This window comes from Mytilus californianus, unplaced genomic scaffold (genome assembly GCF_021869535.1).
Source record: "Mytilus californianus isolate M0D057914Y unplaced genomic scaffold, xbMytCali1.0.p SCAF_11, whole genome shotgun sequence".
NCBI lineage: Eukaryota > Metazoa > Mollusca > Bivalvia > Mytilida > Mytilidae > Mytilus > Mytilus californianus.
Window position 1 is genome coordinate 16619015 of NW_026262593.1, and position 144179 is coordinate 16763193.

The 144179-nt window shown below is 33.3% G+C and overlaps 4 protein-coding genes across 10 annotated transcripts; 2 read left to right on the top strand and 2 right to left on the bottom strand.

Annotated features, from left to right (window-relative positions):
- The first annotated feature begins 8432 nt into the window (after nt 1-8432).
- LOC127719674 (synaptotagmin-B-like) lies at nt 8433-30506 on the top strand. Of its 4 annotated transcripts, XR_007990447.1 has the most exons (7): nt 16730-16855; nt 18740-18952; nt 23421-23578; nt 25958-26470; nt 27276-27393; nt 28509-29469; nt 29795-30506. XR_007990447.1 is itself a non-coding variant. In XM_052225910.1 (6 exons), exons 2-6 carry the CDS (start codon nt 18769-18771, stop codon nt 28814-28816), a joined length of 1281 nt encoding a protein of 426 aa, XP_052081870.1. In that variant the 5' UTR covers nt 8433-8724; nt 18740-18768; the 3' UTR covers nt 28817-30506. The 4 variants fall into 4 exon arrangements, 3 of the variants coding, with proteins under 3 accessions (XP_052081870.1, XP_052081868.1, XP_052081871.1); XM_052225910.1 differs by lacking the exon at nt 16730-16855 and adding an exon at nt 8433-8724 and having other exon boundaries at nt 28509-30506; XM_052225908.1 differs by having other exon boundaries at nt 28509-30506.
- A 4426-nt stretch (nt 30507-34932) lies between these two features.
- LOC127719677 (uncharacterized) lies at nt 34933-76220 on the top strand. Of its 4 annotated transcripts, XM_052225915.1 has the most exons (7): nt 34933-34955; nt 50409-50603; nt 51183-51233; nt 57622-58172; nt 60263-60498; nt 68828-69332; nt 71579-76220. In XM_052225915.1, the coding sequence occupies exons 4-7, from the start codon at nt 57944-57946 to the stop codon at nt 73792-73794; spliced, it is 3186 nt and encodes a 1061-aa protein (XP_052081875.1). In that variant the 5' UTR covers nt 34933-34955; nt 50409-50603; nt 51183-51233; nt 57622-57943; the 3' UTR covers nt 73795-76220. The 4 variants fall into 4 exon arrangements, with proteins under 4 accessions (XP_052081875.1, XP_052081874.1, XP_052081877.1 ...); XM_052225914.1 differs by lacking the exons at nt 34933-34955; nt 51183-51233 and having other exon boundaries at nt 49975-50603; XM_052225917.1 differs by lacking the exons at nt 34933-34955; nt 50409-50603; nt 51183-51233; nt 57622-58172 and adding an exon at nt 61567-61705 and having other exon boundaries at nt 60375-60498; nt 71579-74007.
- Nucleotides 76221-95754: 19534 nt separating this feature from the next.
- Nucleotides 95755-96893, bottom strand: LOC127719682 (beta-1,3-galactosyltransferase 5-like). Its single transcript, XM_052225921.1, is given in 1 exon segment — nt 95755-96893. A coding segment is annotated over 1 exon segment (579 nt). The 5' UTR covers nt 96720-96893; the 3' UTR covers nt 95755-96140.
- An 18993-nt stretch (nt 96894-115886) lies between these two features.
- Nucleotides 115887-117507, bottom strand: LOC127720804 (beta-1,3-galactosyltransferase 5-like). Its single transcript, XM_052227555.1, has one exon. The coding sequence runs from the start codon at nt 117505-117507 to the stop codon at nt 116755-116757; it is 753 nt and encodes a 250-aa protein (XP_052083515.1). The 3' UTR covers nt 115887-116754.
- Nucleotides 117508-144179: the final 26672 nt, after the last annotated feature.

Genomic DNA, 144179 nt, shown 5'->3' on the forward strand with positions numbered 1-144179 from the left:
GAATTACATTGATTTCCCAGTGAAATAAACGTGGTTATTTCACTCCTCTGACATCATACAACAATAGGCGTTGTCAAGACGTCGATAACGTTGGATCAAAACAAATTGTGAATGCGTAGAAAAAGATATAGTTCCTTACATTTTCTACTTTAATTTCATAAAAAAAGCCATTTGCCAATGTAATAAAAAGAGTAACTAATCAAAGAATTCAAATATCGAAAAATATTCAACTTGTGATCGAACAACACTGATAATTAACTCAAGTGCTACACGCATTTGTGAATTAATGTGTTGTTCATTCAATCGTTGAAAATTTTTCTCCATTTGAATTCTTCGATTAGTTAATCTATAACTATTACTTGATACAGGTAAAGGTGCCAAAGATAAGGACTTTAAAGAATATTTTAATATGCCCCCATCAAGAAATGTAGGGGGCAAATTGTTTTATCATTGTCTGTCTGTCTTTCTGTCCATCCTTTGCATGTAGGATACATGGTTTGTCCAACTACTAAATTTTTAAAAAATATATAAGGGGGATATTTTAAACAAACCTTAAATTTTGTTAGAAGTTAAGCTCTGTAATATCTTTTGATACAACTTAAATAATTTTGGTTTGAGATGTCCTTAGGTGCAGAATTTGACCAAAACATGTAAAATTTGGTAGAAGTGTAAAAGTTTTCTAGATAGAACTTTACATAGCTGAATGGGCATTTCTATTCAGTAAAATCTATTTTGTTTTGTTTTTTTCTAATGACCAGAATTTGACTATTAATTGGGTCACTGTGCGACAAGCTTCAACTTCAATTTTATCTAAAATACAAATGTACTATTGTTCCTACTTACAAGGTTCCTTATAATATAAATATGTTTAACAAAACACTATTTTGGCTGATGTATGAATGGATTTTCCAATAGTAATGAGAATTATGTGAGTATTGCATGTACAATACTATATAAAAATAAGGAGATGTGGTATGATTGACAATGAGACAACTAGCAATAATAAGCAACCACACGACCTTCAGCAATGAGAAAAATCCCATACTGTATAGTTGGCTATAAAAGGCCCTGACAGTTTCTCCCAAATAGTGGTGATATTGGATGAGTTTATATTGATATTGGACACACCTTCAATTGAAAAGGGGTGAGTTGAATTTTTCAATTCATTCTGATATTGTTGGAAATTTTCATCTTTTATCAGTTCAAAATACATTTTCAAGAATTAGCACCCAAACCCTACCTCAGAGGATGTGATCTCTGACTTGATCGGTAATCTCTGTTAATATGACTATACACCAATTATCTTTAAAATTGATTCAGTTATTTCAGTTAAGTGGTGAAAACACACAATTTCAAACATTTGTCTATGTCCAGGGGCCACAACTTCAGCAGACATTGTATAAATGGAATGAAACTCGCCCTCAATCTATAAGTACTGATGAAGTATGTACTAAATACTGGTACAGACCTTAGAGGTAATTTATAATACTTTTTTAGCAAGAATTTGACACTTGAGGTCATTGATAATAGCAAGAATTTGACACTTGAGGTCATTGATAATAGCAAGAATTTGACACTTGAGGTCATTGATAATAGCAAGAATTTGACACTTGAGGTCATTGATAATAGCAAGAATTTGACACTTGAGGTCATTGATAATGGCCAGAATTTGACACTTAAGGTCATTGATAATGGCCAGAATTTGACACTTGAGGTCATTGATTATGGCCAGAATTTGATACTTGAGGTCATCGATAATGACCAGAATTTGTCACTTGAAGTCATTGATAATTACCAGAATTTGACAAATGAGGCTGTTGATAAAGCCAGAATTTGACACTTGATGTAATAGATAATGGCCAGAATTTCACACTTGATGTCATTGATAATGGCAAGAATTTAAGACTTGGGGTCATTGGTAATTGCCAGAATTTGACACTTGAAGTCATTGATAATGGCCAAAATTTGACACTTGAGGTCATTGCTAATGGCCAGGATTTGACATTCTGTAGTAGTATTAATACACATTCTTCACACCAATTAACACTTTAATTTCGTGTGTGAAATTAAACTTTTTTCTCCAAACTTATCAATAACATTTTCTTCGAAAAAAGAATTGGAAAGTTTGTGGATATCGTGGAGGGACTAATTGCACAAAAACCTATTTCCTAGCGTTTTTAACTTAAAGCAAGGAATTAATTGGTCAAAAACCTAAGTCTTTACCATTTTAAACTGAAAGCAAGGAACTTATTGGTCAAGAACCTAAGTCCTTACCATTCTAAACTTAACTACTCCGTAAAAGATATTCTTAGTATCGTAACTTTTAATCAGTAACACCCTGGTTTGATTTATAGACAGATGTATAGTCATCAGTTATCCACAGTTTCTCGCAAATTTATACTTAACTTTATGAGGTATGTGACAGAGTTTCTAGGCTTTTATTTTAACCCTCTCCCTTTTATAAAATCGATAATTAGATTAGCAAAACTTACATACAGTGAAAACGTGTATAGAAAAAAAAACATTCAACTCTTAAAAACGGTAACATAGTAAAATAGATAGCAAAAATCGCAATATAAATAACAACTTATACTGTATCAATGAATATATGCAGCGACTGAAATGAAACCCAACGTACTTGATGGGGAATCTTGCCTTCCTTCACTTACTGTAGGAGATATTTTGTTGGACTTTTGTTCTCCTACTGATAGACATAACTTCATAAAATATGTTAGCTGTAGTGTTTGTATATAGAACCGATCTGATAAGTAGTAGAACCTTTTCAGTTGATTTTAACAGTTGTCCTATTGTTTTGCTGTCACAACCCAATTCCAGATAAGGGAGAGGATTGAACGAACATTCTCATTTGCTAGTGTGCCTGTCCCAATGTTCCTATCCAGGAGCCTGTATTCCATTGGTTGTTGTTGGTTTAACGTCTAGATAAGTGAGAGAGTTGAACGAACATTCTCGTGTGCTAGTGTGTATGTCCCAATAGTCTTAGCCAGGAGCCTGTATTCATTTGGTCGAATTTGGTTTCCAACGTTCTAGATAAGTGAGAGAGTTGAACGAACATTCTCATGTGCTAGTGTGTCTGTCCCAATGTTCCTATCCAGGAGCCTGTAATTCATTGGTTGTTGGTTTTAACGTTCTAGATAAGTGAGAGCGTTGAACGAACATTCTCATGTGCTAGTGTGCCTGTCCCAATGTTCCTATCCAGGAGCCTGTAATTCATTGTTTGTCGTTGGTTTTAACGTTCTAGATAAGTGAGAGAGTTAAACGAACATTCTCATGTGATAGTAGGCCTGTCACAATGTTCCTATCCAGGAGCCTGTAATTCATTGGTTGTCGTTGGTTTTAACGTTCTAGATAAGTGAGAGCGTTGAACGAACATTCTCATGTGCTAGTGTGCCTGTCCCAATGTTCCTATCCAGGAGCCTGTAATCCATTGGTTGTCGTTGGTTTTAAAGTTCTAGATAAGTGAGAGAGTTGAACGAACATTCTCATGTGATAGTAGGCCTGTCACAATGTTCCTACCCAGGAGCTTGTATTCCATTGGTTGTCGTTGGTTTTACCCAATGGTCCTAACCAGGAGCTTGTAATCCATTCAAACGTTCGTGATTGTTTTTCGTTTTCTCTCACAGGTATGTCTATCAGTATCTTACGATTGCATTTATTCTTTAATAGTTAGAGTAAAAGGAGTGCGGTGGTTCGCATGCCCCTTTTATTCGTTTCTTTCAAAATGTATTCTTAAATTAGATTTAGATCTTTTCTTCATTAATGGCGTGTTTTTGGAACAGTACAGTACAACATCTTTACACGCAACCTCTGATTTTTAAAGTTTGTTCTTAAGATGTACTATTACACCACAGTCCCATGTTAGTGGGAGGGTTTGACGCTAGCAAATATGTTTAACGTCGCAAGGTGACTTATAGTTGTTAACTTCTTTGTCGTGTGGGTCTCTGGTGGAGTGTTTTCTCATTGGCAATCATACCGCATCTTCTAATTTTGATAATTACATTTTGCTTACTATTTTGCATGAACCCTTGTTAAAATGAAGTTCTTCTCTTCCATCTTTATAATCAAACGGTTATTGCTATTTTGACTTCGTCTTGTTGTAGTTGCTTGATATTATTTTTATGTTACAAAGAAAGGGCATTAAGACTTCAAAATAATATTAGACTTGCAGCTTCATGTAGTGTAATTTAAATTGTATTTACTTTTGCTGTGTTCAAATTAAACAGAAAAACATATTCTAACTCGGCCTAATAGACAAGGAATGACTATGCTAAAGTTGAGTGTATTTACTAATTTATTTTCTTACACAAAACTGAAAGTCCAGTTTTATTCCCATATGAGTATGAAATAGTTCATAATTAGTCTTTGATGAATATATTTCCTATATTTTTATCTTGGTATGAAAAATATGAACTCTTTCATACTCATGGGAATAAAACTGGACTTTCATACACATTTTCATAACACTTTCATATTTTTCATACCAAGATAAAAATATAGGAAATACATGCCCATCAAAGACTAACTGACCTGAATATAAAGAATGGTTTCCAGAATAAGAATAATGAATATATAAATATCACAATAAAGCGTCAGTGTTCTATATCTCTGTGAAGAATTTGACAAGAGTGCCTCAACATCAAAGGAGTTCAAAGAGTAACCAATAAGAATAAAGAAATAGAAAACCCAGATGTATATACCAAAGTGGATCGAAAATCAAAATACTGTCATACTGTATACTCTGTCAGCGTCAGTCAATAAGTCAATGCATGAACAAATATATACAAATACTATTTATTAAAATAAATAATCAATTCAAGCTGTACTACAGACATGATATGACCGCTATATAAGGAGGCATTAAATACCAATAAAACAAAACTAAACAAACAAACGTTGACTCTCATAAGACAAGACCCTTTTGTTATCATTGTCGTTATATCTTAGTTAGTGCGTCAAAGGAAATCTTTAAACGAGGTCTATCATTAAGCTTTTTTTATTGCAAAGTTTATACAATTTGACTGTTAATGACGTCTTTACACTTAATCCATCGGATGTTGGATGTGTACTGATTGATATTGATTAGTCTTAGATACATGATTTTATTAGTTGTTATTGGCTTTGAACTAGCTGTCAGTAACTGCGAGTACTCTCAGATCTGTACTTAGTGTATTTTTTTGTTTTAGGGATGTATAAATATCATGTCACGTCCGGTCTGTGTTACTTGTTTTTCTGCTTTGTATCGATCTGATGAGTTGAGCCCTTTTCAACTGATTTTTATAGTTTGTTCATATAATGTACTGTTACACCACTGTCCCAGGTTAGGGGGGTTGACAGCCCGCCACATTCTGTAAACTCTCCATCAAAGAATAAATGACGTAGTTCTAAATTAACAACTTTATGTCACCGTACTGCCTTCAACAATAAGACAAACCCATTACTCATAGCAAACTATAAAGGGCCCCGAAATGACAAATTTAAATGTTAAACTAAATTAACGGTCTGATTTATGTTCAATAACAAAAGAATAAACGGAAAACATACATGATATACACCAACAAACGAAAACCACTGAATTACAGGCTCCTGACTTTGGTTCCTCCACAGTTTTGGTTTTCATTTGGAATAGTAAAGTTCTTGGCGTTGCTAATAGTGTTGATAACTTTCTCATATATATTCTCAAATATTACCATATTACAAAGAAAGGTACCGCATAACTTATCAAGTAAATCATGTGCCTAAAGCCTTTAAAATATACTGTACACACGAGTTAGGAAAATGCGATTATACATAGAATAAAAATATATATGAAGAAAACATTTTTTATTGTTTTTTTTTATATTTAGAAATAAACAGAAATAGTATCAGTTGTTTGTTCCATTTTGAAAAAAAATGAGAAAAATTTGTCCACCGTGTGATTTTTCCTTTCAAGTATATATGAGTTTTGTGTTTTTTCTTTCGTTTAGCTAATGAACACTGAATGCAAAGGATATAAATAAATTTCCTTGTTCATGATTTGGGGCGTAAAAATATATAATTTACTAAGCGAATCCGTCAGCGAAACCGTCATTGTAAATTTACTGTCAAAACGAAATTTGCTGTTTTTTGTTACTTAGATCGCCAAGTATAGGACAACCTGCACACATGACCGTTTTTTGCTCTGAATCAGAATCTGTTTGAAAAAGATTTAATCATCCAATCCTCCTTTTTCACGACCCCTTTCTTTCTTTCTTTCCTTTCCTTTCTTTTCTTTCAAATCAACCTTATCCAAAAATGGTAATCATCTAAGCGTCCGAAGCGCTTTTCGGGATTTACGTTCATCAGGAACGCCAGAGCCGAATATTTGAAAGACGAGTATGGCAAGCCGTTCTCGTCAAAGCTATGTTTAAATTATTTTTTCGAAAAATTTACACACTGTGAATTAAAAAAATCACACTGAGATTTAAGAACCTAAAATAACACACCGAGAAATCGAAATTACACACTGAGATTTTAAAATTACACACTGAGATTTTAAAATTACACACTGAGATTTAAAAAAATGAAAAACACGCACTGAGAATTTAAAAAATTGCACACTGAGATTTTAAAAAGACACACTGAGATGAAATAAATTGAAAAACACACACTGATAATTGTTAATTACACAATGAGATTTCAAAAATACACACTGAGATTAATATACAAATTACTAATGAATATCCATGAGATGAATAATTCAACAGATTAATATCTTGGTCTCCCGAACTCTTGTTATTATTAAGAAATGCGGTTCCTACAACCAACATTCATAATAAATTTCAAGACTTAACAACTTTTTTTGCTGACTCATATTCATAAGTTTTTATGTTTTTTAATCTCGGTGTGTTTATTCTTAATTCTCATTGTGTAAATGTTTCGAAAAATGGATTAAACATAGTTTTGACGAGAACGGCTTGCCATAGCCGAGGATATATTAGAACCTAAACAGTTGCAGAGCTATATGACAAAAAAGTACCTAAAAACAAAATTCATCTAAGGTCAACTTTGCTGAGGGAGTTGAAACCTTAATTTCTTTATAATTTCAAAATTTATAGACGGGCAATTTTAGAAAGGTGTATTTTATATAAGTTAAGATTCATCATATGAAACAAGAATAAAACTATCATAGTTTTGAAGAAAGTAATTTTATTTACAAAACAAATAGTTACCGCAAATTTCTCTGAAATCTAATGTAATAGCCAATGTTACAACTTGCCATTATTTTGTGGTGCACATTTTACAAAAAGAATGTTACATGGACAACCATTATGAAGGTTTAAAAAAATGCATATTTATTATTATGGTTATACCTAAGGGCGTTAACATATACATGTGTGAAAAATATTTTCAAAAATGAAAAAAAAAAATCCCAATATAAACACAAAAGATTAATAGTTTAAATGTGACATTTGCCTTAAAAATGAAAACAACACGTTATAAATTTAATTAATCCGAAGAGCTTTTCTTGATTTGCCTTCATCAGGAACGCTCAAAGCCGAATATTTGAAAGTCAAGGATGTTTAAGAACTGAAACAGTTGAAGAGCTATATGACAAAATATATTACTGGCACATTACAACATGCTGTCTCTGGGAGTCAAAACTATATTATTATTTCATATTTCAATAACTTGTGGAAAATATTAAATTATTTTTGAAGTTATTCAGCATTTATTTTAAATGATTCGTGGGGTTCACGTCACTAAATATCAACCCGACAACCCCAAAATACGAATGATATCTATATAGAGTTCATAATGTATCTATGAATCTGCTTATAGCCCCGAATATAGACAGGTTGTACATAAATTTGTGCATGAAACATATGCCACTGGATGTTAAACCATCTTAGACATCAAAGAATCAAGACATGCAAAAACAACCTCCTTAAAATCTGTTCTAGGGACGAACATGTACTTATGTCTTTTATTAGTTTTTGTGCTGGGTTGCTGTTTCATTCATATATAGCATGAGACAAGAGACACTTCATCATCCTTTAACATGTAGACAACTACTTGTATTCATATCAAAAAATAGTTTAAATCATATATTTGTACAATAAAGCAATGACATTAAAACAAAACATGAATTTTCCTTATAAAAATACCAGTTCAATCCAGAATTATTTTAAATGGATAATTTAGTTATTTGCTGAATTTGACTGGAGTTTGAGCAAAATCCAAGATCATCCCAGACCAAATCTGGATAACACAAATTCTCCTTGTAGACATTACGATTCAAATGAATTTATTTAAACTAAAATTATTATTATGCATTAAATCTTTGTTTATATTGCTGATAATTAATATTGTATAGATTTTATTAAAAAGCGACATCTGACGGCAAACTTTTCCCAGTGGTGCGAGAGGTAACAGCTTGCATTGAACTGAGTCATATATATGGATAGAATATAGATAAATAATAATATTACATAGGAAAATCGAAGATTTATGGGACATCAAAATATACCGGGAGATAGATATTCACCGGGAGATTGATGTTCGCCGGTATCTGGATACACAATTAAAAACAAAATCTGACTTTAAAGTTTTCGTGATTGAATGGACTGAATTCAGAAATCTGTAAAAGTATGCCTTACGTGCAAAGACAACTTTTTGTGTTGACGTTGCAATTTTATTTAGAACGCAGTGATGTCCATAATGAATAATAAGACTGATGAGTAATTATAGGCAAGTATTTTTTCACTGTAAACATGGTGGAAGTGTTCAAGCAATTTTAGTATTTTATCTAAAAAAGAGTTTAAGTTTAAGATAACTATCAAGAATGGAGGTGTCTGCATAACGATCATTTTTTACTGTATATGCTTGTCTGAATAATAAGGGTGGAGTGATGACAAACAGGTATAATGAGAGTCTGAATGATAAGGATGGAGTGATAAAGAACAGATAAAAGCCAGTTCCTGTTTATAGCGAGGAATTTTAATCGTCCTGTTTATAGCGAAGGTATCTTAATTAATCGTCCTGTTTATAGGGAAGGTATCTTCATCTTCCTGTTTATAGTGAAGGTATCTTAATTAATCGTCCTGCTTATAGTGAAGGTATCTTAATTAATCGTCCTGCTTATAGTGAATGTATCTTAATTAATCGTCCTGCTTATAGTGAAGGTATCTTAATCGTCCTGCTTATTGTGAAGATATCTTAATTAATCGTCCTGGTATCTTAATCGTCCTGGTTATAGTGAAGGTATCTTAATCGTCCTGTTTATAGTGAATGTATCTTAATCGTCCTGCTTATTGTGAAGGTATCTTAATCGTCCTGGTTATAATGAAGGTATCTTAATCGAGTTAACAAGGACAAGATAAGATAATAAAGTCACTGAAGAACAACAGTTACAGTAGACCCGGATGTAGATTTACCAGGAAGGCATGTATAACATTCCCTATTTTTATGCAGTATCTCCCATGAAAACTATCAATTCCACCCTCTCTAAAGTTGCAAGTTTAGATGATGTTGATGCTAAAAAATGACAAGATTAGCATACAATATTATTTAGAAAACAACATATGTCTAAATGTTAATGGGGTTAAAAATCACTTTCCGTATTATTTTTCGGGAATTTTACGTAATTAAAATTAAAGTTCATTGCCTTATTTTGAAAAGAATGAAATAACCGACTGATTACGAATTCCATAAAAATGAAGAGGAGGCAAGAGACACTTTGACACTTGAGACAAAACAGACCGGATACAAAGAAAATTAAATCTCTACAGGCACAAACGTTTTTGTGGAAAAGATATCGTTTTGTTTTTAAATCAAAACACCCTTTACGCGTTGAAAAATTCAGGCATGTTTTAAAGTGAGAACCTCAATTTTGTCTTCCAAAGCCAAAAACGAGATAGTTGCTTATGAGACAACCAGAGACAAGACGACGTAGATTTTAGCAAATGTGCATACTTTATTTTTTGGGTATATTTAAAACACAATCAATATCTTACGACCATCCACATTTTGAGATATGAATAATTGTCCCTTTAAAGCAATGACGTAGAGCAAACTTTTGATGTTCTCTAGTCGTTATTTATATAGACATTTTTGGGTGAAAATTACATCTTCCCATAACGTAATATGTCAACATTACTGAAAATGTAATAAAAGGGGCCACTAAATGTAGTAATAAACTGGACAGAGATGATCTACATTATAGATACATCTGGCTGCTTCAGGTTTTTGGTGTAATAAGAAAGAAGAACAAGAAAAGGAAGAAACAAAAATTTAAAATAAGAGAAAGAGAGAGTTTTCACTTGATAGAGAGATCAGAAAAGATGAAAATGAACAATATTATGTTATTATGTACATAAGTAGCTTTTTTATCCACTTCTTCTTTCTTACCATATAAACTAATCCAAACCCTTGACTACTATTTGAATAAGTTTGCGTGCTACTCAGCATACTAACTCTTTTTTAAGTTGCATACATATTTCGTACCAAAATCTGCACCATTATTGCATAAAATATCTGGACTCCAAGTCCAAATAACCCCAAAGGACAACATCCAGCAATTTATTGTAACCGATACTAATACATAGAACAAATATTAAATAATTGAGGTTTTGTGACATTTACATAAGAAAATGTCTGTACCAAGTCAAGAATATGACAGTTGTCATCCATTCGTTTGATGTGTTTGAGCTTTTGAATTTGCCATTTGATTAGGGACTTTCCGTTTTGAATTTTCCTCGGAGTATTTTTGTGATTTTACTTTTTACTCTACTGGAAAATTAGCTTTATTGAAGATTTAAACAATAACTGATATATAAAAATAAGGAGATGTGGTATGATTGCCAATGAGACAACTATTCACCAAAGTTCAAATGAAATGGATGTAATCAATTATAGGCTACCATACAGCCTCCAACAATGAGAGAAATAAAACGGTTAACCCATACCGTATAGTCGGCTATTAAAGGCCCGTCATGAAAACTATGAAAAAAACCAATTGAGAAAATAACGGCATAATTTATAACAAAAAAATTTACGAAAAAAAAGTATGACAGACATGAACCATGCATTTTATATAATAAGTCGATGAAACAATAACGTTATATAATCAATACGTTATGTCAAAGGACAATGGAACTCTTCTACTACCACTGCATGGTTCGATACCACTGCTGGTGGACGGTTAAGTCTCCGAGAGTTTCACCAGCTCAGTAGTGATTCTGTACTGACATGATTTATAACATGCATTTCTTAAATTCTTCATTGATAAAGACATCAATATGAAACTATGGTTCCAACTTCCTTAGATGCATTTGTCAACATAAATGTCTTTTAGTCCTGCAGCTTCTCACGTATTCAGGTCATTAGTTTCCTTGTTTGAATTGTTTAACGTTTGTCATTTCGGGGCTTTTATAGGTGACTATGAGGTAGGGGTTTTGTTCAGTGTTGAAGACCGTACGGTGACTTATAGTTGTTAACTTCTATGTCATTTGGTCTCTGATGGAGAGTTGTCTCATTGGTCATTATACCACATCTTCTTATTTTTACATCGGATGAGACCTTTAAAGGTCATACCGGTGTTATGTTGCCGCAGAAATTTCTGAACACGTCCCTTGCGATTTTGACTGATAACCGAACGTATTTCGTATAAATACGGATATTATCGAGTGCAAGATAACATTCCTTATCGCTTCTTATAAATGCATTTCTTCAATAAATACTCTTGAAAATATTTTTTAAGAACATAAATAAATAATATGAAAAGGTTTTGTCGTGAGAAATATATATATATAAGTAAACAAAATCATTAATATCTATGCACACGTACCGAAAAATTGCGTTTGCAGATGAATATCTCTTATCGCTTGTTATATATTAATTTCATCAATAGATATTCATGAAAACATTTTTCTAAGAACATAGATAAATGATATGAAAATGTTTTGTCATGAGAATAATATATCAGTAACAAATCATGAATACCGAAAATTTGTGTTACGCATGCTGAAGAATATCTCGAGGACGTTTTGCAACAATAGCGGGAGAAATATAAATGCTTACTCAAATGAAACCTATTAGAAAAACGAATCATTACAGAAGAGTGTCCACCGTGCACTTGCACTGCACTATCATTAAAATAGTGGAATAGAACGATGGTCATGATAAATGGATGAAAATTTGCCGGTAGAGTTATTAAGATGATCTGCTATATATATAAATGTTATACAAATATTAATGTAATATATAACAATTGTCCCATGATTATATCACTACAATATAATAATTATTACGGTGAGGTTGAATTCCCTGTCATTTATTCATCATCCACACGGGAACTTGTCTCAGAAAAAATAATATATGTATATACCTTAACCTAACTTTCAGGTATAGAGATATGATTTTTTTTCTGAGACAAGTGACTGTGACTATCCACCAGAACTTGCGGTCATCCGATGTTCAGTACTTCAGTACTTTGATTATATTTACATATCCTTGGCTTTTTAACTGTTTGGTTTGGGGAGTCCTTGGTGAAAGAAAATTCCGAAAGGCGCTTCGGACGCACAAAATTTATAAAGTGTTATACATTCATTTTAGGGACAAATTTACACTATTCTAATTACCTTGCCCTTTTTCATTTTCAGGAAATAAACCCCAATGCCTTATACTATTAGTATTCTTTGATAAGAATTGTCAAAGTGTATGAAAATAAGAAGAAATAGTGTTATATGTACAGCGACCTAACATAAAAAAAACTACAAGGAGACATCTTTAAGTCACAATACGGTCTTCAACAATATATCAATTGTACAGATAGAGAGAAAAAACAACAATTGATCCAAATAAACGCATTGTTTTCAATAATTTAAATATGTTACAAAAAAAAAATATTTCACTTAACTGGCCAAATTTTTTTCAAAATTTTATGTAACTGCTTGGAAACTGAATAAATTGATTACCAACTTTTTTTTATACTAGTATACATATTGATAAATCATCACACTCAAGACGTGCCCTTCTTATGCCTCTCCTTAGCAGAGTGGACTTTTAAATAAGGTTTATAAATATCAGTTCTTTTGAAACCTCGTATCTTGTATTGCATAGAACGATTTGAATTGATTATAATGTATGCCTAGTTTCAAGGGAGAGATTGGTATACTGGTTTACCAATGTCCGTCCGTCCGTCCTTTAGTCCATCTGTTCGGAACACATTTTTTTTCTTATTTTTCTTAGCAACTACAAGCATCTTGATATATGACACCAAGCTTCATCTGGTAAAATCATACACGTTTTCATTGCCTTTGAGGTTATACTTCCTGTTTCCCGAAACTTAAAATTGTTTGAAGTTTCATGCACAGATGAAAAAGTTTTGTCACATTTCAACCATTTTCAACGTGGATGTAATAAGTTAGCAAAAATAGTACAGCTTGTTCATTTTAATTTGAAATGATTCATCATGTTCTGTTTTAAAATTTTCTTTCAGCATTCGAAATAATCATATTTTTATCTACTGTTCGTTTACGTTACTGTATAGAAACTTCGAGACAGATCAGTAACCTATATAAAAGTGTAAGAATGTATGATCTGTACGACCTTGAGCACCTTGAGGTCACATTTAAGAATTGCGAGTATTTTTTTGTATACGTAATTTCTAGTTATTATTTATCTGAAGCTTTTTCCTTCTTTTTGGTTGTCCTTTATACTGACATTATTTGGTCTATTATCTATACTGATTTTTATTGTGTGTAATATAAAGTATATATACAGTTTAACGGCGTAAAGCAATCACCAATCAATCAATCAATATATACTTTAACTCTAAATATCCACGGTTCTATTACAAACTAATACGTTTTTCATCGTTACCTTGAAACTGTTCTGACTCATCTGAAAGAAATGACATTTAGCTGTTGATATTAACTATAGTTCACATTTGTTAGTAGTCAGTTTCAAAGAAATGAAAATCATGGGCGCACTGCAACACAAAAGGACACTTGCGCTCAAACAATATGGCCATTTGCACTTTAAACTTTGATTTACCTGAACCAAATTAACCAGACATTTGCGCTTTTCATCAATGAAAGTTAACCTGTAATCTTAACAAAATTTTTCAAAGTCAAAGGATGATAATCACACATTTTTTGAAAGTTAACCCGTACATACAACAAAATCAGTAAAAAAAATACAAGTAAAACATAGATAAAACGCATTTGTTATGGATGGAACACTCAAAACTTTGTACTATCTTTTTAGCAGCTTTATACCATTATTGTATTTATATAGAAACTATATTCCTCTTATGTTCATTCTATTGTTTTGAAAGTCCGGGAACTCTTCCATCATAGTTTATCTCAGATTGTTTTAATTTGTGGAGACCGAAATTTTTTTTTACCTACCTGCTGTTCATGTTGACTTTGAAGAAAGAGTCATTGCTGTTATAAGCAATTTACTTCCATCCGCCCTCTTAAAGTGTTGTCGTATTCATCTGACACTCTGACACAAACATGATTGCGAAATATTAAGTGATTTGGACTTGCTACGTGTCGGATATGAAATTTCTTAACCATTCATCTCTATTAAAAAGAAGCAATTTATAACTTTGTGAATAGTCAAAATTCTCTCTTTTTTGACAAGCAGTTATATAAAGATTATTTAAAGTGCGATGGTTATATGTAGATTCTTTTTATTTCACAAAATAAACTCATTAGTGTTACTTCATTTTTTTTTCAAATAAAAGATGTTACTTTTTTTCTTTTCACTAACTGAATAATATGTCATTTTTAAAATTCTCATAGACTTATTGAAGTTAATTTTTCCGAAAAAAAAATTCTGTTGGATATGGGTCAGTTAAAAGTCATTAAAAGTTAACTTGAAGACGTCCCGTTCCGAAAATTCTATTATGCAATTTTCTATTATAGTATTTACTATTTGGTATTTGATTTGTCAAAAATCATTTCATTTAATTGATTAGATAAGTACTTTGTTGTGCATCAGTGCTCATGTATGTTTTTACCCAATATTTGCTGTTGGTTACTTTTACATATATAAGTCAAATGCAAAAGTAACTATAAATGTGCAGTATCCCACATGTGCACTAGACAAAAGAATGTACCTGGTAATATATGTTGAATTGTAATATGCTCAAAGAGCAAATTGTCTTATGTTCGAATATAGTTGACAGCAAATCATCCCCCCCCCCCCCCCACCCCCCAACTTGAGAAAGGGTTACGGTATTGTCCTCAACGACGAATAGTAAGTCGCAAAGAACATTTAAAAAGAAAAAAAAATAACTCGTGAAAAATTCATCTGCATACTCAGGTAAGGGCATACATCTGTCAAGGTTGAATTGTCCAATAACATATTCACAAAAACGATTTATTAATTTTATACTATCGGGGATATTGATTTGAGAATCCAATCCATTGGTTGAACGAAAGTTGTTGATAGCTGACTACACGGTATTGGTATTGTTCATTGTTGAAGGCCGTACAGTGACCTATTGTTGCTTACATCTATAGTGGATACTCGTCTCATTGGCAACCATACCACAACTTCTTATTTATTTATACTTACTCACACAAATTTAATTTTTTGATGTCTCATCGGCAATCATACCACATCTTTTTATTAACATATTGTATGCTTACTCACGCTTACACATATTTCTTAATAGACGATTTTCTTCGGGAATACTTAATTCCAAACGGAATAAAAAGTCGTTAGAATAGTATCCAAAATCTGTTTATCATGATCTACGTTATCCATGCGAGTGATTCATAGACCGTTTAATTCCAGCATATTTAATATTCTTCTATACACAAAATGATAGCAATATTGAATAAGATTGAGCATGCACATACAAAGGTAATCACTTCTAACGTCAATATAAGTAAATAAAAGTCGGATAAATGTTAGAATAAATCCATTTTGGAAAGTAGAAAAAGTGAAGAAGTGATTTGTTTTAGAATATGGTCAATCGTTGAGATCCCATTTTTTTTCTAATTAAAGAGAAATGGACAAGTCATTTATGTTAAGTATTTTATGTACATATATGTCACTTTTCATCTTTCTATGAAAGTTTTGGAATAGTTAAATATTAAAATTATATTGTGCAGAGAATGCAAAGTCCAATGAGTTTGATTTGTATTAAATGACATTGAAATATGTTGTTCTTTTTGTGTATTTTAATTTGATATCCCTAACACTGAAATATACTACGAGCTGGTATTCCCTTCTTACTATTTAGTTAACTGTATATTTTTTCCCAAATATTTGTTTCTTCCTGATTTTCCTATCCTTTATTATTGCATCTGTTTACGCTAATAACAATATGTCATATGACTTGCGGAAGGCTCAATATCCGACAGGTCATTGTATTTAATAACATAAAATTGGAGGGTACTATTATCAATAGTATTATATTTCATGATTAAAATTATTTTATACCATAGTAAATGCCTGAAGCTAAATGTCAGCTGTTTCAGTACTGATTCCCTGTATTTATTATTAAACAATTGTATGTTTGAAAGGTTTCGACCGAATGTTTTGATTTTTTAAAAAAGCACTGGGGATAGTTGGAATAAAAGTTAAACTTGATTTAACAATTCTGAAAAGTAAAAACATTTCAAGATGATTATAATAACTCTACTATACTGTTATATGTGAAATTACAACCATCATGATCTAATGATATCATTGACATTGTGTGGAGAAGAATGTGTATAGTACAAATTATGCGATCGTTCTTTTCTAAAGGAGAATTATGTGGGACAACAATTTTTCAACTTTTCTGTAGTGATAAGGACAATCTTAGATACTAGATTGATAAATCTTTAAAATGTCAACAACATGGTTGAGAAGGAAGGTCAGTGTTAATTCATATTTAGAGCGTAAATGAATGAACGGCGCAATATAGCCAGGCGGAAACATTTGATGAAATTTCACGATTCAGTAGTTGACATTAAAAGTATGGTGAAAAGATATAAGTACACATGAAAAAACATGCAGAGAAGGCAATTATGAAAGCTTATTTAGTATTTGCATATCCCTTTTTTTGGGTTGCCCTTTTTCTTTTGGTTTTGCATTTGGCTTTGTTGAATGTTATGTCTATATGTAAGTTTAGGCTGCTCTTTTTATGACAAAATGAAAACAAAAGTCAATGAATTTGGTGAGTTCGAAGCGCCTTTCAGGATTTATCTTCATTAGGAACGCTAAAACCAAAAAAAATTAAAATTAAGGATGTATAAGTACTTAAATAAGTTAAGTGCTAAAAATGTGCTTAAGGAATGTTATCAATAAATCATGTCAATACCAGAGTTGTAACTACTGAGCTGATGATACCATTGGGGACTAGCCTTGTAAGTGGTTTTCCCCCCGTTTTTCATGCATGTTCTTTGCCATTCGCATCAAACTTTTTATAAACATTTGTATATATATAGTAGAGTCTAACTGGTTTTTGAAACGCCCTTTGTTTGCTGAAGTGTTATACGATTTTTTATTGTACGTCACGCGTTTCTAATTTATTTGAAAGTAGAATAACACAACGTAACTGGAATCGAAAATAATCAGAATAACAGAAAACCAAACTGAATGAAACCTGTTTGAATGTCTGAATATATTATTCCAAAAGATACAGATATGGTTTTGTCTATTTCTTATTTTTACTCCCACTCTCCTCTGTTTGGAGTTCGAACGTTTTCCTTAACTTTTCGTTTTTACTTTTATTTGTATCTTTTTAACTGATTTATAAGATTTTGGTTAATTACTGTTGCCTAAAATCATAGCACATTGAAGCAAGATGATTTTACTGAAACGATGGTTGGTTTCGATTGATGTAATTGTTATTTCGTAGAGAATTCATATATACTAAATAAAGTGCAAAGTTTCAGTCAAAATTTAAAAAAAAAAGACACATATAAAAATGCAGGTCGCTCTAACCGCTCTAAATAGCTAGGTAACATCTGTGTAAACAATATTAATTTTTAATACAAGGAAGTATACGTCAATATTACATATTTATCGAAATCAGTCATCTGAAACGAATTTCACAGCTTTATACAAATATCTGTTTTCTCTTTATTAATCATTGGAAATGGATTTCAGTGTTAGTTGCAGTACGGCTTGCACTACTTTCTTCTGATATGACCCATAATTTTAGCTTACTTGTATGTCCAAAGTTACCTACCGTCAGTTGTCTTTGTGAAAAAATAAACGACCACAGTTTTAGCCCAAAACATCGAGTCTCGAGAGTATCTGATGGAGGTTGCCAGAAATGTACCAAAATTGGCAGCATACTTTTCATAGTCTTCCACATCAAAACATGTTTTATCACGTCAAGACTATGACAGTCAATATCCCTTGTTCTATCATTTAATACTTGAGTAATCTCATATTTTTTACGATTTATTACACTTACCTTATATATTAGTATATGCTTCACATTTAAATTTTACCAAGCTCTCAAAACCTATATGTATCTTTTTACAAGTTTGATATCGCGTATTAGTAACAGTGTAATTACTTTTTTCAGGTTTGATATCACGTATAAATTATTGTTTAAAAATAAGTAGATGTGGTATGATTGCCAATGAGAAAACTATCCACCAAAGTTCCAATGAAGTTACCATTTTCAGGTTTGATATCACATATAAATAATTGTTTCTCTACCATTTTCAGGCTTGAAATCACCTGCATTTTTCTTTTTCATGATCGTTACCTCGTGTTATCAACTATATTATTACTTTTTCAGGTTTGATATCACGTATTGATGGAAGTATCATGTTCTCCATCACAACAGAAGCATCAGCAGCTGTTATTACATTAGATCCTTGGGATAAACTTCTTATCATCGCCAGCGCTGGTCTCTTCCTGTTGTTTGTACTCGTGTGTCTCATGTGTGTCTTGTCTCCATTCTGTTGGCTGTATCACTACTGTCCTTTCCAGACCCATACACCAGTAAAAGGTATGTATATCTAACTTGTACTCGTTTGTCTCATGTGTGTCTTGTCTCCATTATGTTGGTTGTATCACTACTGTCCTTTTCAGACCCATGCACCAGTAAAAGGTATGTATATCTAACTTGTACTCGTTTGTCTCATGTGTGTCTTGTCTCCATTCTGTTGGCTGTATCACTACTATCCTTTCTAGACCCATGCACCAGTAAAATGTACGTATGAATCCAATTCGCATATTCTCTCTCTCTTAGCTTTATAATACTACAGAAAAAGAGAGGCGAAGGATACCAAAGGTACATTCAAATTCATAAGTCGAAAATAAACTGACAATGCCATGGTTAAAAAAGAAAAAGACAAACAACAGTACACAAAACACAACATAGAAAACTAAAGACTGAGCAACACGTACCCCACCAATACCTGGGGATGATCTCAGGTGCTAAGAAAGGTTTGTATACTGTTAGTGTCCATTGTGACTTTTTAATTGGCTGAATACCACTACTCTTTATTTTGCTTTAGGCGTGTGACAGTGGCATAGGTGTCCTTTATTCCATTTAACCATAAAATTTAGCAATTGATTCGAATAAACATTAAATATAAAAGGATTTGTTTTTTTTATAAAACAAACAAACGTGTTGTTATGATACAAATTCAGCTTTCAATACATTTGGACACTGGATTGTTGGCCCCTCTGTAAGCTGCATCGTGAGGTCCAACAGGTCTTACATATTGCAACCGATTGTGTTCTCTGTCATTTCCAATGATCTCAAATCAACAGTTTCTTGTGGATTTAACGTTCATTGTTTGTTTTTATTTGATATATATATAGATGAATAAAAAGATATGTTAGGATTTCCCCTCGAGGATTGCCCATAGAACGACACTCCCCCAGAGACCGACACTCCCCCAGAGAACGACACTCCCCCATAGAACGACACTCCCCCCAGAGACCGACACTCCCCCAGAGATCGACACTCCCCCATAGAACGACACTCCCCCCCCCCCCCCAGAGACCGACACTCCCCCATAGAACGACACTCCCCCCCCCCCAGAGACCGACACTCCCCCATAGAACGACACTCCCCCCCCCCCCCGAGACCAAATGACGTAGAAGTAAACAACTACAGGTCACCGAACGCTAATTTCAGTTTGAAACACAACTAAAAGTCTTCTTGCATTTTCAACACTGAACTTCTGCACACAGCTAGCTTTAGGCATTGCATGAGGTCATGTTTTGCTACATTCGTTCATGACCTTATTGTGTAAGAATTTATTCGAAATATTGCGTGAAATAAAGAAAGGGATTTCTGTACCGGGTCAGGATATTTTTTAAATTACTTAATGCTTGCTTGGAACCGGTGCCTCCTAGCATTTTATAAACTTGATGCAACGCTGGGTTGGTCATACTTGGTTTTTTTTTTTGCACTTGATACAACGGTTGATCGTACCAGTGCAATGTTTGGTCGTTCCTGTTTTTTTTTAACATTTGCTACAATGTTTTGTCGTATCTGTGCTTTTGTCACATTTTTTATTCATATTTATCTAAAATGTAACAAATTTTCGATTTATATATATATCTATAAAAGATTACGTCCAGACCTAGATTATAAATCCATATTTGAAACGTGTTGTTTTCTCATTGACATGACACACGTGGTGTTATTATATTTATATACATAATATATTATGCAGCATATGGCGAATTGGTCAATTATCACCTAACTCTATCCTGTCCTGATTTAAAATAATTTTTGGGATATTATTGACATGGTTTTGATATTTTGAGAATTAGATGAGTGTAAAATATGTTTTGTTGTCTGAAAAAATGGTTTACCAAAAATAAAGGTAAGTAAATATTTCAGAGATTAACAGTACAAATTAAACGTCGGATGTTTTAACGTTAATGCCGGAAATAGTAACCGAACACCATAAGGCAACACAGAGTTGGTATTATACAGACATTCTTATACAAAATACATGTAGTTCCATCTGACTTGTACGTGATAGAAATGTATTAGGAGCAAAAACTCTGAGAACTTTACATCGAGTTATGTCCATCGTATTTGTGTGTTTTTCTGTTCATTGGACATTTGACCACATGAATTTGATCTAGTAAGCTAGTAACGTACAGATTGGGGGATAGTTTTCAAGTTAATATTTATAATATGAAAATGAAAAAAATGAAAAAAATTTTATACATTTTTACAGTTAATGCTAATACCATTACTGTAAACCGTGATATATATTGATTTAATAAATAGTTAGTTTGTATATAAATATTAAACGTACAACAATAGAGCTGAATATTCAACAGCATTTTGATTCGATTTATTTAGACTTCACTCTATTAACAAAGGTATCAGTTTATTTAGGGTGTTTTGGCCAATGTTTGTAAATCTAATAAAACCTTTAGTGTGTTTTTCTCTCAAATGACTGAAGTCTTGGAAGTAATAGAATCCTTTATAACAAGGAGAAGGAGCATCTTGTATATTTTGTTGGCACAAGTTATAAATAAATGGATGTGGTAAGAATTTTAAATAATTTCATTAGACTAATTAACGGAGAAAATTTAATGAAAGCAATATACTTACCACTGGTGGATTGTTTCCATTAGAGAGAATGTCTAATAGATCAGCTGATGATACAAAGTAGAATCTCGGGAATAAGTCTCTTAGTTTCCAAATACTCAGCCAAGGTTTTCTCACACAGGATCAGATTTTCTTGCAAAGTCTCAAATTTTTCATATAAATTAGGTTGGTTAGTCTGCTGTTAAGCATTTGATTTTGTCAGATTTTCATTATCTTGTTTGGAGCAAAATTGATGTGTACCTTAGATTAGGTTACATGTCTTTAATATTGACCACCATGTTTATGTTCTAAACGATTTGTCACGAACTATGGAATATAGATGATAGACTGAAAAAAATTGAACTGTAAATATTTAACTAGACATAAGAAGATGTGGTATGAGTGCCAATGAGACAACTCTCCATCCAAGTCACGATTTATAAAAGTAAACCATTATAGTTCAAAGTACGGTCTTCAACACGGAGCCTTGGCTCACACCACACAGCAAGCTATAAAGGGCCCCAAAAATTACTAGTGTAAAACCATTCAAACGGGAAAACCAACGGTCTAATCTATATAAAAAACGAGAAACGAGAAACACTTATGAACCACATCAACAAACGACAACTACTGAACATCAGATTCCTGACTTAGGACAGGTGCAAACAATTGCAGCGGGTTTAAACGTTTTAATGGTACCAAACCTTCACCCTTATCTGAAAAAATAGTGTAACATCACAACATAGAAAGACGAAGTTTTGTTTTCTTTGTGTTGTTTTGATATACTAGTAACAATTTTAATTATGAATTGGATTGATAACAAACCAGAAGTATGTCATTACCGTCGACGCCACTAATTCCACTGCCTTCATTCAATACCATTGCTTTCACCTAATACCACTGCCTTTATCTAATACAACTTCTTATACCAGTGCCTTCATATAATACCACTGCCTTTATCTAATGCAACTACCTTCATCTAATACCAGTGCCTTCATATAATACCACTGCCTTCATCTAATACAACTACCTTCATCTTATACCAGTGACTTCATATATAATACCCCTGTCTTTATCTAATATCATTTCCTTCATCGCCATATATTCGATTTTGGATTGTACTTGCTGTTCAGTCACTGCTCGCTATGATTAATGTATGATGAATCACCAAGGTTTTTTTTATCATCTTGATTACATTGTACTCACAAGAATTATTTTTCTCCGCAAGGTGTTGACCAAGAGAGACAAACGGTGACAGTATAGGGATATTTCTCTCTTCAGTTATGTCATTTGAATAAAAAAGGATGATTTTAAAGAAAAAAATTCAAATAACTACCGTAAAAATTTGAGCACTGTTAAACGTTGAAAAAGAAATACGCACAAAAAGTGGTTGAAGCTAAAAAAAAAAAAAAAAAAAAAAAAAGGAAAAAAAAAGATATATCCGCAATTTGAACAAAAAATCATTACCTCTAAATTAGCCACGTTTTCACGTCTTGACACTTTGTGAGGTGGTAGTGGCAGAGATAATGAAGATTTTCGGTATACAATTGTTTTTTTGAACAGTGTATACTAGAGAGAAACTGATGGATTGTCATTAAGCAGCTTCCAGATAATACTGATCTAAATAAAACGTTTAAACTCATATTTGTCTTTTACATCTCCTAAGTGCATGAAATTCCAAATTGTTTTATCTAAATGAATTCGCCTTCTGACGTTTTCAGTTTGACTATTATATCATTAAAACAAATGTTAAACTCTCTAACTGAGTGTAACCTTGTTTAGTTATAAAGATGTGTGCAATGAATTATATAATATTTTCGATGTGAGTTCAGTGTCCTGAGAAATCTTTGGATGAATCAGTAAGACCTTGATTATATTATTTTCAATACATTGTTGTATATTTTTCAAGGTCATGATCCAGCGCAAGGATATGGATCAACCTCCACTGGAAGTCAAAGTCCTCGATCTGAGTGCATGCCGTTATCGCCTCGCATGCGTGTTGGATCCGTCAAAGAATCGTCAGAATTTTCCGACTCTAGTGGTCCTAGCATGATAGAAATGAAAAGGGTAAACTATTTAGAATACTGTGGATTCATTATCATTCGTTGGATACCAATTTTCGAGGATTTCGTGGGTACTGGGGAACAACGACTTTAAATGTTCAACGAATTGTAAATTTTCTAAAGGAATGTATGCAAACTTTGACAAAGCCACGAAATTAAATATCCAAGAAAATGCAAGTTTTCCTCACTCCACGAATATTGGTATCCACGAAAATAAATGAATCCACAATACTAGTTATTTTCAGGTCCACATAGATACAGACTGTTGTCACTTACAATCATATAACTGAAGTGTATGAGGGTAATAATATCCAATGGCAGACAAGAGTTTTGCCAAATTAAATTGTCCCTACATTCTCATCCTCTCCAATAAGCTGTTTTATTTCAAACTTTTTATATCTTGCTACAATATTTCAGAGTTTTATTATAATTAATTTCCTATTAGAAATTGTATTGAAAGAGGGATGCTGCTTAAAAGACAGCTAGTGAACTAAGGGTTCTCCATGGAAAATTGATGAATGCTGTATGAATGCCATCATGATAAATTTGAACGTTATGGAATATCTGAGTCACAGATTAACATGAAAAGATTTTATTTGTCGTAGTCATAATTTCGACCATCTTACATCATTCATAACTTTTCGTCGAATATGATATACCTCTAGTTTTTGTTTTTACTGGTTATGAGAAATGGGACCTATGCCACTAATATAAACTGCTTACCATTCCAGAGCCTTAGGTTAATGTTGCTTTTTTTTTACTTATTGTACTGTGTTTTATTGTATTTCATTTTGCAATGCTTGTGTTGTTTCATTGGTCATATTCGTATCCGGTTTATGCATCGAAAGACCGTTTTCCTTTTAAAATCTTCTTACTTTTATTACAGTACTTTCAAAGTATATGCCCAGTCTCAAACTTTTATCATTTTATATTTTAAGTTTTGTCAAAACTTGTGATATGTACTAATAAAATGCAGTATAAATGTAATTGGAAAACTGCCATAAAAATAGAAACTATTTAAATATAAGAAAGCTAATGAATAAGTTTTGAATGGTATATGTAAATTCGATATATATAAAATAATTTATAATTTAATACACTTATGTCAATGTATCGTATTTGCTTTCCAGATTTATGCATACCATTTTATTCATCATAAATATAATAATGCTAATTTATCGAAAATGTTAGATAAACCATGGACAAATGCATGTTAATTGTAATATCTACTTTTAGCACATACTGATTATGAATATTTGAGGGTGTGGATGGGGGTTTACAGAATAGAGAATAATGGGCAAAAAATATAAAGAATGGAGAAAATGGACCAAAAAAATAAAGATTAGAGATTAATGAGGTGCTAAAATATAAAGAATAGAGGACAATGGGCAAAACGTATAAAGAATAGAGAAAAATGGCCTAAAAAAATACAGAATACAGAAGTGAAGGACCCCCACCCAGACCCTGAAAATGGAGATTTGGGGTATACGTCCATTGTTTGATTGATTGTCTTTATTTCCTCTGTGTATAGAGACAAGACAAGACAAGACATTTCTACTGTATATATGAAGATTATACGAACAACATTACAAACATTACAACATCTAAGTATATAACACCAATCAAGAAGGGATATGTATAGTTACGTATAGGAAAATATTGTCTTGTAGCAAGATATAGCTGAAGTCTAAAGGATGTTATTCGATAGATTATTAATATTTTTTTTTATTTTTAATCTTGCGTTTCGTTTTGAAGGGGCCAAAAAAAAGGAACTTCTTTGAGAAATTATGACAGATATGTCATGTCAAAGAGGGGTTATTGCGAAAATACCAGTCGAGAGAAGGAACATTTTTCGGAAATTCCTCTCTTAAGACTGGTTTAGTTCGCAAATATCCCTCCTCAACTTGCTATACCTGTTTAGTATACCTAATATCATTTGGAATGGTTAAGTTAATATCATTTGGCTCCCAAGATGTTAGCAAATATACTGCATTTAATAAAACGCAAATAATCAAGCGTCTCTGTGAATGGTAAAAAAGGCATATACGATTTAGCTAATGCCACTGCAGAGGTTGCGGCGGTAAAATATGAATGATAAAATTGAGAATGGAAACGGGGAGTGTGTCAAAGAGACGACAACCCGACCAAAGAGTAGAAAACAGCCAAGGCCACCAATGGGTTTTCAACACAGCGAGAAAATCCTGCACCCGGAGGCGGGCTTCAGCTGGCCCCTAAAGGTACTCACTAGAAAAAAGGAACTACATGAAAATACAATGACTATCAACAAATAAAAATCCAGTAAACTGATATAAGGTATAATTTAGGCAAATAATGCAATTATTACATATGACACAACATTCAAACAATTGATTTATTCTTATAGGCACAGTGGAAAGATGGTTTAATGCAGAAGAGGAGTTTGAGTGTCCCTAATGTTGACTCCATGGACCATAGAGTAACGTTACTGAAGGGGAGCTTGGAATTTACAATGAAATACGACAAAAATGAACGTAAACTAATAGTTAACATCTTAAAAGTAACCGAAATGATCTTGAGTGACACAGCTGCAGTGATCTCCCCTTATGTGCGCGTGCGCTTTTACAGGGTTCCATATCAATTCTTTAGTCTCAGCAAGGATCACGTGATAAATAATTTACATATAGAAATTCGAACTAAAATGAAGAAACACAATGACAATCCAACATTTAATGAAATTTTTGTAATTCCAATAGATAAAGACGACTTAAAACTATATACTGTAAAATTACAACTGTGTGACCTAGATAAATATTCCCGCCATATTGTTTTGGGTGAGGCAACGTTTACACTAAAGAAACTTAATCTGGCGGAAAACGAAGACGCTGAATGTTCTGAGAATCTACAACCTCCTATAGACGTAAGTAAAACTATGTTGTTATTCATATCACAGAAACATGTCTAACAAAAATCTACGGGAATACATTTTAGAATTCTGCATTAAAGTCTTTTAATGCATCGCTTTTATCATTGGATTGGAAGACGGAGTACGCATCTCATTCAAATTTCACGGGTAATAAGCTAGTGTTCGCTTACAATTTTGGTGTTTCCCTGGGTATAAACTTGTCGTATTATGACGTGTTCGATATACTCAAAACAAATAGTTTTTATGTTATAATGTCAATACTCGTTTGAGCAAAATAAAATTCGAAATAAATTGACGCAACGTATACTAAATAAGGGTCTGGATAGGGTATACAGAATAGAGAATAATGGACAAGAAGAACAGAATAAAGGACAAAGAAATAAAGAATAGACGAAAAATTAAAAAAAATTAAATAAAGAATAGAGAATATTTGAGTGTTAGAATACAAAGAATAGAATATAATGGGCCCCCAAAAAATAAGAAATAGAGAAAAATGGCCTAAAAATTTGGGGAATATAGAAATGAAGTATCCTTCTATATAAATAAAAGTTTCAATGACCCAACTAGAATACTTCAAGTTCTGTCCGGTTTTTTTAATTTTATTTCTGCACATATGTTTATATAATTGATTTTTGTGATGCAAAGCTGTTTAATGCGATACAATGGAAATAACGTTTAGTATATGCATTTAATATAAAACGATGATAACATCTTTTATAGTTATATATCATATACGAAAATTAAGTATTATAAATAATAATCTGTTTCAACACAATCCAATAATTTTTTTCTTCAATAGGAAGATATAGGAGATGTTTCTATAGGACTAAATTATCTACCAACAGCAGAAAAGTTGTATCTAACTATTGTAAAAATCCGTGGGCTTCGACCAATGAATAAACAAGATAACACAACTGGTAAGTTACTATTAGTATTATCCAAAGATTTTTGCAAAAATATCAGAGCCATCTCTTAGGAAAGACAAACACAGTTTTCCGTTTATCCCAGTAGGATAATTCCTATAACACCTGTGTAATTGTATTATTACATATCATATATATAGCTTATTTTCTTTGTGACGGTCCTTTCTTGACCACGATCACTTTATAGTGTACTATGTCTTTCATCCCATACTGATATAATGGGTCTACGACAGCAACTTCATAACGAGACCATGCAAAATCACGTGTACTCTTTCTCGACCACAATCATTTGCACGTGATAATTTGCTGTACTACGTTCCCGTAGTAAACTATTATCTTGCTTTTATGAATACATCTGATGCTATATTTAGATGTTTCAATCGATTATACTGATTTATTGTCGTGATTCTCTTATTTATTGTAATAAACAAATTAAAGGCAACACATGGTACTGTCATGTTGGTATCCAATTTGAACTTGTAGTTTGGTTTTAAAGAGCCTAAAGAGATATATACTAGGTTTTAGTTACATATTGTTTATGCTAATCCGTCAAACTAGCCTGTTTCTATCTATTTCGTAGAAAAACAAAGGATATAGCGTATCCATCCATGACACAAAATAAGTACATGCACAGTAAAAAACACAAAAAAGCAAAGGAACAGCGCTTTTATTGCTGTTCTTCATCTCAAAGACAGAATATAAGGCCTTCAACACGGAGCAAACAAAATAAAAAAATGGCACCTCATTGCAAGTTTTAAGACGGTCCCTAGCACTTGTCTTGTTAAAATTTTCGATTTGTTTATTCCATTTTAAAGCAGGTAGATCAAACATTATTACCATTTATATTGCATAATATTTGTTGAAATATTTACATAGTAATGATAATCCTGTCGTAACACAATAACTGTTTTATTTTGTCCCATTTATTTCTTGATGCAAGATTCTCGAAAAGATAGATGTCGAAACTATTCAATTTGCTTAAGTCAATTCCTGAATCTTGAATCTTTGTTCATGGAATTGTTAGTCGAAAAATGGACGTTAAGTCACTTATTGAATAATATTTTATTGAAAAATAAGCTGTCTGTCTATATCTTATTATATTTTTTCAGATGCATATGCCCGGGTCGCTTTAATGTTCGATGGTAGACATCTTAAGAAAAGTAAAACAATTATCAAAAAAGGAGATCTTAATCCCGAGTTTGATGAAACATTTGCATTCGATGTTCCAAGTCAAAAGCTTGGAAGCGTTTATTTCCGAGTGTCATTGCTACACGCTGGAAAGACTAAAGAAGAACATAGATTATTGGGTCGTGTTTACATTGGACCGAATTTAGATGCCGATTCTCATGCACACTGGATGGAAATGATTCAGTTGCCAAGGAAACAAGTTACAGCTTGGCACAAAATCCAAGGATAAGTCGAAGTCGTTACATTTTTCAATCTTATCTTGGATTCAGTAACAAAAACTTCACAAAGAATTTTGTGTTTACGAAATCTATTCACCATGAAGTGTGAGCTGTTTAAGAAACAGTGTATTGTAAAACAAGCTCTTTTTCATTAATTATAGAGGTATAGAGCGGGAATTGTACTAAAGATGAAATTGAATTCGTTGATGAACATACGGCATTTTGTAAAGAAAACTCCATCAGTTTGCTATCCACCTTTTTTTTAGTTTGAAATGTAAGCCTCTAAAAGCACTAATCATTTGTCGTGTAATGAGTTGTGAGAAATGGAGATAATGCATTGAGAAAAACTAAATTTAGATTTGTGTGAAATTCTGAACTTTAATGATGATGGTTAATATACATATACTGAATAAAATGTTCAGTGACAAATATTCTTAATATCATATATCAAAAATAAACTACCGGTAAACTTCTTCAAATTACAATAAATACATTATTGTAACTAAGAAAATAAACCACTCGACAAAAACTCGATTATAAAAGTTATGTTTGCAATTTTTGCAATTTTTCCTTTTTTTTAAATCAAAATATATGTTGCTAAACTTTATTTACTTAGTATAAACACGTCTATCAGAAATTAAACTTTATAATCTACAATGAATAGGTATAAAGATAAATTTATTTTATTATAGTGTCACATATTGATTGACATACACAGTATATATATCATCAGTTAAAACATTCAATCAATACCCAGCCATAAAATTGACTTATTAAAATTCTATATTTACACTAAATTCTTATAAAAATCTGTATTTACACTAAGTTACAATCACGTTATCTGTTGAATAAAAAAAAAAAAAATAATCTAGACGATTAAAAAATAAATAAAAGTTAAAATTAAATAAAATAATGTTAAACTAAACTATAATTATCAAAGTTAATTATATTGCAATCAATTAAATAAAAAAAACATTTCTTCACTTCAGGCTGATACAGTTCATTTGGCAAACAAAACATTAATTGACCAATGGCCTTTTAACAAATAGAAATGAGAAGATGATAATATCAAATCGGTACAAAATAATTAGTCTTCCAAAATACAGACGTTTCCGACTTTTGTCATTCTCTGAAATGTTATACTGTACTTAAATTTTGAATTGTATCCGGTGAAAAGGCTTTTACCGTGATATAGTGATATAGATTTAAACCAGAATGAAATTATTTTTTTATCTTATGATATTTTCTACATCTCTAAAGTAACCGGTGTCTATTGAATGTGATGGCGGATGACACAATAACCCAATGAGCATATTAAATACTATAATGGTATTCTCTGTTAACCTATTTATTGTGTTCTAACTATATAATATATGTAAATGATGTTATGTATAAATTATGTGTTAATAGTACCTGTAGGAATCAAATTGTTTATATTCTATTTAAAGTATGGTCCAAGTGTTCAACACTTACAAAATTGTATATAATCTACACCGGGTTATAATGTCACCTATAAACTTTCGTCAGGAATTATTTATATAATAACGATTGCAGTGGAAATTCATTGGAAGTTTATGGGGATTCATGTTAACTTTCACTTGCAGTTAATGTAAGTGTAGATTGCCTGTTAATAGCAGTGCAAACTATTTTAGTTGTTAATTTTATGTTACATTAAAAATAAATTAATATCATTCCATTTAATGTATGTCTCTTTGTTTTTTTAACAGAAAATTTGTTTTTAACTGTTTTCTTCAAGTTATGATAGTCATTTATAGTAAATCAGATCAACAAAAGAGAGAAAGATGATCACACATTTTATTTTGTTTTAAATTCTAAGAAAAAGATTGGTTAATATACTAATGTTCAATTTTATATCACTAATAATTTGTGTGTAAGTGTATGGATCTCTTCGAAATTGTACCACAAGGTTTCATACCTCAAAAAGAATGTTGGGATTGATTAAGGGTTGTGGCCTAATCGTTTAGGGGTTAGAGACAACAACAAAAAACACAAGGATTTTTGGGTTTTCGGACAATACCTTGAGTATAAGTCTATGGATCTCTATGAAATTGTACCACAAAGTTCCATACCAAAAAAAGGAAGGTTGGGATTGATTTTGGGGGATATGGCCCTAATCGTTAAGGAAAAGGGGCCAAAAACAATATTTTTCTAATACTTTGTATAATCTTAAGTCTTGAATTTTAGGGGTTTTTAATACACCGAATCTGGCCGTGTATTAAGATTTCATATTAGGGATTTGAGTTCCAAAGGGTTCAAAATTAAACTTTTGTTTGATTTCATCAGAAACTGAATTCTTTGGGTAATATAATATGCTGAATCTAACCGTGTATTTAGGTTTTGGATTTTGGGCCCGGTTTTCAAATTGGTCCACAATAAGGTCCAAAGGGTCCAAAATTAAACTTAGTTTGAATTTAACAAAAATTGAATTCTTGGGGTTCTTTGGTATACTGAATCTTAAAATGTATTTAGAATTTTTATTTTGGGCCCAGTTTTCAAGTTGGTACAAATCGGTGTCCAACTTTGTTTGATTTCAACAAAAATTGAAAAATAAGGTTCTTTGATATGCTAAATCTAACCGTATATTTAGATTTTGAAATTTGGCCCCGTATTCAAGTTGGTTCAAATTGAGATCAAAAGGGTCCAATATGTGACTTTGTTTGATTTCATTCAAAAAATTGAATTCTTGTGGTTCTTTGATATGGTGAATCTTACCATGTATTTAGATTTTGGATATTGGAACTTAATAGGTAAATGTCCAATTTCAAATTTTTAAGTTTTTAGACCACATTCATTCTGTGTCGGAAACCTATGATGTTCAAATATTTAATCACAATCCAAATTCAGAGCTGTATCAAGCTTGAATGTTGTGTCCATAATTGCCCCAACTATTCAGGGTTAGACCTCTGCGGTCGTATCAAGCTGCGCCATGCAGTGCATTTTATATAAAATATAATCTTAAATTTCTTGTCCATTTATTACATCTTCCATCGGATATTCCAACTGAAAACAAATAATGAAAATGTCCGATGAAAAATGACCTCCCCCCCTCCCCCCCCCCCCCCCCCCCAAAAAAAAAATAGAAATGGATGGTTTTATATTATAGAACTATACGGACAATAACAGTAAGTGGACGACCAATTGATATTCTAGGAGGGGGGTCGAAGGGTCAGGAGGCCTTTTACGGATTTATTATTAATTTTAATCGCGCTATGCATGCTTATTTTTATCAGATATTACCAGACTAGCATATTCATATTCAAAATCCTCAACAGTACGCCATTCAACAATGAGAAAAACCCATACCGTATAGTCGGATATAAAAGGCCCCGACATGAAAAATATGAAACAATTCAAACGAGAAAGCTAATTGGCGCAGGCCTAATTTATAACAAAACAATTTACGAAAAACAAATATGACAGACATGAACCAACAACAACCACTGATCTAAGGGTACCTGAATAGGGACTGACATATAAAGAATGTGTCAGAGTTAAACATGTTTGTGAGCGCTCAACCTCCTACCCCTAAGCTGGGACAGGGATGTAACAGCACAACATAAGAACAAACTGTAAAAAATCAGTTGCAATTGGCTTAACTCAAAAGATCGGTATGAGGCACAAAAACAACTAACATAAAAACAATAGACACAATGCAAATAAGTGTACTCGTAGTTACTGAAAGCTAGTTCAAAGCCAATAACAACTAATAAATACATCATTTTCTCCCAGACTATAATATCAATCGGTACACAACCAACGGATTTAGTATACAGAAGTCATAAACAGTATAAGAAACGCATGACCGCGTATACCCTGTATACATATATCTTTTATATACAAAAATAAACCGGTTTGGTTACTTTAAACTAATTTGATATATAGACAAGATGTCTTGTTCGACCGGCATTGACAAATTCTTGTAGTTTAAGACTATTCTTGAAAATCAAACGGTCGGAGCGTTGATTAAGCCGGAGATGTTTAGCTAAATCAAGTTAGGAAAGCATGAAGAAAAATGTCACGAACACAGCGATTTCTTCCTACCATTTGTTTTTGTTTTTACACTCATTATATAATTACATCAATGCCAAAACAGAATACACTATTAAAGTCATGTCTTTCAAATGAGCTGACGTAACTGAATTTTCTAATAAATCATAATTGTAAACTTCCAAATTATGTCATTCAAAATAAAACATTCTGTTGTTATTTTGCTTAGTTTCTTCTGTTACCTATTCTGACATCGGACTCGGACTTCTTTTAAACTAGTTTTACTGTGCGTATTGCTGTGTGTTTGTTTATTCTATATTGGCTAGAGGTATAGGGGAGGGTTGAGATCTCACAAAACATGTTTAACCCCGCCGCATTTTTGCCTCTGGCCTTTGTTAGTCTTGTATGTTTTTTTAAATTTTAGTTCATTAATATGTTTCGGAGTTAAGTGTGACGTCCATTTTCACTGAACTAGTACACATTTTTGTTTAGGGGCCTGCTGAAACCCGCTGTGTTGAAAACCCATTGTTGGCCTTGGGCTGTTTTATGCTCTTTGGTCGGGTTGTTGTCTCTTTGACACATTCCCCATTTCAATTCTCAATTTCATGCTATATTTGACGCCAAATTGAATTTGCTTCTTCTTCCGAATATCTCCAGAAGAGGTATAGATTAATTTTTATGAACTCTTCACCAGAAGATATAATATTCTGGAGATGTACATAAGAGAACAATAAAACACGCCCTTGTAAATATAGCCGTAATTGCATTTTCAAAATGTTGTCTATGTACCTAAATCCTTTAGATTTTCTTAATACTACAGCGACAGCCAACAGGCTCAGCAAGATATTGAAGATATGGTAGAATTTTCTAACAATCATTTGACAGTGGAATGTTTTTTCTAGGTTGTCTACTCTCAATTCAGGCGGGAAATTAAGGGGAGGTAAACAGACAAACCAAACAAGGAAAGGAAGATATTCTTCACTTTAGGGTAATAAACTGCTCTGCGCTACAGATGATAAGAAGAAACTTTCATATGATGAAGACATTATCTTTCAACCAGTTTGGTTGAGGTCTGGCATGTCAGTAACTGCTAGTAGTCCTTTGTTAATTTATGTTCATTATTGTCATTTTGCTTAGTTTTTTCTGTTACCTTATCTAACATCAGACTCGGACTTCTTTTAAACTGAGTTTAACTGTGCGTATTGCTGTGTGTTTGTTTATTCCACATTGGCTAGAGGTATCGGGGGAGGGTTGAGATCTCACAATGCATTGTTGCACCTGTTCCAAGTCAGGAACCTCTGGCCTCTGTTACTGAGTCTTGTATTTTTTTTTTTAATTTTGGTTCATTTATATGTTTCGGAGCTTAGTGTGACGTCCATTTTGGCTGAACTAGTATACATTATTTTGTAGGGACCAGCTGAAGCCCGCCTCCGAGTGCGGGATTTTCTCGCTGTGTTGCAGACCTATTGGTGACCTTGGGCTGTTTTCTGCTCTTTGGTCGGGTTGTTGTGTCTTTGACACATTCCCGGTTTCCATTCTCAATTTTATTTCTAAACCTTTTACACGAAGTGTTAATAGATAATTTATAGGATCGGGATATTACGAATGAATTAATGACCAGCGACGAACATTTGTGTCAATTAATTGTTGACTGCTCAAAATACATGTTCTTTAGTGAAAAAACAAAGGAAAGAATACAAACATTATCTTGAGATATCTGTCATAAATTGTTTCAACAACGGGCAATACTAATTGAACAGTAATGTTTAAACTTAAAACACTTAGTTCTAAATTTAGTGAAAGGAAGGACATAACATTAGATGATGCTGTGTTGTATATGAGTGTATTTACATTTTATCCTTTTAATATGAAGAATCAACTTTTATATGTGAATTATGGACCTTTAATAGTGTATCCTGAAAAGTTTAAATAATGGTGATAGGGTCACATACCCCAGAGGAGATGATTGATATCTCTTGTATAGTTTTAACAGTTTTACCTTTTAAGCTAGTTCTGAGGATTTTTAACCGAATGAGTGATTTTACACCGATTTATAAGATTGGTGGTTCTCCTGACATGAGGGAGTTAATTGCAGTATAGGTAAACAGGTAGGTAAGGTAAACAAGTAAACAGGAAATGACTGTAAAGTATTAATTTATAAGTATATATATTATATTTTACTGCTTTGTCTTTTTTACAAAAAAAAAGCATATACATTCGTAAATCGAGTAAAAAAACAGCGGTGAACAAACTTTTCATAACTTTTAAAGTAGGGAATCTTTAAATGATTAAGTTTTCTTTTTTACTTTCGGTTTTGATTTCACACCAGGGTCACCTTTTTTGGAATGGCAAATATATCAATGAGGTGCAATTTCACGGAGGTAATATATCACTGATGATGGGTCATACAAGTTAATCTACCGTTAAGATATCTGTAAAATCTGTGCTCTGATCTTTATATCTCACGGATCTCATGTGGCTAACATCTCATTGAAATAAGATATCACTGGGAAAAATATATAAATGGGTTGCGATTTTCTTATGAAATGTATGAATGGGTAGGGATTTTCTCATAAATCAATTTTTGAATAAGGGGGTGTTTTTCAAACCCCAGGCGGACGTATGTACCCAAATTTATAGGTTAATCTAATAACGCTTTGTAATAGTGTACATCGATCTAATTTTAGGTTTTTTTCATCTGAGACAGTGTTTTTGTTTTTGCATATCTTTGTTTAAATAATTTTCACTGGCTTGATCAGTGATGTATGTACATGAAAGTCATGATGTAAATATGACAAGGTTAGCAAAAACCTGGGTTTTATGAGCATTGAACAACCCAGAGAAAAATATTGGGAAAACCCGGGTTTTACTAGTAACTATGTTTTTATAGGGAAAACATTATTAAATAATGCAATGAAAATGACTATTCAACCATCATCGTAATTCTTGGCAAGCGAAGACGCCATTATTGTACATTTGTTTACGCAATTTTAGTCCAGACAGTTAATATATATCACTTAAATTATTAACAAATTTATATTCAGATTATAACACAATCTGTTTATATTACAATAATTATACTGATTTCTGATGAATATGTTTTATTATGCAAACAAAAACTGTGTTTTAAAGTTGATATAATCAAAGTACTGACGTGCTGTTTACTCGGATAAACTTAAGATCTGATGGCTGGCAAATAAATAAAGAAAATTGTTCCACCTCCATATAGACTACTAGCAGTTGCTTTTTCAAGTCAAATATCAAACATTTCAGCCACATTTGAGACGTTAACATACTAGTATTTAACATGAAATCAATTGTCTAGGTTCTGTGGGCATAGAGGGTCGAAAGGGATAACAAAAAAAATTAAATGTGTTTTGCACTGTCTAAAGACTGGATAATACATTTAATGAATGCACTTCGATCAGACGTGATTGTGATTAAAACAGACACCATTCCAAATACAAGACTGGAGAAGTTTATGTGACTATAACTGCTATACTCATGTGACTCTTGCTTGTGTAAACAGTATGCGCAGGTTGCCCTTTTCCTTAAAACTTTACAGCCTAGACCTTTTTTGTTCTTTGATTAGTTTTAAATATTTCTAATTTACTCACTGTTTCTTAATTATGCCATGACCCCACCAATGCATAACATATTAGATTCATTTAGTTCCTGCCATGTATACATATAGTAGCAATTATTTTATTGGTCTTTATGAATTGTTCAAACGGAAGAGGTAAATTACAGAAGCATATTTTGATTCGCTTAGTGTAATCAGTAGTGGATGAAGGAACTATCAAAAAGGTGTGTGGTTACATGTCAGTTAGGGGAGGAGGAAGGAGCCAAACATTCTTGTCCGGTTGTTGTCTCTTTGACACATTCCCCATTTCCATTCTCAATTTTATTTTATACTTAATACTAATATTTAAGATATGAATAAGGAGATAATTAGTTAAAAGTCAGCGGGTCAGCAACCTAACACAAAAGATTGTCATGCATAGACATCTATATTGACTACTTGCGAAAAATGAAATTAGAAATATCGTTTGATTTGCTTGAATTCAGAAATTGAATTAAGCGCCTGTTTAACTTCAAAAGCGTTGAAGCAAGGGATAAAACTGAATTACTTCTAGACTATTTTACTATAGAAAATTTTTTTTTTGCTTTCCGCTTTTAGAATCAAACCCCCACCACCACACACACACACAAATACATTTTCAGTCTTAATCCATATATACTACAGCGATCCCTACCACATATTTTATAGAAAATGCCCCCTCCCCAGAGTATACACCTAGTATGTCATGGCTCAAAAACCTTAAACTGTTTTGGTGCTTAGCAAAGTGGGCTTTCTTTCTAGCAAAATACCAAAGAAATATTGCCCAAAGTCAGCAACTGAAAGCATAAAAGTAATGCATTTAGTTTGACCATCCAAATGCATTGTTGTCATTCTTAAATTTTCTGCATGGTAGTAACCCTTTCCGAATTTGAGCGTTTAAATAGTGAGATCATGTTCCTGAAAAAGGATTAGCACTGATGAACGTGTATTATATATTTACACTTTAACCTTGATATGATAGTTTACACTTTTCGGGCATCATAATGATGTGATATGATCAGAGTATATACCCTGCTTATACTGAACCGACACACTAACCCTGATTCTTAACGTGCTTTTTCAAGGAAACAGTCCAGACACGTCGGACTACGCGGACACATTATTCTGACTCCGAGTCGACCAGTCTATGCTCTTACTCCTAACTGCCGCATGCCTAGTGGCGAAGCAGCAAAGTTGTATTTCCAGGTCTGGTTTTACCTGGCCGGGGTTCGAACCCACAAGTTCACGAACTCGAGGGGAGCACGCTACAATAGAATTAGATTAAATTTTGTAAACCTTGTGTTACTATTTGTTTTGTTAATACATATAATGACCTTAATATCAACTAAAAAAATGAAATATTTTGAAAGTTCGTTTTGGTGACACCCCAGAAAAATTTCTGGATCCGTCCCTGTTGTTCCTTACAGGCATTTGACAAAAACAAAATAAGGAAAGGGATGGTACTTTGGTTCTGTTTTCTTGACGTTTACTTCAAATTATTTTATTTATGTTATCAAACATTCCTTCTATAAAATAATAAGTAAGCTGTGTATTGGACTCTGTGTATGTTATTATATTGTATTGTATATTGATAAATTAAGAGTCGTCTCAGTGATAAATAAATATCATTGAAACCAGTCGTGATGTAATGCAACTCTTGGAAACTGGATTTAAAGTTTAAAAAAAACATATCTTCTTATATTTATATACTAGTATAGGCTTATAATTCAATTCAAATGTTTATTGCCATGTTAACTTTAAACACGAAAACGCAGTAAACAGTGGTATAGAAAGTATAGTGGTTATGGGTGACTTCAACGAAAACTTACTACTGACAAACCGCAATAATTTAAAAAACATAATATTAGATAATGGTATGCACCAAGCAATTACCGAGCCAACATTTTATTGTGAAAATTCCTCATCACTCCTCGACCCCATTATAGTTAATGATATCCATATTCTTGCATACCACGAAGTGATTGAAAATATTTGGAAGCAAATACTAGGTTCCATTGTCCAGTAAGTGGAATACTTAATTTACACAAACCGAAATACACCAAATTTAAACGTAAGGTTTGGGATTTTGAAAAAGGGGACTACGATCGCTACTGTGAGGAGTTAAGACAAGTTGACTGGGATACATTACTTGATACGAATTTAAATAATGCAGTCTCCATTGTTACACAAAAAATTCTAGATGCTGCTAACAAGTATATACCAAGTAAATTAATTGTTGTTCGCACGAAAGATCCTCCTTGGATGACATCATTTATCAGGAGACAAATTCGTAAACAGAAACGTTCGCACAAAAAAGCCAAAAAATACAATACTCCTGATTCTTGGGAAAACTTTAAGAAAATTAGGAATGAATGTGTAAATTTGATTAAACTAGCAAAAACCCATTATTTTGAAAAACAATGTAAATCATTAGATTCTCACGTAGATTCCATTAAGAATTGGTGGAAAAAATTGCGTAACTTGGCTGGGCTTCCTTCCAAATCCTCAGACTACCCCCCTATCCTATTAAATGATACCTACTTAGACGATAATAAGGATAAAGCAAATGACTTTAATCGTTATTTTTGTGAACAATCAAGTGTTGATGATTCATCTACAAATATCCCAGAATTAAATTTAGACGACATCATTCATACTTTAGATAATATAATTATAACGCAAGAAGAAGTTCATGACCAACTCCTCTTGTTAGATGTGTCTAAGGCAACAGGTCCAGATAGCATTAGTCCAAGATTTCTTAAATATGCGGCTCGCGAATTAAGCTATCCCCTGGCTCTGTTGTTCAATAGGTCACTTCAATTGTGCATTTATCCGTATGAATGGAAAATAGCCAATGTAATACCAGTTTTCAAGAGTGGTTCTCAAGAAATTTTATCAAACTATAGACCAATCTCTCTGTTATCTATTATTGGTAAAACGATGGAAAAATGTGTTTTTAAATATTTATTTAATTTTCTTTCTCGCTATAAAATAATTACACACTTGCAATCAGGTTTTATGCCTGGAGATAGTACTGTTAATCAACTTATTTATATTACCAACGATATTGCTAAAGCCCTTGATTCTGGAAAGGAAATCAGAGTTGTGTTTTGTGATATCAGTAAAGCGTTCGACCGAGTCTGGCATGAAGGCCTCCTTCATAAACTAGAAAAATATGGAATAAGAGGGGACTTACTAAAATGGTTTAAAAGTTATTTATTTGAGAGAAGACAAAGAGTTGTCATAGGAGGACAGACCTCTGATGTTTATAGCATTAAAGCAGGTGTCCCCCAGGGCTCAATTTTAGGCCCTATATTATTTTTATTATTTATAAATGATATTGTATGTGACATATCATGCAACATCAGACTTTTTGCTGACGATACATCATTATATATAGTTGTTGAGGACGAGTATGCTACGGCTGAATTAATGAATTCTGATATAGAAAAAATTCACTTATGGTCTCAACAATGGCTTGTTAATTTTAATCCAAGAAAAACTGAAACCATGACCATATCTAGAAAAAGAGCAAAACCCCATCATCCACCAATATATATGAATGACACACTGATACAAGAGGTTGAAGAACATAAACATTTAGGGTTAATTTTTCAAGGAAACGGCTGTTGGGAAAGTCATGTTAACTATATTATTGATAAAAGCTACGCCGCGCTTAAATCTTATGAGGAGTTTAAAGTTTAAGTTATCGCGTAATAATCTACAAGTTATTTATATCAGTTTTATCAGGCCTATTCTCGAATATGCGGATACTGTGTGGGACAACATACCAATTTATTTAAAGGATAGACTAGAGAGTATTCAAATAGAAGCGGCTCGTATAGTCACAGGTGCCACCAAACTTTGCTCTAAATCTAAACTTTATAATGATACTGGTTGGGTATCTCTGAGTGAAAGAAGATCCAGACATAAAATTATTAAATTTCACGAAATGTTTCATGATCAAGCTCTTAATTATCTTTGTAGTCTCGTACCTCAACAACTTTACCAAGCCTATAACTATAATACTAGAAGGGCATTTAATGTTCAAAATATGAACTGTAGAACTACTTTTTATCAAAATTCCTTCCTACCATCTGTTATTCGTGAATGGAACAGCCTTCCACAAGATGTTAGATGTAATCCATCTAAATTTACCCTTAAAAATTATATAAATCGAGATATTAAGAAAGCCCCTTCATATTATAATACTGGTTGTAGAAAAGGCCAAATACTTCACGCCAGACTCCGGTTGAACTGCAGTGGCTTAAATGAACACCTTTTCCAGAAAAATATTGTTCTTTCCAGCCTCTGTATATGTGGACAGGTTGAGAGCACCAAACACTATCTGCTAGAATGTCATAATTATAGTCTCATCAGGACACACACCATTTCTACACTACCAAGATATAAAATACAAACATTATTATTAGGTAGTGAACTCATCAGTGATGAGGAAAGCGAAAATATTTTTAAAGTTGTACAAAGTTTTATTTTAGAAACAGGGAGATTTGGTTCATAACAATTATTTTATGTCGATTTAGATGTTGAAAACTTAAATTTAATTTTCTTGTTTCCGAATCCCAGAATTTATATTGTATAATTGTATATTGTGCACTTTTGAAATAAAATATTGTTTAAAACTAACTTTAAACAATAAGTTTGTGACAAATATAAAATAAGTATATATACAATATAACTGAAATTCACATATATATTATTATACACAATCATACGCAGTAAATAGTCCAGAGTCCCATGTCCGCAGTTCTAATGACTTTTAATGAAGGACCCCAATTTATTTACTTGTGATGGTGTTGATGGATTGAGCATAAAAGTCACCTTTTCTTCATCAGACAAATCTTGAACAGAAAAGTGTATTTTCAAATTATAAAAAAAAATGTTTCTCAGCTCCCCGGTACGGAAGCGTATTAGAGCCACACAATTTTTTTTTAAAATTTCTTCCTAGGTTTGCGTTATAACGCAAACCTTTGTGAAATAACGCAAACATTTTGATTTCAATTATTCATTAAGTTTTGTATATATGTCCGTCTGTCATTAAATTTCGGTTATGATTTAGTTAAGAGAAGAACCACAAATACAAGGTCAAATCATTATAATAAATATGCATAGGAATAAGGGAATACTTGAAGTGCAATTATACACAAATTAAGAATGGTTTTTGTATCAGAAAATTATATAAACTCAACAAGAAAATAGATATGGTATAGGCAAATTTTAATTGAAAGGCCAAGATTTTGAAAATTTTGATTAACGGAAAGTAGTAAAGTAGACAAGAGCAATAATAATGTCATACAATTGTGAAACTATCAAGTCAAATAGACAAAATGATCTCTCTGCTTTAAAATGAATTATTCAGAAAAAAACATTTTTTTAAATTTTGATGTAAGAAATCGTTTGTTAAAATATCAGAATATGATAAAGATTCTTTGATAAAAAGTCATGGAATTTTAATTTCAATCTAGTGAGGTGACTATTTAAGATGCTTGGGTAGCAATTTGAATGTAGAGAACATAATTATAATAATAAAACATCTTCATTTTATACATTTATTGCAAAAAGGTAGCTTGTTTGGATCTAACCTACTTTGGAAGTATATTTAAATTCGGCTATAACTACATTAGCAGGGTTGATTTTTTATTTTCTTCGGTATAACTTCAATTAACTCAATTTTCTTTGTAATATATATACATGTATTATCCTGTTCAATATTATCCCATGATATGTTCTAAACACTCAAGCATTTTACTTTGCAATGAGTACAAAGGGTGATAAATATAGATTCTACCACTGCATCAAGTTTGATACTCGAGACAGTTAAATTTTCAAATTTAAAACGCGAGGCTCGCCGAGCGTTTTAAATATTTAAAATTTAACTGTCGAGAGTGGATAAATATCTTATTGCACGAGATTTGGTGGTGGAATCTGTTTCTCTAATGATTTAAGGACGATATGCAGAAAAAATTAATTCATCTTTTCGAAAGATCTGCAAAAAGATGTGTTCCTTCAATGTGACGTTATCAGGCATTGTCGCCTTTTTAGCTCACCTGGCCCGAAGGGCCAAGTGAGCTTTTCTCATCACTTGGCGTCCGTCGTCCGTCGTCGTCGTCGTCGTCCGTCGTCGTCGTCGTCGTCCGTCGTCGTTAACTTTTACAAAAATATTCTCCTCTGAAACTACTGGGCCAAATTTAACCAAACTTGGCCACAATCATCATTAGGGTATCTAGTTTAAAAAATGTGTCAAATGACCCCGCCTGCCAACCAACATAACCGACATAGCTAAAAATAGAACATAGGGGTAAAATTCAGTTTTTGGCTTATATCTCTGAAACTAAAGCATTTAGAGCAAATCAGACAAGGGTAAAAATGTTCATCAGGTTAAGATCTATCTGCCCTGAAATTTTTAGACGAATCAGACAACCCGTTTTTGGGTTGCTGCCCCTGAATTAGTAATTTTAAGGAAATTTTGAAGTTTTTGTCTCGCCTTGACGGAGTCAAAAAGCGAGACATAGGTATGCTGTTTCCGGCGGCGGCGGCGGCGGCGGCGTCAACAATGTATTAGTTTGTGATTAGGTCTAGTTCATGGTGAACCACTAGTGGTAGGTCAATGATATTTGGTATGAAGTTGTATTAGCATTGGCACATCTCATTACCATGAAGATTATTTGACCCCGCCCCCTCAGTCAAGGTCTATTGACTTTGAAACTTTTCATAGTTTACATGTATTAGTTTGTGATTAGGTCAATTTATGGGGAACCACTAGTGGTAGGTCAATGATATTTGGTATGCAGTTGTATAGGAGCATTGGCATATCTCATTTCCATGGAGATTTTTTGGCTCCGCCCCCTTAGTCATGGTCTATAGACTTTGAAAATTTTGCTAAGTTAACATGTATTAGTTTGTGATTAGGTCAGTTAAAGGGGAACCATTAGTGGTAGGCCAATGTTAGTTGGTGTTCAGTTGTATAAGCATTAGCACATCTCATTTCCATGGAGAATATTTGGCCCCGCCCCCTCAGTCATGGTCTATTTACTTTGAAACTTTTGCTTACTTTACATGTATTAGTTTGTGATTAGATCAGTTTAAGATGAACTGCTAATGTTAAGTCAATGATATTTGGTATGCAAATTTATTGGCATTTGCAAGTACCGTTTCCATGGAGATTATATAGCCCCATTCCCTGATCATGGTTCATTGACTTTGAAACTTTTACATAGTTTTCAAGTTAATGTTTGTGTTTAGGTTTGTTTAAAGGGAACGACTTATAATAAGTCAATGGTATTTGGTATGCAGTTGTATTAGCATTGACACATCTCATTCCATGGAGATTGTTTAGCCATGTACCTTCAGTCATGGTTCATCGATTTTGAATATTTGCATAACTTACATGTTACAGTATTGCTATTTTAATTTCAACATTTGCATTATCAAAATAAAAAAAGGCGAGATATATCTCTGTGATAACAGTTAATTGATTATTATCTTGAATATTATTATAGATAGAGATAAACTGTAAACAGCAATAATGTTCAGCAAAGTAAGATTTACAAATAAGTCAACATGACCATAATTGTTTTTGGCTTATATGTCTGAAACTAAAGCATTTAGAGCAAATCTGACATGGGGTAAAAATGTTCATCAGGTTAAGATCTATCTGCCCTAAGATTTCTAGACGAATCAGACAACCTGTTGTTGGGTTGCTGCTCCTGAATTGGTAATTTTAAGAAAATTTTTCAGTTTTTCGTTTTTATCTTGAATATTATTATAGATTGAGATAAACTGTAAACAGCAATAATGTTCAGCAAAGTAAAATTTACAAATAAGTCAACATGACCATAATTGTCAATTGACCCCTTAAGGAGTTATTGCCCTTTATAGTAAATTTTTAACAATTTTTCGTAAAATTTTGGAATCTTTTACAAAAATCTTCCCCTTTGAAACTACTGGGCCAAATTTAACCAAACTTGGCCACAATCATCATAAGGGGTATCTAGTTTAAAAAATGTGTCAAATGACCCCGCCTGCCAACCAACATAACCGACATGGCTAAAAATAGAACATAGGGGTAAAATGCAGTTTTTGGCTTATATCTCTGAAACTAAAGCATTTAGAGCAAATCTGACAAAGGGTAAAAATGTTCATCAGGTTAAGATCTATCTGCCCTGAAATTTTTAGACGAATCAGACAACCCGTTGTTGGGTTGCTGCCCCTGAATTAGTGATTTTAAGGAAATTTTGAAGTTTTTGTCTCGCCTTGACGGAGTCAAAAAGCGAGACATAGGTATGCTGTTTCCGGCGGCGGCGTCAACAATGTATTAGTTTGTGATTAGGTCTAGTTCATGGTGAACCACTAGTGGTAGGTCAATGATATTTGGTATGAAGTTGTATTAGCATTGGCACATCTCATTACCATGAAGATTATTTGACCCCGCCCCCTCAGTCAAGGTCTATTGACTTTGAAACTTTTCATAGTTTACATGTATTAGTTTGTGATTAGGTCAATTTATGGGGAACCACTAGTGGTAGGTCAATGATATTTGGTATGCAGTTGTATAAGCATTGGCATATCTCATTTCCATGGAGATTTTTTGGCTCCGCCCCCTTAGTCATGTTCTATAGACTTTGAAAATTTTGCTAAGTTAACATGTATTAGTTTGTGATTAGGTCAGTTAAAGGGGAACCATTAGTGGTAGGCCAATGTTAGTTGGTGTTCAGTTGTATAAGCATTAGCACATCTCATTTCCATGGAGAATATTTGGCCCCGCCTCCTCAGTCATGGTCTATTTACTTTGAAACTTTTGCTTACTTTACATGTATTAGTTTGTGATTAGATCAGTTTAAGATGAACTGCTAATGTTAAGTCAATGATATTTGGTATGCAAATTTATTGGCATTTGCAAGTACCGTTTCCATGGAGATTATATAGCCCCACCCCTGATCATGGTTCATTGACTTTGAAACTTTTACATAGTTTTCAAGTTAATGTTTGTGTTTAGGTTTGTTTAAAGGGAACGACTTATAATAAGTCAATGGTATTTGGTATGCAGTTGTATTAGCATTGGCACATCTCATTCCATGGAGATTGTTTAGCCATGTACCTTCAGTCATGGTTCATCGATTTTGAATATTTGCATAACTTACATGTTACAGTATTGCTATTTTAATTTCAACATTTGCATTATCAAAATAAAAAAAGGCGAGATATATCTCTGTGATAACAGTTTATTGATTATTATCTTGAATATTATTATAGATAGAGATAAACTGTAAACAGCAATAATGTTCAGCAAAGTAAGATTTACAAATAAGTCAACATGACCATAATTGTTTTTGGCTTATATGTCTGAAACTAAAGCATTTAGAGCAAATCTGACATGGGGTAAAAATGTTCATCAGGTTAAGATCTATCTGCCCTGAGATTTCTAGACGAATCAGACAACCTGTTGTTGGGTTGCTGCTCCTGAATTGGTAATTTTAAGAAAATTTTTCAGTTTTTCGTTTTTATCTTGAATATTATTATAGATTGAGATAAACTGTAAACAGCAATAATGTTCAGCAAAGTAAAATTTACAAATAAGTCAACATGACCATAATTGTCAATTGACCCCTTAAGGAGTTATTGCCCTTTATAGTAAATTTTTAACAATTTTTCGTAAAATTTTGGAATCTTTTACAAAAATCTTCCCCTTTGAAACTACTGGGCCAAATTTAACCAAACTTGGCCACAATCATCATAAGGGGTATCTAGTTTAAAAAATGTGTCAAATGACCCCGCCTGCCAACCAACATAACCGACATGGCTAAAAATAGAACATAGGGGTAAAATGCAGTTTTTGGCTTATATCTCTGAAACTAAAGCATTTAGAGCAAATCTGACAAAGGGTAAAAATGTTCATCAGGTTAAGATCTATCTGCCCTGAAATTTTTAGACGAATCAGACAACCCGTTGTTGGGTTGCTGCCCCTGAATTAGTGATTTTAAGGAAATTTTGAAGTTTTTGTCTCGCCTTGACGGAGTCAAAAAGCGAGAATAGGTATGCTGTTTCCGGCGGCGGCGTCAACAATGTATTAGTTTGTGATTAGGTCTAGTTCATGGTGAACCACTAGTGGTAGGTCAATGATATTTGGTATGAAGTTGTATTAGCATTGGCACATCTCATTACCATGAAGATTATTTGACCCCGCCCCCTCAGTCAAGGTCTATTGACTTTGAAACTTTTCATAGTTTACATGTATTAGTTTGTGATTAGGTCAATTTATGGGGAACCACTAGTGGTAGGTCAATGATATTTGGTATGCAGTTGTATAAGCATTGGCATATCTCATTTCCATGGAGATTTTTTGGCTCCGCCCCCTTAGTCATGGTCTATAGACTTTGAAAATTTTGCTAAGTTAACATGTATTAGTTTGTGATTAGGTCAGTTAAAGGGGAACCATTAGTGGTAGGCCAATGTTAGTTGGTGTTCAGTTGTATAAGCATTAGCACATCTCATTTCCATGGAGAATATTTGGCCCCGCCCCCTCAGTCATGGTCTATTTACTTTGAAACTTTTGCTTACTTTACATGTATTAGTTTGTGATTAGATCAGTTTAAGATGAACTGCTAATGTTAAGTCAATGATATTTGGTATGCAAATTTATTGGCATTTGCAAGTACCGTTTCCATGGAGATTATATAGCCCCACCCCTGATCATGGTTCATTGACTTTGAAACTTTTACATAGTTTTCAAGTTAATGTTTGTGTTTAGGTTTGTTTAAAGGGAACGACTTATAATAAGTCAATGGTATTTGGTATGCAGTTGTATTAGCATTGACACATCTCATTCCATGGAGATTGTTTAGCCATGTACCTTCAGTCATGGTTCATCGATTTTGAATATTTGCATAACTTACATGTTACAGTATTGCTATTTTAATTTCAACATTTGCATTATCAAAATAAAAAAAGGCGAGATATATCTCTGTGATAACAGTTAATTGATTATTATCTTGAATATTATTATAGATAGAGATAAACTGTAAACACACAATAATGTTCAGCAAAGTAAGATTTACAAATAAGTCAACATGACCATAATTGTTTTTGGCTTATATGTCTGAAACTAAAGCATTTAGAGCAAATCTGACACGGGGTAAAAATGTTCATCAGGTTAAGATCTATCTGCCCTGAGATTTCTAGACGAATCAGACAACCTGTTGTTGGGTTGCTGCTCCTGAATTGGTAATTTTAAGAAAATTTTTCAGTTTTTCGTTTTTATCTTGAATATTATTATAGATTGAGATAAACTGTAAACAGCAATAATGTTCAGCAAAGTAAAATTTACAAATAAGTCAACATGACCATAATTGTCAATTGACCCCTTAAGGAGTTATTGCCCTTTATAGTAAATTTTTAACAATTTTTCGTAAAATTTTGGAATCTTTTACAAAAATCTTCCCCTTTGAAACTACTGGGCCAAATTTAACCAAACTTGGCCACAATCATCATAAGGGGTATCTAGTTTAAAAAATGTGTCAAATGACCCCGCCTGCCAACCAACATAACCGACATGGCTAAAAATAGAACATAGGGGTAAAATGCAGTTTTTGGCTTATATCTCTGAAACTAAAGCATTTAGAGCAAATCTGACAAAGGGTAAAAATGTTCATCAGGTTAAGATCTATCTGCCCTGAAATTTTTAGACGAATCAGACAACCCGTTGTTGGGTTGCTGCCCCTGAATTAGTGATTTTAAGGAAATTTTGAAGTTTTTGTCTCGCCTTGACGGAGTCAAAAAGCGAGACATAGGTATGCTGTTTCCGGCGGCGGCGTCAACAATGTATTAGTTTGTGATTAGGTCTAGTTCATGGTGAACCACTAGTGGTAGGTCAATGATATTTGGTATGAAGTTGTATTAGCATTGGCACATCTCATTACCATGAAGATTATTTGACCCCGCCCCCTCAGTCAAGGTCTATTGACTTTGAAACTTTTCATAGTTTACATGTATTAGTTTGTGATTAGGTCAATTTATGGGGAACCACTAGTGGTAGGTCAATGATATTTGGTATGCAGTTGTATAAGCATTGGCATATCTCATTTCCATGGAGATTTTTTGGCTCCGCCCCCTTAGTCATGGTCTATAGACTTTGAAAATTTTGCTAAGTTAACATGTATTAGTTTGTGATTAGGTCAGTTAAAGGGGAACCATTAGTGGTAGGCCAATGTTAGTTGGTGTTCAGTTGTATAAGCATTAGCACATCTCATTTCCATGGAGAATATTTGGCCCCGCCCCCTCAGTCATGGTCTATTTACTTTGAAACTTTTGCTTACTTTACATGTATTAGTTTGTGATTAGATCAGTTTAAGATGAACTGCTAATGTTAAGTCAATGATATTTGGTATGCAAATTTATTGGCATTTGCAAGTACCGTTTCCATGGAGATTATATAGCCCCACCCCTGATCATGGTTCATTGACTTTGAAACTTTTACATAGTTTTCAAGTTAATGTTTGTGTTTAGGTTTGTTTAAAGGGAACGACTTATAATAAGTCAATGGTATTTGGTATGCAGTTGTATTAGCATTGACACATCTCATTCCATGGAGATTGTTTAGCCATGTACCTTCAGTCATGGTTCATCGATTTTGAATATTTGCATAACTTACATGTTACAGTATTGCTATTTTAATTTCAACATTTGCATTATCAAAATAAAAAAAGGCGAGATATATCTCTGTGATAACAGTTAATTGATTATTATCTTGAATATTATTATAGATAGAGATAAACTGTAAACAGCAATAATGTTCAGCAAAGTAAGATTTACAAATAAGTCAACATGACCATAATTGTTTTTGGCTTATATGTCTGAAACTAAAGCATTTCCGCCCCCTTAGTCATGTTCTATAGACTTTGAAAATTTTGCTAAGTTAACATGTATTAGTTTGTGATTAGGTCAGTTAAAGGGGAACCATTAGTGGTAGGCCAATGTTAGTTGGTGTTCAGTTGTATAAGCATTAGCACATCTCATTTCCATGGAGAATATTTGGCCCCGCCCCCTCAGTCATGGTCTATTTACTTTGAAACAATTTTTCGTAAAATTTTGGAATCTTTTACAAAAATCTTCCCCTTTGAAACTACTGGGCCAAATTTAACCAAACTTGGCCACAATCATCATTAGGGTATCTAGTTTAAAAAATTTGTCCAATGACCCCGTCTGCCAACCAACATGGCCGACATGGCAAAAAATAGAACATAGGGGTAAAATGCAGTTTTTGGCTAATATGTCTGAAACTAAAGCATTTAGAGCAAATCTGGCATGGGGTAAAAATGATCATCAGGTTAAGATCTATCTGCCATGAGATTTCTAGACGAATCAGACAACCTGTTGTTGGGTTGCTGCTCCTGAATTGGTAATTTTAAGAAAATTTTGCAGTTTTTGGTTATTATCTTGAATATTATTATAGATTGAGATAAACTGCAAACAGCAATAATGTTTAGCAAAGTATGATCTACGAATAAGTTGATATGACCAAAATTTTCAATTGACCCCCTTAAGGAGTTATTGCCCTTTATAGTCAATTTTTTTCGTAAATTTTTGCAATCTTTTACACAAATCTTCTCCACTTAATCTACTGGGACAAAATGAATTAAACTTAGCCACAATTTTCAATAGGGTATCTTGATTCAAAAATATATCCGATGACCCTGCCAACCAACCAACATGGCCGCCATGGCTAAAAATAGAACATAGGGATTTACTATAGAAGTCTAAGGGAAAATTGTAAAAAAACAAATTCAAATGGTCACAACTTGAAAACTAATTTAAATTATGATAAGGGGTCTTCAGTAACTATTGTAAGTCTAGTAACTAATGGGATGACCTGCTTTAATTTAACTACTGGGCCAAATTAAACCAAACATGGCCTCAGTCATTATGAGGGTATCTAATTCTATTTATTATGATTTAAACCTTATTTTACATGATTTCAGAAACCACAGTAGATAAAGGTGAGCGACACAGGCTCTTGAGAGCCTCTAGTTTCGTGACGTCACAATGGGAATTTCAGAGGAAAGCAAGAAAATTTGATGTCATAATCGAATTTTGACCAATGAAGAACTGAGATCAAACGAACCACACGTTGATTGAACAAAAATAATCAACAGGTCGGGAAAAGGATAAATCGGGTAAGAATTAGAGAAATTTTAATATATGCAGCCTCCTCCATTTATAACAGCTGCTTCCCTTGAAACTTTAATAAGAAATAAGATAAACAAATGTTTGCGTTATAACGCAAAGGTTAGCGTTATTTTGCAAAGGTTTGCGTTATAACGCAAAAGATTTGCGTTATATCGCAAAGGTTTGCGTTATATAACGCAAACCTAGGAAGAAATATAAAAAAATAAAATTTGTGGCGCTAATACGCTTCCATGGCACTAATACGCTTCCGTACCCGGGCTATTTAATTCACAATCTAATAAAAAAATGTCTTTCATCTTCTAATATGTTACATTTAAGGCATAATCTCGGCTCTCTAGGAATATTAGAATGTCTTCCTTTTTTCTATATTTAAATTATTGTCTCTAATTTTTTGTTTTGTCTTTTATTTTCAATATGTAAAGTTTGGTGTTCTAAAAAATGTTCTTATATAAATAAAGTTTACTTTTTTTATCATTTTTTTTTTGCATTTTATTATGAATCAAATTTTCAAAGTAGTTTTTAGAACTTGTTTATATATAACCTTTAAATGAATTATTTATTTTTAGGTCTGAAGTAGTCCACATCATCTTGTAGGATTTGTGTAATATCTTAATTAGGTAAACCTATAATGATTACTTTAAATTGTTAACCTTAACCAGTTTTATTATGACAAATCTTGTGTTAGTATTCGAAAGGTAGATAACTCTGTATAATTAAGTCCGTCATATTGTTATTCACGAGGAACATGCATATGCATATAATTCTTAAAATTCCTCCGTGTGCATTATGGGTACTTAGATGACCAATATATCTAGATACCTGTTCGTTATTATGATATTCCTGATTTTTTACTGATTATTGGCACAAATGAAATGTGTTATTTTGGCGCAAAAGAAATATGTTTTTTTTTGTGCAAATGAAAGATTATTTTTGCGCAAATGAAATGAGCAAAAGCTTTATCCTTATTATCTCTCCGCAAGCATGACAAGTATGGGTGACATCCCTTTTGTGTTTATTTAGCATTATGATGGTATAACAATTAAATTTTACAATTCATTTATTTGCTTTGAATTGGAACAAACAAAGCTGAAAAATAAACCCTAAAATATGCACAACCTGTTTTCTGCATACATGTGTATAGAATAATGGGAGAAGAAGATATTGAATATTTTATCTGAGGAAATGACTGTCAATACTGAATAGGAAATGTACAGGAATGTGCACGGATTTGAAAGTCTGCTATTATCAGAAGACATTCTGAAAAGCATGCCAAAATTAAAAAAAATGCAACCTTTTTATTAAAACTGTTGATTTTGGCCTGGCCTGTGTCAAATGTCGCTGAATGCAAGACTATTGCTATCCAGCAGCGGTAGCGTAAACTATTTGTTTAAAGCATTATATTTCAGAAGGAAGAAGACCTTGATGCTTCATAATTGTATGCAGATGCCCTATGTGACGAAGTTTCTGTCTGTCATATGTCCATTGTCCTTGACTTCATTTTTTAGGGTTCTGCGACTGGTTGAAAAAAAAATGTTTAGTTTTGTTTTTGGTCATGTAAATTTCTTATGAGTAATAGGATAACTATATTTGGTATATGGGTTTCTTAACGTCTACATGTCCACCAGACAGGGTTCACCTGACCTCGACCTCATTTCGTGGATCAGTGATCAATGTTTAAGTTAAGTGATTAGTTTCGATTCTCAGATACTATAAGCAGTAGGTTATGTATATATTTGATGTATATAATGATTGTAAGGGGTACATGTCAGTCTGTCAAGTTTCATCTGACACCGATCTTATTTTCATGGTTCGTTGGACATATGTATTTTTTTGTGTTTTAGTCCGTTTTTCAGTCAAATACTATAAGCAATCGGTCAACTATATTTAGTGTAAGGAGTGATTGTAAGGTGTACATGTTTGTCTGGCAGGTATCATCTGACCTTGACCTCATTTTCATGTTTCATTGGTCAATATTTAGTTTTACTGATTAAGTCTGTTTCTAAGTTATTATATGCAAAAGGTTAGCTATATTTAGGGCATGGAATGATTGTAAGGTGTACATGTGTGTCTGTTATGTATCATCTGATCTTAACTTCATTTTCATGGTTTGGTTTGTTTCTTTGATACTATAAGCAAAATGTCAACTATATTTGGTGTATGGAATGATTGTAAATTGTACATATCTGTCTGCGAGAGTTTATCTGACCTTGACCTTATTTTGATCGATCATTGGTAATGTTAATTATTTTATGTGATACTTGTATTAAAACCTTTATCTTTAAGACTTTCAACATTAAATCAATCATGGTCAGTAGAGCACTCAAGACATTTCAGCGTGTGCACTCTTGTTACTTCATTCAGAACATATATGGCCACGCCCAATAAATGTTTTGTTCCATAGAATCACGGCTCCGAATTTTCCGATTTTTATTTGAAACTTTTTTCTAGTGTTTCTAGATGTTAGTTTTACAAGAATGTTTCCTGTAGGAATAGAATTGCGATTATTGGCTCACCTGGTTAAAGGGCCATGTGAGCTTTTGCCATCACATTGCGTCTGTCATCCACCCATTTGTCCGTCGTCAGTCGTCCGTAAACTTTTCTTAAAAAATCCTCCCCCCTAAAAAGTCAGGATTCTACATCATAAAAATTATTATTATTATTACAGCAATTATTTTTTAATTACAAAAATAGAAGCCATTGTAGGGATGACACACTGTCAATTTGGCTCTTGAAAACCGACAAATTTATCCACATAGCATCATGAGCTCGAAATATCTATATTGTTTAGTACTTACTAATACTCTGATGACAGACCAGGTCGTAAAACTCGGAAAAATCGATATTACGAAATATTTCAGATATATCCAACCTTGTGACGTCATGGTGGGAATTCCACACTTCATAGAAGCAGGGATCTCATATTTTACGCATTATTAAAATAATTTGCAGAAATCGTGTACGATTATAGAATTGTTATTTGTTTATTAAACATAGTCATAAAATAAGTTCCTTCATGAAATGAAGAGCTATCTTTGTGTGGTAATCAAGCAAAGCAAAAAAACTTATGGACTGTTATTGTGACATAAGGGTGTTGTTTTCTTGTTATGAACTGCAGATCTTGTTTTAATGGCTAAATTTCTTCCTGAGGAACTAGATCAATGGAATTTTAAGTTATCATCAAGTTTTATTACGATGCCCTTTACAAATTATTATGTCTCATTTAGTTCCCACCATGATAGACAAACAAAAGACTTTGAAATTGGTAGTTGCTGCATTTTCACAAAATCGGCACCATTCAATGGAGATACGACAAGGACTTGCTAAGACAGATGTCGCCAATATAATTTGTTCTGTTACTTCTGTGAGCTAGCACTTTAAATTCAACTTGAGCATGCTGGTCTAGAGGTACAAAATGTACATTTATAAACAGACACAGAGATTATCTGTTTTATCTAAATTTTAAAAGATCGTAAGACAGTTCATATAAATAGGTTCAAGATAACCGACAAATGCTATTAATGCATTTAAATTGGTTTACAGCTAGAAAGAAGATCTACTTGTTTATGGTTGCCGACATAGGGTAGGACTTTCTTGCATTGGTGAAAAAAATGCAATTGATACACCCTTATGTAATAAAGTTGCCTACCCAGGAATGCCGGTTCTCTCCATATACTTCCTCCGCCAATTAAAAAGGTCTCCAACATAAAAATGAAATACTGTTGAAAGTGGCATAAACAAAAAAAAAAACAAACAAAAAAACACAAATTTAACAATTGTGAACGTCCAGATTTTGTGTGGGATTTTGTTGTTGTATGTACTCTTCTGTTTCAATTTCCTTATTATGTCATGGTGAGCACCAAGGTATCTGTGAGTTGCATCGTTAACCTACTATAGCTCTGGGACACAACTGAAAACACTTTGGAATATCCCAACTCAATGTTAGTATCAGGTGCATTGCAGTTTAGAAACAAAGCTATGCTATTGGTTTATATTGTAAACTGGTTACAAATCTTAATATATAACTTTTGTCAAATTAAACTAGTCAGTCACTTTGAGATCTCAATATACGTACAAATTAAATGCTTCATGACCTCTTCTCCTACTTTTTGGTAGAGACCTAATGGAATGTATAACTTTAACAAAAGCTTCTTTTAAAAATATATAAATATATATATATATTACATTCATAAATGAACTGGTTTGTTAAAAGTGGAATAAACTTTGCACCATATGTAATTGTACACTGTTAAGCTCATGCAAACAACATGTACTGTCTACCTTGTCATTGTTTTATAAACACCATAGCACATGATATTGGGTAGCTAATGAGGGAAAGGCACACACATAATATTGATTACCCACTTTCTACTATCGTGCAATTCTAAACTTTTACAATATTTAAGACAATCAAATTCTAGAAGATAAATTCAAGGATATAAATGGCATAATATCGGGTTAATAGTTTTTATTTCATGAAACAGTTTCTATAATCATACAGATAAGAAATGAAAATGTGAACTTGTTGAATTTTAGTGAATCAAGTCAGTGACTATGTAAAGGTTAGACAATACTTGGTTATGTTTTATGAAGATTTAAAGCCAAAGGCGTAGCCGAGGGTTTTAAATGTTCATAAAACATGACTTAGTATTGTCTGACCAATTTAGAACATATTCACACTTTCGAGTGACCTTACAAAATTATCCTTTCCCATTGTAATATTCAAATCTTAATAAGAATTCACTTTTTATAATGAAGTGTTAACTAGGTTAACAAAAGGAATGTATAACATAGGTAATGATCATTTCATTGGATGAAATGAAATAGCAATAACATAGTTTTGTGAGGACAAAAAGGATAAATTGTTCAAACATTGAGTTTTTCTTCTGCTTCAGGTAAAATTTAATACTTATATACCTTAAATTTCTTGATTTTAAAAAGCACACAATGTTATATAAATCAGCTTTTTGAAACTTGTATATTTTTTGATAATTATAAAACTCACTCTATAAATATTTGAATTACAACCATTCAACATCAGATACTTACTTTTTATTGATGAATTTACATGTGAGCCAAAATTTTTTCCTGTGAAAAGAGTTCCAGTGGAACTAATATCACAGGAAATATGTTCTGGGAGAACTTTTTTCACAGATAATTTCTATATGATTTGTTCCATCTCTATAAAATAAGTTCCACACTGTACCTGGTGAAATAAGTTCTGGGTTTGTGAAATTTGTTCCTTACCGAGTGAAACAAGATCCGGGTTTGTGAGATTTGTTCCTTACCTGGTGAAATAAGTTCTGGGTTTGTGAGATTTGTTCCCCACCTGGTGAAATAAGATCCTTGTCTGTGAAATATGTTCTACTGGTTAAACAAGGTATCTTATATACTGAGCATTTGTCATCAGTTAGTTTCAATTTATCATTCAAGTACATTATAAAAACATGTATTATATTGATAATGTAATAAAATAAAAGTGTAAACATCAAATTGACTCGAATGTCTGATATCAAAATTGAATAAAAGATTATTTTACCTAAATCTTTGTCCTCATTTCATTTTTTGTTTGTTATATATATGTACCATGATAAACATTTGCAAAATTCAAAATGTTTTTTTATAATTCTATTTTCTTTCATCTTTAATCAGTTACTGTAGGCTATTTTCCCAAGGAAAATGCCTCAGGGGATTGTACACTTCGTTAGTGTAGTTATTTAGAATATAGCAAAGTACTCTCGACTAATGAAATTGTAGGATTGGATGCCTCTTAATTGTGAAGAATGAATGTAAATCATGTTCTTAGTAAGGGATTATCCTTTTATTTGGGTCTATTTACAGTTCAAAACAAAAAGTTTCTATAAATGAGTTACAACTGCCCCGAAGCACATTTATCAGATTGAAACTTCAAAGGATTTATCACACAGTGATTAAAACTGACTAAAAGTTGAATTGTGAAACAAACAAAAATTTCAAAATAAGTTGAAGTTTACTGGTGCAGTAAAATTGGTACCGTGAATTTTATTATGAAAATATCAATAACTTTAAATTAATATAAAATTAAACAATACCAAAGCAATGTAAAAAAAAAAAAGAAAACAATCTTTCAGATAAAAAATAACCTAAATCTTTAGCTTTCCAAAACTTTGATTACTTGATCAGCGGTTGGGGAGAATAGTTATTTCCAATACATGTATTCCGATAAAAAAAACAGGAATTTAATTTTGAACATATCAAAAACTTTTAAGGGCATTATTTTTGAACATTTCCCTGACATAATGAAACAGTATTTGATGTAAAAATCCGGACCAAATTATTGGCTGTGAAATAAAATTTAGTTGTAACTCAAATGTATTAATTGATATAAACTGTAAATAAAAAAAGGATAATTCCTCACTAAAATATTACATGATTTACATTCATACTCACAATCAGGAAACATACAATTCCTACCTTTTCTTTCTACTGTTGTGTCACCTAATATCTATAACGCATTTTTTTTTAAAAATATTTCCCAACTGATAAGAAAGTCCTCACATCACTAAAACTAATCCATAAATGACATGCCGAAAAAGGAAGTCATGCATCAATTATAAACATTGCACTGATAATGAAACTAATTCTTGAATAGATCATTTGAGCCTTGAGCACTTTACAGTATTCTAAGTTTGTAAGAGAATGATAATCCCTTACTTCATGATAAGTACTCGCTAACGCTCGTACTTATTCATGAAGAAAGGGATTATCATTCTCTTACATATACTAAGAGTTCATAATTAATCTACAATGAAAAGTCATTCATGTAAAGCATTTTATAGTGCATGGAAAGCCATGTACTATGAAAATTAGAAGGGAAAAAACTGACTTTTCATTGGACGAGAAGGGGTGAGTATGTTCTAATAATAATATGCTTAAAATAATTGTGGGACGATATGCTTGTGATTATCAATCAGTTTAAATTTTCTGGGACAAAACTTAACTGTGATCATCTTATTTTTTTCTTTTCAGGGCTCATTTTATAACTACTGAGAAGACGTGTTGTAGTTAAAAAGATGTGATAAATGATAAATATATATATACTAGTATATATAACATGGAGAAAGATATTGATACCAACATATCAATCTGCTTTGGTCCAAAAAAAAAACCCATGTGAAACAGCGCAGTATCTGATAGATCCGAATCTAACTGAAGTTCGGGTAGTTTTAAACGCAGTAAAATAAATGACCAACACACAATTGCCAAAAAGCCTCTAAAGACCAATGATTACAGTACATAATATGATCCAAGAATTTAAGTAACTATAATCCTGACATATTCAAAAGCAACCATGATGGCATCTAATGCTCTTGCACAAGAAGAGGAAAACTATGTACGAATAGCATTGTTACTGACTGGAATTTCACCACGTGCAGTTCGTGTCCTGTTTGATAAAGAATTTCCTCCAGCATCTTTAATTATTACTGTAAATGATAAGAATAAGAAGAAAAAGCTGAATGACTTGAGAGGAAAACGAGTTATAAACCAGGCACAGTGGGATCTCCTGTTTCCCAGCAGTGGTAAGTATATGTATAAACCAGGCCCAGTGGGACCTCCTGTTTCCTAGTAGTGGTAAGTATATGTTATAAACCAGGCCCAGTGGGACCTCCTGTTTCCTAGCAGTGGTAAGTATATGTTATAAACCAGGCACACTGGGATCTCCTGTTTCCTAGCAGTGGTAAGTAAATGTAATTAACCAGGCACAGTGGAATCTCCTGTTTCCTAGCAGTGGTAAGTATATGTTATAAACCAGGCCCAGTAGGACCTCCTGTTTCCTAGCAGTGGTAAGTATATGTTATAAACCAGGCCCAGTGGGACCTCCTGTTTCCTAGCAGTGGTAAGTAAATGTAATTAACCAGACACAGTGGGATCTCCTGTTTCATAGCAGTGGTATGTAAATGTAATTAACCAGACACAGTGGGATATCCGGTTTCCTAGCAGTGGTAAGTGAATGTAATTAACAAGGCACAGTGGGATCTCCTGTTTCCTAGCAGTGGTAAGTAAATGTAATTAACCAGGTATAGTGGGATCTCATGTTTCCTAGCAGTGGTAAGTATATGTTATAAACCAGGCACAGTGGGATCTCCTGTTTCCCAGTAGTGGTAAGTATATGTTATAAACCAGATATAGTGATACCTCATATTTTCTAGCAGTGGTAAGTATTTGTTATAAACTAGGTACAATTGGATCTCATGTTTCCTACCAATAGTGTGTTCCAACGTAGTCAAACTTCAAGGGAAGAGGCGACCTTTCGACCTGACATCTCATTTAAAAAGACCTTTGATCTTTAAACATCTTTTAAAATATGTTGTGTGGATGGCTGTTGGTTTCAAATTTGTTTTAAAGTGATATAGTGACCTGAGGTAATTTTTGAATGTGACCCTGTGACAAAATGGTGGTTCCATACTGGTTTTCCAGTGGTAAGTATGTGTATTAAACCAGACACAGCGACTGTGAATTATAGGAAAAATATGCAAAACGACTTGAGATTTAAAAAAACGAGTACTAAACAAAGCACAATCTGACAATGTTCTGTTTTCCAGCAGTGGTAAGTTTGTGTAATAAACCAGGCACAGTAATTGACAGTGGGATCTCATGTTTCCCAACAATTGTAAGTATGTTTAATACACTTTTCGGAATGGTGTCTCCTCAGGTTACAAGCGGGGCCTCGGTGGCCGAGTGGTCTAAGTAGTCGAACTACTGTATCACTAGCCTGTCAACACTGGGGTAGTGAGTTCGACTCCCGCACAGGGTAGGTGCACTCGACTCCAATTTTAATTGACTAGGATTGTCAGTTTTCCTACCGAAGGTTGGTGGTTTTCCCTGGGCACTTCGGCTCCCTCCACCAATAAAAACTTACCGCCATGAAATAGCACAATAGTGTTGAAAGTTGCGTTAAACACAAACCAATCAATCATTCAATCCTAGTTACAAGCAGATAGAAGAATATGTAACAAAACAGGTACAATGGAATCATCCTGTTTCCTAGCATTGGTAACATAAAAATAAGAAGATGTGGTATGATTGCCAATGAGACAACTTTCCAACAGAGACAAAATGGTGTAGAAGTTAACAACTATAGGTCACCGTACGGCCTTCAACAATGAGCTAAAATCCGTACCGCATAGTAAGATACAAAACCCCCCACAAAATGACAAATGTTTACCAAATCAGTTGAGAAAACTGACAACCTGATTTATGTACAAAACAGTAAACGAAAAACAATAAGATATAAAGCAACAAACGACAACCACTGAGTTACAGGCTCCTGACTTGTGATAGGCACATGCAGAATGTGGCAGGGTTTAACATGTTTGTTGGTGTCATCATCTTATTTTTATAATCATATGTCTGTTTGTAGAAAAACCTTAGTGTTTGAAATAATTTTTATTAGTTATCGGATTTAAACTAAAAAAATAGAATATTTACAAAGCATTGACTTTTGTTTTTTTTAAAGGCAGGATGGTAATTTACATTTAGGCAAAGTATGAAAACTTTAATCTGATGTTTGATTGCGGCATGTTCCATCTAAAAATATGATTTGAAAGATTTGCTGACAATTTGAAAAATTTACTAACATTTTTTAAAATTATTTTTTTTCTGTTACCAGGTGTCACTGATTCTAAGACTTTTGATGTGACGCTGATGATAGCATTGCTAAGGAATCTGACAACCTTGCCCTTGGTGCCTCCTATAAATGGATATGACGAACTACCCGTTACTATAGAAACAACCCCTGCCTCAGATTTAGCGAGAATTAAACATTATAGAAACTTTTTGGCACATCTTCATGATGGAAATGTAGATGGCACATTATTTACTACAGCTTGGAAGGATATAAGTAATGTAAGTAAAACCTGGAGCTAACCCCTATATCTATACTACTAAAATAACGAGGTCCAATTTGTAATCCGGCATGACGTAAAAACGACGAATCAAAGAATTCAACTTTATATATAAGTAATATAGGACAATGGTTTTTGATTAAAAATTACACCATTCCAGGCCCTTTTGTTTTCCACATAATTAATATTACCAATAATTAACAAGTCCCGGGTCGAATCCGATACCGATACCAATAGTACCTGTTACCTGTTACCTAATCTGTACGTTCCGCCTGTCAGGCGCACCACCAAACGGTGTATTTGGGATTTGCTATATACACGGGTCATAATCACACTTGAACTTCGTCATTATACAGGGATTGACACCACTAAATTCAATCATTGAGCAAAACAATATATCTACAAGTAGTTTCCGGTTGTAGTAGGAAGCCAGGACGGACTCAAACAGAAAGATTTTGAAAGCAGAGAAAACTGTGCACTTTATAATCAGCATGACTTTATCAAATTACAATACGAATACTAAAAACCCAGGCTGAAAATAAGGCATAGGTACTTTAATTCAGTCACAGACCAGCGGGTGTGTTCTAGTATATATATATTTACCTATTTCACCCTTTTCCCTATTGTGACACATGGATTGATTGCTGATTTGCATTGGTTGTAGTTTGAACACCTGCCAAAAGTTGACATGCTTATTTAATTGCTACAAACCCATACTTAATCCTTAATTACCCCTTTAGATTACTCATGCAAGATGTCACACCTGTACTTTGAATATTCAATAATGAAGAAAAAAAAAATTTTCTTTTAAATAAAAATCGAAAACCGTCTACAATTGTGTATAATACGCACCCCGTTTACCAAATACATATTTTGGGTTAAAAAATGCGGATTATACACGACTAACTATGGTATGCTTAATAGGAGACATCTACTCTTTTGGCACATCTGATCTCGCTACATTTGAAGATCTTGTGATTAACTCAGGTTTTTGGCTTTTTTTTTTATCTGAATTTGTATTTTCTTTATTGGTTTATCAGATCTGAACATTGGTAAATTATTGTTGTAGCGATGTCACCTACCGCCAGGGGAAGAGTAGATGATACAGGTGCTTTGGTTCCTGCCCTTCTGCACCTAAAACTTTTGAAGCCACTTGTCTAAAAGGACTAGAAAGTATTGAGGTTTTACTTGCCTGAAAAAAATCACAGGTCAGAATGAGGCTTGCAAAGGTTTGTCCCCACGTGAACTTGTCTCTAATTTTTTTTTACCTATATACTTTAATGTAACACAAGGTACCCAACTCGCATTATCAAGTAATGAAACTCAGTCGCAAACTTCCATTATATTTCGATTCCGTTGTTGTCTATCCCACTAAAACTTGTTATGTCGTAAACCTACATCACATTATCTACAATATGGTGTATAACACGTCATTTCTGTTTTTGGAATCATTCGTAGTAGGCCTTCTTAGTCGGTCAACCGTAAATTATTTCGTCTTCTCACAGTGAAATGACAATGTTGACATATCAGTTAATGATTAATAATATATATCCAGGTTTCTGATTGGTCAATCTTCTTGCTCAAAATAAATGTTTTATGGAATTATGTATATTTCAATTTTATATGTTAAGTCCTAAGAGAGTCAGAATGACATTGATAGAAGATAGAATAGGACAATTTTAGTTTAAAAATGGATAATACTAACACATTAGAAATAACTTAAATAACACTTATTAGATTTTTCATCACAGTATCGTTTATAAATTTACTATATGGATGATAAGTTCTATTCAGAGAACAACTAACAGGTTTTTCGGAAATACTTTTTATAATTAATCGTTCAGTGCGATGCAGACTGCAAAGAGAAATATTGCATCAGTCACCAATGCTCTACACAATCAAACGTCAACTAGTTTCCATCTCAAATAAGCAATACTAATAATAAGGGAGATGACGCGAGATTCCAATCCTTCCTGCTATACTAATCCTTTAAATGATTGATTTTTTCCTAGATTTTTGTATGCCCCGCCGTGATGGAGGGGTCATTAAGTTTTACCCTTGTCCATCTGTACGTCCTAAAATTAGTTTCCGTTCTCTAACTTTAGTTTGCCTCAACCAAATGTTATGAACGTTCAAACGTATACACAATGCTTATTACCACCAAACACATATCAAGTTTGAATGTGGGTGGCGTCACTTTCACCGTTCTCCAATTATAAAGATATAAGAAGATGTGGTATGAGTGCCAATGAGACAACTCTCCATCCAAGTCAAAATTTATAAAAGTAAACCATTATAGGTCACAGTACGGTCTTCAACACGGAGCCTTGGCTCACACCGAACAGTAAGCTATAAAGGGCTCCAAAAAATTACTAGTGTAAAACCATTCAAACGAGAAAACCAACGGTCTAATCTATATAAAAAAAGAGAAACGAGAAACACTTATGAACCACATCAACAAACGACAACTACTGAACATCAGATTCCTGACTTAGGACAGGTGCAAACAAATGCAGCGGGTTTAAACGTTTTAATGGTACCAAACCTTCACCCTTTTTCTGAAACAATAGTGTAACATCACAACATAGAAAGACACACTATAAAATATCAACTGAAATAGCTTAACTCAATCAAAGGACATATTAACACCATTGAACATACACTGAACAAATAAATTTGACCTATGACACAATGTAAATACAAAATAAATAAACTAAGGGAAGAATAATAAAAGTAACTTGTTATATCGGTAAGAAATGTTAAACAATTAAAGAAAAACAATATGCTCGAACAAAAATACCATCCATTTGCAATAACTTTAAACACAGGTAAATGAAAATAATTTTGTTGTTAGGTATACGTGTACAGTACCAATAGAGAAAGGAAATATTTTTACAAAATAAATAATTTTGATGTTCATAGTACGAAGTGAAAATTTATAGTTATACCAAACACTTATCAAAGCTGGTATATAGACCAGATATAACCCTGAATAACATTAAATAACAAAAAAGCAATACAATTAGTATCAACAGGTCAAATAAACAAGAAAGTACGATTTGAGAGTACTCGCAGTTACTGACAGCTAGTTAAAAGCCAAAACAATTAATAATAAAAAATCATGCATCAGAGACTAAAATCAACTAAAACACATCCCAGGGATTTAGTATTTTAACGTCATAGACAGTCAAAGAAGACAGGACTAGTGCAATGCCAAAAATAAATGTATCGACAGACAGTAGGATAGTTAGGAGTTTAACCTCTTTATAGATCTAAACGAACGTGGGTGTGTCTTTATACATCCCGTTTGAAAAGAAAATACAAATTTAGTTATGTTTTAATTTGCTGATGACAAAATCTATATTAGTGCCAATGTAAACTATATTCAAAGATCTAATTACAACATTGGTAAGATAACCTTTACTAATAAGTTTGTTTAAAGGTTCGATGAGTTTACACGGATCACATAGTGATTTCCGCGCTTTAAGTACAATATTACCGTAAAATTTAGGATGTGAAATACCGTTTTTAATCAGTTTTCTACAAGTACAGCCAAATTTACTAATCAAATCTTTGTATCTGTGAAAGAACTTAGCAAAAGTTTTACGTAATTTATGGTAACGAAATCCTTGATTTAATAATTTACCAGTGATGCATTGATTACGTTCGTTAAAATCTATGACATCACTACACACACGGGCATAACGAACGAGTTGGGATATATATACACCGTATGATGGAGCCAAAGGAACATCGCCGTCTAAAAAAGGAAAATTAACAATAGGGAATGAAAAATCGTCTCTTTTGTCGTAAATTTTCGTATGGAGTTTTCCTTTAGAGATTGAAATGTCCAAATCCAGAAAAGGACAACTACTGCTGTTTATGTTAGATTTAGTTAAAGTAAGTTATATTAGGTAAATTTCGGTAGTATATTTAGAGAACTCTGGATTATTTAACGAAAAAATATCATCTAGATAACGGAAGGTATTGTTGAATGTATCAACCAAATGTAACAATGACGTGTCTTTACTGAGTTTGGTCATAAACTGAGATTCATAGCAATACAGGAATAAATCTGCTATTAAAGGGGCGCAGTTAGTGCCCATAGGAATACCTACTACTTGTCGATACACTCTATCGCCGAAACGTACATATATGTTGTCCAGGAGAAAATTTAAAGCTTCAATAATATCTTCACTTTTCCAGTAAGTGTATCTAGCATACTTTCCTTTTTCGTTACAGAAAAAGGCTTTAAACGAGTTACAGCAAATAAATTTGTAATGAGATTTTTCAAAAGACCATTTAATTAAATATGAAAACTTTTTCTTGATAAGATTGTGTGGAAGTGTAGTATAGAGAGTAGAAAAACCATAACTGTCAACAGAATTAAAAGGACCATCAAAAGCATGTATTTTATCTAAAACCTCTAAAGAATTTTTAACACTCCAAAAATAATTAATACCATTATTTTCATAAGCTTTATTACAAAAGTTAATAACAAGTTCTTTGATAGTAGTAAGGGAGGAAGTTAGAAGCACTGATAGATTAGTAGTAGAACACTTACTAGATGCGGAGATGAAACGGAATTTAAATGGCTTTTTGTGCAATTTAGGTAACCAGTACATAGTAGGGACTTTCAAATGTTCGGAAGAGGCCTTAAGCTGGGTAGTGGCAGTGATATGCTTGTTTACAATTTGACTCTCTGTGGAGCGTACGGACCTGAATGTAGATGAATTTGTAATTTCGTTTTGGAGAACTTCCGTGTAGTATATGCGTCACACCACCACTACATTATTTGCTGCTTTGTCTGCCGGTACGAACACAAACCGCTTTGTGAGTACTTGGAGTTTATTCTTTATTCTGGAAATGGGAATATCATGGACCCTATTACTAGTTTCAGAATTGTTTTCAAAATGAGATATACGAATATTAACAGTATTCATAATTTTATTCAAATAACTGTCTAGAGATTTTTTATCAGATTTTTCACGTTTACACCAATTTTTACAGTAGACAGACAGAGCGTCTTTAATGATCTGACGACACTGTTTCCAATCTATTTTAGATGGAGGACGATATTTCGGTCCTTTCTTAAGAAAAGTTATGACCTCACGGTCTTCGACGATGTTGAGGTCTCCTGTAAGGACATGACCATAGGGAACATATCTAAAACTAGATGTTTCACAATCTCAAGTGGAAGGAACATTATTTTCTATATTGACGTCTGATGTAACTGACGTATAATTAAAAATCAAACTTCTGCTGGTTTTTTTTATAAGAATACGAAATAATAGGTGGTTCTATATTATCAAAATATGGAGGTATTTGGCTTTGGATGGTTGAGTTATTGAATATACTAGATAAGTTAATAAAATCAATACCTCTATTTATATATTTCAATTTAAGAAAATGCCGTTTATGATTTTCAGGTTTATCGATACTAGGAAATAGCCTATGATGACAAAAGGCTGTAATAATATGGGTGTATTCATACATTGGGCTAAAAAAAGAAATTATATCACACTCCAGAAAAATAGCATATAATTTACTTATTGGTATCTGACCCAGTTTGCATAATACTTGATGTCTGCCATTATTTTTTATTATAGATAACAGATCAGCAAGTGTATAATTTATGCGATGTTTAATACGTTGATTACGGTTTTTGCGTTTGCCGCATGAGACCTTTTATTTCTAAGTCGTTTATCGACAATATTAATGACATCGATTGAAGTTTTAGTTATGTTCCCCTGTCCTAATATTTTGTCATTAAGACCGAGAGGATAAGCTGTTTGAAGTCTTTTTATCCAAAATAATTCGCGAACTTCACGTGATTTTTCACATTGCTTTTGTGATTCTCCTGGTTGTTTCTGAACGGTTTCAAGTGATTGGAATTTAATAAATTTTAGATTGTGATTATGCTTATCTAAATATTGATATATCAAACTTTTGAATTTTTTAGGTCTACGAAAGCGGTAAAGGTGTTCTTGATTTCTTTTGTAATACGCTCGTCCCGTCTGTCCCACATATTGAATACCACACTTAGGTGTGGTTCAAGTTACCACATATATAAGGTTTTGAGTTTTTCAGGTAATGTCACAGGAAAAGGAGAGCGAAAAAGCTCTCCCGTTCACTGTTGACCGTACAGTATTTTGTGAAGTTGATCTAAAACAGGTTAGTCACTTTTTGGCATTGCACGGGAAAATTTGTGGATATCCACGCGCATTTTTGTTAAACAATCTGGCTGTAGAGGCATTACAAATACGTTTGTTTAAGCACGTCACGTGGATATCCTTGAAGTTGGGTTGTTAATAATTTTCTTTCCATATATCCCTTTATAACTAGAAAAATTGCTAAATTTGACGTTTCCGTACTCTAACTTTAGTTTGCCACAACCAAATTTTATGAAACTTATACACAATACTTATAACCTCCAACCACAGATCAAGTTTGAATTTGGGAGGCGTCACTTTCATCGTTCGCCAGTTATGTCCCTTTATAAACGGAAAAATTGCTAAATTTGTCGTTTCCGCACTGTAACTTTAGTTTGCCTCAACCTAATGTTATGAAACTTTTACACAATGCTTATTACCACCAAACACAGATCAAGTTCGAATTTCGATTGCGTCACTTTTGCTCTTCTTGAGTAATGTCCTTTTGTAAATTGATTTATTGTAGGATTTGCCGTTTATTTACAAGCGGGGGCATCTGTGTCCCATGGACACATTCTTCATTTATTTTGCTACATAAAGAAATTGATGTTAAGGGCAGATTTCAAGGCCGTAACTGGGCATATTATTTTAGTGAGGCAGAACTGATCAGTAAGCGGAGCAAATCAAAATAAAAAAAAAACGGTATGGGGTCTGGGATAAATGGTGTAAAATCCTGCATTCTGGGCATTTCCAGAGAGCTTGGCATCGTTGCAAAGTTTGAAGATGTCACGGTTTGATTTAATTTCAAACTCATTGCGGACAGAGCTAAATATCAATTTTAAGCTTTAAGCCTCGAACAGGGTATATTGGGATCTACTTTGCAATTTCACCTTCAGGAATATAGGATAATCAATATATCTTTGTCATCTGAATTCACTGAGATATGGGGTATCCTTATGTCATTTTATGTTATTTTAGGAATATTATTTTTAGTTTTTTTTTTTGCCACATGATACCTTTTTATGTTATGATTACGGAAAATTGGATACAACTATATTGTTTTATGTTATTCTAGGACAATTGATTTTTTTTTTATGGATACCGGGAAATTGGACTGGAGTTTTCGCTATTTACATATAGGTCCGTGATTTCAGATTATATCTGGAAATAGTCAGTGGTAAGATATTTTAGATCGACAATCGAATAATGAGGGGGTAGGAGGGAGTCTGATCCCGAAATCCTGAATTGAAAGACACGAAATCCCCTAGTTCCGAATTAGAAAACACGAAATCCCGTTTTCAAGGTCCTACCGTCCCTCAATAATGCCAAAATTGAATTACGATATGTTCTCTCAATTTTTAAGAACGAATAAAGTTTGGGAAAACATGGAAATAAATACTCAGACTAGAGTGCTCCCGTGCTGTGCCCCAGTACTTGATTTTGTCAGTTTATTTATAGTTTTTGGATTAGTGAAAATATATTCAATACTAACTCTTAACGCCGGTTGTGATCACAAATAACATCCATTAGTTTACTAAAATTATTCCTTCCTCACCTTTAGTATCGCTTTTCCTTTTTCTGCAAGAGCCTGTTTTTAACTAGAGATCCATGATGAATTACCGGTTACTAGGTTAATGTAATCGAGAAAAATCAAGCGGTGACTGAGATGCTGAGTTATATACGGTAGGAATAATTTAAAAGGAATGATGTCAAGTTATGGAAATTAAGGTTAAGACAGAAAAAAACAAATGACTACATTTCGTATTTAATTACCATAAACAAATACATGTACACAGAAAAAAATTCAGTGTCAAAATTTTAGTGAGGCAATTGCCTCACTTGCCTCAATGGTAGTTACGGCCTTGGATCTTTTTCTTTTAATTTTTTTTAAAATTTAATTTAATTTCTCAACAATTTTTATTTAAATATATAATTCAGAGCTTGACATATAATATAGACAAGTGTAACATGTCTATGATCCTTTAAATGGCTTTAGTTGTTTAATCTTGGTTTTGTGAATCTATCTTACAAACATAATTTTAAACAAACAAAAACAATAATTAAAACTTCAAACATATGAATACAAGGAGATGTGGGGTAAAAGTCAATGAGCAACCCAAAAACAAATAAACCAAAACATAAGACTATTTTGACAACTGATTTGGTATATTTTTCCAGGCTGTTCTTCGACTAGGAGGGATTACAATGAAGCAGGAATGTGATCAGCTAATGACTAAACCACTGGACATGTCAAGCCAGGAAATCGTACGAGACTTACACCAAGCCAACAAAGACATTCAAACAATTATACAATCAATTGATTTGATTCAAACTGATCATACAGAGGTAAAAAATGATATGAAAACATTAAAATCACATCATGAAAGTTTGAAAAAGTCTCATGATTTGCTTCAACATGAACATGCTGGATCAAAAAATTATATTGAAATGGTTAAAGAAGACGTGAAAACAATAGAGATAGAGCAGAAGAGTATGGGAAAATCACATGAATTGCTTCAATTTGATCACTTGGACACGAAGATGAATGTCCTGTCTTTAAAATCAGATTGTGAGATGTTGAAAAAATCACATGATTTACTTCAAGGCGATTCAGTAAAAACAAGAACTGATTTGAAAGAGCTGTCATCTCTTCACGAGGAATATGTGCCTAAAAACAGAAGAGGTATTCAATTAATCTTATTATATACATGATTCACATTTGCTACAGATATAATGTTTTAAATAAAGACTGAGTGAGTGCATTGATTTGATTTGAAAAAAATGGAAATAAAAATTTAAAAAAAGCTGGATGGGCTTGTACAAAGATGACTTTATTAGCTCAGCTGGCCCAAAGGGCCAGTGTGAGCTTTTGTCATCACTTGGCGTCCTGTGTCTGTCGTCTTCATCTGTTTACTTTACAAAGTTCATCTCCCATGACCCCGCTTGCTGACAAACATGGCAGACATGGCTAAAATAGAACATAGGGGTAAAATACAATTTTTGTCGAGCCTGCGACTTTTGTCGCAGATAGCTCGACATAGGGATAGTGATCCGGTGGCGGCGTTAGCTAACTTCTTAAAAGCTTTATATTTTAAAAGCTAGAAGACCTGGATGGTTCATACTTTGTATATAGATGCCTTATGTTACGAAGTTTCCGTCTGTCATATGTCCATTGTCCTTGACCTCATTTTCATGGTTCAGTGACTACTTAAAAAAAATGTCAACATTTTTTGTAATGTTAATTTCTTTCTTATTATGAGTAATAGGATAACTATGTTTGGTATGTGTGTACCTTGCAAGGTCATCATGCCCGTCACACAATTTTCATGTGACCTCGACCTCATTTCATGGATTAGTGAACTAGGTTAAGTTTTTGTGGTCAAGTCCATATATCAGATACTATAAGCAGTAGGTCTACTATATCTGGTATATGGAATGATTATAAGGTGTACCTGTCCAACTGGTAGGTGTCATCTGAACTTGACCTCATTTTCATGGTTCAGTGGTCAAAGTGAAGTTTTTGAGTTTTTGTCTTTTTTCTAATAATATATGCAATCATAGGTCAACTATATTTGGTGTATGGAAATATTTTATGATGTACATGTCAGTCTCGCAGGTTTTATTTGACCTTGACTTCATTTTCACGGTTCATTTCTCAGTTTTCAGTTTTTGTGTTTTGGTCTGTTTTTCTTCAACTATAAGCAATAGATCAACTATATTTGTTGTATGGAATGATTGTAAGGTTTATATGTCTGTCTGGCAGGTATAATCTGACCTTGACCTCATTTTCATGGTTCATTTGTCAATGTTAAATTTCATGGTTAAGTTTGTTTCTTAGATACTATAAGCAATAAGTCAACTATATTTAATGCATAAATTGATTGTAAGGTGTACATGTCTGTCTGGCATGGTTCATCTGACCTTGACCTCATTTTCATGGTTCATTGGTCAATGTTAAGTTTTCTTGGTTAAGACTGTTTCTTAGAAACTATAAGCAATAGGTCAACTATGTTTGGTTTATTGAATGATTGTAAGGTGTACATGTATTTCTCGTTTGGTTTATCTGACCTTGAACTCATTTTCTTGGATCATGTTAAGTTTATGTGTTACTTGTAGTAAAACTTTACATTTAGGACTATCAACATAAAATCAATGGTTAGTAAAGAAGGCGAGACATTTCAGCGTGTGCACTCTTGTTGTCTTTTATCTTGAAAACCGCTAATCTGACGGGCATATTTTTTTCAAAATAATGAGAGCTATCTAATGTCTAGGACATCAAAACTATCAGAATAATTCTTATACAAGTTATTGCCCTTAAACGACGAATTTTTACCATTTTTTTTTTTTTCATTTTTGCCTATTAACTCGAAAACTATAGTAGATAGCTAGAAAGAAACCATAAATCGCAAAAATGACCAGCAAGACATAATCTATAAGTAAGTAAAACATGATCGAAATTGTCAGTTGACACCTTATTGATGTTATTGCCCTTTAATGATGATTTTTCACAATTTTTAGAATTTTTGCCTTTTATCTTGAAAACTATGATAGATAGATAGAAACTTTTAAATAGCAAAAATATCACGAGTACACAAGTTCTTTTGAAAATTAGGTCTTTGCATACATTTAAGAACTCTATAGTTTTTACACCTTTATTCTATGGTCCTCTAATATCCAAATCAGCACAAATGGTTAAGCTCAGTAGTCCCTTGTTAAAAACTGAAACAAGTCCAATATCACTGCACAGAGATTTTTTGTTAACACACTACTTTTGAGTTTGTCACTTTAAGGTGCATAAGGGATTTTGACCCAACCGATGAGTAGTGCCCCATGTTTCTTTCTACTTTGTGTTATCGTTTGCTATCAGTTTTAATATAGTATTTAAGCTATTCTGGGTTTTTTGGTTCATATTTTATTTTTACATTTCAGAGCTGATCGATAAGTTGTTGGATGAATGGCAGAAGAACCCGGATACTGTAGCTGAAACCAGAGCTATGAAAGCTGTATTTAAATGTGTTCTGGAAAGAAACTGTGTCACAATTACGGCTAGTTCTGGTGCTGGGAAGACATGTACTCTACGACATGTGGCATTAAAAATGAAAGAAGAAGGGTACAATATACTGCCAGTAACTAATCCAAATGACATTGTTCAGTTTTGTAATCCAAATCAGAAAACACTGTTTGTTATTGATGACTTCTGTGGAACTTATTCCATAAACAAGTCAGACCTTGAAAGTTGGGAACCAGTTATGGAACATGTAAAAGTAATGATGCAAAATAAACAAACAAAAGTTATTGTTGCATGTCGTTTACAAATTTACCAAGATAAAAAGTTTGAATCTTTACCCATTTTTAGAACATGTGTATGTAACCTGTTAAGTGAAGATTTGTGTTTATTAAAAACAGAGAAACAGTCAATAGCAAAATTATATCTTGAAACAAAAGCTTCTGAAATAATTCAGTACTGTGATTTATATGATTGTTTTCCACTTCTCTGTAAACTGTATAAAGATAATCCTGAACTCAATATTACAGACTTCTTCAAAAATCCATTTTCAGTGTACACAGCTGAAATTGACAAGCTTGATAAAAACGGGCATAATGGAAAATACTGTGGTTTGGCTTTGTGTGTTATGTTCAACAACAACTTGAAGGAGGAGTGGTTGACAGAGGAGATAGATGAAAAAAAAACAAAGAGAATAAAGAACACATGTGAGGCAAGTAGACTGGAGAGAGGAACATCACGACTTGTCCTACTTGATGAACTAAATTCACTTGAACATACTTTCATTAAGAAAGAGCAAAATGTATTCAAAACAAAACATGATAAATTATTTGACTTACTTGCATACTATTTTGGACAAAAAATGATCCAGTGTTTGATCAAGAATGCACACCCTGTTGTTATTATGCAAAGATTTTTATTAGACAGAATAGATGACATGGACCAGTTTATCACTATTGTACCACCTGAATACCATCTGATGTACATACAGAGAATGATTGATGACTGGTCTAAAGGACAAGTACAGATTGTGTTTAATAACATCAATATGAAGATACCAAACTTCAGACAAAGATTTCTTTGTTATTTGAATACACTTGATAGATCATTCCAGAGACGATTGGCTCTGACCTGTGATGTTAATTGCAAATATACTGTGCTATTTCAGTGTTGTGACATTGATGATATTTTTTTTATTCAATGGTGTATTAATCATGGAGTTGACATTAATAATGGTAATTATCATGGAATATCTCCTTTGTATATTGCTTGTCACAATAATTATATAGATGTTGTTAAACTATTACTTGACAGAAAGGCAGACATTAATAAGTGTAGAGATTCTGGAGCTTCTCCTTTGTATATTGCTTGTTATAATAATCATGTAGAAGTAGTTAAGATATTACTTGACAGAAAGGCAGACATTAATAAGTGTAAAGATTCTGGAGCTTCTCCTTTGTATATTGCTTGTTATCATAATCATGTAGAAGTAGTTAAGATATTACTTGACAGAAAGGCAGACATTAATAAGTGTAGAGATTGGAGAGTATCTCCTTTGTATATTGCTTGTCAGAATAATCACATAGAAGTAGTTAAGATATTACTTGACAGAAAGGCAGACATTAATAAGTGTAGAGATTCTGGAGCATCTCCTTTGTTTATAGCTTGTCATAATAATCATATAGCAGTAGTTAAGATATTACTTGACAGAAAGGCAGACATTAATAAGTGTAGAGATTCTGGAGTATCTCCTTTGTATATAGCTTGTCAAAATAATCATATAGAAGTAGTTAAGATATTACTTGACAGAAAGGCAGACATTAATAAGTGTAAAGATTCAGGAGCATCTCCATTGTATATTGCTTGTCAGAATAATCATGTAGAAGTAGTTAAGATATTACTTGACAGAAAGGCAGACATTAATAAGTGTAAAGAATCTGGAGCATCTCCATTGTATATTGCTTGTCAGAATAATCTTATAGATATCGTAAGAATGCTGTTAGAGAAGGGATCAGATTATAATAAATGTAACAATATTGGAATCTCACCCATACAAATTGCCAGTGAAAATGGACACAATGGCGTACTTGCTGTCATTAATGAACTTTCAGAGTCCAGGGTATATATTAAAGAAAATTAAGAGAATATCATCCATGAATAGTGAACAATGTAGGGAAAAGTTTGGCAATGAAAGATTTCAGAAAAGAAACCTTGTTTATGATGATATTGTAATAATTTACAAATGATTTCTTCATATGAAATGTTTATTTTTATTTTTTACCCTAGGATGGGGTCGATTACTTTATTTTTCTTTGTTCCATCTGCAGTAACATAAAACTGATTTATCAATGGATTTTTTGTTTTTGTTTTAGATTTGTAATACATGTATAGTGAAATTCACAGCAAACAAACACACACTAGTGTTTTTAATTTGAGAATATATTCTTTGATATGAAGAAATATTTGGTACTTGTTATTAAAAAATCAAGTTTTTAACATATCTGCAATATGAGCCAATAATTTGGATTTTTTCCATACTTGTTTTAAACAAAGACCACCAGACATTTGTATGATAGTCAAGCACCTACCTGAAATTACCACCAACATTTTTTTCATATTTATATACACTGATAAATAAGAAAAGACCTTTAAATGAAACAAAGGGCTGAGTGGTTTAAGTAGTCAACCTTCTGTATCACCAGGAGGTCAACACCGAGGTTGTGAGTTCGTATCCCACATGTGGCAGGTGAGCTGAACTCCAATCTTAATTGACGTTTAGGTTTGTTGTTTTTCCTACCGAAGGTCAGAGGTTTTCTCCGGGCACTCAGGCTTCTACCAACAAAAACTGACCGCCACAAAATTGCACAATTGTACTGAAAGTGGCATTAAACACCAATAAATAAATCAATCAATAAATGAATTTATTATATGCACTTAATTCCAGCCTATATAAGAATCATGCAAAGTGTGATTCATGGGTGGAAAGCCTGCAAATAGAATTTATTGCTATCTTATTTAGGATAATGAATTGTGGTGAAATTCATATATAGATTTTATATGGACCCTTACAAGGTGAGATATATATTCTATAGAATGCATTATAAAACTTATGTTGAAGGAGATTACTCCAATAATATCTTATAGAATCTTTCGTAAAATGTTTTTCCATTATCTTTCCTTGTAAGGCAGTAAATGGAAAATGTTACTCATTCCTTTCATATTCACCTATATCTCAACTGATAGACCAAAATAAACTTGTGTAGCCTGACATGAAGTGATTCACAAAATTTGGATTTTGCATAATTCTTATATGGACGGCTACTTAAAAACTGTGACAACTAAAAAGTGAAATGATTCAATGTGTTATTTGTATATTTAAAGTCGGATCAACCGATATATTAATATATTCATCATGATTATCGTAATAAATTTACAATGTAAACAGTAAAAGTCAACATAGTTCATTTACAATCAATAGATTTTTAACATGCCTATAAAGATGATAAAAAAAAATTAGTAGCTTTAATTTAAAAGAAGGACGAAAGTTACCAGAGGGACATTCAAACTCATAGATCGAAAACAAACTGACAACGCCATGGCCAAAAATAAAAAGACAAACAGACAAATAATAGTACAGATGACACAACATAGAAAACTAAAGTCTAAGCAACACGAACCCCACCAAAAACTGGGGGTGATCTCAGGTGCTCCTGAAGGGTAAGCAGATCCTGCTCCACATGTGGCACCCGTCGTGTTGCTTATGTTATTACAAATCCGGTAAATAGTCTAATTCGGTAGGTCACATTCGTGAAAAGGGAAGGGTATTGTAGTTACGACATAAGGAACATATCCGATATCATCTGTGGAACGGTTATTCCATAACGGTCAACCAACTCGTGATGGCGTCCGTAAAATTTACGAAGGGATGATTTCAACTTCACCATTTGGAACTCTTGGTTTAATAGCTTCCTTGTGAGCAGCAATCCTCTATCAAGGAAATCATAATAGGAAATACAAGCCCTGGAATATCGTATCAATTAGGAGATATATACTTCGTATGCAGGCGCTGCTGGAATGTTGCTACATAGAAATGGAAAGTTCACAAATGGGAAGCTGAAATTATCTCTTTTGTCGTAAAGTTTTGTTTTCAACCGACCCTCATTGTCAATTTCTACATGTAAGTCAAGATATGAGGCAGACTTAACTGTATCTGTAGTATCCTTTATCTCTAGTTCGATGGGATAGATTCGTTCAACATCGTCACCAAATTTTGTATTATTTAGTTAGAGAACATTAAATGTTCTGGTTCGTACAATGTAAAATCTCAGTGTTTTATTTTCTTTTTTCCAAAATACTTTCCACATGGAGTAGTAAAAACCTTTCATACTGTATGAAAACCAGTTGTTATTGTCAAGCCGATGACAATTGGTTAAATAAAGGATATCTATCAGGATCATATCTTTACTTTGTGTCATTATCATAGCTATGCCAATGAAACTGTGTCATATAAATGCATAATTTCTGTCAATATAAACAATTGATGCAAATAAATTAATATAAATATGATCATTGTGTTAAATAAAGAAGAGAACTGTCAATGTTGTCAACTGGAAAGCCAATGAAATATTTGTTTATGATCAAGTTACAAAAAGGTTTGATGTGAATTAGATAGATTTACCTACTGCTAACTGTATTAATTGTTTGCCTTGCTTTAAATGTAATCAGTATGAAAGTTTGTGTGATGACACTATGTTTCCACAATGTTAACATATGTGTTCTTAAAAAGAGATAGAAGATACCAGAGGCACAATTAAAACTCGAAAGTCGAGGAAAGCCAACAACACCATGGCAATAACAAAACATAAAAACATGAAGAGACGAACACCAGTCTACAAAACACTATATTCAAATCTAAAGACTGACTAACACGAACCCCATCAGATACCGGAGGTTTTCTTGGGTTCTCTGGAAGGGTAATCATATCTTGCCCCAAATGCTTCATCCTTCATGTTGCTTATCGTAAGTACCACCAGATACCGGACGTTTTCTCGGGTTCTCTGGAAGGGTAATCATATCTTGCCCCAAATGCTTCATCCTTCGTGTTGCTCATCGTAAGTGCCACCAGATACCGGACGTTTTCTCTGGTTCTCTGGAAGGGTAACCATATCGTGCTGCAAATGCTTCATTCTTCGTGTTGCTCATCGTAAGTACCACCAGATACCGGACGTTTTCTCGGGTTCTCTGGAAGGATAATCATATCGTGCTCCAAATGCTTCATCCTTCGTGTTGCTCATTGTAAGTACCACCAGATACCGGAGATTTTCTCGGGTTCTCTGGAAGGGTAATCATGTGCTCCAAATACTTCATCCTTCGTGTTGCTCATGGTAAGTACCACCAGATACCGGTGGTTTTCTTGGGTTCTCTGGAAGGGTAATCATATCTTACTCCAAATGCTTCATCCTTCGCGGTGCACAATCAGTACCCATTGATATACTGACTGTCTATTGATCCACCAAACTCTACAAAAAAAATATCGAGCGTTTTAATGATGCTGTCTTTGGTGTATCTGTTGTTCGAATCAGTGGGGTTATTCACAAAGTAGGATTTTTCATTCAGCCATGCTATATATCTATGTGATCACTCCGGATTTTGAGATGGTGCAGTTTTCTTAGTTGAAGACATATCATGGATCAAACTAATTATGTGTTTTTATGACTTGCAGAATCTTTATACACCATTTTAATCACCAACTGCCAACTTTGACATGTTATTTGTCCTTAAATTAAGAAAAGATCGGTCGAACAGCTACGTTATTTTAGATATACACTTGCATATAGTTCATTTGTTAATCAAAATTTATAATAAATTACTGTTTCAAATTTAATCAGTTGATAAGAATTATGGAAGTATTTTATCAGTATCTTTTGCTTGTGTAAGTTTTTAAATAAAATTTGGTACAAGATGGGTATTGATATCAAAGTTTATGTCCCAACTTTTTTGGTGGAAGAAGATTTTAAGTCTTCTAAAATCCAATACTGCTGGCTGTTCAAGTCTAAACATAGAAACCGTTTCCAGGAGAGTTTCCGTGTCCATTTCTGTCTTTTACAATTGTTTAACTTCGATGCCTCATCTCGACATCGATTTGTGCACATGATCAATTTCAAGTTTGTTAAATAGCGTCCGCATCATTTTATGAAACGAAGACCGAGAAACAAATGTACAGTCAGACTTTAAAAACAACCACAAACGTTAGTTTTCTATATTCTCATGTTTTATTGTTTTAATTTCTCCCTTTCAATTATATTCCATCTTACTTATCTTCAATCTTATGTTATTCGAAATTTTCTATACCTGATGTTTATAAAGTAGGTTATAGTGGACCATAATAGGTAAATGTCAAATTTAAAATTTTTAAGTTCTTAGACCTCATTCATTCTGTGTCAGAAACATAGGCAGTGTCAAATATTTAATCACAATCCAAATTCAGAGCTGTATCAAACTTGAATGTTGTGTCCATACTTACCCCAACTGTTCAGGGTTCGACATCTGCGCCCTTTTATAATCAGTTTTTCAGGTTTTCAAGTAAATCATCGAGAGTATGCAAAAGTATATGCAGACATGCTTATTGTAGGATGCTGATTCTTTTAACAATTCTTTTATTTCAACCATGCGCATATAAATCATCGCTTTACCGGAACGCCATAAATATTTTATGAATAGTAATGAATGCAAATCCATACACCAATAAAAAAATTGTATGCATATTCAACATGGGAACAAGTTAATAGATTATAAACTTTAATACTTTACGGGAAAAGGGAATTGATTAGTAGAGAGGGGGTTTTAAACTAGCCATCACGCGTCAAACAGACTATCGCATTTCAGCGTCCCCATCGCACCTCCGAGTCATACAGGTCGAATATCTTTGAATCAGGAATACATGTGCTGTTCAATAATTATACATTGAAAACACTGAAATCAGGAGAAACAATGACCACCTACCCCTTAGAGCTTCACATACAAAGCTCTTTGATTGTTTTTTTTTAAATTAAAAATCATAAAAAAACTGATAGCTAAACAGCTGATTTGGGACATATAGTTAAGATGAATAATTTTACAAAATAGGATCCATGTAAGTAGTCTTTAAAATAAATTTGGAAATAAGAAGATGTGGTTAGGTTGACAATATGAAAACTATCTTACAGAGTAGTTTGTGTCTTGCCTCGACGAAGTGGCGGAAGAAATAAATCGTCATTACAATTTCAATATTCATTCATCAAATCATATGTAACGCCTGCTGATGGGTCCGAAGTGCACATGAACAAACACTGATTTCTTATTTGGTTTTCCTGCCGATGGTCGGTTGTTCTCTACAGGCACTTTGGCTTCCTCCACCACAAAAAAACTGACCACCTCGATATATAGCCAATAATGCTGAAAGTGGCGTAAAACGACAGCAATCAATTTTCATGGCATTTTAAAAAGGAGAGACGAAACTCACAAGGCCAAACAGACATTCATACGTATGATGTTGATCCACCAATTTGTTTCAATTGCTAAAGGAATAAAATGTTTACTTTTCACATTAATCAAATCATTGTATGATTGCCAATGGCACAACTATCAATCAAAGCACAATGATGAGAACAACTATACAGGTGGAGAATGCATACAACTTACTTATCACAAATTTCCCTGAAATATTTAACTAATCTGGGTAAGAGTAAATTGTTCTGTTATAAATTAAGCCGTCAGTTTTCTCAATTGAATTGTTTCGGGGCCTTTTATAGCCGACTATAAGGTATGGGTTTTGTTGAAAGACGTACGGTTGCCTATAATTGCTTACATCCACTTCATTTGAACTTTGGTGGTTAGTTGTCTCATTGGCAATCATACCACATCTCCTTATTTTTATATAGAATTGGATATTTAAGATGGCTAATTTTGTTTGCTTGTCACTCTGCAGAGGATTTGTTTGTTTGCCACTCTGCAGGGGATTTGTTTTTTTGTCACTCTGCAGAGGATTTGTTTTTTTGTCACTCTGCAGGGGGTTTGTTTGCCACTCTGCAGAGGATTTGTTTGTTTGCCATTCTGCAGAGGATTTGTTTGTTTACCACTCTGCAGTGTATTTGTTTGTTTGCCACTGCAGGGGATTTGTTTGTTTGCCACTCTGCAGATGATTTGTTATTTGCCACTCTGCAAATGATTTGTTTGTTTGCCAATCTGCAGGGGATTTGTTTGTTTGCCAATCTGCAGAGGTTTTTTTTGCCACTCTGCAGAGGAATTATTTGTTTGCCACTCTGCAGAGGATTTGTTTGATTGCCAATCTGCAGAGGATTTGTTTGTTTGCTACTCTGCAGAGGAATTATTTGTTTGCCACTCTGCAGAGGATTTGTTTGATTGCCAATCTGCAGAGGATTTGTTTGTTTGCTACTCTGCAGAGGAATTATTTGTTTGCCACTCTGCAGAGGATTTGTTTGAATGCCACTCTGCAGGGGATTTGTTTGTTTGCCACTTTGCAGAGGATTTGTTGTTTGTCACTCTGCAGGGGATTTGTTTGTTTGCCACTTTACAGGGGATTTGTTTTTTGTCACTCTGCAGAGGATTTGTTTGTTTGACACTCTGCAGAGGATTTGTTTGTTTGTCACTCTGCAGAGGATTTGTTTGTTTACCACTCTGCAGTGTATTTGTTTGTTTGCCACTGCAGGGGATTTGTTTGTTTACCACTCTGCAGTGTATTTGTTTGTTTGCCACTGCAGGGGATTTGTTTGTTTACCACTCTGCAGTGTATTTGTTTGTTTTCCACTGCAGGGGATTTGTTTGTTTGCCACTCTGCAGATGATTTGTTATTTGCTACTCTGTAGATGATTTGTTTGTTTGCCAATCTGCAGGGGTTTTGTTTGTTTGCCAATCTGCAGAGGGTTTTTTTGCCACTCTGCAGAGGAATTATTTGTTTGCCACTCTGCAGAGGATTTGTTTGATTGCCAATCTGCAGAGGATTTGTTTGTTTGCTACTCTGCAGAGAAATTATTTGTTTGCCACTCTGCAGAGGATTTGTTTGATTGCCAATCTGCAGAGGATTTGTTTGTTTGCTACTCTGCAGAGGAATTATTTGTTTGCCACTCTGCAGAGGATTTGTTTGAATGCCACTCTGCAAGGGATTTGTTTGTTTGCCACTTTGCAGAGGATTTGTTGTTTGTCACTCTGCAGTGGATTTGTTTGTTTGCCACTCTGCAGGGGATTTGTTTTTTGTCACTCTGCAGAGGATTTGTTTGTTTGCCACTCTGCAGAGGATTTGTTTGTTTGTCACTCTGCAGGGGATTTGTTTTTTGTCACTCTGCAGGGGATTTGTTTGTTTGCCACTCTGCAGAGGATTTGTTTGTTTGTCACTCTGCAGGGGATTTGTTTTTTTGTCACTCTGCAGAGGATTTGTTTGTTTGCCACTCTGCAGAGGATTTGTTTGTTTGTCACTCTGCAGAGGATTTGTTTGTTTGTCACTCTGCAGGGGATTTGTTTTTTTGTCACTCTGCAGAGGATTTGTTTGTTTGCCACTCTGCAGGGGATATGTTTGTTTGCCAATCTGCAGAGGATTTGTTTATTTGCCACTCTTATCAGAGGATTTGTTTGTTTGCCACTCTGCAAGGGATTTGTTTGTTTGCTACTCTGCCGAGGAATTATTTGTTTGCCTCCTGCAGAGGATTTGTTTAATTGCCACTCTGATGGGGTTTGTTTGTTGCCATTCTGCAAAGGATTTGTTTATGTGTCATTCTGCAGGGGATTTGTTTGTTTGCTACTCTGCAGAGAATTGAAGTCCACACCTTCTATACATTTCAGCCTTATGTCCACATCAATAACACTTTTACAGACATACCAACTACATACATTTTGGTAATACATACATATAAACTCTACAAACAGGAAAACTTTAGATTTATATAGATTTCAATGCACAAAGTACAAGTGTATACATATTTATGAAGATGTGATCAAATCTTTCATACATTTGTTGATCCAGGTACCAGAGTCAGCCCGGAGTTCATACAATCATAATATATATACTTAGCAATATAAATAGGCATGGTGAAGATTTCACTCAGCACGATGTCAAGCTGGTGTAGATATAATATGTTTTATCTTACCTCCTTTACATTTCTAGGAATATCATTGGTTAAAAGAGACCGCGTGGAGACCGTGTATATTTCATATGGGGTTAGTAGGCGTGGTTTATTTTCAATGATGTCAAGCTGGTGTAGATATAATATGTTATATTGGTTTAGTAGTGAACAACGTAATGTACAATACAAGCCAGGACAAAGAAAAGATGTTGAAACAATTTAATCACTTGTCATGTGTGCATACCACGAGAGATGGTCGTCTATTCTAATGTCAAAAAGAGGTACACATCCAGCATATATTTGTTTCCAACAATTTGTGCATGTAGTGACGTCTACTAATTTTGTACTGACTATTTCCACCAATATAGCTAACTGACAAGGCTTTTTTGCAGATATCTATGCAGTTTTACAATAAACTGTTATGGAATTCAACTTATTGGAAGTATTATGAGGTATATGACTGGATTGAGCACTCTATTCAAGTGTTGCATTAAGGATTTTTGCACTGACATCAGTTCATTGTACTGCATTATGTATGAAATACTGTAACATACTGCACACATATGCATGTACACATTAACTAAAATATAATATGGTATACACACTGTTCATGATCTCCAACATTTCTGTCAGCCGATTTGTTTTAATTGGGGTTAGTCGGGTGCAATTTAAGCATTTTGTTTCTTTGTCAACTAAACGTTTTCCTTTTGCCAGGCATCTAGATTTTTATTTACAAGTAAACTGCTTTTTAATAACACAATTTAATATGTGCATACCGTATATAAAACACATTCATTCAAAGTTCATTGTGTATAATCTTCTCCACATAACGAAACCTTCAACAACAAAAATTCTCCGGCCTTTATCCGTTACAAATTAAGTATTAAATATAAAATTTCTTTTAATCAACATAATTTACCTTATTCGATTTCAAAGATCTTCTGAGGAATCACTTGGCTTATTAAATTGTGATATCTCAGGAATTTTACTTATTTTAAGTTTTTGCAGCCGATTCATATTTAAGATAGCCATCACCATGCAACATATTTCAACATACTATATAAAAATAAGGAGATGTGGTATGATTGAGACAACTATCCACCAAAGTAAAAACATTTTCAGAAACCCAATCTGATTAAAATTCAGATCTATCTTAACTCGGTGCTTGTACATATAAGGATAACGAAATCCGAATTCTATATTTTAATTAGATTGTCAGGAACCTGAGCTCATCTTTTGGACGCTGACTTTCACACCTGGTTACACTTATCATGTAGGCAATTAAAAGAATGACATTTGTTTGGAAAGTGATTCCTAATGCTTTCATTTATTGACTTTGGCAATGTTTCTTTTGTATTTTGTCAGAAATACAACCAGACCGATAGCCCACTTGGACTGAAGTATTTTTAGGTTTTCGATTACAACACTCGCGTCTGGGTTCATGAAATCCATCTCCATGGGAACAAGAGCAATGACATGCTGGGTCCATTAAGAGTCGTTGTTATGGAGGCTGGTTTTGTGGTCGTTCCTGCACCAGGGGTAAAGAATAAGTTTGAAAGTCGAAATTTGAAGAAAGTTTATATAGCCAAGAGTGGGTATATTGCTAATAAAATCAGAACGGATACTCATTTGGATTTCGGGCATCAAATTAGCAAAACATTAATTGTCGGAGAAATTTAACAATAACTCTTAAACTTTAAAATATGAATAAACTTTTTTAGGTCTGGAGCTGGCATGTCAGTAATTTCTAGTAGTCCTTTGTTAATTTATGTTGATCATTGTCATTTTGCCTAGTTTCTTCTGTTACATATTCTTACATCTGACTCTGACTTCTTTAAAACTGAGTTTTACTTTGCGTATTGCTCTGTGTTTGTTTCTTTCACATTGGCTAGAGGTATAGGGGAGGGTTGAGATCTTTCAAAACATGTTAAACCCCGCCGCATTTTTGCACCTGTCCCAAGTCAGGAACCTCTAGCCGTTGTTAGTCTTCTGTGTGTTTTTTTGGTTCATTTGTATGCTTCGGAGTTTAGTGAGGCGTACATTTCGTTGAACTAGTATACAATATAATTGTTTAGAGCCCAGCTGAAGCCCGCCCTCGGGTGCAGGATTGTCTCGATGCGCTGAAGATCCATAATGTTGGTCTTTGACTGTTTTCTGCTCTTTGGTTGGGTTGTTGTCTCTTTGACATGTTCCCCGTTCCCATTCTCTATTATATTAATTGGAGAAATTAAGACAAAAGTTTAATATTTACATATGTCTCTTCCTTTTGGCACCTCCACATCAAGGATCCGAATTAGTAATTAAAGATCGGTTATAACATGTTCATTGTATAAACGTGTTTTTGCCTGCATGTAAATCTAATGTATTGGGATTATCTCAAATTGATTATCATACTCTAAATGGTGCACCATGTGTGTCAACCTCAAGAGATTGTCACGTGTACCCGGTGACAACCCCCCCTGGATTGCCTCTCCTAAACCCCTTGCGAAAAGATTTGAATCCATTTGGTTGTGTAGAATATATAAATACGCATTCCACGTCCGTTTATAATGTTTAAGAATGATAACAAAAAAACATTTGATGGCTCCGTTTTTTTGGCCTGCTGCAATGTCAAATGTCTGTCTCACCCCAACAAACCCTTGGCATTATTTCCATGTGGCAGTCCACATTTTCCACCTCTAATCATGGCCGACCGATTTTGCTAATCCTACATGTACCTATTATATTGTTAGTTTGGTGTCCTCCTGAATATGCATGCACTATTTGCCACTTGCCTTCAGGCTAATCTAACACTTTTGCCAACACCAATAGAATGTCGCGTGCACCCGGTGACAACCCCCATGGATCGCCTCTGCAAGGTCAAATGTCTGCTACCAACCAACGAACCCTTTGGTATTGTTTCCCTGTGGCAGTTCAAATTTTTCGCCTTTAATCACGGCCGACCAATCTTACTAATCCTACATGTACCTATATAATGTTAGTTTGCTGTCGTCCTGGATATGCATGTAATGTTTACCACTTGACAATAAGCAAAGAACCAATCCTTTAATTCATATACCCGATTGTACAAAACATATCCAGTATTGCAACATAGGGATTAAAGTCACTTGATTAAAGTATGTAATGTTCGACTCGTGTAAATGAAGAAGTGAATCATTCAAAAAGTGTTTTATCAAGTCATTTTTGTTCCAATAGTACTGCTTTCTCGTCTGTGCATAACTGTCTATAGTCAAAGTCTAAAGTTTTTTGGGCATCAGTCATTTAAGTTTAGTTTTATTCTATATTTATTCAAAGGGGCATAATCATTAGCTGTCAATTCATGTTCACCGATTTGACCCGAATTTTGATATTACATACTAAAACATTACATCTGAATTACAAAAAGTTCAAAAGAAACAATAAACAAATAACAAATCACTTTCATCAATCTCACTCATTCTTACTCAGACGTACATGACTTGTTGAACCAAGACGCAAAAGACTGAACACACACGTTGAACTCAGACGCACAAGACTGATCACACACATTGAACTCAGACGTACAAGACTGAACACACACGTTGAACTCAGACGCACAAGACTGAACACACACATTGAACTCAGACGTACAAATTGAACACACACGTTGAACTCAGACGCACAAGACTGAACACACACATTGAACTCAGACGTACAAATTGAACACACACGTTGAACTCAGACGCACAAGACTGAACACACACATTGAACTCAGACGCACAAGACTGAACAAACATGTTGAACTCAGACGCACAAGATTGAACACACATGTTGAACCCAGACGCACATGACTGAACACACACGTTGAACTCAGACGCACAAGACTCAACACACATGAACTCAGACGCACACGTTTTACACTCATGTTGAACTCAGTCATACAAAATGAAAATTAAGAAAAGACAATTATAAATACAAAAATGTCAAATGAAAAAAAAATGTATAATGTGTTATATTAAAATTTTGTCTGGCAATTATTATTTGTTTAGATGATGTTTCAAATTCAAGCTTTTGGACAAAACTTAGTGAGGTTGAGGAGGAGTTGTTATAGTAAAATTATGAATTACCAAAGACAAAATTTTAATATTACAGACCAAACAAAAGGCGCAACAAATAAACGTTGACACCTCGAGTGAAAATATAAAAATAATATGGAGAAAACGGAGTCTCGAATAGTTTACTTGCAAAACATAATTTTAATTTTGGGTGCGAAACCTCGGGTGCCGAATTAACCAGGTCCCGATTTGACTAGGTGCCGAATTGACTATCACGGGTGCCGATTTGACCAGGTGCCGATTTAACCAGGTGCTGAAGTGACTAGAATTCATATCAAACTTCCCAGAGACTTTTTGGCGATTTTTTTTGCGGGACAATTCTACGAAGTGTAAATCCAAAGACATCCTGCTAACAGTGAGGCAAAATGTGATGAAGGAACCACATCGACCCTGTAAAAAAATACTGGCTTTTGAAAAAACAACTTATTCCAGTAGGATCAGGTAAAAGTCAAATATAAAAGTCTTTTTCAGTAATAAATGATGAATAGATTCCTTTTTTTTAGGTATTATTCCACAAGAAAATAAATACATGTATTTAAAAGCTAATGCTCCGTGTTGAAGGCCGTACCTTGACCTATAATGGTTTACTTTTATAAATTGTAACTTGGATGGAGAGTTGTCTCATTGGCACTCATACGACATCTTCCTATATCTAATAACAGATTATTAAAGCATTTTACAAATGTCTTTTACTACATGGTTTAAGCAAATGTAGTTACTAACTTCTATTTAAATAAAAACACATTTTTAATATTGTAAAATAAAGACATAAAGACTATTTTTTAAAGTTTACAGGTGAATTACAGGTACACATAATTAGAACAATTTAGAAACAAACTTTAATTACCAAAACAACAAATACCCCAATGTTTATATAGGCATGTAATTAAAAGTGGGAGAAACAGGATGTACTATGGATAATAAGATTGTTTATTTTTTTTCTGTTTTGTTTCAGTTGGTGCAGATAAAAATGGAATGTACCATAAATGTTGAGGAAAAGAAAGTTTGTGAAGGGAATGAAGATTCAAGATTCAATAGTTTATTATTAAAGTCTTGCCACATACATTTGTACATAACATATATATTATATACAGTAAAATACATTTCAAAATTAGAAAACAAGAATAAACAAGTTACAATGTATGTGCCACTGCAGTGAACATATTTTGTCTTAAATCGTTATATAGAGAACATTTTAAAATCACATGATTTTCATCTTCTATTTCGTTATTACAGTTAAACTTTGAACAGGTTCGTTCATTAACTTCCTTTCTTTCATATCGACCAGTTTCAATTCTTAAAGGTGCTACTCCACATCTAAATTTTAAATAAGCACTACGATACCGCAGTGGTAAATTCTGTTCCAAATATGATTCAATACAAAATGAAGACTTAAATATCTTATATGTTCTTAACTTATATCCTTGACCATATGAAGCAACACTATACACCAGTCATTTTTATATTTATCAAATATTTCTTCTTCCATCTTTGAAATTGTATTTTTATTGAGTGTAAAATCATTAATATTACAGAATATTTCATGATCATAAAATTTCAAAATATCCAAAACATGATAACTCCAGTTTTTTATTCTACTATTACCTTTTCTTACTGAACATTCAATAACCTTATAATTTATTCTACTATGGTCCATTTTTACACATCTAGACCAGTGTCTACAAATATTTGTCCACTGTTTAACACATGGTGGTTTCCAACCATATCACCTATAACTGCATCATTGGGAGTATATTTTCCAACCCCCATGTAAAATCTCATGGCTCGGTTCTGTATAGCATTGATGCATGAAAATTCTCTAGTGTCTCAGATTTTAGAGCCATAATTTATGACTGACCATACCATAGAGTCAAAAAGTTTCGTAAAAATACTGTGTTGGAAACCACCACGGGCTTTACATTTTCTAATTAATAAACCCAATGCTCCCAGCTTCCAGATTTTGCTACAGCCTTTGTAACCCAAATAATTCAGTCGTTATATTCCACTGCTCTACGATGGCTACATTAACCTCGCGAGTGGGAGAGTCGATCACAGGGAGGGACTGAATTATTCGGGCTACAGCCTTTGCAATGAATCAGGTACATGTATACATAATATGGTAAAAGTCATTGGTTTAGATTAGAATTTTGTTGAAGGTACATCATTCTCAAAATTTTATAATACTGCTTCTACTAATATAGACAAAATGATAGATCTTCATTAAAAATAATAATCTGATAAAAAAAAAAAAAAAAAATTTCAATAACAATCTAATCAATAAAAAAGTAATTTTAATAATAATCTGATCAATAATAAAATAATTTCTACTATATTTCTAATATCCAGTACATTTGTAAAAGAAATATAGAACATTTTGTTTTTTTATGACTGATTTTATCATGGCTTCGTGTATAAGGCTTGTCATACGTGGCCTGCCTGGTACTGGCCGTGATAAATTCAGTGTCAAAACAAAATGCTTATATTCGAAGATTATGGTTTTCATGCCCCAACCATGATAGTGAAAGATGTATATAGATTTACCCTTGTCTGTCCGTCTGTCTGTCCGTCTGTCTGTCCGTATCTGGGTTAAGTTTTAGTGTTAGTTAAAGCTACTAGACAAGGCCAGTAGATAGATCTTAGGTATTACAATAGATACACTATCAATTAGGTTACCATGACCTACTTTTTCCACTTGAGTAAATTGGTTAAGTTTTTGCATGTATTTATACTGCAACTGTTCTATTTGAGCCTTAGGGGACGGGGCATAAAGTTTTACCCATGACCATCGGTGTCAGTCTATCCGTCCGTCTTTCCATCCGTTTGTCCCACATTTGGTTTCCACAGGATAACTTGAGTTTGCATTGACCAAATGTTTTCAAGTTTTAACACAATGTTTATTACTACCAAACATAGAAATGACAGATCAAGTTCGAGTTTGGGTGGCGTCAATTTCACCGTCGGGTTATGCCCCTTTATCACAGAAACATTCTTCTTTTAATACTATCATTAATAGTCAATGGCAGCATAACACCTTGTTACTGTAGTTGATAGTGTGTTCCCATAGAAATAGACTTGTCATGGTTGTGATGTAGCAAAAGACTACACATGACCTCATGCACAAAATGCAATGTTTTCATCAAAAGTTCTATTTTTTATATTATTTCATATTGCAGTATAAACGAAATAACCATGCATTGTCTCGAAATATTTTTTTTTTTTGTTCTCTGCACAAAACTATTCATTAAACCTCGCATTTAAGCCTGTTTCTAAGCCTCGACCAAATAGATTTCATCTTTCAAGACAATGCATGGAAAGATGTTTCTTTCCCTATTGTCAATTTTCCTTTTTTGGACGGTGATGTTCTTTTGGCACCGTCTTATGGTGTTTATATATCCCAACGCGTTCTCTATGTCCGTGTCTGTAGTGACGTTTTGATTTCAATGAGCGTAATCTATGTATTACTAGTAAATTATTAAGTCGGGGATTTCGTTACCACAAATTACTTAAAACCTTTACTAATTTCTTCCATAGATACAAATATTTGGTTGGTAAGTTTGGCTGTACCTGTGGAAAACTTATTTCTAACGGAATAGCACATCCTAAGTTTTACCGTGATGTTGTTAACCAAGCCTGGAAATTTGGATACGATCCGGGTAAACTTATCAGTCCTTTAAATAAACTTATTCGAAAAGGTTACCAATCCAACAATGTAATTGAATCTCTGGATACTGTTTTTATTGGTATAAATATTGACTTTGTTATCAATAAATTAAAACTACCGGGAATACTAAATATTACACATATTTACTTTAACGGTACTACAATCTGTCGATACCTATATTTGGCATTGCACAAGGTCATTGACTGTTAATGACGTCTTTACACTTAATCCATTGGATGTTGGATGTGTACTGATTGATAATTTAGTCTTAGATACATGATTTTTATAATTAGTTGTTATTGGCTTTAAACTAGCTGTCAGTAACTGCGAATACTCTCAGATCTGTACTTAGTGTCTGTTTTGTTTTTAGGGATCTTGGATAGATATATACCTGTCATGTCCTGTCTGTGTTTCTGTTTGATGTTTTTTTTTTTTGTATCGATCTGATGAGTTAAGCCTTTTCAACTGATTTTTATAGTTTGTTCTTAGGTTGTGCTGTTACACCACTGTCCTAGGTAAGGGGGAGGGTTGAGCGCTCACGAACATGTTTAACCCCGCCACATTCTTTATGTGCCTGTCCCAAGTCAGGAGCCTGTAGCTCAGTGGTTTTCGTTGGTTCATGTCTGTCATAATTGTTTTTCGTTAATTGTTTTGTTATAATTAGGCCGTTAGTTTTCTCAATTGAATTGTTTCATATTTTTCATGTCGGGGCCTTTTATAGCCGACTATACGGTATGGGGTTTTCTCATTGTTGAAGGCCGTACGGTTGCCTATAATTGCTTACATCCACTTCATTTGAACTTTAGTGGATAGTTGTCTCATTGGCAATCATACCACATCTCCTTATTTTTATATAGTTATTTCATATATCATGGACATTGTATCTTTGAAAATTTATTTATCTTTAACCCCTTTGCTCCATATCCCGCCTGTAGTCGTAATTGCAACCGCCACTCTTTGATAGCCCGTATGTCCCTCCATACTTTTTTTAGAACTGCCCCAGCTGAACTGTGTTGGTAGCAGGGAGTTTAACTATGCAATTCATGGTCCATAAACTCTTCCCAGATTAGTTTTTATGAAAATATGACAACCTTAATGCCCTTCTTAGAGTTCAAAATCGGAAAAATGTGAAAAGTAGCCAAAATCAGGTGGGGGTGAAGTCATTTGATGGCCACTACGTGAATGGCATGGACCGTAAGTATTAACGATTATCCTAAATGAATGCATAGGTGGTACAGGAACACAAGGAGGTATAATATGGCCCCAAAAAATCTGGTCTGTAAAATTTAGGTCGCTGTTTTGTCGGAAATCTGTAAAAACGGACATTCAGGCAGACCTGGCTTGCCAATAATAATCCCCAGCAAGACACTCAAGTCACATTTACTTCAAGCTGGTGTAGATGGACTGATGTAACAACAAGGTAATAATTGAATGACAAAGAAACACAATTTGGTCAATGTTCACCTCTCAAGGTCGTATTAAAATCGAAAAATAGACTGAAAATGACAATTTTTCAGCTGGGTTGGGTTCAAACCCACCAGAAAATATTTATGAGCCAGAAAATGAGTTCGATGGCCTGATTGATTGCCCTGAACAGAGCTGTGTAAAAGTGTATACACATCCAAGATTTCTTGAGGCACATATTTGTAACGGACGTTATGTTTATAATCAAAGTACTGAAGTACTGAACATCGGATGACCACAAGTTCTTGAGGATGGTCAAAAGCACTTGTCTCAGAAAAAAACAACATGTCTCTTTACCTGAAAATGAGGTTAATGTACAGATATATATTTTTTTCTGAGACAAGTTCGTGCGTGGATGATGAATAAATGACAGGAAATTCAACTTCACCGCAATAACTATTATATTGTAGTGATACAAATTACACTGATTTGTTGTATATTAAAATAACAGTTACATATATATATATGATTTGCATCCATTTGTATATCATTCTATTCTACTATTCTAGTAATAGTGCAATGCAAGTGCATGGTGGACACTTTTCTGTAAAAATTCGATTTTTCTAAGATTGGATACGAGTAGGCATTCATATTTTCCCGCAAAAACAATTACAGAGTTACCGGTCCTTGCCGGTATTGTCGCAAAACGTTCTATGAGATATTCTTCCGAATGCTGTAACACAATGTTTCGGTACGTGTGCATTGATATTATCAATGATTTTTTACTTATATATATATATCTAACTACAAAACATTTTCATATTATAAATTTATGTTGTAAACAAAAATATTTTTATCAGTATTCATTGAAGAGATGTATTTATATCAAACGATAAGGAATGTTATTTTGCACTCGTTTATGTGCGCATATTTATCATGTTTATAGATCGGTTACAAACCCAAAACCAATTTACATAATGGAAATCTAGGCGATAGCAATACATCGGAATGACCTCAAGGACATCGCGATGTAATAAGAGTGATAATAGTTACGATAAAGGTAAAAAGATTTGGTCTGAAAAGTACATAGCAGTAGATATGCAGTATAAAGTATTGGTACAATCTGTATCTTCAGAAGTTTCACAGGCTAGGGAAGGATAGGCTCTGAAAACAACTAGGCCTTGCAAACGCTTCACAAAAAAGGTTAAAAATGACCATTACTTACAAAATCTGTCTGAAATGTAGCACAACTAGAAAAAGACCTAACTTAGATAGAATATCAATAGAGTCGAAGATGCAAAGAACTGAAAATGGATCAAAAATGTTTTCTAGAGAGGAATGGCTTTCTCCATCCCAAATTAGAAGTCTCTTTGCATATCATGTGAAACTTGGTTCGCCAGTAGTGATTAAATCAGATATAAGTGAAGATGATGAGGATATTTACAATTTTCTGCAGGAAATAGAGACCATTGAATACCATAATGAAATGTCAGAGCCGGTAACAACTATTAGTTCTCAGTTTGAATATCTTTGAATTCATCATGGAACAATACCTGTTTAGCTGTAATGTGACTTAATATTTTCACTTTCATGGAGTGTCTAGATTAAAAATTGTGTCAATAGTAGGTATGTAAAAAACATGCCCAACAGTTCTTTTTTGAAAATAGAATATAGGTGCCATACAGAAGTTTTTGGCTTGTATTTCAAAATTATTTCAGATAAAAGAAAATGGAGATGACAATACTTCTTCGACATCAAATGTTCTTCCGAAATTATTGATCTTGAAAAATTGTTTATCCCCTTGCAAAGGACTTTCTACTTCATTTTTGCCGAAACTTTGAGATTTCGAATTTTTCATCACACTTTTCTCAACTACTATGTTGAAATTTTTGGTATATAGCTTTATAGTGATGACTTGTAATGTTTTCAGATCTATCAACCTTTTACTTCCTGATTGCCGATACCTCCATTCACGTATAAAAACTTGTCTTCAGACGATTTTGCATGTGTTTTTTTTTTTATATGACAGACTTGCTAGTATTATATAATCAGTAAACAAACAGCCTGAATAATAATATAACCATTACAATGACAATGTCTGCACCACAGTTTAACCATTTATGTGTGTAAATTTGTTTTTATTACATGTACCCGGGTATAAAATAAATGTTATTGCAATTTGAAATATTTTTTGTGTCTCTGGTAGTAAACCGCATCTTACATGTCTTATTCACATGTCTAAAGTTGATGGAGATTTTATGGTTACGTTCTAGGAAAAAACTTAGGAAAAATTTTTAAATTTTTGTTATGTCGACTGTACATGTGTTTCCAGAAGCGACATACATGACATATAGCCAGGGATCACTATCTGTCGTCCTTGTCAGCGTCACAAAAATTTCAGACACTTTTCTCAGCAACTACTTGGAGTAGACTCCTGATGTTTAGTATAAAAATATGAAGGCCTTTTCTAGGCAAGAAGCACAAGTCTATGATATTTTAACAACCTGGCACGTCCCGTCTGTGTTTTTTTATGCTTTTCTGCTTTGTATCAATCTGATGAGTTACGCCTTTTTCAACTGATTCCTATAGTTGTTCTTATGTTGTGCTGTTACACCACTGTCCCAGGTTAGAGGAGGGTTGAGCGCTCACAAACATGTTTAACCCTGCCACATTCTTTATGTGCCTGTACCGTGTTTGTCATATTTGTTATTCGTAAATTGTTTTGTTATAAACTAGACCGTTAGTTTTCTCAATTGAATTGTTTCATATTTTTCATGTCGGAGCATTTTATAGCCGGTATATGTTTTCTCATTGGTAAAGGCCGTACGGTTGCCTTTAATTGCTAGCTTACATCCACTTCATTTGAATTTTGGTGGATAGTTGTCACATTGGCAATTACCCACATCTCCTTATTTTTATATTGAGAATCTGGCCCTGCTTCTGCAAATAGATTACATGAATGTTGTCTACATTTTCATACTATTTTGTGAAAGAAAATACCCTTGTTTCATCCAAATTTAGTATTTTTTTTAATTAAAACTAAGTTAAACTGAGGTAATTCAAACGAGATAAGAAATTAACATTAGTTCAGTCATTATTTTTCTTGTATTTTGACTTTCACTTACATTTGTAAAGTTTCTATTTTAACCAATAAAAAAATCACAAATACGGCAAAATTGCCATTATGTCTATCTTAAATTGTTATTTTATGGCAAGAAGGTATCAATTGCCGAGCACCATTTTCTTGCATTTTGTAGATAAGTATATAAGCTCCATTCTTTATTGCATTTAATGGAAAACAAAACATGATCTTATAATAATCAGGCCTTTGAAAATAAACAAATTTTGCTTAATCGGCACCTTTTCAAAACCATGTTATACGGAACTGCCAATAAGGGTATTGAGAAATGTAAAAACTTGAAAGACAGCCCTAATTTCCTTTCCTTTTATGTGGTTTGTTAAAGTATGTGTTATTATTAAGCTGTTACTTTTCTATAACACTAAAAAATCTAAATAACCTAAAATAGGCTAAAAACGGACTTCTGTCAGTACAAAAATGGAAATTTATTGATGGTTATGCATATACAAATAATGGCTTGATATTTTTTCAAAATATTTTTTGCACAAATAGTTATTAAATATAAGGTATCTCAAATACAAAATATCAGTCTGATTGGAATATTTTGGATTCGGACCATTTTGCATGGTTTTATTACAGACTGGCTCTAAATGGCAATGAGACAACTATCCAGCAAAGTTCAAATGAAGTGGATTGGATGTAAGCAATTATAAGCAACCGTACGGCCTTCAACAAAGAAAAAAACCCATAGAGTATGTTTTAAAATAATAAGGTTGAACAAAGACCCATGTCGCAACGGAAGCTATTATAGCACCCTTTTCTCAATGGTAGACGAATGTGTTAAACGAACAAAATACAAAAAACAAAAAACAAAAACAAAATATTTTACAAGGCAATAACAGCCATCTATAAATCAATCATATGTGTTCTTGTTTTATATATGAATTCGTATAGTAGCCAAAAATCACATTAACCGAAGACCTCTATGATACAAATGATCAACGGAATGCACTTCAATTCTTACATGCTATATTGTAAATATGATATTCTGTACTATTATGGATCCCCTGATTCTGAAGAGGCTGTGTCTTTTTAGTTATTCCCGATTTAATTTTAGTAAATAGTTAAATAGAATATTCGGGTTTCATAAGTAAACAATAGAGATCTTTTTATGAAATGACATCGTTTTAAGTGTAATACCAAAAAAACATAGCACGTCACATCATGTTTAAATGTTATACCACCAAGACATAGCACGTCACATCCGGTTTAAATGTAATACCACCAAAACATAGCATGTCACATCCGGAATCATTTTAAACAGGTTAAAAAAATATTCGTTCAGTTGTAGGGAATATTCCCTGCATTTCGATATTCATTGCAGAAAATTAAACATATATCTTGAGTGTTTCATTCTTTTTGATTTGGTGTTTTCATAAATATTTTGGAAACTTTGTAAACAATATGAGTTTAGAGGTAACTTACCATAAGTTGTGGTCGTGCAAACTTGCAACTAACTTCATTTGTTAATAATAATGGGAATTTTTTTTTAAAATGTGTGCTTAATTAGGATTTAATCAAGGTTTCGTGGATCACAAAGAAATGTATCAAATTAAAGTTTTTCTTTCAAGATTTTATTATAAAGCAGCGCTCAGACACATATATGTGTAACAAGAGGTAAATGTACAACAATAAACATGAAAATACAAAAAACATTTAATAAAACAGTATACAAAACAATATACATATCAAAATAAGTTATATAGGTTTCTAATAAAAGATGACACCTGTCTATATAATTTAACATTGCAATAAGACTGCTAACTTCTGATTACTTGCATACTTCGTATAATAACTAGGAATCAATTTTTCTCTAATATTAACCAGTTGAGGAGACTTACATATGAACAGATAGTGAAATTCGTCTCCTATATATTTCATGTTGTGTTTTACGTCCAGTAGGGAACTCGCTCATTCATTTTTAAGTCAAATCGAACAGTTGAGTCTTTTTTTTATATTTTGTTATAGTATTCCACATTTCTAATGAATTGGTGTAATTTTTTAAAATATTCAAATAAAATAAACTGCATGGCTTACCATATAAACTACTTATCACAGGTTCAAAATAATATTTCGGCATAAACATATTTAGCTTTAAAGCAAAGATAAAAACCCACTTCCATAAACATCCTCTAACCATAAATATGGTACATTCTTTGATGCTCTGTACATTTTTCTTACAACGTCAATTGACATTATAGAACTGTGTCAAGCACAATACGGGAGAAACTTCGTGAATGGATATTCTTCCGGTGTTTTAAACCATTTATTGTTCCTTTCACGGACCGGAATATTTTCCGTTATCGTTTTACATTCCAGAACATTAGATGTTTGTCCAGCCTTTACCTTCTCTGTTAAGTAGGGCACTATGAGTGGGATATTGATTATGATATCATCGTCCATCTTGATGACGAATTTCGCATGGTTGCAGAAATTGTTCACCCAAAACAAACTAAACAAAAGTTTGTATGTTAAATTTCTGTATGAATCTATGAAATTACCCTGAATAATGTCCATGTATCTTTTACTTTCATGTTCGATTTCTTGTTGAAGTGTTACATTTTCGGTTTTGCCGAGCACAAATACATGTTCAATGCGTTTACTGTGAAAACTAAAAACAGTTCCAAATGTGGATCTTATCAAGTTTCGTCCAGCAAAATTGCCCGGTGCCATATGTACAAAAACTAAAAGAAAAACATTTTTCCCTTTGCATTTCAACTTTTGATTTAATAATAATTCGTAGCGATGTTGATGGATAAATGGGTCCATAAGTTCATCAGTAGAAGAATTGATATAATAGCTCTCAAACTGCGTCGATATGTTTCTTCCCTGAAATAATTGTATTTTCTGCGTATTGTTTTGTGTTTTCTTCGTAGCGTATACCATTGTCTCTGTAACATATTTTAGTTTCTCCGTCACGCATTGTAATTTCTCCGTAGCGTACTGTAAACTTTCGCCAAAGCTGTTGTACACTGTTTGACGGTACGTTGAAAAAGAAATTATCACGGTCTTATTAAGAAATAATAATGTAAATACCCAAAAAACTAACAGAGATACTCTCTGTACGAACTTCATATTTTTATCCAATGAACTCACTAATTCTTTCCTTCACTTGTGATGGTTGTTTTCGGCGTCAAACCCGTCTTTTTCAGTGAATCTAGTTTTTGTTCACGTCCACCTAGTTTCTATATCTTGATCGTCATAAGGTCTTTATCAATTCAATTTCTATGTTGATCCAATTATTTAATTTTGTTTTATTTCCTGTTAATGGTATGTCCTTTTGGTCAACGTACATTTAATAAAAATTGAATATGAAAGCACGGTCATCTAAATCAGCTGTTTAAAAGTCCTGCCAATTACGTATTACATATTACAAAGAGCTAATAAATACGCCAGTAGCTATCACAAGCATAAAAAGGTTTTATATCTGGAATATTTAAAAATATTTGAATGTTAATTTTTACGATTAATTCATCCATGTCATTCCGGAAGCCCAGTTAGGACCTTCCAAAAATATAATTTGAATTCGAAATCACGAATTTAAATCGTTATCACGAATTGTATAATTTGTTATAACATTAAATTTGTGATAACGAATTGGTGGAAATCGTTATAACAGATTTTATAATTCGTAATTACGAATTAAATTCGTTATCACAATTTTTTGAAATTTGTGATAACGAATTAAAATCGTTATAACGAATTGTATAATTTGTTATAACGGATTATATTCGTGATAACGAATTTGTGGAATTCGTTATCACAGTTTTTTTGTAATTTGTGATTTCGGATTAAAATTCATTATCACAGATTTTTAGCTCACCTGCCCATAGGGTTAAGTAAGCTTTTATCCACACTTTACGCCCGTCGCTGTTCATTACTTTTACAAAAATCTTCTTCACTGAAACCTTTTTTGCCAAAGTGAAACAAACTTGACCACAATCCGGGGCGATTTAGTTTTAACGCATTTTATTTGCAAAATTAGCAAAAGGGATTGGACACAAACTGAAACAACATTAGTGACGTCTTCTCCATGTACAAATATAAACACAAAAACACTGTACCTAGAAGTTTTTGTCGTGTAAAATGGGTGGGTTAACTCACAAACTGATATGTAAGTTTATTAGTCAGCGACCCAGTTTACACACCAAAAATCTCCAGAAAAAAATGTGTCTAGTCCTCATATTTCTTGACCGATATAGTTTTATTCCTTATTTTTTTTATTTAAAGTCTTTTTAGACCGGCGAATATCATTAGTGTGTATCGCGCATGGATACATTTTACACAGAGGCAACGAAAGTAGTTTCGCCAACATGGTTTATCGAAGTGTAAACCTAGGAAAGAAAATCTAACAGACCAATCACATTTATTGATATGCTAATAATATAACAATTATTTAATAATGGCGAAAACATAATAGGACTGCATGTAATTCAAAAACAAACACAAGATATTAAGAGGAAGAAAATAGAATATAAGTGCACAAGTAGATAAGGCTAGCCTGGAGTGAAGTGAAGTGAGAGCAATAAATCATGGTTTCTAGTTTGAAGAATGTGTGCAATGAGCCTAAAATAGAACACAAGGGTAAAATGCAAGTTTTTTTCTTTTATCTTGAAAACCGCTATAGAAAGAGAATTGTTTGGAATCACAAGATTTACGTACTGTCTATTTACATCAAAATTGTAAGATGACTATTTATAGGAATAATTTTCCTTTATTGACGTTTTTTTTTATTTTGTGTTTTGTTTATTATTTTGAAAATTATGATAGATAGAGAGAATCTTTCAATCAATTATTATAGCGAAAATGATCACTGAGAAAGCAAAGATCTACAAATAATTTCACATGATTGAAAGCGGCAATTGACCCTTTTTTACCCTTATGTTCTATTTTTGGCCATGTTGGCCATGTTGTTCCTTATTTATTTCTTTCACTTCACTACACTCCAGGCTAACCTTATCTTATATATACTTTTGCACATTATACTCCATTTTCTTCCTCCTTATATCTGTTGTTTGTTTTTGAATTGCATGCACTCCTATTATGTTTTCGTCATTGTCAAATAGTTCTTGAATTATAAGCATAAATTATCAACAAAAACTTGAATATGATTAGTCTGTTCGATTTTCTTTCCTGGGTTTTACACTTCGATAAACCATGTTGCCAAAACTACTTCTGTTGCCTCTGTGTAAAATATATTCATGGGCTATACACACGAAGGAAATCGCCGGTCTAAAAAGACTTTAAATAAAAAATGATGAATAAAAATGTATCGGTTACGAAGTATAAGTATTAAACACAGTTTGCATGCCCCCGCCGCTAGGCAATGGGGACATTAAGTCTAGTCCTTGTCTGTCAGTCCAGTCCGTCAGTCGCGTACGTGCCGCTCACACCGAACAGTAAGCTATAAAGGGCCCCAAAAATTACTAGTGTAAAACCATTCAAACGGGAAAACCAACGGTTTAATCTATATAAAAAACGAGAAACGAGAAACACTTATAAACCACATCAACAAACGACAACTACTGAACATCAGAGTTTGCTTCAACCAAATGTTATAAAACTTATACACTATGTTTATTACCACAAAACACAGATCAAATTTGAAATTGAATGGCGTCACTTCTACCGTTCTTGAGTTATGCCCCTTTATAAATAGACAAAGTGCTAAATCTGTCGTTTCCGTTCTCTACATTTAGTTTGCCTCAACCAAATGTTAATAAACTACTAGAGTTATGCCCCTTTACAAAAACAAAAAACAAAAAATATCCCTAATTAAGTGTCCAATCCCTTTTTCTAAATTTGCAAACAAAATTCGTTAAAACTAAATTGATTGTGGCCAAGTTTGTTTCACTTTGGCCAAAAGGTTTAAAAAAAAGAAGATTTTTGTAAAATTTAATGAACAGCGACGGGCGCAAAGTGAGGAGAAAATCTCACTTAACCCTGTGGGTCAGGTGAGCTAAAAATCTGTAATAATGAATTTTAATCTGAAATCACAAATTACATAAAAACTGTGATAACGTCGTTATCACGAATATAATCCATTATAACAAATTATACAATTCGTTATAACGATTTTAATTCGTTATCACAAATTACAAAAAATTGTGATAACGAATTTAATTCGTAATTACGAATTATAAAATCTGTTATAACAATTTCCACCAATTTGTTATTACAAATCTAATCTGTTATAACAAATTATACAATTCGTGATAACGGTTTAAATTTGTGATTTCGAATTCAAATTATATTTTTGAAAGGTCCTAAATGGGCTTCCGTATATTCCGGCTAGATTGTGGCTTTTTCTACATGTTTAACATTAACATTTGAAATGACATTATTATAGACATATGATAAAACATGTTGTTGCTAATAAAATTCAAGTTTTATTTCATGTCTAATTTGTATTATCATTTTTTTCTTCGTCTGCATTTGTATTTCGTAGTATGAAAGTTTTTTCTTCGTCTACATTTGTATTTTGTAGTATCAAAGTTTTTTCTTCGTCTATATTTGTATTTTGTAGTATCAAAGTTTATTCTTCGTCTACATTTGTATTTTGTAGTATCAAAGTTTTTTATAAAACCCACCAACTTATAAGTTTTTATCTCAATATAATTAGGAGGTTATAGAAACTTCAATGATAGTAATGTTGATATAAACCCAGGGCTGCATCGCTGGACAATTCAATATAACTTATTCTACATTTTGTTTATAGATATAAGAAGATGTGGTATGAGTGCCAATGAGACAACTCTCCATCCAAGTCAAAATTTATAAAAGTAAACCATTATAGGTCACAGTACGGTCTTCAACACGGAGCCTTGGCTCACACCGGACAGTAAGCTATAAAGGGCCCCAAAAATTACTAGTGTAAAACCATTCAAACGGGAAAACCAACGGTCTAATCTATATAAAAAACGAGAAACGAGAAACACTTATGAACCACATCAACAAACGACAACTACTGAACATCAGATTCCTGACTTAGGACAGGTGCAGACAAATGCAGCGGGTTTAAACGTTATCTATTACACTTTCACATGATCGTATGCTGTATAATGTATCATGTTTGTACTCATATTGTGTATGTATCTATTTCTATTTTATCATTGTTGCTTGTAAATGCCCAGTGCGGGACCTTGATTAGAAAACTTTAAATTTGAATTTGAATTTAAGGACACTATGTGGAAGCATCTATGCGCAAATTAAGGTACGTGCATCTGAAAACGGAAGATGTTTATTTCAGATGTTATTTACAAAACGACTTTCAGATAAATTCTTTGTTTGCTTATTGTTCATTGTTTCAATATTTGCAATTCAGAGTTTTCGAAAAGGTGAAAAAAAAGTCTTATTTCAACATAACAATTCACTAAGTGAAAATAATATATAATAATATGACAAGATTTAAATGTCACAGTTTGGCTTTAAATTGTAATTTTGATAGATTTTGAGTATTTATCAAACTCTTAAAAAATTTGATAAAATAAAGATATTAGGAACAAAATCTAAATTCCTTCGGAAGTTAAGCTAACTGTTGTATTTCAGCCATCTTAACAATATGTGTGCTTGGGCCTCAGTGGCCGAAATGACAAAGCAGTTAGCATACAGCTACCAATGACCTGTGAAATCTGAGGTATTGAGTTCGACGCCAATCCTAATTGACAAGAATTGCCAGTTTTCCAGCCGAAGGTCGATGGTTCTCTATTAATAATAATAATAATAATAATAATAATAATAATAATAATAATAATTTTAATATTGCAAATTTATAAAGCGTCCTATATAAATAAAAATTACTCTAAGGTGATGTATATGTAGCATGGTAATTTAAATCATATCAAAAAGAAAAAAAAAACATAATACCCCCAAAATGTCATATGCAAATACTGAAATAAAAATACAACAAACATGTCTAACATAAAAGGATCAATACGGATATACATATCAAAACGATAACAAAAAAAAAAAAGAAAACACCAACTAAAAATCATGCGAAACAGGAAAAAACCGAATGCAAAATGTTGCCTTAAAGTAGTGAAAAGCAGTAAAATAAAAAAAAGTTCTTCATAAAAAAAAACCACGGTAAGTTCATGTCTGCAGTTATTTATGTTAATTACATGTAATTAAAAAACAATGCTATGAAATTTAGTTTTAGTTGCGATTTTAAATACTCTAGGGATTTTATTGTCTCAAACTTTTCAGGAGATTGTTCCAAAGAACTGCCGCTGCCCTATCTCATTGTGATGCACACTTTTAGAATGGAAATTAGTTGTGTGGAGCCTTAATGGAGAGAACGGTGTGGCACATGTATGTTGACTCGAATGTAAGCACGACCGATTCTATTTAATGCACAGTTCACCAGTATTTAGTATTGTGGTCTGCATTGGACGGATAACGAATGTTTATTCGACAAGTATCGACGAAATACATCCTTTCCGGGTACTTCGGTTTTCTGCATCATTAAAAACTGGCCGCAGTGATATTTAAAGGTTGCTAAAAGTGAAGTTAAACACCACAAACAATCAATTTGTATTAAAGCCTACGTACACAATACTTCACTAACAAGCTGGACAATGTATCTATTGATAGGCAGATAATTTTAATTTCTCATACCGTTTTTGACTGGTTTAAAAAGGACAAACAACCTGGCTTCAATAGTGCTTGTTCAAAAATGACCAAGTAATCGTTATATAGTATAGACACTGAAATAAGGGTAGGTAGGGTGACTCGAGTAAGATATATATATATATATATATACGGTATTATAATAGATCCGGCTTTTGAAAATAACTTCTTACGCTTATTTATTCTTTGTCAATATCTTTGTATATATATGAAATATATGCTGTGAAAACTTAACAAGTTGAAAGGTTAACATGTACAGTTGACACAAATTGAATAAGGATCGACAGTTTGAATTGAAACATTTCTTACAAACAGCTAGCGGAAACACGATTTGTTAAACAATTATTGTCAAAATCATCCACATTTCTCATAGAAGAAAGTCGTATTCTATGTAAGGTCTTACAGGTGCAACTCAGAAATAAACTTTAATTGTTAAAACAACAACACATTTTGACCTGTCTTTAATAGGGGCATAGGACATCTGAGCGAAAATAAAAAATGCACATATGGTCATTTGAAGGCCGACATCATATGACAATTTTATAGCGCCGGAATATTAACCTTACCTGGATTTTCAAATAGGACGTTTTCAAGAGTGAAATTTCCTGTGATACTTTTATATGAATTAAGAAAATATCTTTATAAAGTAAGAATAAAGAGTAAGTTTTTAAAATAAATATATTTGATTTGATTTTACACCCCGTACTTACCAATCAATTCTACTATAATTCACTGGATATACTATTTTCTTTGTTCTACATTTCTTATATTTATAAAGCACTTGAGATCTTAATACTAATTCATGTACATGTTAGAATGGATATAATTTTGACGGAGACTAATAAAGGAAAAAAAGATATCTATTTCAAGATCGAACTGACTTGTAAATAATGCTATTGCCGAGTGTTAAGTTTATAACAGTGCTTTGTTTTACTTATTGTTTTACTTTTACAATTAAAAGATGTTTAAACTCTGTACGTTATAAACTTCACATTTTAATCACTATATCCTGCTCAATAGTCTGTAAAAGAGATACGAAAGATACCAGAGGGACAGTCAAACTCATAGATCGAAAACAAACTGACAACGCCATGGCCAAAAATAAAAAGACAAACAGACAAATAATAGTACAGATGACACAACATAGAAAACTAAAGACTAAACAACACGAAAACCCCACCAAAAACTGGGGGTGATCTCAGGTGTTCCGGAAGGGTAAGCAGATCCTGCTCCACATGTGGCACCCGTCGTGTTGCTTATGTTATTACAAATCCGGTAAATAGTTTAATTCGGTAGGTCACGGAAGGGTATTTTAGTAACGACATAAGGAACATATCCGATATCATCTGTGAAACGGTTATTCCATAACGGTCAACCAACTCGTGATGGCGTCGGTAAAATTTACGAAGGGATGATTTCAACTTCACCATTTGGAACTCTTGGTTTAATAGCTTCCTTGTGAGCAGCAATCCTCTATCAAGGAAATCATGATACGTAATACAAGCCCGGAAATATCGTATCAATTGGGAGATATATACTCCGTATGCAGGCGCTGCTGGAATGTTGCTACATAGAAATGGAAAGTTCACAATTGGGAAGCTGAAATCATCTCTTTTGTCGTAAAGTTTTGTTTTCAACCGACCCTCATTGTCAATTTCTAGATGTAAGTCAAGATATGAGGCAGATTTAACTGTATCTGTAGTATCCTTTATCTCTAGTTCGATGGGATAGATTCGTTCAACATAGTCACCAAATTTTGTATTATTTAGTGAGAGAACATCGTCTATATAGCGGAACGTAAAATTAAAGGATCTTGCTAACTTCTTATCTTTCTTCCTAAGAAGTTCCTGTATGAAGTCAACCTCATAATAGTACAGAAACAAGTCGGCAAGAAGAGGGGCACAATTGGTTCCCATTGGAATTCCGACAGTCTGTTGAAAACACGTCCTCCAAACGTAACAAATATGTTGTCAATCAAGAAATCAAGCATCTTGATAATGTCAGTTTCAGAGAATTTTTTGTTTGAATCATAGTGATTCTTTACAAAGTAGGATTTATCCCTCCCCAAGACAAGATACTTGTATCTACGTTCGCCATTCTTTTTAATGAAACAAAGTAATACCAGCTCTTTCAATTTGTCTTTTAGTTTGGAATGGGGAATACTTGTGTAAAGTGTAGAAAAGTCAAATGTTTTAATACTATTGCAAGATGAGAGAGTCTTAGATTGTATGTACTCAAAAAGATCTTTGGAATTTTTTAGTATCCACATCTGATTCACGCCACCTCTAGAATAGGCAGTTTCACAATAACTTTGGAGCCCGGCTTTGATTGCTGATAAAATAGATGTTAATAATTTAGAAAGAGGTTTCGTGGAGCACTTGGAAGACCCAGCAACATACAGCACACATATGCATGTAATTATGGGTTGTTTGCCTGTGGGAGAGCTTTCACATGTTTATTTTATCTTTGTATTAAATCTTAATTGTTTTTATATTACGGCGTTTGGATTTATAAATACTCATCCACGCCTGCTAATTTTATTATTGCCCCCTGCTATGGTTTTACTAAGATTTCTTACAATCTCTGTTTTTGTCCTGTGTTTGTTATATATGTCAGTTTTGTAATACTTTAGTCTTTACGTCGGGCCTTTTATAACAGTTTTTGTGAGAGTTCTTTTACTGCTTTGCCTATTATTTCCTATTCCGTAAGTGTGACCCTCATTCAATGTTGCAACCTCCGGTCTTTTTTATTGTTCCTATACCCCTATTTAATAATCATGATTTTACGGAATGGAAAGATAATTATTAACAACACAACTTCTAGATTATCCACGTGCTTAAATAAACTTATTTGTAATGCCACTACAGCCAGATTGTTTAACAAAGATGCACGTGGATATCCACAAATTTTCCCGTGCAATGCCAAAAACTGACTAACCTGTTTTAGATTAACTTCTCAAAATACTGTAAGGTCAACAGTGAACGGGAGAAATTTTTCGCTCTCCTTTTCCTGTGATATTACCTGAAAAACTCAAAACCTGATATATGTGGTAACTTGAACCCAACCTAAGTGTGGTATTCAATATCAGTGTGGGACAGACGGGACGACAGTATTACAAAAGAAATCAAGAACACCTTTACCGCTTTCGTAGACCCCAAAAATTCAAAAGTTTGGTATATCAACATTTAGATAAGCATAATCACAATCTTATATTTATAAAATTCCAACCCCTCGAAACCGTTCCGAAACAACCAGGAGAATCACACAAGCAATTTGAAAAATCACGTGAAGTTCGCGAATTATTTTGGATAAAAAGACTTCAAACAGCTTATCCTCTCGGTCTCAATGACAAAATATTAGGACAGGGGAACATATCTAAAACTTCTATCGATGTCATTAATATTGTTGATAAACGACTTAGAAATAATAGGTCTCATGGTAAACGCAAAAACCGTAATCAACGTATTAAAAATCGTATAAATTATACACTTGCTGATCTGTTATCTATAATAAAAAATAATGGCAGACATCAAGTATTATGCAAACTGGGTCAGATACCAATAAGTAAATTATAATTATGCTATTTTTCTGGAGTGTGATAAAATTTCTTTTTTTAGCCCGTTTTATGAATACACCCGTATTATTACAGCCTTTTGTCATCACAGGCTATTTCCTAGTATCGATAAACCTGAAAATCATAAACGACATTTTCTTAAATTAAAATATATAAATAGAGGTATTGATTTTATTAACTTATCTAGCATATTCAATGACTCTTCCGTCTATAGCCAAATACCTCCATATTTTGATAATATAGAACCACCCATTATTTCGTATTCTTATAAAAAACCGAGCAGAAGTTTGATTTTTAATTATACGTCAGTTACATCAGACGTCAATATAGAAAATAATGTTCCTTCCACTTGAGACTGTGAAACATCTAGTTTTAGATATGTTCCCTATGGTCATGTTATTACAGGAGACCTCAACATCGTCGAAGACCGTGAGGTCAAAACTTTTCTAAAGAAAGGACCGAAATACCGTCCTCCATTTTTAATAGATTGGAAACAGTGTCGTCAGGTCATTAAAGACGCTCTGTCTGCCTACTGTAAAAATTGGTGCAAACGTGAAAAATCTGATAAAAAATCTCTAGACAGTTATTTGAATAAAATTATGAATACTGTTAATATTCGAATATCTCATTTTGAAAACAATTCTGAAATAAAAATAGGGTCCATGATATTCCCATTTCTAGAATAAAAAATAAACTCCAAGTACTCGCAGAGCAGTTTGTGTTCGTACCGGTAGACAAGCCAATAATGTAGTGGTGGTATGACGCATATACTACACGGAAGTTCTTCAAAACGAAATTATCAATTCCTCTACATTCAGGTCCGTACGCACCACTGAGAGTCAAATCGTTAACAAGCATATCACTGCCACTCCTCAGCTTAAAGCCTCTTCCGAACATTTGAAAGTCCCTACCATGTACTGGTTCCCGAAATTACACAAAATAAAACCATTTAAATTCCGTTTCATCTCCGCATCTAGTAAGTGTTCTACTACTAATATATCAGTGCTTCTTACTACCTCCCTTACTACTATCAAAGAATTGGTTATTAACTTTTGTAATAAAGCTTATGAAAATAATGGTATCAATTATTTTTGGGGTATTAAAAATTCTTTAGAGGTTTTAGATAAAATAAATGCTTTTGATGGTCCTTTTGGTTCTGTTGACAGTTATGATTTTTCTACTCTCTACACTACACTTCCACACAATCTAATAAAGAAAATTTTTTCATATTTAATAAAATGGTCTTTCGAAAAATCTCATTGTAAATTTATTTGCTGTAACTCATTTGCTGTAACTCGTTTAAAGCCTTTTTCTGTGACGAAAAAGGAAAGTATGCTAGATACACTTACTGGAAATGTGAGGATATGATTGAAGCTTTAAATTTTCTCCTAGATAACATATATGTACGTTTCGGCGATAAAGTGTATCGTCAGGTAGTAGGTATTCCTATGGGCACTAACTGCGCTTCTTTAATAGCAGATTTATTCCTGTATTGCTATGAATCTCAGTTTATGACCAAACTCAGTAGAGACACATCATTGTTACATTTGGTTGACACATTCAACAACACCTACCGTTATCTGGATGATATTTTTTCGTTAAATAATCCAGAGTTCTCTAAATATACTACCGAAATTTACCCAAAAGAACTTACTTTAACTAAATCTAACATAAACAGCAGCATTTGTCCTTTTCTAGATTTAGACATTTCAATTTCTAAAGGAAAACTTCATACGAAAATTTACGACAAAAGAGACGATTTTTCATTCCCTATTGTTAATTTTCCTTTTTTAGACGGCGACGTGCCTTTGGCTCCATCATACGGTGTTTATATATCCCAACTCGTTTGGTATGCCCGTGTGTGTAGTGATGTCATAGATTTTAACGAACGTAATCATTGCATCACTGGTAAATTATTAAGTCAGGGATTTCGTTACCATAAATTACTTAAAACTTTTACTAAATTCTTTCATAGATACAAAGATTTGATTCGTAAATTTGGCTGTACCTGTAGAAAACTTATTAAAAATGGTATTTCACATCCTAAATTTTATGGTAAAATTGTACTTAAAGCGCGGAAATCATTATGTGATCCGTGTAAACTCATCGAACCTTTAAACAAACTTATTAGTAAGGGTTATCGTACCAATGTTGTAATTAGATCTCTGAATATAGTTTACATTGGCACTAATATCGATTTTGTCATTAGCAAATTAAAACATAACTAAATTTGTATTTTCTTTTCAAACGGGATGTATAGAGACACACACACGTTCATTTTTATCTATAAAGAAGTCACTCCTAACTATCCTACTACCTGTCGATACATTTATTTTTGGCACTGCACAAGTCATGTCTTCTTTGACTGTTCATGACGTTAAAATACTAAATCCCTGGGATGTATTTTAGTTGATTTTAGTCTCTGATGCATGATTTTTTGTTATTAATTGTTTTGGCTTTTAACTAGCTGTCAGTAACTGCGAGTACTCTCAAATCGTACTTTCTTGTTTATTTGACCTGTTGATACTATTTGTAATGCTTTTTTGTTATTTAATGTTAACATGGATCTTGTCTATATACCAGCTTTGATTATTTGGTATTACTACAAATTTTCCCTTCTTCGTACTATGAACATCAAAATTATTTCATTTTTTCTTATATGCTGTTCTTGGACCTGTACAGGAAGTTTTATCTAGCACTAATTGTATAGTTTTATTGTTGAGATTCACCCCATATGTACCAAGTGTTAGATTAGTTTTATTGATATTAAAGAAATTTCTTGGTATTCCTAAACGGAAGATTTTATACACACAGAAGAAGAAGTATACTTAACAACAAAATTATTTTCATTTACCTGTGTATATATGACGCAGGTTTCTTCAAAAGTGATGATTTTCTAAAAATTGTTTGACATTTCACAGTGATATCATACTTTAACTTTGTTTAAACCTGTTTATTTACTTTTGACTTTAATCATTTATCCCTTGTAATTTTTTATTAACTGTGTATTTGCATTCAGGTGTCACAGGTCAAATTTATTCGTTCATTGTGTGTTAATTTACGTTTTTTGATTGAGTTAAGCCTTCCAATTGATATTTTATAGTGTGTTTTTCTATGTTGTGGTGTTATACTATTGTTTCAGAAAAGGGAGAAGGTTTGGTACCATTAAAACGTTTAATCCCTCTGCAAATGTTTGCACCTGTCCTAAGTCAGGAATCTGATTACAGTAGTTGTCGTCTGTTTATGTAGTTCATACGTGTTTCTCGTTTCTCGTTTTTATATAGATTAGACCGTTGGTTTTTCCGTTTGAATGGTTTTACACTAGTAATTTTTTGGGGCCCTTTATAGCTTGCTGTTCGGTGTGAGCCAATGCTCCGTGTTGAAGGCTGTACCTTAACCTATAATGGTTTACTTTTATAAATTGTAACTTGGATGGAGAGTTGTCTCATTGGCACTCATACCACATCTTCCTATATCTATACACATTAACTGAAATGTAATATAGTTTATACACTTTTCATGATCTCCAACAAATCTGTCAGCCCATTTGTTTTAATTAAGGTTAGGCAAGTGCGATTTAAGTATTTTGTTTCTTTGTCAACGAAACGTTTTCCTTTTGCCAGGCATCTAGATTTTGATTTACCAGTAAACTACAATTTAATGCAAGCCCACTGAAGAGTTATAGAAGCACATGAGCATTCATTTAGATTTCTGTAAAATGACGACACTCACAAGATCTAACATAATTTAAAAATCTTAAATTGTTCAACTTTATCACTATTTGGTTAAAAAAAAATGTGTTAAATAGCAAGTACATCACTGATCCATTTTAATAACACAATTTAATTTGTGCATACCCTATATTTTAATAACACCTTCATTCAAAATTTATTATGTATATCCTCTCCACATAATTAATCATTTTATATTTTCAAACCTTCTTTTATATAAAGGAAATAAGACCTTTGGAGTCTAGGCATAAAACATGTTAAAAATGTATACATACTGCACGAAATTGCAAACATTGTAACCAATGTAACAATCGAAGCGATAAACTTGTCATTCATCCCATTTTTTTAATTTTTGGATACCCTCGGGACGTTTGAATGAACCTAATTCGCATGCTTTAGATCTGTTCAGATTCGATAAGTCGAATTCTGCTTGGTTGAAAAGTCACGCGCGAAATCCTTCAGAAGTGAATGTGGGTGTTAGATCTCATTTGAATTAGATTGTCAGGAACCTGAGCTCACCTTTTGAACGTTTATTTTCACAACTGGTACCACTTGAAGGCAATTTTAAGAATGAAAGTTATTGACTTTGGCAATGTTTCTTTTGTACTTTGTCAGAAATACAACCACATATCTACTTGGACCGATAGCCCACTTAGAATGAACAAGTCCGAGTTCAAAAAATAAGAAGTATTTTTAGGTTTTCGATTGTAACACGTGCGGCTGGGTTCTTGAAATCCATATCCAAGGGCACAAGAGCCATGGCATGCTGGGTCCATTAAGAGTCATTGTTATAGGGGCTGATGTTGTGGTCGTTCCTGAACAAGCTAGGGGTAAAGAATAAGGTTTAAAGTTAAAATTTGAAGAAAGATTTATGCATCGAATTAGCAAAACATTAATAGTCGGAGAAATTTAGCAATACCGCTTTAACTTTCAAATATAAATAAACTTTTTTGAGGTCTGGAGCTGGCATGTCACTAACTACTAGTAGTCCTTTGTTAATTCGTGTTGATCATTGTCATTTTGCTTAGTTACTTCATTTACCTATTCTGACATTGGACTTGGACTTCTTTAAGCTGAGTTTTACTGTGCGTATTGCTGTGTGTTTGTTTATTCCGCATTGGCTAGCGGTATAGGCGGAAGGTTGATATCTTACAAAACATTTAAAACCTTGTCGCATTTTTGCACCTGTCCCTAGTCAGGAACCTCTGGCGTTTAGGGAGGCATCCATTTCCCTGAACTAGTATACATTATTGTTGAGGGGCCAGCTAAAGACCGCCTCGGGTGTGGATTGTCTCGCTGCGTTGAAGACCCATTGGTGATCCTGGGCTGTTTTCTGCTCCCTGGTCAGGTTTTTCTCTTTGACTCATTCCCCGTTTCCATTCTCTATTTTATTAATTGGAGAAAGACAAAAGTTTAATATTTACATGTGTCTCTTTATTTTGGCACTTCCACATCAAGGGTCCGATATAGTAGTTAAACATCGGTTATAACATGTTCATTGTATATACGTGTTTTTTTTTTTTTTGCCTTCAGATAAATCTAATTTATTGGAATTAACTCAAAATTTGATTAACATACTCTACAGGGTGCACCATTTTTGCCAACCTCAAGAGAATGTCACGTGCACCCGATGACACCCCCCCCCCCTAAATCGCCTCAGCTAAACCCCTTGCTAAAAGATTTGTATCCGTTTGGCTGTGTAGGGTGTAGAAATACGCAGTCCACGTCCGGTTAGAAGTTGGGGAATGTATAAGAATATTATTAAAAAAACGTTTGAGGGCTCCGTATTATATTGTTAGTTTGCTGTCGTCCTAAATATGCATGTAATACTTGCCATTTGACAATAGACAAATAATTAATACTTTAATTCATATATATATATCCGATAGTGCTAAACAGGTCCAGTATTACAATAGGGATTACAGTCACGTGACTCGTGTGAATGAGGAAGTGAATAATTCAATATGTGTTTTATCAATTCTTTTTCGTTCCGATAGCACTGCTTTCTCATCTGTGCACGTTTGTGAAAAAAAAAAAATGTTTTAATAGGAATGGGTAGTCGACTCCATTCACCATATTCATAAGTAACTGTCCTTCATTGACGATTTTTATGCAAGACAAAGCGATCCTACATTTCGTAGTCGATACCCATGTTACATTTTCAGGGAAAACTATATTTAACAGAGAGAAAAATCGTAAGATTTAAAATTTATGAGCCAAATATGTTCTACTAACACGGAAAATGACACAAATTCTGATATTTTATTTATAACATACTTAAACGTATATTCAAATTACAAAAAGTTCAAAAGAAACAATAAACAATTCACAAATCACTTTCATCAAACTCACTTATTCTTACTCAGACGTACACGACTTACAAACATGTTGAACTCAGTCGCACACAATTTACAGATATGTTGAACCCAGACGCACAAGACTGAACACACATGGTGAACTACTCAGACGCACATGTTTTCCACACATGTTGAACTCAGACGCATACTTTTTCCACACATGTTGAACTCAGTCATACAAAATAATAATAAATAAAAGACGATTATGAATACAAACATGTCAAACGAAAAAAATATTTATGTATGTAAGTGTTTTTTTTTAACATATGTCATGATTAGATATAACGAACAAAATATCAAAAAGAAGTTGTTGAACTATCGAGAAAACCTGTTTGAAGATTTAACATACCAAAACACCAATTCAAATAGCTTTAAATTAACATCATCAGGCAAATCGGTACTACCTTACATATAAATTTTGCTCAGGTAGTTAAAATATGAAATGCTGTTGGATTAAAATTAGACAATCATTCATTCTAGACTCAAAATTATATAGTTCACTAAATAACCTGATTGATTGGTAGTTTCTTTAACGCCCAGTGACTGATATCTTATGCATATTCAGGACGAGAAAAATTAACAATAAATCCAATGCATTCGTAATAAGAAGGTAGAACGGTATCAAACGGTAGTATAGTTGAAGTGTAAGTAGTTAGAATGGTATCAAACGGTTGTATAATTGGAGTGTAAGTAGGTAGAACGGTATCAAACGGTGGTATAATTGGAGTGTTAGTAGGTAGAACGGTATCAAACTGTGGTATAATTGGAGTGTTAGTAGGTAGAATGGTATCAAACGATGTGTATAATTGAAGTGTAAGAAGGTGGAACGGTATCAAACGATGTCAAACGATGTGTATAATTGAAGTGTAAGAAGGTAGAACGGTATCAAACGGTGGTATAATTGGAGTGTTAGCAGATAGAACGGTATCAAACGGTGGTATAATTGGAGTGTTAGCAGATAGAACGGTATCAAACGGTACTATAATTGAAGTGTAAGTAGGTAGAAAGTTATCAAACGGTGGTATAATTGGAGTATTAGTAGGTAGAACGGTATCAAACGATGTGTATAATTGGAGTGTTAGTAGGTAGAACGGTATCAAACGGTGTGTATAATTGAAGTGTAAGAAGGTAGAACGGTATCAAACGGTTGTATAATTGGAGTGTTAGCAGGTAGAACGGTATCAAACGGTACTATAATTGAAGTGTAAGTAGGTAGAAAGGTATCAAACGGTGGTATAATTGGAGTGTTAGTAGGTAGAACGGTATCAAACGTTGTGTATAATTGAAGTGTAAGAAGGTAGAACGGTATCAAACGATGTGTATAATTGAAGTGTAAGTAGGTAGAAAGGTATCAAACGGTGGTATAATTGGAGTGTTAGTAGGAAGAACGGTATCAAACGATGTGTATAATTGAAGTGTAAGTAGGTAGAAAGGTATCAAACGGTGGTATAATTGGAGTATTAGTAGGTAGAACGGTATCAAACTATGTGTATAATTGGAGTGTTAGTAGGTAGAACCGTATCAAACGGTGTGTATAATTGAAATGTAAGAAAGTAGAACGGTACCAAACGGTTGTATAATTGGAGTATTAGTAGGTAGAAAGGAATCATACGGTGTGTATAATTAGAGTGTTAGTGGGTAAAACGGTATCAAACGGAGTGTATAATTGGAGTGTAAGTAGGTAGAACGGTATCAAACGGTGGTATAATTGGAGTGCAAGTAGGTAGAACGAATAGGAATAATACGAATACGAATATGAATAATAGGAATACGAATAATACGAATACGAAAGCTTTATTTTGTTTCACATATAACAGTACAAACATAAGCTCTCGAGAGCTTTTAACCGATTATAAATAACATATACATAACATTAAAACACAGAAAATGCAGACTAGATGTATAAGCAGCAATTATTTCAATGCATAGATACAGCACATGCATATTGAAATACATGAAAAGCACTACCAAACTACACATCTAAACATGACAAAACTGAAGCTTAACTAAAATTGAAGCACAACTTAAATTTAAGCACCACTAAAAATTAAGCAAAAAATAATTTTAAGCACAAATAAAAAACTAACAAACGATGTGTATAATTGGAGTGTAAGTAGATAGAACGATATCAAACGGTGTGTATAATTAGAGTGTAAGTAGGTAGGACGGTATCAAACGTTCGTATGATTGGAGTGTAAGTAGGTAGAACGGGGTATCAAACGGTGTGTATAATTGGAGTGTAAGCAGGTAGAACGGTATCAAACGGTTGTATAATTGGAGTTTTAGTAGGTAGAACGGTATCAAACGGTGTGTATGATTGGAGTGTAAGCAGGTAGAACGGTATTAAACGGTTGTATAATTGAAGTTTTAGTAGGTAGAACGGTATCAAATGGTAGTGTAATTGGAGTGTAAGAAGGTAGAACGGTATCAAATGGTTGTATAATTGGAGTGTAAGTAGGTAGAACGGTATCAAACGGTGTGTACAATTGGAGTGTAAGTAGGTAGAACGGTATCAAACTGTGGTATAATTGGAGTGTTAGTAGGTAGAACGGTATCAAATGGTGTGTATAATAAGAGTGTAATTTGAACAAATCGTTACGTTAGTACAAGGCATAGATTATGCCTTACAATAACAAATTTGAACAAAGACTAATATCGCAATGGAAGCTATTATAGCACCCATTTTCTCAAAAATTAGACTAATGCTAAATGAACAAGATACAAAAACAAAACAAAAACAAAAACAAAAACAACAAGGCAAAAATGGCCACCTATACCTCAATCATATATGCTCCAATTTTGAATTAAATTCCTAAAGTAGCCCAACACACAATTATGAACTTTCGATTTAAAACGGTCTGATTATTAACCGACGACTTCTTTTGTACAAATGAGCAACACAATGCACTTTAATTCTTACTTGCTATTTTGTAAATATTGATATTTTGCATGCTTTTTTGTCCTATTATGGACCCCCTGATTCTGAAACGGCCTCGTCTATTTAGTTATGTCCGATTTACTTTTTGGTAAAAGGTTATAATAGAATATTTGGGTAGTATCGAGGGTATCATAAGTAAACAAAAGAGATCTTTTTATGAGATGAGATCGCTTCAGGTGTAATACCACCAAAACATAGCATGTCACATCCGGTTTAGGTGTAATACCACCAAAACATAGCGCGTCACATCCGGTTTAGGTGTAATACCACCAAAACATAGTACGTCACATCCGGTTTAGGTGTAATACCACCAAAACATAGCACGTCACATCCAGAATCATTCTAAACAGGGTCGAAATAATATTCCGTGAATTTGACATTTGTAGGAAATTTACCCTGCATTTCGATATTCAAAGCAGAAAATTTTTCTAAGTCATATAACATATATCTTGAGTGTTTCAAAGCACTATTCGTTTTTTATTTGGTGTTTCGATAAAAATTTTGGAAACTTGAAGTGATCTGGTTACTAAAGCTTGTAAACAAAAAAAGGTGAACATTTTATTGCTTTACTTCTGGTGATGGTTATAAATTTTCTTATATGCAATGAAATGTTGTGTGAATATCTAACTGTGTACTGGACAGGATAAAACTAATTATGCAAAGCATTTCTTTATTTGAAACAAAGATAAATTCTGCAGTTTAAAACAAAAATGCCAATTTAACAAAGACTTATAGGGGAAACAATGGTGGTATCCTATAAGGGATCGTAAGTCATGATTTGCGTTGAATACTATTAAATTATGCACGGAAAGGTTCATATGTAGAAGAGAAAGGTACTACACACTATTACATGACTTTTACAAACGACTTAAACAATCCAAGAAATGATAAGAATGTCTTCATTAGGAGAAAAGTGTCTCTTCATTAGGAGAAAATTGTCTCTTCATTAGAAGAAAAGCGTCTCTTCTTTTGGAGAAAAGTGTCCCTTCATTAGGAGAACAGTGTCTCTTCATTAGGAGAAAAGTGTCTCTTCATTATGAGAAAAGTGTCTCTTCATTAGGAGAAAAGTATCTTTACGTGTTTGGTGTAGAGATAATACAGCTGAGAGGTTCTTTTACTTATTTTTCTATTCGCTACTTTTCATGTTGTATTTGCTGTTTTACTATTTAAATCCCCCAAAAATAATAATGAACATAGCAGTATGAAAATGTTTAAAATTAAAATTAAATTGAAAGTCCTATGTAACAGGACTAGTATGACATGTATTATGTTAAAATCTGAGTTTATGGTAGCTTACCGTGAAGTTGTGTCCGTGCACACTTGCAACTAAGTTTGTTTGTTCATAATGATGGGATTTTTTTTTAAATGTATGCTAAATTATGATTTAATCTAGGTTCCGTGGTTCACTGATTAAAGAAATGTTTTCATGTTGGCTGTTTTACGTCCAGTGGGGAATATTTATGAATACACGCATTCACATTTAAAATGAAATCAAACAGTTGAGTCTGTTTTCATATTTTCTTATAGTATTCCACATTTCTAATGAATTGGTGTCATTTTTTAAAATATTCAAATAAAATAAACTGCATGGCTTATTATATAAACTACTTATCACAGGTTCAAAATAAAATTTCGGCATAAACATATTTATCTTTAAGAGCAAAGATAAAAATCCACTTCCATAAACATCCTCTAACCACAAATAAGGCACATTCTTTGATGCTCTGTACATTTTTCTTACAACGTCAATTGACATTATAGAACTGTGTCCAGCACAATATGGGAGAAACTTTGTGAATGGATATTCTTCCGGTGTTATAAACCATTTATTGTTCCTGTTACGAACTGGAATATTTTCCGTTATTGTTTTACATTCCAGAACATTCGATGTTTGTCCAGCTTTTAACTTCTCTGCCAAGTAGGGTACTATGAGTGGGATATTGATTATGATATCATCGTCCATCTTGATGACGTATTTCGCATGGTTGCAGAAATTGTTCACCCAAAACAAACTAAACACAAGTTTGTATGTTAAATTTCTGTATGAATCTATGAAATTACCCTGAATAATGTCCATGTATCTTTTACTTTCATGTTCGATTTCTTGTTGAAGTGTTACATTTTCGGTTTTCCCTAGCACAAATACATGTTCAATGCGTTTACTGTGAAAACTAAAAACAGTTCCAAATGTGGATCTTATCAAGTTTCGTCCAGCAAAATTGCCCGGTGCCATATGTACAAAAACTAAAAGAAAAACATTTTTCCCTTTGCATTTCAAATGTTGATTTATTAATAGTTTGTAGCGATGTTGATGAATAAATGGGTCCATAAGTTCACCAGCGGAAGCATTGATATAATAGCTCTCAAACTGCGTCGATATGTTTCTTCCATGAAATAATTGTATTTTCTGCGTATTGTGTTGTGTTTTCTTCGAAGCGTATACCATTGTCTCCGTAACATATTTTATTTTCTCCGACACGAATTGTAATTTCTCCGTAGCGTACTGTAAACTTTCGCCAAAGCTGTTGTACACTGTTTGATGGTACGTTGAAAAAGAAATTATCACTGTCTTATTAAGAAATAATAATGTAAATAACCAAAAAACTAACAGAGATACTCTCTGTACGAACTTCATATTTTTTATCCAATGAACTCACTAATTCATTCCTTCACTTGTGATGGTTGTTTTCGGCGTCAAACCCGTCTTTTTATTTTCAGTGAATCTAGTTTTTGTTTACGTCCATCTAGTTTCTATATCTTCATTGTCACTAGCTCTTTAATAATTTAATTTCTATGTTGATCCAATTATTTAATTTTGTTTTATTTCCATTGAAATGGTATGTCCATTTGGTCAACGTAGATTTAATAAAAATTGAATATGAATGTACGGTCATCTAAATCAGCTGTTTAAAAGTCGTGTCAATTACTTTATGAATATATATTGCATAATACAAAGATCTGATGAATTGGCCAATAACTATCCCAAGCAATAAAAGGTTTTATATCTGGAATACTTGAAAATATTTGTATGTTTATTTTTACGATTAATTAATCCCTGTCATTCCGCCTACTCGGTGACCGTGTGGTCTAAGTAGTCGAGCTACTGTATCACTAGCCTGCAACACTGAGGCTATAGATTTGTAATACAATAGTTATAGAAAAAAGAAAGTTCACAATTTCCCAAAAAAACAACAGTCTTGCGTCAAAAAGCTTATTCATCGAAATACTAAACTATATCAGTTCAAAAAAAAAAGAAAAATATCTTTCTAAAGGTCAAAACGTAATAATCCTATTTAACTTATTCTACATTTTATTTATATATATCACACTTTAACAGCATTTTTGCTGTATAATGTATCATGTTTGTGCGTATATTGTGTATGTATCTATTTCATCATTGTTGCTTGTAAATGTCCCATGATGGACCTTGATTGGAAAAATAAATATTTAAACTTTAATTTGAATTTGAATTTGAATTTGAAATTAAGAACACTATGTGAAAGCATCTTCGCACAGATTAAGGTACGTGCATCAGAAAATGGAAGACTTTTATTTCAGATGTTAGTTACAAGACGACTTTCAGATAAATCATTTGTTTACTTATTGGTCAATGTTCCAATATTTACAATTCAGAGTTTTCGGCAAAGTGGAAAAAATGTCTTATTTCAACATTTTTAACAATTCACTAAGTGAAAATGCAGGGGCAGATCCATTTTAAGGGGAGGGGGAGGGGGCTTCCAACCATACATGTATGTCCCCATTCAAAAGCATTGATAGTCAAAAAAGGTGGGTTCCAACCCCCAAACCCCCTTCCCCTGGATCTAAATGATATATAATAATATGACCAGATTTAAATGTCATAGTTTGGCTTTAAATTACAATTTTGATAGATTTTGAATATTTATTAAACTCTAAATAAAATTTAAATATGACATTATGAACAAAATCTAAATTCCCTCGGAAGTTAAGCTAACTATTGTAAAAGATTGTTAAATATATATGAAATATATGCTGTGAAAACATAACAAGTTGACAGGTTGACATGTATAGTTGACACAAATTAAATACGGAACGGAAAGTTTAAATTGAAACATAACAAACAGTTACCGGAAACACGATTTGTTAACAATTATTGTCAAAATCATACTCGAGGGTCTGGAGGGGGGGGGGGTTGCTTTATTTCTGTACTCTTTAATTTTTAGGCCATTTATCTCCATTCTGTATACTTTTTGTCCATTATTCTATATTCTTTATATTTTAGCACCTCATTATTCTCTATTCAATATTCATTATTCAATATAGTAGGAAGCCGTATTCACTGTAAGGCTTTACAGGTACAACTCAGAAATAAACTTTAATTATTTAAAAAACAACAACACATCTTGACCTGAATTTAAAAGTGGATAAACAAAAAAAAAAAACTTAACAAGCAAACCAAATTTAACCAACAATTTAAAAAAAAATGTTGATATTTTGTCAAAATTATAACATTTCTGTATATATTTGAAATTGTCAAATTCAATGCATTTCCCTTGAAAATCTATAAGATATTTCCACAAAATTGTACACTTTATAAATTTCATAATACATATTTTTGCATGATTTCCCTTAATTTAATAGTAGAATTCAGTATTCTTTATAAAACTTTACAGGTGAAATGCATGTGAAAAATGACAGCAGGTCAAAAATAAACTATGATTGTTAAAACAATTGTAAAAAAACCTGCAAATATGTATCTTTTCCTGTATAGATTGTTCGATCTGTCAACGTATATTTGTTCCACTGGAAACTTTGTTATAAACTATACCATTTTTGTCTATAACCTTTATTCCGTAAGAAATAAATACTATAATATTACAGAATATTTTTTCCACTTGGAACTTATATTATGATGGAACTTCTATTTCGTGACAGATTAACCGACAACGACATTTAACAGGTTAAATTACCCTTTCAATATTCTCTACTCACAAAACCTTTACAATAATAAGCTTTAAACACTTCATTGTTATAACTTTAATATATATTCAACCTGAAATAAAAACATTTATTATTGTATACCATCACTGTCAGACTGCCATTGATTGCCCCATCATATTGGTTTAACCATTTTAAAAATTTAACCGAACCAAAAGATAAATTCAAAGAACTACTACAGATTTTAGAGCAAAACTGAATATTCTTGAAAAAAGTAAATGTTTTAATGAACTTGACTGTATGATCTCTGAAACTGAAATATCTACTGCTTTGTCATCTATAAAGGTTGATAAAGCAGCAGGCTTTGATAATTTCTCCAATACATGTACTGTTAAGGTTGATAAAGCAGCAGGCTTAGATAATATCTCCACTACATGTACTGTTAAGGTTGATAAAGCAGCAGGCTTAGATAATATCTCCACTACATGTACTGTTAAGGTTGATAAAGCAGCAGGCTTAGATAATATCTCCACTACATGTACTGTTAAGGTTGATAAAGCAGCAGGCTTAGATAATATCTCCACTACATGTACTGTTAAGGTTGATAAATCAGCAGGCTTAGATAATATCTCCACTACATGTACTGTTAAGGTTGATAAAGCAGCAGGCTTAGATAATATCTTCACTACATGTACTGTTAAGGTTGATAAATCAGCAGGCTTAGATAATATCTCCACTACATGTACTGTTAAGGTTGATAAAGCAGCAGGCTTAGATAATATCTCCACTACATGTACTGTTAAGGTTGATAAAGCAGCAGGCTTAGATAATATCTCCACTACATGTACTGTTAAGGTTGATAAATCAGCAGGCTTAGATAATATCTCCAGTACATGCACTGTTAAGGTTGATAAATCAGCAGGCTTAGATAATATCTCCACTACATGTACTGTTAAGGTTTATAAAGCAGCAGGCTTAGATAATATCTCCCATACATGTACTACGTTAAAATATGGACAAACCTCTTTCGCGTATTTCGTCACATAGACTTAGAATTGAACAAGGTTGATATCATGATATTTCTCGACAAAACCGAGTATGTCTCAGGTGCACCTCAAATGAAATTGATGAAAAACATTTTTTTTTATTTTCATGCACATCATCTATAACTAGGAGAAACCACATGTAATCAAAGATTAACTCGCTCTGTCCTAACTTTAAGTACTTGATTCCTAGCCAGAAACTGATCTGACTACTTCATGTAGAGAATGTTGATATATTAATATCTGTTTGTGATCTGATTGATGAAGGCAAAATATAGATCTAGCTTCTTTGCACTAGGCACGAGGATTGCATAGTGGTTACTTAGAATCACCAATGATAATAATGTTGCTTTAAGTATTTATTTTATCAATGACGATTAGAATTATTCTCATATATATATCATACACAGGCACTTGTCTCTGAAAAAAAATCCTATACACCTTTGATATATTAAGGTATATAGGCTTTTTGTTCAGAGGCAAGTGCCTGTGATATCTTATATAAGAATTTTTCTATTTGTTACTATGTATACTTAGGTATGTCATTTAGCATCGTCCCTTGGTGCCTCTTGCAGTTGGACATCATACAATATGTATCAACCCATCTGCATCAGGCACGAAGATGACATGCCATGTTTGTTCATTGGTCATAATCTTTTAACCAAATTGTCTATTTATATGCATGCATACCAGGTACATCTGTCTCCCACCTTGTCCCTTGGTAGCTTTTGGAGTTAAGTTACGTATCCAATAAATTGCCAATTTATTAAAACACTTTATCATGTTGGGGTGTTCTTGAGAAGGAGGTATGTGTGTGTAGTTCATTCATGTTCAAACTGCTTTTTACTTTTCTTTGTATGTATACTGCATAACTGTTTTATGTTGTTGTTTATTTAGTAGTCATATTGTAATATGCTCTTTGTGAGCCCATTTAATGGAAAAAAAAACATCTTCTATACCAAAATACTACAAAATATTTTAACTATTTGATATTCTGTAGTTAAAATTGTATAAATTTCAAATAGTTACTTAGAGTCTTAATTTGATAAAACTTGTAATGATATGGAAAATATTCGATTTTTTTAAAATTTGCAATTTATTCCTATCTATGTTTTCCATTTATAACTTAGAAACTACAAATAGGAATAACAATTTGCAATCATTCTGATTTTCCACGTTTACCCACATAACCCGAACAAACCTTTCTGACTACAATTGTGAGGGTCTGGATGAACGAACAAATCTTTCTGACTACAATTGTGAGGGTCTGGATGAAGGGACCTTCAATTCTTTATTCTTTATTTAGACCAGTTTTCTTTATTATCTTTATCTATTTTGTATATCATTCTCTATTCTATAAATGTCAGCACCCTAGTTTTCTCTATTCATCATTTTTTCTCTTATTTTTCTCTATTCTTCATTTTTTTGAAACTTTGTTTTATTTATGCTTTAATTTTTTCGCCCTTCATTCTGCACATTTTGGCCATTTTTCTCTATTCTGTAAACCCCATCCAGATCCTCTATTTTTCATTCGTATCATTCCCATAAGAAACATTTAATTGTAAAAATAGTTTGTGAACATAAAACTTCTGACGTTATCTATTGTAATTTATATACAATATATAAATATACTGAGGCTATTGTAACATTATAATAGTCTCATATATAGTATCAATATTGTTTGTTAATGACACATGTATGAATACTCCAATGAGCCGTTACGTTTAAAGCTAGTAAAGAATTTGAATTTTAACACCCTAAATAAATTCAATATTTTATCATAAAATAACAGTTTAAATTTGTATATTAAACAATCAAAGAACAGCTCTCTCAACGTATATTTGGTCCTCCTAACAGACGTTCTTCTTACAATCTTGTTATACAAATGAATCTTGTACTGTTAACAAATATTTTATACACTTTTTTTTCTGTCAGGAACAAATACTGTAATGTTTCTTCCAGTGGAAATAATAATCTAGAATTTGTCTTTCATTTGAAACTAATAATAGTTTTCAGAAACTTATATTCTCTGACAGTTTCCTTACTATAGATTTTGCGAAGTGTGTCCCCTACTTCAGATTTTGCCAAGTTTGTCCTAACTGCAGATTTTGCCAAGTGTGTCCCCTACAATAGATTTTGCCAGTATGTCCCCTACTGTAGATTCTGCCAAGTGTGTCCCTTACTGTAGGTTTTTGCCAAGTGCCTGTAATAGGGATTTTGTGTCATCAATAAATTAAACATTTGATAGTCCTTCTTCTTTCCATTATACGATGAAAAGCGATAAAAAAGAAGAATGGTCACAAGTCAAGGAATACGGATCCAAACCACACAAAACGACACGACGAAATCAAACAATGAATTCAAAATACTGTCGCCAACAACATAGACGTTCAAAGCTCTTTTAAAAGTCACCATGCCAACTCTACACTAGTTGTATACAACAATTCAGAAAAAAAGCAAAAAATGGGAGTCATTTTCTACAAATCAAATCTCAAAATCTGTGTTGCTATAACGCTTCGACAATCAAAGTTTATGACAATTAGACAATATACAATAAAACACGAACAACTAATTTATTTTTCTCCCTATTGTAGTATGAGACACGTATAACACATACATGAGTTCACTGGAACTAGAAATATAGTATATCACTGAAACAGTCAGATCTAGTTACATCTACAACTAGAAATATAGTATATCACCAAAACAGTCAGTCCGACCTACTTACATCTGTTACAAGAAATATAGTATATCACAGTAACAGTCAGATCTACTTACATCTTACACTAGAAATATAGTATATCACTGAAACAGTCAGATCTACTCATATCTACAACTAGAAATATAGTATATCACAGAAACAGTCAGATCTACTTATATCTACAACTAGAAATATATTATATCACAGAAACAGTCAGATCTACTTTCATCTTCAACTAGAAATATAGTATATCACAGAAACAGTCAGATCTACTTGCATCTTCAACTAGAAATATAGTATATCACAGAAACAGTCAGATCTACTTTCATCTTTAACTAGAAATATAGTATATCACAGACACAGTCAGATCTACTTTCATCTACAACTAGAAATATAGTATATCACAGAAACAGTCAGATCTACTTATATCTACAACTAGAAATATAGTATATCACAGAAACAGTCAGATCTACTTTCATCTACAACTAGAAATATAGTTTATCACAGAAACAGTCAGATCTACTTTCATCTTCAACTAGAAATATAGTATATCACAGAAACAGTCAGATCTACTTTTATCTACAACTAGAAATGTAGTATATCACAGAAACAGTCAGATCTACTTGCATCTTCAACTAGAAATATAGTATATCACAGAAACAGTCAGATCTACTTTCTTCTTAAACTAGAAATATAGTATATCACAGAAACAGTCAGATCTACTTATATCTACAACTAGAAATATAGTATATCACAAAAACAGTCAGATCTACTTTCATCTTCAACTAGAAATATAGTATATCAAAGAAACAGTCAGATCTACTTGCATCTTCAACTAGAAATATAGTATATCACGGAAACAGTCAGATCTACTTGCATCTTCAACTAGAAATATAGTATATCACAGAAACAGTCAGATCTGCTTTCATCTTCAACTAGAAATATAGTATATCACAGAAACAGTCAGATCTACTTATATCTACAACTAGAAATATAGTATATCACAGAAACAGTCAGATCTACTTGCATGTTCAGCTAGAAATATAGTATATCACAGAAACAGTCAGATCTACTTACATCTTCAACTAGAAATATAGTATATCACAGAAACAGTCAGATCTACTTGCATCTTCAACTATAGAAATATAGTATATCACTGAAACAGTCAGATCTATATATATCTACGACTAGAAATATAGTATATCACCAAAACAGTCAGATCTACTTATATCTACAACTAGAAATATAGTATATCACAGAAACAGTCAGATCTACTTTCATTTTTAACTACAAAAAATATAGTATATCACAGAAACTGTCAGATCTACTTATATGTACAACAAGAAATATAGTATATCACAGAAACAGTCAGATCTACTTTCATCTTCAACTAGAGATATAGTATATCACAGAAACAGTCAGATCTACTTGCATCTTCAACTAGAAATATAGTATATCACAGAAACAGTCAGATCTACTTTCATTTACAACTAGAAATATAGTATATCACCAAAACAGTCAGATCTATTTATATCTACAACTAGAAATATAGTATATCACAGTAACAGTCAGATCTACTTATATCTACAACTAGAAATATAGTATATCACAGAAACAGTCAGATCTACTTTCATCTATAACTAGAAATATAGTATATCACAGAAACAGTCAGATCTACTTTCATCTTCAACTAGAAATATAGTATATCACAGAAACAGTCAGATCTACTTATATCTACAACTAGAAATATAGTATATCACAGAAACAGTCAGATCTACTTGCATCTTCAACTAGAAATATAGTATATCACAGAAACAGTCAGATCTACTTACTTCTTCAACTAGAAATATAGTATATCACAGAAACAGTCAGATCTACTTGCATCTTCAACTAGAAATATAGTATATCACTGAAACAGTCAGATCTACTTATATCTAGAACTAGAAATATAGTATATCACCAAAACAGTCAGATCTACTTACATCTACAAATTGACAGTTAATGTTGGGTTTTGATTAATCGTTACAAAATATAACATGACTTCAATTTTCTCATTGTGAACTTTCGAAAGTTTGATTGAAGGACCATTCAAGCAGCACGTGTTTACCAAAGTGATGCAGTATGCCAGTACTAGGGTTTCAAATCATGAATTTTTTAAATAATGTTTGCCAATAAGGAAGGTTTTTAGAAACAAGATTCTTAATGGTAAAATTGAAATCACTTCATGCATCGAATGTTTGGCGGACTCGATCGTGATTTCGTTGACTGTTATGGATGTGTGTCCCATGTTATCACGGATATGATCAACTTGTCGTAGACTACAACCCAGAAAGGCCTGTGTTCTTTTATGACATCTCCGAAATGCGACTAATTATTTGGGTTGTTCTTATCATGAACAATACGTGACGCAAGTCGTATGATAAATGTCATTGTTTGCTCCCTCGCAAGTTGATGCACTTAGGATGAGCAGAGCTTTTTGTTTTTAATTCTGTGATTATTTGACTTACAGAAAATAGCTTTATACGAGATTCCGTCTGCTGTCAGTGATATTGATTGACTGAGTTATCGAACTTATTTTCACTTTATGCAATAGAAAATTAAATGTACTATATTGTCTAAATAAACAATAGGATTGGATATAAGTTATTACAACTTAACATAATCCTCTTCAAATAATTACATTATACAAAAAGTCAAGAGGACTACAAATATATATTTAAGAACGATTGGAAAAATATTTACATTTGTACGACTTTGCCCCCCGCAGAGCTATAGAACAACAGTACATTAACGGGTGTTACACGGACTCTTTTTAGATGATACACGGACTCTTTTTAGTTGTTACACGGACGCTTTTTATGAATAGATTCACTCGTGCATGATCAGTGATTTCATGGGCACTTTAACTTTCAATTAGATTTGAACTTTTTGGTTCACCGACATATTTCCTGTCTTTTTATTCAACAAAATATTTACGTTAGCATCAATATCTTTTTTCAAACATTTTCAGTAAAATACTATTCATATCAGTACACTAAGGGATTAGACATTTAACTTCAAAAAGGGGGGGGGGGTATGGTTTTCTCCTAAAAAAAGTTATTTTGATCCCAAATTTTATGAGAAAAAATTTACTATGGTCAAGCAGATGACAAATTAATGTTCTGCATGATTCCTGATTTTCCGAATACCGTATAGTGCTAATTTAAACAAAAATATTTGGGTGATGGCGTTGAAAAGTAAATAGTTAATATACTCAGAAAAGAACATACCGCCCCATTTATGAAGCAAAATAATCGGTCAATAAATGTTTCTTCGATATATGGACATGAATAGTATTTTGGACAATGCTGAAAGTAAAGAAATGATGATACCGACGTTCATATTTCAATAAAAAAAGACAGGAAATAAGTAAATAAAAATCAAATCTTATCAAAAGATAAAATCCCTATCAACTCACCAATGCACGATTGATCCTATAAAAAAAAGTGTTCGTGTAATACACGTCCAAATAAGCAGCAAATCTAGAAGAAAATCATTCAACTTATGTGATCAGTTTTGGACGGTAAGCTGCGATTGGACCATATAGTAACACGTGTTTAATCCCGATCAACATTTGCAGATCTAGAGACGAGCATGAATTTAAAAAAAAAATCAAAGTATATGCCTGAATATATATAATATTAAGACAAAATCCATTTTTTCATAACATTTCATTCACTAATGAAGTAGGAAATTCATTCTTTTGATACATTTATATTGTTATTGAATTTATATATACATATATATCAGTTGCGGATCCAGCCATTTTAAAAAAGGGGGTTCCCAATCCAGGACAAAACAGGGGGGGGGGGTCCAACTATATGTCCCCATTTAAATGTATTGATCGTTCAAAAAAGGGGTGTTACAACCCCCGGGACCCCCACCACTGAATATTGAATTCATGTATTTGGCAACAAACGTGCGATTTTTACGATTTTTTTAAAGGGGGAATGGGGGGATGGAATGGCACAGTCTGCATTTTTTCATCAAAATAAAGATCACAGCCTGTTTATTTTAAATTAAATTAGGCCCCCCTCCCCGCTTTCCGTTTCATCCATAAAAATCAAACGTTAGCTTACTTACCACTAAAATATTTCTTTAATATATTACTTTTTTACGAAGTTGCATTTTAAAAAGTCTTAAATGTGTACAGCATTCATCTTTTACTTGATATGGTTCTTTTTTATCAAATTACTAGATTCCTGATTTTTTTCTTGAAAAAAACTCTCGGTTGAAGGGAAATGAAAAAAAAAGTGTGTTTATACTATAACTCACATTTACTGCTTTATGGCTAGTATCTAAGTTTCTCAAATGTTTAGTCTTGCAAAATGTATTATTACTTTCTTGAAACGTCGTACAAGTCAGATACAAAACAAAAGTAACACCTTGACCTGACTACTCGTGCAGAAAAACTATCCGGCAACGGTTGTTACCGGCCTGTTTCTTTGTTACCTTTGTATTGTATCTAATACTAAATGTATTGATAGAGGTTACATAATATTAGTTTGCATGCCAAGAAATTGCCTCCGTTGAAATTTGCAAACATCCCATAGAGCAAATTACATGGATGGTTAATTTTAACCATTTGGTATATGACTGTGTTTTAAGTGAGACGTACAAGCGGGTCATAAATTAATTTATTGAATGAGATTAAATCTTTAACTACTTATGGATGCCGTAGGAGGTCGACCGGAATTTTTAGCGAGGATTTCTTGGCATGTTACAGATAGAAAACTCAGGGTAAACATTCATAGAACCGAGACAAGGGGCAGTGGCAAATATTTCATGTATATTTTGAACACAAAGAGGATTATCCCGGTACCCTTTGCCAAAAATAATCTTCTTTTTCTTCTATTTGCCAACAGACTTTATGTTATGAATTGTAGTTTCACTTTCCATATTCGGTATTTATTCTAATTTAAGCTCCACGTAGTAAAAATCACGTAATTCAGGAATATAGAATCTTGGAGTTAGACTATTTCTTTCTTTTCGGGCGGGGACTCCAAGCAATCAACATGCATGTGTATAACGGCACTGTAGATTTTCTTATGCCGGTCCGGTACATGAATAGATCGGTTAGAAATCAAAGTTTTAATTTTAATTAGATTAGAGGGTTGAAAATAGAGAGCACAAAAAAAAGAGGGGGTTGGGGTGTTCCACAGGGAATATTTCCTTCTTATGAACTCTACATCTAAAAGATTTTTTTTTTTTTTATTTAATAGAAAGAGAGAAAAACAAATGTAAGACAAATTGTGAATGGTCTTTCTTCCTTTCTCCCATGCCAAGAAATTGCCTCCGTTGAAATTTGCAAACATCCCATAGAGCAAATTACATGGATGGTTAATTTTAACCATTTGGTATATGGCTGTGTTTTAAGTGAGACGTACAAGCGGGTCATACATTAATTTATTGAATGAAATTAAATCTTTAACTACTAATGGATGCCGTAGGAGGTCGACCGGAATTTTTAGCGAGGATTTCTTGGCATGATACCATTACAAGGCAATACTAATCGAAGAATCATTTCATTTGGCGAATATAACTACAATTTACAATTCTGAAAAGGATGAGGTATTGTTCAAATTAAAAAATGTTCTATGGAAAAAAAAACTCAGTTTTGGATATGTCTAGAATTCATGTGGAGTAGACGTTAAAGTTAAGTAAAACCTCTCCAAATCTAATAAGGGACACCGACAAGGAATCACCTAAGAGACACTCACAAGGAATCTCTTAAGGGACACTCACAAGGAATCTCTTAAGGGACACTCACAACTCACAAGGAATCTCTTAAGGGACACTCACAAGGAATCTCTTAAGGGACACTCACAAGGAATTTCATAAGGGACACTCACAAGGATTCTCTTAAGGGACACTCACAAGGAATCTCTTAAGGGACACTCACAAGGAATCTCTTAAGGGACACTCACAAGGAATCTCTTAAGGGACACTCACAAGGAATCTCTTAAGGGACACTCACAAGGAATCACCTAAGAAATACTCACAATGAATCTCTTAAGGGACACTCACAAGGAATCTCTTAAGGGACACTCACAAGGAATCACCTAAGAAACATTCACAAGGAATCTCTTAAGGGACACTCACAAGGAATCTCTTAAGGGACACTCACAAGGAATCTCTTAAGGGACACTCACAAGAAATCTCTTAAGGGACACTCACAAGGAATATCTAAAGGGACACTCACAAGGAATCACCTAAGAAATACTCACAAGGAATTTCATAACGAACACTCACAAGGAATCAACTAAGAAATACTCACAAGGAATTTCATAAGGAACACTCACAAAGAATCTCTTAAGGGACACTCACAAGGAATCTCTTAAGGGACACTCACAAGGAATCACCTAAGAAACACTCACAAGGAATCTCTTAAGGGACACTCACAAGGAATCTCTTAAGGGACACTCACAAGGAATTTCATAAGGGACACTCACAAGGAATCTCTTAAGGGACACTCACAAGGGATTTCATAAGGAACACTCACAAGGAATCTCTTAAGGGACACCCACAAGGAATCTCTTAAGGGACACTCACAAGGAATCTCTTAAAGGACACTCACAAGTAATCTCTTAAGAAATCTCACAAGGAATTTCATAAGGGACACTCACAAGGAATCACCTAAGAAATACTCACAAGGAATTTCATAAGGAACACTCACAAGGAATCTCTTAAGGGACACCCACAAGGCATCTCTTAAGGGACACTCACAAGGAATCTCTTAAGGGACACTCACAAGGAATCACCTTAGAAATACTCACAAGGAATTTCATAAGGAACACTCACAAGGAATCACCTAAGAAATACTCACAAGGAATTGCATAAGGAACACTCACAAGGAATCTCTTAAGGGACACCCACAAGGAATCTCTTAAGGGACACTCACAAGGAATCTCTTAAGGGACACTCACAAGGAATCTCTTAAGGGACACTCACAAGGAATCTCTTAAGGGACACTCACAAGGAATCACCTAAGAAATACTCACAAGGAATTTCATAAGGGACACTCACAAGGAATCTCTTAAGGGACACCCACAAGCATAGCTCTGAATCTCATAAGGGACAATCACAAGCATATATCTGAACCTCCTAAAGGACAACCACAAGCATAGCTCTGAATCTCAAAAGAGACATCCACATACATAGCTCCAAATCTCCTAATTGAATCCGAAAAACATAGCTCCGAATCTGCTAAGGGACACCCACAAGCATAGCTCTGAATCTGCTAAGGGACACCTAAAAGCATAGCTCCGAATCTCCTAATGGACACCCACAAGCATAGCTCTGAATCTTCTAAGGAACAACCACAAGCATAGCTCTGAATCTTCTAAGGGACACATAAAAGCATAACTCCGAATCTGCTAAGGTACACCCACAAGCATAGCTCTAAATCTCCTAAGGGACACCCACAAGCATAGCTCCGAATCTCCTAAGGAACACCAACAAGGAATCTCCTAAGGGACATACAACAAGGAATCTCCTAAGGGACACCCACAAGCAAAGCTCCGAATCTCCTAAGGGACACCCACAGGCATAGCTCCGAATCTCCTACGGGACACCTACACGCAGAGCTCCGAATCTCCAAAGGAACACCCACAAGGAATCTCTTAAGGGACATACAACAAGGAATATCCTAAGGGACACCCACAAGCATAGCTCTGAATCTCCTAAGGGACACCCATAAGCATAGCTCCGAATCATCTAGAGACACCCACAGGCATAGCTCCGAATCTCCTATGGGACACCTACAAGCAGAGCTCCGAATCTCCAAAGGAACACCCACAAGGAATCTCTTAAGGGACATATAACAAGGAATCTCCTAAGGGACACCCACAAGCATAGCTCCGAATCTCCTAAGGGACACCCACAAGCATAGTTCCGTTTATTTACAAATTTAACTTTAAATAAATCAGTTTCTAGGGAACAACATCCGTGTTGTTATTGTGTATGCAAAATGTTTTCTCTGCTATTTCCGGTAAGGTTAATATTTAGGTACCAAAAACAATAAAATAATTTCTACGGATGGTATGTTAAATATGGGGATGAATGAATTGATCTAAAATCTAATGCCAGTAAGTTCCATGCGTGAATTGAAGAGGGGAAAAATAATTAAGAAAATATATCCAATCTCGTTGCTCTATAGTGAGATCGGTTTCTAGTATTATGATAATTATTTATCTACATAATCTGAGATACAGTCCATTAAATTTGCGTCTATTCTTTTAGAACTCAAAGTTACCCATCCAGTTTAAAAATGATTCTTTGCATGCAAATTGTGGAAGTCCAGTAATAATTCTGGCTGCCTCAAGCTCAATTTTCTCAGAATCTCTTACACATCACTCATTCCATACATTTTGTAGCCCGCATACATATCCAAAAAGTTGAAGTATGCATGTACAATATGTCTTAAGATTGTTTCTGAGCAAAGATCTGTTTAGCGACACAATAATAAATGCTATCTTTATGGACTGACAACTTGCAGTTACTAGAAAACGTAACACCCAAATATTTGTAGTCATCAACTTTTTTTTTGTTTCGTCCATTGAATTTTAAGTTAATAAGCCGAAGATCCTTACGGAAATAAAACACATGTGTATTATAATAATTGTGTTTTTTATTGATTAAAATCTACAAGCCACTGTTTTGACCAACTGTTTAAGGTTTCTAAATCGATACATTATCTCCTCCCAATATGTGTAGCATTATCCGAGGAATAAGAATACATAAGTTAACTATCATGAGTAAAAACATCGAATTTAATCTAAACTATAAAATACCCAAGTACTGAGCATTGGGGCAAACCTGCATTCGAGATTCTGAATTTTTTCGAAGCATTTTCTGTTTCCTATCACTCAAATAAATTTTCCTTCTATACAATATGTTTTATTTAATTTCTAATTATTTACTACGTCTCCCAGAGGATAAAAGAATTTCGATTTCGAAACTGAGAACATGCAATTTTAAAATTTCCTATAGAAACTGGAAGATGGTACAACATAGCTAGAACCGATCGTTTATGTACCTTATGTAATATGTTGGTGATGAATATCATTATTTACATGTATGTAATAATACTACTTTCACTGAACTTCGAAAGAAATATATATCGAAATATTATACAACATATCCATCTGTACTGAAAATACAAAAGATGCTGTCATCATGTCACTGTCAGTTATTGCATAATTTAGCTATATTTATCAAGAAACTATTTACTCTCATCTAGAAAGAATCATGTTCCTTATAAGTTTTTTAATCTTTAGATAGTATACATTTGTTATTAGTTTCCTGTTTATTCTGTCATTCAGGGGCCTCGGTGGCCGAGTGGTTTAAGTAGTTACTACTGTAATCACTAGCCAGTCAGCACTGAGGTTGTGAGTTCGAACCTCGCTCGTTCGGGTGCACTCGACTCTAATCTTTTTTGACTAGGATTGTCAGTTTTCCTATCGAAGGTCGGTGGTTTTCTCCGGGCACTCCGGCTTTCTCCACCAATAAAAACTGGCCGCCACGAAATAGCCCATAAGCGGTGCTTAAAAGTGGCGTTAAAACACCAAAAATAAATAAATAAATAAATATTCTGTCATTCAATGTGTGTTTGATTTGTAATTCGTCCTCATATAACATATATTTTGTGTAAATAAAGAATAAGAAAAGGTAAATTCAATTATAACAAAGAGGTGTTCTTTACTTGTCAAATCAAATCAAATCAGTTTATTTACCATTACACCCCAGTTCTATTGTTAAACTTCATAGTTTCTATTTCTCACTGGTGTTAAACTGATCACCGTAACTGCAGTTACGGTGAACTCAACATGGCGGAGCCCAAAACAGGTAAAATCGTCATTTTGTAATTTCTCCGTGTACACGCATTGTTTTAAAAAATTACTCAGCCGCTAGGTTGATAATGACGGTATTGTTGTATGTGTGTGTTCTTAATATCATATGTGACCTTGTTACCGAAATAATAGCCATTGAAAATTTACGGAAGATCATCGTAACTCCAAGAACTTTGTTTGTTATGATAGTGGTAACTTGATTATAAGATAGTCGTAACTTGGGCATGATCATAGTAACTTGTTAGGGATGATCGTAACTTTCTCTATATGCTGATAGGCGACTACATATAAATCGTGTTTGCACTCGTGCGGGTGCACTCGACTCCAATCTTAATTGACTAGGATTGTCAGTTTTCCTATCGAAGGTCGGTGGTTTTCTCCGGGCACTCCGGCTTTCTCCACCAATAAAAACTAGCCGCCACGAAATATCCTAAATGCGGTGCTTAAAAGTGGCGTAAAAACACAAAAAATCAAATCAAATCAAATAAATCGTGTTTGGATGTTTGATAGTGTGGCTAGAACTAGTGAATTATTTACTAATTTACTTTTTGCATTGTAGATATAGTCTTTGTATTTCACAAGTCATAATTTACGGTAAATTTTCTTCAAGATGACAAGATGAGGCAAACAGTTGTGTTGATGTCCTAATCGCTCCTCAAACACTTTTTTTCGTAAACTGAATGTTGTATCAGTTCTTATGGTGTGGGTAAATAAGGTGTGCGCCAATACTGCGTCTGCACTAGACATAAACGAACACATATATAGATATAAGAAGATGTGGTATGAGTGCCAATGAAACAACTCTCCATCCAAGTCAAAACATTTTCCATGTTCACATATTATTAAGGGAAACTATAATCTTTAAATTATGTTCGTTTTCATGTTAAGATATGCTTTATGTCACGGTATCTTATTTTCCTGTGAATCATATTCTTTAAGAGTTTGTATTTTCCATGCTAAGTGCAGTGACTGAAATGCAAAATGTCCTAATCGCTCCTTAAACACTTTTTTTCGTAAACTGAATGTTGTATCAGTTCTTATGGTGTGGGTAAATAAGGTGTGCGCCAATACTGCGTCTGCACTAGACATAAACGAACACATATATAGATATAAGAAGATGTGGTATGAGTGCCAATGAGACAACTCTCCATCCAAGTCAAAATATATAAAAGTAAACCATTATAGGTCACAGTACGGTCTTCAACACGGAGCCTTGGCTCACACCGAACAGTAAGCTATAAAGGGCCCCAAAAAAATAACTAGTGTAAAACCATTCAAACGGGAAAACCAACGGTCTAATCTATACAAAAAACGAGAAACGAGAAACACTTATGAACCACATCAACAAACGACAACTACTGAACATCAGATTCCTGACTTAGGACAGGTGCAAACAAATGCAGCGGGTTTAAACGTTTTAATGGTACCAAACCTTCACCCTTTTTCTGAAACAATAGTGTAACATCACAACATAGAAAGACACACTATAAAATATCAACTGAAATAGCTTAACTATATACATTGTAGCACATATACATGTAACCTACAAAAAAAGTTACTAAGAGTGTTAAATAAAGATATAATGGAAACTATATTTTAGTATAGTTTTAACATAAGGAGGCATTATATTTTTAATATCGTTGACATCTGGTTGTCTGAATATTATACCAATATTTGTTAAAATGTTCATGAAAAACTGCAAGAGAAGAGGGGCGTAAGATACCAGAGGAACAGTCGAACTCATAAATCGAAAATAAACTGACAACGCTATGGCTAAAAATGAAAAAGACAAACAGACAAATAATAGTAAACAAGAAACAACATAGAAAACTAAAGACTGAGCAACACGAACCCCGACAAAAACTGGGAGTGATCTCAGGTGCTCCGGAAGGGTAAGCAGATCCTGCTCCACATGTGCAAACTTACCTTATGTTGAAAAAATATTTCAATCACGAATCTTGTTTACGCGTTTGTTGTTATCTTTAACACAACTTTTTTTAAAATTCCGTTAGCAGAAGGTTCTGACAAAATCAGTTACTATGATCATAGACATATTTTATACAGTTACGACTATCTTTCAAGTTAGTTGTCTACAAGTTACGACTATCTTCTTTTGGAGTTACGGTTATCTTCCGTAAATTTTCAATGGCTATTATTTCGGTAACAAGGTCACATATGATATTAAGGACACACACATACAAAAATACCGTACATATCAACCTAGCGGCTGAGTAATTCTTTAAAACAATGCGTGTACACGGAGAAATTACAAAAAGGCGATTTTTTGGGCTCCGCCATGTTGGGATCACCGTAATCAGTTTAACACCAGTGATTTCTGAAACAAGTGTAAATTGAATAGATCTATTGTTACGAATAACAATGGATTTTGACCACAGGGTGTGACGAGCGGGTTTTCTGGAAAGCCCTGCTTCTACATCCCGAAAACAAAGTCCATTGTTATTCATAACAATAGAAATTGATTATTTTTTAAATAGCATGACCATAAGAAATTACTAATAGTGTTCACTACAAGTTGTTTCAAGATATTAAAAAACACATTTTAGGAAATTCCAATAGCGAAAAAAGTATTAAGCATCTATTTTGAATTAAAAAAAATCCTTTAAATACTCCTTTGCTTGAAGGTAAAATTTTGATCCCAGTCATATGTATCTATTCTAAAGCATTGATCTTTTAAAAAACGATGATTCTAACTCCCGGACCCTCCGGGCCTCCGACCGTCGGGGTTTCTTATCCAGACACACCTATCCCTCGGTGTATAACTATAACATAAACGGACACTTAGAACAAACGGATTAAAACACCAATGAAACATAAACAATTAGCAAAACAAAACAAAAAAGAAAGAAGGTAAGAAAATTAAGTGTTCGAGTTTGCACAAACCCCCAAACCCATTATATCACAATTGATTAATTTATTGTTCATTTCACAAAAGATTAAAAAAAAACATATTCATATTTAAAAAATAAGTACTGTAATTTATAAGTTGATATTTTTAGTTGGATTCATAAACACATCAAAAATAATTTTCTCACAATGTCTGTTAAGTACCAACTGGAAAAACATTTTCAATAGTAATTTAATTTGATAACATGTTTGATTATGTCGGATTGTCCTATATGTTTTATTTCTAGTTGAATGTCAATTAGGTGTTACATTGTAATCCGATTTTTGTTATAGAGAAAGTCCAAATAACTGTCCATTCCTGGGAAATAATGAAGCGGAGGCCCGTATGGCCGACGCCCATTATTTCCAAGGAATGGACAATTTTTGGACTTACGCTAACTTAAAATACACCTTAAATGTTAAGAACGAGTCTTTAGATTATAACATTTTAAAAGATTTTATTTCATTTTGTAATGGTTTTCTTTTCATTTTCCCCGTGGTGTACCCAATAATCCCCAGGCAAAATTTAGGATCAAGCTGACCATCTACTCACGTCTCTCTTGTGGTGGGATTAAAAGGATATTTATTTGTGTCTTTAAGTGGTATTTCGGGACAGAGAAAAAATAATATTTATGCATATATGTTAATGGATTATGTGTGTTTTTCGTTTGATAAATCTTGGATGTAAAATCGTCTGTGAAATTACATGGTACAACTAGAATAAAGTTCCAGGTATGTAACAGTATAGTGTTTCATGTTTCATGCATAATCCAGCATTTTTTTTTCCCGCTCCCTTTGCTGATAACAACGAAAACGAAATGTAATGCATGGTTTAGAGTCTAAAATAGCAATACAAGCAAACTGAAAATATTTTTCATTCTTCCCTATTATCAGAAACGAGGCAAACAATTTTAGAAAAAAAAACGCTTATTAAAAATATTTCTAGATTGCGTTTTGTATGTCTTTAACTCAAATGGAAAACTACATTTTGATTTCATTTAAACATTTCAAGATTAACGCCGTCATTTGCACTGCCGATATAACTGTTTGCTACTGGACATATACCAACAGTGAAGGAATTCGATTGTGTTACGCGTTTCTGTTGAAAATCGAATAAAAATCCCGCCTAATATTTAACGCAAGCCTTATTCAAATGTTATCCATACCCCTAAAACTCTATGCATTAGTACCATATTCAAATTATAACAACGAAAAATCAAATAATATACCGAATACGCCATTTTGACCATTTCAGTTTCTTGAAATATATATTTATTCTATTTAACCACAATACTATTGTAGAAACTATCTGAGTAATATTTCTTTTTTAATGTACATATTAAAATGGAACAAACGATTTTTGCTGTACAAAATCAAAATACGACACTAAATTTCAATGATATCTTAAACGGTAAAATTAAAAGCAAATCTGTAAGTGAAATATTTTTTTCTCTTTGTTTAATGTTAATGTGTTCAATATTACTAATTAATCTAACTGAGTTAACACATTTGATATTTTGTTGATGCACAGGAGAGGAATGGCACTCGATGGAAAATATTCGTCTTTACCCGCTTGGATACTATCCGTGACAGAAATTTAGCCAAGAATTGCATCGGAAAACAAATTGTGGATAATGTTGTGGAATTTTAGTGAAAACGATACTATATATTATACGATGGAATTACGACTCGCAACAGGGGCGGATCCAGGAATTTGGAAAGGGGGGGCGAAGTATGTAAAGATCGCCGAGCGGAGCGAGGCGAACATTTTTTTTTTACCTTTTTTTGGCTAAAAAACATGAAATAAGTGTAAAATGCACTTTTTTAACGTTTCCTGACGTAAGGCATGTATATTTTATAGTTAAGTGTAAGGGTTGGACATTTTTGATGCCGTATTCTCCCCATTAATTGTCTATTATAAAATGATTGGATGGATCCAAAGCTATGTACTAATATATTTGATGTGGGACTTGTCAGTAAAAAATTGACATGGAAAATTCTCGTTTGTTGTATGTTTAGTTAGCATAACGTCACGAATTACTTGTTGTAAACAAGATATACGCCGGGCTATTCAATGAAATTTGCAATACGACCGACAGAGTTAAGAAAGACAAACTAGCAATTTTTATCCAAATGTTTGGTTGAAATTTTTCACCCAACAAGGGAAGTGAGGGGTTTCAAATCAACCAAAGGCTACGAATGAGTCTGAAATGACAACGAATATATGAATGACGGTCGACAAATGGAGACATAAAGGCCATACCCAGCAGGCAGGTTGCAGTCGGGCCTTGAAAAAGTTTCGACGAAACAGACATTCCGGTCAGATATGGGATTTACATGCAAACCCCTGGCCCCAAAAAAATTACGCCCGTTTTTTTATTCATCATGTTCATTTAATGCTAAATAATTCTGTTGGAAATGTTTGTTTCTAATAGCAAAAAAAAAGTGGACAAGATTATTGTTTACAATCCAGATACGGCCAGAATATTTGTTTAAGGCAAAAATGAGGGTCAGAATTTTTCTCTCAAACATCTCAGACTGCCCCCTCTAATCAAATGGTCCGTACCTTAGATTTTAAATCTATCTAGAGCTTATTGACTGGGGATCATTGTTCAGCTATGTTATTAATAGGCTGGGGCGTGTTGGGTTAAACATGTTTTCGTAGGTAAATAATATTGCTGTGGAACTTTTTTTCATGAAAGTGTAATAGAGTATTACTTTCTGTTCGGTGGAATTGTGAAATAGAAGTCAATAAATACGTTCTTGCTCAATCCTTTGTCGCTTTGAAGGTGTCATAGATATAGGAAGATGTGGTATGCGTGCCAATGAGACAACTCTCCATCCAAGTAACAATTCATAAAGGTAAACCATTATATGTCAAGGTACGACCTTCAATACGGAGCATTCTTGTCATCCTCAGCCTAAGCAATGTGTTACTTAATTTGAATTTCAAAATGACTGAGTGACGTTTTTTCGACGCACTGGTCAACTCCACTGTAGCGAATCACATGATTTTGACATAGTCAATAATATATTACAGTAAATACGAGCGAAACATATCTTTATAGGTAAAGAATTGCCGCATAAAAATTAAATACGCGGACAATGGCAAAGTTCACGAAGTCTAGTCTGATTAATCATTTTACAAAAAAAAAAAAAAAAAAAATTGCAAGCAAATTGTACGCCCTCTACGCCCCCTCTGGATCCGCCACTGCGCAAATAAAAGCTGTTTATTAATAATGAGATATTTGGTGTTCATTGTATTACTACGAGGTCATCCCAATTTAAAAAAAAAAGTAATTTAATATCAGCCATTTTAATAAGTTTTCATCTTCATTCAATATCGCGTTACGTCCTTTAGAACTATTTCCATAGGTGAACACTTTTTAAGAAAGTGCCCATGGAAATACCCAAAGGGCAAAATGTCCGGATGAATGAAGATGGACAATAAAAAATAACTCTCCATTCCTGAAAAAATAATGGAGAGTTTGAACAAAAGATTTGCGTCACAGGTGTATTTTAAATCTAAAGAATGCACAGGTCATAATGATTGTTCGTAAAGTTCTTTCAATAACATAATGTAGCCGTTTCAGACATTATTGTGGTGCCGTTAAAGCCGCTACGTACGTTATTGTGATGTCGTATTAAAGCCGTTATGTACATTATTTTGGTGTCGTATTAAAGCCGTTACGTACATTATTGTTGTGTCAAATTAAAGCCATTCTTCTTTAAACTTCTGCATAAGTAGCAGCTGAAGGGAAGATTTTAAAGGAATCAATAAAAAGGGGGGTTACCGATGTTTTAACACCGCTATAAACGGAAATAAGCTTATTATCGATTTTTGGCGGGAACTAAAACTATTTTGGTATGTAACGTTACTTCTACTTCTTTTTCTACCATTTTGCGGCCACCATCAATATACTGATTAGTTTGCCACTTTTGGATGCGCATGTAAAAGAGGGACGAAAGATACCAGAGGGACAGTCAAACTCATAGATCGAAAACAAACTGACAACGCCATGGCCAAAAACAAAAAGACAAACAGACAAATAATAGTACAGATGACACAACATAGAAAACTAAAATGTTTCATATAAAAATAATGTGAAAATTCCATATATAGTCCAGTCGATTTGTGAAATAATTGTTCAGATTGTGGTAAAAGCATTAAATTTTGCAGAGTTTTAGTTGAGGTCATAAGTAACATTTATAGCTATGGACCCAATTCAGAAAATCAAAATGGCTGCTCTGGGCGGCCATTTTGAAATAGCCTCCAAAACATTAATAAAAATTATTAAAAATGAAAAAAATAAATGACTTTACCAATTTTGATAACCTTTCGTATATTCATCACTAATGACAAAGACTATCACCCGAGGACTCGTATATGAAAGTATTGGTGGCCATCTTGAATGGTGGTCATTTTGAAAACAGAAATGTCCAATATGTCATTATTCGATATCCTAAATTGTTATTTGCCTTTATACCAATGTTTTTATGCATTTACAACTAGTTTTGCTAATCATTTACATATGACTGTTGCTAATTATATCAGATATTCACCAAGTGGTAAAAAAGGGCATGCATATGTCAACAAGATAAATGTATCTAAAGAAATATAATGTCTTTTACTTGCAGGTTAGCCTAAGTTACTTTTTACCACACAAAAGTATGTAACTATACACAATTTAATTTATGACCACTCTATGTCACAAAGAAAAAAAATGATAGGTATTGAAATCACTGGGGCTGAAAACCTAATGAACAAATAGACGAAGGAATATTTCGGACGCCAAGAGAGGACACCTGAGGATTTACAATGCCAAGCAGATACACAAAGAGCAGACATAGACATGTGAGTCCTTTATGTAAGCATACAAAGATGTTGCACATTGAATTAGTTTCTCACATCGTTCAACTGTTCTAAGTTGACGAAGGCCATGGAATGGGTGAAACACTCCAGAAACACAAGGCAAAATGTACTAATCCTGTCAAAACAAATTTTCAGATCTCAATATATTTTGTCAGGAAAAACGAAAAAATGCTTCTTAATTTTAAGATGAGTCGCCGATTGAAAATACCAGTAAAATAACCAGACACAGTTGTGATGAATCAACAAGAACAATGACCGCAGGGAGGGTTTTTTTTGGGGGGAGGGGTGAGGTATCTGACTATCATCATGAAGCATCGACAGTAATGATCGACAAGAGAGTACGTGACTGTGCACTTGAACTACTAACCATTGTTCTCTTAGCCAGACTCAGTGCTGGAGATTTAATATCACAGGAGCAGATATCATGCTAAATGTTTGTTAAAACTGCACGACAAGGCAATATAAACACAGAATTCAAAGACACAGAAAGAAAGTTATGGAATGGGGCTTGCCAAATTGATAGAATACAGTGACGGCTCACAGTCTGGAACAGATATTGTTTCAATATTTCAGCATGTTGATATCGGTAAATTGTACAGTAAACGCCTTGAGCAAATCAGAGTTGTCATGGAAGGAATGATTAATACAACGCTTCTGGAAATTGGATACTAACTGCCATAGAAGATATGCAAGCACACAAAAAAGGTAGCGTCGTTCTCCTGATTTTCAACGAATATGTTTGTGAAGTTCTGAAACAGGCCATGTCTTATATTCAGTCGTGGTGATGTAGGCCTCATCATAGCCAAAGTAACTACAATATTTTGAAGAGATAGGCTTGCTACTAAAAGCTTTACAGGGACATTCAATGAAGGCTTTCAAAATGAACCAGTTCCACAAACATTGAGCCATATTACTCTCTATCTGAGGACTGATAAGGTGCAGTTGTATCCTTTCGAAGTCGAGTTGCACAATTGAACTATTATAACTGTGAAAAGGTAAGTGCTGTCTGCAACTCAACGATATTACTGGATATTGTCTCGGTGTGTGGCCATCCTAGTATCATTCCTACTAAGAAAACTAATGTATGTTGAACTGATTCGTGTTGACAGCTGTTATTGAATGCCCCTGTAAAGCTATTCTTAGTATCAAGCATATCTCTTTAAACTATTTTGCCTCATATGACTATGATGATGCCTTCATTTTCACCCTTTCAAGATGTGATCTGTTTCAGAGCTTAACGAACACTTCGTTGAAAATCAAGAGAACTAATCTACCTTGCTTGTTTGCTTGCAGATCTCCTAAGGCAGCTACATTCCAATTTTTTTTGATGCGTTGGAACAGTTCTTCCTTCCATGACAACTCCAAGTAGTTCAAGGCGTTTACTGTACAATTTAGCGTGATTTGCAAGCTTGGAGATAAGCCCAATATCTGTTCGAGACTGTTTGCCGTCGATCTATTCTATCATTTCGGAAAACACAATTCCTAGGTTAAAAGATTCCTAGCCTTCATTCTGTGTGTTTTTTTTATTTATTCTGACTATTAGCTATGTTGTCAAGTTTTATCAATCATTAAGCATGATACTTGTGATATTACATCTCCAGCACTAATAGTTTGACTAAGAGAATATTGTCTTGTAGTACAGGTGCACAGTCATGCAATATTTTTGCCGATTAAAAATGACAATGCATCATGGAAATCTTCAGATACATCACCACAGAAAAATACACTGCAGTCATTGTTCTTGTTGATCCAGTACTAGTACCACTTTACAGTGTCTGGTTACTTACTGTTAATTCAAAAGTATGTTTTCGCTTTTAATGATGAAATATTACGAGATCTGAAAATTTGTCTCGACAAGATTTGTCCCATTTTTCCTTGTGATTCTTGAGTGTTTCTGCAGTTCCATATCATAGCCTTTATTCAACTGTTTCAAATTGAGCGAGAACCAATGCAAGGTGCAACATCTTTGTATGCTTGCATCAAAGGAATAATTACCAGCTCAAATGTCTATTATGTCTGTTCTTTTTGTATCTGCTTGGCATTGCTAACCCTCACATGTCTTCTCTTGCCGTTTCACACATTCCTTCCAGTCTATTTGTTCATTAGGTTATTTAGCTCAAGTGTTTTCGACATCTAGCTCCAGTTTTTCGAAATCTACAATTTTGATCCTTTCCAACAAAGTTTGGTCATAAGTTATATCTTATATAAGTAATTTCTGTTGTAAAAAGTTACTAAGGCAAACGTGTAAGTAAAGGAAATGTTGAAACTTATGCCTTTATATCGTAGACATGTGCATGTCTTATCTGACCACTCGGTTAATATCTAATATAAAATAGCAAAACAAGTATAAATGCAAACAGTGAATTAATAAAAGTAGCGAATAATGATAAATTGGAAATAATTCATGTTTTTCAAATGGCCATCATTCAAGATGGTCACTATAAAATCAATATCTGAAGTTCTCATTGTCATGTAATGAATATACCATGTGACTATATAGAAACCCTTCTGCAGCAAGCGCTTAACTAATAAAATGTGAATGTCAAAGTGAACACCGGTCATTACCGTAAAGGCAGT

Excerpts from the sequence above, each read along its gene's own strand:
- LOC127719674 (XM_052225908.1), top strand. Across the intron at positions 26,471-27,275 it reads ATCTACAACCTCCTATAGAC|GAAGATATAGGAGATGTTTC; the intron begins GTAAGTAAAACT and ends TTTCTTCAATAG. Across the intron at positions 27,394-28,508 it reads TAAACAAGATAACACAACTG|ATGCATATGCCCGGGTCGCT; the intron begins GTAAGTTACTAT and ends ATATTTTTTCAG.
- LOC127719677 (XM_052225915.1), top strand. The coding sequence starts at position 57,944 with ATGATGGCATCTAATGCTCTTGCACAAGAAGAGGAAAACTATGTACGA. Across the intron at positions 58,173-60,262 it reads TCTCCTGTTTCCCAGCAGTG|GTGTCACTGATTCTAAGACT; the intron begins GTAAGTATATGT and ends TTCTGTTACCAG. Across the intron at positions 69,333-71,578 it reads TGTGCCTAAAAACAGAAGAG|AGCTGATCGATAAGTTGTTG; the intron begins GTATTCAATTAA and ends TTTACATTTCAG.
- LOC127720804 (XM_052227555.1), bottom strand. The coding sequence starts at position 117,507 with ATGGCACCGGGCAATTTTGCTGGACGAAACTTGATAAGATCCACATTT.